The sequence below is a fragment of the Arabidopsis lyrata genome, assembly GCF_000004255.2.
Source record: "Arabidopsis lyrata subsp. lyrata unplaced genomic scaffold ARALYscaffold_1, whole genome shotgun sequence".
In the NCBI taxonomy this organism is placed as follows: domain Eukaryota; kingdom Viridiplantae; phylum Streptophyta; class Magnoliopsida; order Brassicales; family Brassicaceae; genus Arabidopsis; species Arabidopsis lyrata.
This window is the reverse complement of record NW_003302555.1, coordinates 26,083,316-26,206,961: the sequence shown is the minus strand read 5'-3', so window position 1 is coordinate 26,206,961 and position 123,646 is coordinate 26,083,316. Positions and strand designations below refer to the sequence as shown.

Below are 123,646 nucleotides of genomic sequence, written 5' to 3'. Positions count from 1 at the left end.
GTGGAGATAGACTTCTACGGAGGTTGGCAGCTCCCATGGTTGGCGGCTCTCCATTTGATGATGTACAGAACCACCCTGTATCGGAGAACTTATCACTTTCTTTCCATGACCCATCAACAAAACAACGGTATCCAAAATAATTCAAATCAAGTGAAGCATCCCCCACTCGAGATCGAGTTACCAAATCCACAGAACCATGTTTTCATTAAGAAGCTCGATTTGAGCTGTCCGCCACAATTGCGCCTCTTTTTCAGCTAACCGTAATACCTCTAATGGGTCTTTATCTATATTTCAAATATTTTTTCATTCCTTGCTTTCCAAATATACCAAATAATCCATGGAAAAGCTGATGAATCGAATTCTGAAGGTATTCTCCAAAACAAATAATCCAAATTCGCAAAAATAGTAAAGATTTTCTGTAAGTTTTTAATTTTTGAATATGCATCATTTTCATTACGATAGTCTTATAGCTGTTAAAATACGATAATTGAGATCATTAATCATAAATTTGAATTTACGTATATCGTTTGTATAAATAAATTCATCTATAGTCTTTGTAATTTTATTGTCTAATATATTTTCGAATTTGTAAATTTATTAAAATTTCAAGTCAAAAACTACAAAATTAATAAATTCATTTCTTTCTAAAATTTTGAGAAATAAGACATATCTCTTTATAAATTAATAAATATTAATTTATACTATAAATTATTAAAATATTAATTTATAGAGGTTTTACTCTATATACCAAGAAAGTCTCTATTTTATATTGATGCATCTATTTATCCATCAAATGTAACCGATAAACTCCATCGATTAGTTTTTGAGAATTATATATAACAAACCGTTCAATTATTTTCATTTCACATCTACACTAGTATTTTTGAAGTACATTTTTAGCGGGTGGGGCAAAATACATTTGGATATAATGGATATCCAACCCGTTTACGAATTTTGGTCATAAAATGTTTGGTGGATCGGATTATATTTAATCCAACTCATACACCGGATATTCTATATTTAATAATTTAAATAATTAGAAGATTTAAAATTATGATTCTCCTATCATCTTTATTTGATTTGTTTTTAATTGTTTTGAATAATCATATAATACATAAAGTAAAAAAAAATCATTTTTTTCTACATATACTATGATTCGAAATTTTTAAAACGGACATATATTATCCTATTAACGAAAAATGTGTGTTCAACATTCCACATCGACTAAAATATTTAGACAATGATTTATAATCATATCATAAATAAGATCAATATTAATAAAATAAATGGGTTTTTTGGCGGGACGGGTTTGGCGGGACATGTTTTTAAATCAACAATAAAAAAATATATATATCATTAATCCGCCGCTTCAATACGGATTAATCCTTAATTTTTTCTTTTCTTTTCGTATTTGTGTTTACCTCATGAAAAAAAGAAATCAGATAATAAAAGTTCACATATCCCTTATATATTAATTGAGAAGCATTGTTAAAAAATAACCTTACTTTCATGTGTGATTAACGAAAATGCCATGCTAATGTGTCGTTCTCACAAAGCTTCTCAATCTATTTAATTAAAGGCCCAACATTTATTAGGATATTTACAGATTTTGCCATTAGTTTTACTTATGTGTATTTTTTCCAATTAATTTATGCTTTTTTATTTTTCTTAATTAATTAAAACGAAAATATAATTAAAATATATAATTAAGAAATACAAAATGGAGTACCAAATATTTTGTATATCTATTAATATAACAAGATATATATCATAAATCATGATAAACATAAAATATTAATACATAAAAATTTTTTTCACTAATCTTGATAATTAATAATACACTATCGTTTGTCTAATAATATAGAACTTGAACGCCTTCCATATCATCAATACATTAAAATATATTTAATAATCGTTTTGTCCCGCACATAGTGCGGGTTGTTATCTAGTTTGGAGTATAAGGCATTTCAAATACTCATAAAATATTTTTATAATTAGACACAATAATACAAATGCAAACGGCGGTTTACACTTACCGTTTGCGTTTATAAACAAAATGTTGCATATATAAAAGCATGCACAGTCACGTAAACAGTGGTTTGTGTATGCTTCATGTGACAAAACATGCACAGTAGTGTTGACTAAATAAATAAAACGTACATTGACATTCTGGATAGCTACAAAACGTATAAACCCAACGGTAGGAACGTGCCAAAGCGATGTGGTTACTATTCAGAATCATGTAAACGTAACCGAAGCCCAAGCCCTCGATTGATTATGTACGTATTATTATCTCTGGTTTCTCTTCTTTCTATGCCTAACATCACCCAAACTAATCAAGAAACTTAAATCCCTAACAGGTTCATGCAATTAGGTTTGCTATTGATAGCCTCCATTCGGAACCCACGTCTTCGTAGATTATCACGTGGTTTGTCCAGGTTATCATGTTAACACTTAACATGCAGCTAGATAGTTAATTTTATGATGATTCACATTGTATCCCTCGTCATCTCCATGAATTCCATTATTCCCTTATTATATACTTTCTTTTGTTATGGTTATCATGTTATTATACGTAGATAAATATTGAGATTCGACATATTTATTTGATAATCGGTGCAACCATCATTTAGACATTTATTCAGCATGAAAAAATTAGATATGTAATTAATTAACTATACATATCGAATTAATAAAGGTTAATTTTCAGACTGGTCGTAGATAACGATTTCGCTAATGCCCGTGAAAATAAATTTAAGGCTCAAGTCTGTTGTCGTGGGTCATCAAATCAAAAGTCGGTATACAATTGGTTTGACATTTCTCTCTATAAAATGGCCCTAAGTCTAACTGTTGAAACCATCCTTTTCTTCCCAAATCTACATTTGTTATCTACTTAATTCTTGAATTTCCAAACAACAAAAGCAATGACAAACCAACTTCAAGAGCCGTTAACCAATTACCCCAAACCGGTTCTATCCAAAGAAGAAGAACAAGTGGACGAAGAAATGATGAGCTTGCAAGCTTTGAGGATCACGAACATATCACTGGCTTTCCCGATGGTTTTCAAAGCTGCCTTGGAGCTTGGCGTCCTCGACACGATGGCAGCGGCGGGTAACAACACGTGGCAGCGGCGGGTAACAACACGTGGCTCTCGTCTTCATCCGAGATAGCTTTTGCTCTCCCTATCAAATCCACCAACCCAGAGGGGCCAGTGTTGCTAGACCGGATGTTACGGTTTCTCGTCAGCCAGCCACTCCATCTTGAAGTATCGTATGGTTAAAACGGGAGAAAACGGTCAAACAAGAAAGACCCATGGGGTATATGCAGCTGAACCGGCCGGTTTGCACGTTTTTCTTAAAGCGTGGTAACGAGTCGGGTTCTCTCATGTTCTTGTTCAAGTTGCACCAAAGCCAAGTCTTTTTAAAAACTTGGTATGTACTTCTTTATTGGCAAATTAAATAAGCCAAATCAGTAGTTGGATCAGAATGATATTAAACCGGTTACTAACCTTCTAATTAGGTACTTTCAATTGACAGTACTTGAAGATTTTGTTTTTACCTGATACATCTGAAGGATGCGATACAAGAAGAAAAAGATGCATTCAGTTGTGCCCATGGCATGAGAGTCTTCGAATACATCGGTTTGGATGAACAATTCGCTGGTATGTTTAACCATGCAATGTCAGAATCTTCTATCATGATCATGAAGAAGATTTTAGAAGTTTACAAAGGGGATTCAAAGATGTAAATACTTTGGTGGATATTGGAGGAGGCCTTGGCCCCATACTTAGGGTAGATCTGAGGGACTGAGCAATGTAGTTTGGATGCGGTATGATTAATCAAATTTATGAATAGTAATGTGATTCGGCTACAATCCGTTATCCTATTTTTCTCGAATGACAAAACCATTAGAGTGCGATTAGATGGCAAAATTACTTAAAAAGGATATTAGTTTTATTATTATTGTTATCAATGCTTTACTTATTTATTTGATGTATTTTTCCGTAAAAACGAGTTTTTCATTTATTTATTTTTACTAAAAACACGATTCTATGTCTTTCCACCAAAAATATGATTTCCGGTTTTTCTGCCAAAAACGTAATTTCATGTTTTTCCGCCAAAGCGTGATATCCGCTTTTCCTGCCAAAAAATATGATTTCCGGTTTTACCGCCAGCACGTAATTTCTGGTTTTCTCGCCAAAAACGTGATTTCGGGTTTTCCCGCCAAAAACATGTTTTTCATGATTCCACGTTTTTCCGCCAAAAACTTGGTTCCACGTTTTCCCACCAACAACGTGATTTCCGTTTTTCTACTAAAAATATGATCCCACGTTTTTCCGCCAAAATTCCATATTTTTCCGCCAAAAATGTAAATTTCTTTTTTTTCCCTAAAAAATGTGAATTTCATGTTTTACCGCCAAAAACGGAAATTTTGTTGTAATCATATTTTTAATTATTAACTATTAAAATTTGTTAATAGATATAGTAATAAAAATTAAGAATATATTGGTAAATATACATATAATGCTGCACCCTAATTGTAGGTTGAAATTCCGTTTGTGCAACGATTAGAGTAAGAGTAATAGCGATCCAAATCACTAATGGTAAATTTATATTTCCTGAGTGTTGTGACATGAAATATTTGTGGTTTGTGTAAAAGCGCGATCCAAATCACCAATTTGCATACAATCACTTGGGGTGAAAAAAGATATTGAACCTGTTTTAAGATATGCAAGCAGAAAATAATATTATTTTTGAAAAATTAATATCGTTTGAACAATAAAACAATGAGTTAATTAATATATGCGTTGTCTTTTCCTATTTCTTTAATTCAGGATTTTTTTTTTTGGGCATAAATCTAAGAGTATAGTAAACAAAAACACATATATATTAACGACTGAGTAACAAAAAGATGCGGCATGTAGGTGCCATATTAATAAATGTAACATACGTTAGAGAATATAAAGATACGTTAGAGAATATATAGATACCAATAGTTGGGTTCGATTTCCAGGTTTATATTATGGAGGACAAAATAAATAATATTGTATTATGTAAGGTATAATTGTCCCATATCTTGCAAACACATGGTCCATCTTTCTAATTTCCAACTGATTAAATGACCTACGAATCTGTCTATATTGTCCACGTCGATAACTCCCGTGTATGAATATACTGCCTAAAAGGATAAGTCGATTAATAATCTTCACACCGACATACAAAGAAAGTTCACGACACAAACCATTAAATCATCGGACATTAAAAACCACTAAATTCGAACAATTTGTTGATTTTTTTTGTTGCTCAATTTTCTTGGTTTTTGAATTCGCTGAACAGTACAAAAATCATGGAAGCTGGGATAACAAGTGATACAAGAAAGAAAGAGAAAAGAGATTTGGCTGTGAAAGGTGGCAGCTTCGTGAATCATGCATGTGTCACAATCCACGATGGTTTTTCTTTTCTTTTTCTTTTAATAATTATTAGTCTACGATGGTTTAATTGATTGAATTGTTTTCTTCGTCATAATGACTGATTTAAACCAGTGGACCGTTGATGAAAAAAAAAAAAAAGAACCAGTGGACCGTTTTGGTAACGTATTATAATAAAAGCGGACCTAGTAGATTTTGTTCATGAATAGAGTCTATTCTAAACGATTTTTAGTTTACGTCGATGGTGGCGAACTTTCTTCGTGCAATTACCGGATGACAGACGCATTGAATGATTCCCACTTTCCCAGTTTAGTTTATTTCGGTGTAAAAATAAATTAATATCGAGAATCTTTAGAAAGCAGAAGTTGGCAACTTTTTTCCAACGTGCAATTAGCATTACCACGCTGTGACTGGTAAGAGACTAACTAAGACGTAAGATTTTTAAAAGTTGTACTTTTAGAAGTTAAAACCCATGTGGTATGGACATGTTGATTGTTACACAATGTTAGGGTGGTAAAGAGATCGAGAGGTCATTCTCTCAGTTTGAAGCTTTAGTCTCTGCTTCGGGTTTGCTTAGTCTGAGAAGGTACGTAGTCTGATATACTATAACGGAAGATTTTTTGTTTATTATTACTTTTTTTTCTTCTGGTGAAGTTTTTGAAGGCGTAAGTTGTACTTTTTAAAAGTTAAAACCCATTTAAGTAGATTTCGATCTAAAAGACAAAAGTTAATAACCTTTTCACTACGTGTTTTTTGGACCAGGGTACAACGGATACTCGTTCCTATGGGATTTGGAGTGGGTTCCACTAAATGCGCTTTTTTTTTTTTTTTTTTTTTTTGTAAACCCCACTAAATGCTCTTCTAGTTGCATCTTTTTTAACAACATTCAAAATTATTTTATATTCCGAGTAAAAACAGAGGCAATTTTGGTCGAAATACACATTAAAATTTTATATGTATTGTCTAGTTTTCGTGTAAAAGTTTTACATCCTTCTGAATATTCCTCTAAATTACCATTTACCATAAAGAAGAAAAAAAAAAAAAACTCTTAACTTCATAATTTTTCAGTACAACAAACTATTTATTTGATTCCTTTCATCATGATCCTTCATATAACCGATGGATTCCATCAGTGGTCAATAATATGGGGCCATTACTATCATTGCTTATGTGTTATATATATACGTACGAATGTGATGAAGGTAATCAAATAAATAGTTTATTAAACGACATAAACATGAAGAACAAGCTTGGAGTGCAGATGTCATGCATGAAAAAAACACTGCCAATGGTTTGAATGATTTTGAAAAAGAGAGAAGAAATTAAATCACATTTGATGGTTTGGACTTTGGTGGCGATTCTCACAAAATTCTCTAGGCTAATGATAACTAGTCCCAATTCCTTTACATTAATATGTTGGTGGAGATAATCAATCATCCCACTTGTCGTGCCATTTCATTCTAAACAGACCCAAAAAAAAGGTTAATGAAATCTTTCTGAACAAAGATTCTTATTGAACTACATCGTAACTATTAATTAGCACACTCTGACCAAAAAATATATCATCAACATTATAGAGAAAAAAAATCAGCACCATTGAATTTTTCTTTGTTACGAATGTTATTATTTGCTTACCACTATTTTCGCAGTCACTTCTTCTTGTTAGCATTTCTTTTTAGAAAACAATACTATTCTTATCCACAATAACCAAAATTATAAGTTTAAAAAATTTGGATACTGATAACAAAAATATCACATATTTATCCGGAAATAAAGACATCTATAGATTAAATGTTTTTAATTAAAATCAAATTTAACAAAATAAATTAGATTACAGATTTGGTTGTAAGTAGAAATTATCTTTAAAATATATAGAATTTTTTAGTTAGAGAAAAAAGTTATTTTATATATTCGGTTTTTTGTCTTAATAAACCATTTGCATTTGTATATTTTTAATTTATTACAATGTTTATTACAATAATCCAGTAAAAATTAAATTATCAACCACCAAAACTTTTTCCAAAATTTTATCATTATTATTATTGCCAAATTGCAAAAACTGTAGTTTTATGATCTCGCCTAAAATAATTTAATAACGCTTTTAGTAAATATTTTAGATGTAAACCACTGGTTAAGACATCATCTTATTTACATCTACTACCAAATTTACTATTTATTTTACAACTATAAAAGTTTTTTTTACATCCATGTATTTTTTAAATGTTAAAGTATGCTCTTATGACTACTTACAAAATGTCTCTATGAACACATTAAACCAAAGTATATGTCACTTTATTTTCACTTTTGCATACAATAAAACTTCTATAAATTAATACTTGAGTTCTCCTACCATACTCATTCTGAAGTCAGTTGTCATGATCTTCACAAACGCCTTGACTAGTTTGTCAAAGGTTCCTCCAAAGACAATATCATCGACATATATCTGAATGATGATCATACTATGGATGTCTTCTTTGACAAACAAGTTTTTGTCTACACTTCCTTTTATATATCCTTGAACAATCAGGAAGGTAGTGAGTCTCTCATATCAGGCACGTGGTGCCTGTTTTAGACCATACAAAGCCATTTCCAATTTATACAAATGGTCTGAAAATTCAAGGTCCTCAAAACCTTTAGGCTGCTCCACATATACTTCCTCTTGTATGACACCATTCAGGAAGACACTCTTGACATCCATCTGATGTAGAATCTGGCTGAATCTGGCTGAATTGCTGAATCTGGCTGAATTGCTGAATCTGGATGAATATATTTGTGTTTTTCTACGGAATCTGGCTGAATAATTGAAAGTTCAAATGGTAACAGCTGAATCTAGCTGAATTTTTTTAAAATAATTAATCAAATAAACTTATAAATTAGAGAATTGTTATGCCGAAATCGAACCAAAAAAGAAGAACTAAACCAAAACCTACGAAATAACCAAAATAGATCTTAAACTTCATAACCGAAAGAACCGAAACCAAAATATTTCGGACACCTGAATGAAACCGAAATTCAATTATATATCCAAAATATTAGTTTGTTTTATAACGAGTAACTAAAAAATCCAAATAATCAAAAATATCCGAATAACCGAACCGGAAACAAATGGACCTAAACCGTAGTAACCGAAAAATACTCAAAATTTCCAGAATATACGAATTTTTTTCCGAAAATGTCTAAAATACCCAAAAATATTCTATTTTTTTGGTTATTCAGATAAGAACCGGAACCGAAAAATATCCAAAAATTTTTTGGTTCCTAATCGTTTCTTGATTCAAAAAACCGAAATACCCAAAACCAAACCGAACATGACCCAATTCTAAAATAACCGAATATATGCTAAACTCAAAAACCAAAATACCCGAAACCCAAAAATACCGAATTGAAACCGAACGAAATACTTGAAAGTTGGAACTATCCGCTATTATCCCAAATAAAACCATAATATCATAAAAATATTTAAAACTATTAATTCTTTACCTTTAACAAAAAAAAAAAACTATTAATTCTTTAAAAATCCACAAATATACAACTTTTTCCATTCCTCAACTTTTCCTCTAACTTATCAAATGATGTAACATTTTTTTTTCCTCAAGAATTCCTCAAGAATTCCTCAAAACCATGTTACCATTTAGACTCGTAGCTTAAATCCCATTCCACATGCTGTTCCGAGCAAAAACTTGATGCACTCCAGCCTTGCAACAAAAGCAAAAGTTTCCTCAAAGTCGAGTCTTTCAACTTGTGTGTATCCTTGAGCAACAAGTCTGGCTTTATTTTTAGTGATATTTCCTACTTCATCACTTTTTTTCTTAAAACTCCACTTAGTACCAATGACATTCTCTTTTGGTGGTCGTGGTACCAGATTTCTTGAAAAATCTTCTAGTTCTTCCTCCATTGCGAGTGTCCAAAAGTGATCATCCAAGGTTTCTTTAACGTTTTTAGGTTCCACCATCTACATAAAACAGGAGAACATGATCTTTTCAAAACAAGCAAACGAAGCCCTTTGTTTTAAGTCTAGCTTAACTCCTCTTGTTACTCTGTCTCCATTCAAGTCTCCAATTACATCTCCAGCAGAATGATTTTTGTGTACCTGTATTGGTTCAGCTTCCTCATCAGATTCTTCCTCAGATATGTTTGTATCACTATCACTTTGATTCTCATCTGCCACATCTTCTTGATTTTTCGAAGTGTTGTTGTGACCTTCATCACTAGTACTTGCAATTATTTGCATGGTAGTTATGCTTCCATCATCAAAAACTATATTCATTGATTCTTAAATATTTTTCCTCTTCTTATTCCAGATACGGTATGCTAAGCTGTTAGTAGCATAACCAAGGAAGAATCCTTCTTCGCTGCGAGAGTCTAATTTTTCTAGCTGATCTTTGTCATTCAAGATGTAACAGACTCATCCAAATACTTTGAAGTAGCTCAGGTTAGGTTTCTTTCCCTTCCAAATCTCATATGGAGTCTTGTCAGCACCTATCCTAACATATACTTTGTTTATCGCATAACAAGCCGTACTGATAGCCTCAACCCAAAACTTCTCTGGAACTCCGTTTCCATGAATCATGGCCCTGGCCATCTCTTGAAGGGTTTTGTTTTTTCTCTCAACTACTACGTTGGATTGTGGAGTTCTCGGTGCTAAGTACTGATGAAAAATTCCATGAGATTCGCAGAAACTGATGAATGCCTCACTTAGAAACTCACCTTCACGGTTACTTCTGATTTGTTTTGTTCCCATCTTCTTTTTATTTTTTAGTTGAAGAGGTAGAATCTTGAAGCTGTTTGTTGTCTCTGATTTTTTTCCTGATAAATCTTACCCATGTGAACTGTGAGAAATCATCAACAAAAAAAAACATGTACCTCTTTCTTACAAAGCTTTCTATCTGCAGTGGTCCCATTAAATCCAAATGGATAAGATCCAAAACCTGAGTAGTCTGCACTCCTTCCACTTTCTTGTTCTGTACTCGAATCTGTTTTTTTTTTATCGCAGGCACTGCACACAATCTTGTCAACAAGTTTTAAATCAGGAATTCCTCTAACCATTTCTTTGCTGACCAAATTTGACATACTTCTAGCATTCATGTGTCCAAGTCGCTGGTGCCACAGTATTGGATCATCCTTTCCATCTCTAAGATAGATTTTAGGTTCTTCCCATATATAGCTATGGTTACCAGACCGAATACGTGAGAGAGCATTGCGGTTCTTTTTATCGGTGGCCCAGCATTTTACTTTGTTGAAGCTCACTCCTAAACCTTCATTATAGAGCTGACTTACGCTGATGAGATTGGTTGTAAGTCCTTCAACGAAATAGACATTTGTGAGTTGAGATTTTTTTAGTTTTGATTAGGTATTTTTTTTCCCTTGATTTTCTCTTTAGCTCCACCTCCAAACGTGACTTTACTCTCTTTCACGACTGTGTAATTATCCAGATTAGATTGATTCCCTGTCATATGACGAGAAGTCCCACAGTCAAAGTACCATGGCTTAGACCCACTTGCTTCAGCTGAAGTGTATGCAACATGACATTACAGATCGTCCCCTTTTACTTACATTTTTTACGGTCTTCTCTGATGTGGATAAAGCTTTCCCTGTCTCAGCATTTTATTCACTTTAGCTGCATACTTATAACAGTACTTCTGTATGTGACTATGTCGACCACAGTAATAGCACTCATACCCTGTCACAGATCTGTGATAGTAGTTGTGATTGTAGTTTTGATGCAGATGCCTTGCTGGAACAAGTCTTGAATTGTTCCTAACTGCAATGTGGTTGTGATGATTGACAATATTGTGGTTGCGATGATTGACAGCATTGTGGTTGTGATGATTAACAACATTGTGGGATGACTGACTCTTCACGAATTTGGTAGTTCCACTTTTACTACCTCCATGGTAACCCAAACAAAGTTTCATTTGCCAACTCTCCAAGAGGCAAGAATGCTATCCACATCCTTTGTTCTACTATTCAGCATGTATATCTTCTTCCGAGTATCATTTAACTCTAGTGTAAGGACTCTACTTTTTTCTTCCTCCGAACCACATCTCTGCACAATTTTTCTTAACTTCCAGAGCTAAGTCTTCTTTCAGCTTTTCATTCTCATCTTGTAGTGTTAACTTCTCTTCCATCCATGAGATCTTCTCTTTACTCAGTAACAGCCAGTTGTCATACAATTTTCTGAATTGCTCATCAACATCCACATCATTCTCTTCGTCTAATTCATCGTCAGCTGAGCTGAACCCATTTTCTTTTTCTGCTTCACTATTAGAGCTTTCATCTTCTTCCTCTATGATTCCCACAAAGGATGCAAAACCATTTACTTCATCTTCCGAGTCATCTTCTTCAGAGTCACTTTCACTTTCAACAATGTTTAACCTTTCCTTCTTAGATCTCGCATCCACACAATCAAATTTTGTGTGTCCAATGCCTTTGCACTCAGAGCACTAAAGATTTTTTCTCTTCAGGGAGGGGCATTCAGCTTTGACATGTCCATATCCTTGACACTCATGGCACTGAATGTCTGTCCTTTTTCTACTTCTATCTTTGTCTCTGTCTCTTTTTCGATCATTTCCCTGATCCTCTAAACCTTTCTTCTCTACTCTTCTCAAGGCTCGATTGAAGTTTTTGGCCATCATACTCATCTCATCCTTTAGCTCTTGAATCTCATTCTTCTCACTAGACACAGTGAGTGCCAATCCTTTGGAAGAACTATTACTACCTGTAGTAATCTCCAACTCATATGCCTGCATCATCCCGACAACCTCTTCAAAATCAATAATATCATTATCTAAAGAAGTTTCCATAGCTATTCTTTTACTTTCAAAACGTGGAGGAAGACATCTCAGCAGCTTCTTAACCAGTTTCTTATCTTTGTACTTCTTACCAAGATTGTGAGCTTCATTTGCTATTGCACTGATTTTACCACTGAACTCCTCAATAGTCTCTGATTCTTCCATAGTGAGAGTTTCAAACTGAGATGCTAACATATCAATCTGTGACCTTTTCACATTGCTTGTTCCTTCATATGTCTTTGCAAGTTTATCCCAAGCTTCTTTAGTCTATTCACAGTTTTGAATGCGCTTGAATTGATTCTGATTAACTGAGTTGAAGATTAGAGATAACGCTTTCGAGTTTGCTGTAGCTTTTGCCTCCTCTATGTCATCCCACCTTTCTTCTGATTTTAGGATATCTTTTTCATCTTCACCTTTCATGACTGGAGGTTTCCATCCCTAATTAGTTGCAATCCATGCTTCTTTTCCAAGTCCACGAATAAGTGCTCTCATCTTCACTTTCCAGTTACCATAATTCCCTTTCTCCAGCGTGACTGAACGACCTACAGCAACAAACTCTTTGGGGTAGTCCATCCTTTCTGCATGATCTGCACCTGTTGTTAAGTTACAACTTGGTTCAGATGCTTGCTCTGATACCAAATGAAAAAACCGGATGAACTCAAGGCCGTTTTTTCCAAAATCAGAAACACTGAGTATCCTTTATTAGAAATCTTATTAAGATGTTTACGACACTCTTAATTGGTTTTACACAAGATCTAAACTATCTTAGTTTGTCACCTGAGATTTCTAACCTAAACAAGAACATATCAGAAGAACACACTCTTCCTTATCCTTCTTGTATACCGATTCAGAGTAAACCTTACTCTCTAAAGAAAAAGCTTAGTACAACTTTTTTCTCTCTTCAAACGGCTAACCTTAGCAAGCTTCTCAACAACCCTTTTTATATTCATCGGGCTGAGAACCTTCTAGGTTAGTGGCTTGGATCTTGGATATCTCCAAATCGTCTTGTGAATATCTTCTTTCCTATCTGATCCTAATCTCGTGTTCTCCACGTCATGTCTTCAGTTAGTAATAGAATCCACGTCAGCTAATTTACTTGCTGATTACTCCTCAAATCTGAAACAGCTTCTTGCAAATTCCAACAGCAGGCTGTGTGCATCCGTTAAGCCAAAATTCTGTGCATCTTTCATCCTTCTGGCCAAACCTTTGTGCGTCCTTCAGACCCAAGTTTTGTACGTCTTTACGACAAAACTTTGTGCATCCTTCGGACCCAAGAACTATATGCACTTACACTCTGTCTATGCTCTTATGTGTTCCGCGCGGTTGTGTCTCCAAGGAGTCGGGTTCTTCGTCGGAACTTCAAAGTTTTGAACTTTCGGTTAGTTTCCTGCGGAGTTCGTGGGGATTCGAAAAACCCAAGTTTGACGGATTCTGGTAGAAAGGCTGCAAATAGGTTTTTTTTCTAGATTTTCGAATAAATTCAAAGTCGATGAAACTTCGCAAGAGTCTCTGATTCATGATGACCAAGACAGTTATAGTAATTATAGTGAAGATCCGATAGTGGATAGGCTTAGGACCCAATTGGGTGCAATCCATCCACTTCCGTCACCAACCATTAATCGTAGTGTGATTGGTCTATTCGTCTTCTTCTTTTTCGTTGGTGTTGCTTTTGATAAGCTATGGACTTGGAGACAAACGGGTGGAGATGGAGGGCAAAGAGGATTAGGGCCATGGCCACAGGTTCCCACCAGCTTCTCTTTGTTCCTAGAGAAGGACTTGCAAAGGAAAGAGTCTGTGGAGTGGGTCAACATGGTGTTGGGGAAGCTCTGGAAAGTGTATAGAGCTGGGATTGAGAATTGGCTCGTTGGTTTGTTGCAGCCAGTGATTGATGACTTGAAGAAGCCTGATTATGTGCAGAGAGTTGAAATTAAGCAGTTTTCTTTAGGGGATGAGCCTTTGTCTGTCAGGAATGTTGAGAGGAGGACATCTCGCCGTGCCAATGACTTGCAGTACGTGTATACTTGTTCGGTACTAATAAATTTTTCTGATTTGATCAATTGTTGGGATTGCTCTTACTTGGTTTCAGTTGGATATTTTTTCACAAACTTTGAAACTCTTGATGAGATTTATTTGGCTTCCTTTTCAGTAAGAGTTCACGAAATAAGCTTTCTTGAGCATGAATTATGTACATCTTTGGGGCATCGAGTACTTCAAACTGTTTACCAGCGGCTCAGTTCGAGGTTTCTTATCATGTTACTCTTTCCTGTTATAGGTACCAAATTGGCCTTAGGTATACTGGTGGTGTAGTGTAGAAGATCGGAGAAGTAGGATAAGGCAACGTGCACCCTTGAATCATTTAAATTTATTGAATTTTGAATGATTGACCTATTAGAAGCTGGAATGAGTTTTGGAGAGTGCTGTTTTTGCTGTATGATTTTATACCGTTAGTGCGGTTTCGTGATTTTCAGGTGGTAAGAGTGCGATTTTGACTGCTCTATGTGTTGCCTTTAGATGTCGAGCCAGGGGAACTCAGCGCGCCGCTACGCTAAAAGATTTCATTAAAACTGGATGCAGGTTTGTGCACATTTGCTTCTCCATGAGATAAATTGCAGAAATGACATAAATTTCTTCAATCTATTTGGCTTTTTTTTTTTTCCTGCAGTTATGCCCTTGTTCATGTCGAACTGAAAAACCAAGGAGAGGATGCTTTTAAGCCTGAAATATATGGTGATACTCTGATTATTGAACGCAGGATATCTGATTCTACTAGTTTAACGGTTCTCAAGGATCATCAAGGTGAACAAATGCTTTGATGCTATTTTCGTAGTAGTCTGTGCTTCTTCTTGATTTGAATGTGATCGCTGTCTCTACATCTGTTTGCGCTATGATTGTCATTGTATATCTTCTTACTTGTTAGCTCAAGTCTTACTGTGTATGTCATGTATAAATTCAAGTAATTGATTCAAGTGGGTTTCTTCTTAATTGTGTTGTGCATGAAGAAAAATATCAAGCCGAAGAGAGGAGCTACGGCAACTTGTTGAACATTATAATGTGAGCTTTTCTCTTTGCAAGATTAAAAGTATGATCATTTGTGTTATATCAGATTTACGTGTTATTTGTGGTATTCATTGCTTGGATCTGAATTATGCTTTCTTTGATTAGATTGATGTTGAGAATCCCTGTGTGATAATGAGTCAAGACAAGAGCAGGGAGTTCTTACATTCTGGAAACGACAAAGACAAATTCAAGGTATATCCTGCAAATCTGTATTTGCTGAAGTAAATTTTGTTGACAGTTCTACTGAAAGCTTTTGTTTTGTAGTTCTTTTATAAAGCAACCCTTCTTCAGCAAGTCGATGATCTTCTTCAAAGTATTGGCATTAAGTTGAAATCTGCAAATGCTCTTATGGATGAGATGGAGAAGACCATAAAACCAATAGAAAAGGAGATCAGTGAATTGCTTGAAAAGATAAAGAATATGGAACATGTTGAAGAAATAACTCAACAGGTTCTGCATCTGAAAAATAAGCTAGCTTGGTCATGGCTCATGGGTATATGATGTGGATAGGCAGCTCAAGGAGCAGAATGAGAAGATCGTGAAACACTCAGAGAACGAGTGCCTACTTGTCAAAATAAAATTGATCGGAAACTGGTAAGTAATATGTTTCTATTACCTCAAATTTAGACTGCTATGCACAGGGTGCATGACTTGTCTAGCTTTCTCTCGGATACTCTAACACTGAAGTTTGGTAGTTGTATCAAATAGAGAATGTTGAACTTTGGTAGAAGATCGGAGAAGTGAGGACTAAGCAATGGATCTGCTTGAGATGAAGAAACTGTAATGGAAGATCGAGCAACGTTTTGAGCTGATGAAACATGAGAATTGACAAAGTATAAGCAAAAGACAAGTTTGATTTTTTCCAGTTTTTCAAATTTCAAAGGAACCAAACCGAATTAAACCAAAATTCCCATTCAATTGAACCGAACTGACTCTGAATCAGTCGGTTTAGTTTCTATTTATTTATTTTTGATAGCCGTAGAGGGAGACGAAGGTTCGATACACGTGTCGAACAGTCTAAAGAAAGAAACACTAGGAAGAAGAAAAGAAAATGAACTTCTTCTTCTGCAATTTTCTAACTTTTGTTAGCTTCTACAAATTTTGCAACGAGCCATTGGAGAAGACGGTTCTTGCTCTACAGTTATGCGTTATTTTTATTCTTCTTTGTCGGATACGATTCATAGATGATTCCGCAATCTTCTTTTTCAAGTTTTGATTTCCGGTTACCTGTTGATGTGTCTCGTCCTCTGCTCTGTCCATGCTCTTATGAGCTCCGCGCGGTTGTGTCTCCAAGGAGTCGGGTTCTTCGTCGGAACTTCAAAGTTTTGAACTTTCGGTTAGTTTCCTGCGGAGTTCGTGGCGATTCGAAAAACCTAAGATTGACGGATTCTAGTAGAAAGGCTGCAAATAGGTTTCTTTTTTCTAGGTTTTCAAATGAATTCAAAGTCGAGGAAACTTCGCAAGAGTCTCTGATTCATGATGACCAAAACAATTATAGTAATTTTAGGGAAGATCCGATAGTGGATAAGCTTAGGACCCAATTGGGTGTAATCCATCCACTTCCGTCACCACCCCTAAATCGTACTGTGATTGGTCTATTCGTCTTCTTCTTTTTCGTTGGTGTTGCTTTTGATAAGCTATGGACGTGGAGACAAACGGGTGGAGATGGAGGGCAAAGAGGATTAGGGCCATGGCCACAGGTTCCCACCAGCTTCTCTTTGTTCCTAGAGAAGGACTTGCAAAGGAAAGAGTCTGTGGAGTGGGTCAACATGGTGTTGGGGAAGCTCTGGAAAGTGTATAGAGCTGGGATTGAGAATTGGCTCGTTGGTTTGTTGCAGCCAGTGATTGATGACTTGAAGAAGCCTGATTATGTGCAGAGAGTTGAAATTAAGCAGTTTTCTTTAGGGGATGAGCCTTTGTCTGTCAGAAATGTTGAGAGGAGGACATCTCGCCGTGCCAATGACTTGCAGTACGTGTATACTTGTTCAGTACTAATAAATTTTTCTGATTTGATCAATTGTTGGGATTGCTCTTACTTGGTTTCAGTTGGATATTTTTTCATAACCATTGAAACTCTTGATGAGATTAATTTGGCTTCCTTTTCAGTAAGAGTTCACGAAATAAGCTTTCTTGAGCATGAATTATGTACATCTTTGGGGCATCGGGTTCTTCAAACTGTTTATCAGCGGCTCAGTTCGAGGTTTCTTATCATGTTACTCTTTCCTGTTATAGGTACCAAATTGGCCTTAGGTATACTGGTGGTGCCCGCATGTTGTTAATGCTCTCTTTGAAATTCGGAATTATCCCAATCGTTGTTCCAGTTGGTGTCCGGGATTTTGACATTGATGGTGAGCTTTGGGTCAAACTAAGATTAATACCGACACAGCCTTGGGTGGGAGCTGTATCATGTTCGTTTGTATCACTTCCAAAGGTCACATTTCAACTCGCAGCATTCAGATTGTTTAATCTAATGGGTATGCATTAATCTTTGTCTTACTGTTGCATTTCGATGATATTGTTTGTGTTGCTTCTTTCCCATCTTTTTAAAAATAAACAGGCAACCTTTTCTAGTAAAAGTTTTAAACTGTTGGCTAAACTGGGAATTGGTTAAGTTATCGACGATTGCTGATTTAGTGAAGAGACTTTTAGCTTTCACTTTTGCCGCCACTCACACATTTTTTTTTCTTCTGTCATGAATGGTTCGAATGATGAATTCAGGAATTCCCGTTCTATCAATGTAAGTTCTGTTGTAGCTGGTTACTTCACAAATTTTCTTGTTGAAAAAATTTGTTCCTGTCAATGTTTAGTATTACATGGATTTAGTGCCTTGTAATAGAAAGGCCACTTTGCTTGGTTAGATGTGTAATTTGTCTAGCTGCAATTTATTTTAACAGAATTTAACGAGCATATAGTTTAAGATGCATTGGTGCATTGTCCTGATTAAATACCAGTATTTCATTTTGTTTACCGTTGAGTGTTTAAGCTCCTCAATGTCTTGAAATAGTGGTTTCCTTCTTCCCTCCTATTATTTTACGTAGCATCGTCTCTTACAGGTTCTTGACCAAACTGCTGACGGAGGATTTGCCTCGATTATTTGTCCGACCAAAGAAAATTGTCTTGGATTTTCAAAAAGGAAAAGCTGTTGGCCCTGTTTCAGAAGACCTGAAATCAGGGGAAATGCAGGAAGGCAATAAGGATTTTGTCGGGGAACTATCTGTCACTCTTGTAGACGCTCAGAATCTTCGTTACATGTTCTCTGGTAAGCTATATAGTTCCTTCACATGTCAGTGTTTCCTTCAGAGTTGGAAAAGTGAAATAGACTGACAGTCTATTGCTGAAGTATTAGCCTCTTTGTGCAAGTTCATTCGACTTTATTGGGAATAAAGTAGCTGTACTAAATGGGTCTACTGGTGAGATCTTTCTTTTTCCTCGGTAATTGGTAACAGGTAAAACGGATCCATATGCAATTCTCAGATTAGGTGATCAAGTTATCCGTAGTAAAAGGAACAGTCAAACTACTGTCATTGGGGCTCCTGGTCAGCCAATTTGGAATCAGGTGAACTGCTTTGGATGGTTCATTCATAATCTGGTGTGAATTATGACTAGTGAAGGTTTCGAAATGTAATTGGATAAGTGTGTATTCGTAATCTTTGCAGGACTTTCAATTCCTTGTTTCAAATCCTAGAGAGCAAATATTACAAATTGAGGTCAATGATCGTCTTGGGTTTGCTGATATGGCTATTGGTACTGGAGAGGTAAATCATATTTCCTTAGTACATTTTTTTTTTGTAATCTGTAGAATAATAGGCATTGGTCGGATTACAGAGGATTCTGTGGATCTCGGTAATGATTGCTTGAGGATTGTTGCTTAATATTTAATTTGCTGTCTGCATAGCCTTATTATTTAGTTATATGTCCAGGTTGATCTCAGATTTCTGCAAGATACGGTTCCTACAGACAGAATTGTGGTTTTGCATGGTGGTTGGAGTTTGTTTGGAAAGGGATCTGCAGGTGAGATACTGCTACGGCTTACATACAAAGCATATGTGGAGGAGGAAGAAGATGACAAGACCAATGTCAAAGCCATTGATGCAGATGCTTCTGATGATGAAATGTCTGATTCAGAAGAACTTGGCTCATTTGTGCGGAATGAAAAGGTTTCTTCAGATGATATTGGTCAAGAGTCATTTATGAACGTGTTGTCTGCATTGATTGTGAGTGAGGAGTTTCAAGGCATAGTTTCATCTGAAGCCGGAGACAGTATAATTTCTGGTGGTGACTCGCTTGGGGCTCCAGTACCTTCTAAGGCAGATAGTAGTAATGGGTCTGAAAGCAACGCAGATGTATCAGATTCGGATTTGTTAGTTGACAATTCTGGTAGAGGGACTGGCGGTGATGGAGGTATACGGAGGCTCAATCTCTTACGATGATTTCTTTTATATGCTTTCCTGACCTGAAACTGTAAAACCTCCTACTTTCAGGATTAGCATTACTGTGGTTCGGTATAATCACGGGTATATTGGTTCTTGTTGCTATCAACATGGAAGGCACACGTTTCTTCAACCCGTAATATAGTGCTATACAGCTCGCTGGAGATTTCTGTTGCAAGTAAGTCTCTTGATCTATACCAAGAGAACTTGAAATTTCTTCCCCTAGTTTGACAGACAGATTCTCTGTTTTTCAGTTGTTTTCCTCATATTAGAACATGGAAACAACACTGGTTTGTTCATATAGTCAAGAACCAACCATGCACTTCATCTTTTCTAGAATAGTTATGCTACTTGAAACATCATAGTTGTAGGACGTGTTTTTACTTCATTTATATTAGGAGTAGATTCTGTTTCTCTTTCGACTGCTTGTAGTGTACCGAAACTGAACACCAAGTTTTGCATTTGATAAAATTATGTGTTAGTGGAAAATGATTCAGTGGATTCTTCTACCTTATGTGACATAGTTCAGTCCAGATATTGTCATGTCTACCTTTTGCTGTTGGTAGTATTTAGTCTGTGGGCGATTAGCTTACCCAGGGCTCTTTATTCTATGGCAGGTTTGGTTGTCATCTCTTCCCAACCTTAGATATGGCTTACAACGAGATCTCAGTTTTGCAATTTAATTATTATTTGTTGTATGTAAATAGCCATTAGAAGAGGGATACTTACTAGAGGCAGGAAGGGTTATTCACTTATTCTGTCCAAGCTCTTACTGTGTACACTTGTAGTTGGTATACATGAAAAATAAAGAGAGAGAAATCTGTATATTTTGACCAAAAAAAAAGAAGAGGAAATTCTGCAACTAATGTTCTGTATATCTTGGCTACAAATAATGTTCTGGCAGGGAAAAAAGACTTGTTTCTGCAACTCATTTGGAAACACGTCTGTGCTAATATCAGTCACAAATTTTGTGCTTGAGAAAAGGCTTCCTCTGGTGTTTTCTTTGAGATTTATAGTTTATTTCACCTCATTAGATACTGCAACTGTGATCTTGTGTCGTCGATTCGCTTTTCAGAAGGAGCAACATAATTTATGGAGATACCACTACGGGGAGTCTAGACAAGGTACACATCTCAGTCTCTCACTATTGGGAAATATCAAATATAATCATCGATGGTTTCAATAGGATTGGGTGGTAGTATCTAGATTCTCAAATAAAGTTTTGACAAAGATAGACTGATCGCAAGGGTGGAGCCTCTTGTTAACATGAATGGCTAAGGTATTGAAGGAAGCTCTCACGTCCATGGTTTGTTTACAGCTACTGTTGAGGCTTACGAGATTGTTCTAGCGGGCGGGAGAAACTTATCCTAGCCACTAGGGACAATGAAAGTATTCTGACCTTTCCATGCCATCCATGGTCATAAGGGGACATTCAGGTTTCTTGTCGCTGAGATCAAGCTTGTAACATGAAACTTACTTTACATTTTGGTCAAGGGTGACAAACCATAGATCATGGTTATCTGAATTCTTTTGCACCCAAAGATGGGATCCAGCTATGGTGGTTGTAGCCATGGCACTAGGATATGCACAAACCGTGGGGGAATAGAAAATCAAACCGAACCGAATTAAATTTAAAGTAAACCGAACCGAATTAAATTTAAAGTAAACCGAACTGTCCGACCTATACACAAAAATTTCGAATTTGCACAATTAATTAATTAATTTTTGTGGCATTTTGCGATCAGCTCACGAGTGGCTATGAGATAGAAAACGTAGACGAACTCGACAAGTCATGGCTTCTGTTTATTCTCTTCTTCCTTAAAGCTCCTTTCTTCCACGTTTCCTCATTTGTAGCTTCTCTCTCAAAATTCCATTTTGATTTCATCGCAGAAGTCTCGACGAAGAAGAAGAAGAAACAGAGCTGCTTCAATGGCGGCCACAGCTTCTAACTCATTACTTCGCTCTTCACATTTCTTAGGATCCCATATCATAATCTCATCTCCCACCCCTAAAACCACCAGAAAACCCTCGTTCCCTTTCTCCTTCGCCTCCCGTGCAAAATACCAAATCACTCGATCGTCTCTAGACAACAATTCTCCAAATGGCAAACCCAATTCGCCATTCTCGTCGCAAGTTGCTTTAGCAGCTATTCTGTTCTCTTCAATTTCATCATCTCCGCCGCGAGCTTTAGCCGTAGTGGACGAACCAGCTTCTCCGTCTGTCGTTGTGGAAGCTCAAGCTCAAGCAGTGAAGCCATCGACGTCATCGCCGTTGTTCATTCAGAACGAGATACTTAAAGCACCTAGTCCTAAATCATCGGATCTTCCTGAAGGATCACAGTGGCGATACAGCGAGTTTCTTAACGCTGTGAAGAAAGGTAAAGTGGAGAGAGTTAGATTCAGCAAAGATGGTTCTGTTCTTCAGCTTACTGCTGTCGACAATCGCCGTGCCTCCGTCATCGTCCCTAACGACCCTGACCTTATTGATATCTTGGCTATGAACGGAGTTGATATATCGGTTTCTGAAGGAGAATCCTCTGGCAATGACTTGTTCACTGTCATTGGAAACTTGATTTTCCCGCTTTTGGCCTTTGGTGGACTCTTCTTGCTTTTCAGGCGAGCTCAGGGTGGTCCTGGTGGTGGTCCTGGAGGCTTGGGTGGTCCTATGGATTTCGGACGTTCGAAATCCAAGTTCCAGGAAGTGCCTGAGACTGGTGTGTCATTCGCAGATGTTGCTGGTGCTGATCAAGCTAAGTTGGAGTTACAGGAAGTTGTGGATTTCTTGAAGAATCCTGATAAGTACACAGCCTTGGGTGCTAAGATTCCTAAAGGGTGTTTGCTTGTTGGACCGCCTGGTACGGGTAAGACACTCCTGGCTAGGGCGGTGGCTGGGGAGGCAGGAGTACCGTTCTTCTCTTGCGCGGCCTCGGAGTTTGTGGAGCTTTTTGTGGGTGTTGGTGCATCTAGAGTTAGGGATTTGTTCGAGAAGGCTAAGTCGAAAGCACCTTGTATTGTATTCATTGATGAGATTGACGCTGTGGGGAGGCAGAGAGGAGCTGGGATGGGAGGAGGAAATGATGAGAGAGAACAGACTATTAATCAGTTGTTGACGGAGATGGATGGATTTTCTGGCAACTCTGGTGTGATAGTTTTGGCAGCTACGAATAGGCCGGATGTTCTTGATTCGGCACTGTTGAGGCCTGGAAGGTTTGATCGACAGGTCACGGTGGATAGGCCTGATGTGGCTGGCAGAGTCAAGATTCTTCAGGTTTTTTCATAGCTGTTTTATAAAGTTTACTGGTTGTCTCTGGAGTTGTGTGAAAGATTCTTATTTCTCTGTGGGGTTTGGTTTTATTGTAGGTTCATTCTAGGGGGAAGGCACTTGGTAAAGATGTGGACTTTGACAAGGTTGCGAGGAGGACCCCCGGTTTCACAGGTGCTGACCTACAAAACCTGATGAATGAAGCGGCGATTCTTGCGGCCAGGCGTGAGCTTAAGGAGATAAGCAAGGATGAAATCTCTGATGCTCTTGAGAGGATCATTGCTGGACCTGAGAAGAAGAATGCAGTTGTCTCTGATGAGAAGAAGAGACTTGTTGCATACCATGGTTAGCATTTTTTTCTAACTATATATAATGGAGTAATCAGCTGGGATTCTTGTTTTCTGACCACCTCAAATGAATTTTAAATTTGCAGAGGCTGGTCATGCTCTAGTGGGTGCTCTTATGCCGGAATATGATCCGGTTGCCAAGATTTCCATCATTCCTCGTGGCCAAGCTGGTGGGCTCACTTTTTTTGCTCCAAGCGAAGAAAGACTTGAGTCTGGATTGTACAGCAGGAGCTACCTCGAGAATCAAATGGCTGTTGCACTTGGCGGAAGGTTAGTTAGTAATGGCCTCGTCACAAAAGCCAGGTTTTGAATTTACAGAGAAGGGTTTCATTGTGTTGGAACCATCTCTCTCTTGTGTTGGTTATGTCAGGGTTGCAGAGGAGGTGATCTTTGGGGATGAGAATGTGACGACCGGAGCATCAAATGATTTCATGCAGGTGTCTCGTGTGGCACGTCAAATGATTGAGAGATTTGGGTTCAGCAAAAAGATTGGACAAGTTGCTGTTGGTGGCCCTGGTGGAAATCCCTTTATGGGTCAACAAGTATATTGCTAAATGAACTTGGTTTCTCGGTTTGATCATTAGGATTGTTGGTTCGACAAGTTGGAGTGTTACTTATATCCATGAAATGTTTTTGCAGATGTCATCACAGAAAGATTACTCAATGGCAACTGCAGATATTGTAGATGCTGAGGTGCGAGAGTTAGTTGAGAAGGCATACAAGAGAGCAACGGAGATCATAACAACTCATATTGATATCCTACACAAGCTTGCACAGCTCCTCATCGAGAAAGAAACTGTTGACGGCGAAGAGTTCATGAGCCTCTTTATTGACGGCCAAGCTGAGTTGTATATATCTTGATTCCTCAAAGTTGTCATTGCTTAGTGCTTACAATATCATTAGCTTATAAGTATATTTGTGTTCATATGTGTCACCAATTCAGTATATTTGTGTATACTTTGTAATGTAATGCAATGTGTTTACTTTATGAGCATATTCAGCTTTGCAAAAACTGGCTTTTTCTTTACCTAGATAGTTTCTTTCTAAGTTCGATGTGAATCAGCATGACAAGCAAGTATTTCATGAATTGTATCAACCACCTGAATAGAGAGCAATAAAAGTAATTTGAACCGGTTTACTGCGGTTTAGATCGTTGGCCCATTTTCTTCTTAAACGATTCTCAACGTAATAACAAGTCTACAATGAAACGAACGATGTCTTAACACAATAAATTTACAGGGACGTAATTTTTCTTAGGAATCAGAATCACCACCGACTTTGGCGACAATAACTGAAGCATAGTGAGCAATGTTAGCCTCAGGGGATTGCTTAAGCCTTGCGATGACCGGGAACAACTCTGATGACTTCACGAACTGTCTGCAAATCTGGTGGTTCGAACACATTTTAGCCAATGAGAAGAGTGCGATCTTGAGCGGTGACTCACTCACTGTCTCTTTCTTGCTTGGGTTCAAGGCAAGAGTCGAGCAATCGGCAACTAGCCTCAGTAACGTCTGCACAGTGCACACAACGTACGCGAAATTAGACACAAGAAGTCGTATGTATATTGACCTACCAAATTAATCTGCAGTTGTTACTAACTTGTAAAGCTCCTTTGGAGACTATATCTTCACAGAGTTTGTTGGAGTTTCGGACAAGGTTGCTCAATGCACCAGCAGCGTTTGCTTTTGTCTTGTCTTCTTCAGCAGTGGTCAAGACGTTTGCTAGCTGCGTTATAGATCGTCGTAGCTCTTCATACAGCGTGTCGTTATGGTAAGCAGCATTTCCAATCTGCAAAAGAGAAAAAATGGAAAGGGCTCTTTTAACATTTGATCAGAAGTATTATGGAAGTAGAGAAAAAAAAAAAACTTGTTAGTTTTTGATGATTTTACAGCAAAGCAAGCGAATTTTTGTGTTCGTTTGTCCGGATCAGCGCATCGATCAATGAGGAGACCGATGATTTGATGTTCCGCCTGCACATAATAACCACCCAGACCATGTAAGAAAAAACACTCTGTTCTGAAAAGTTCGAGCTCTCAAAGTAAAAGAAGCTTAGTGCTGTAACTTACAAGAGAGCTGTAGAAATATCCATTGTGTCTGCACATATTGCCAAGAGCACTACAAGCTTTTGCACGTATATTTGGATCCACATGGGTAAGAAATTCCTTCAAAGGCTGCAAAACAGAAGCCTCCCCGATGTATTTATAGAAAGCCTGTACGGTTGCACAATAGTACCAAATTAGATACCATCGTTTACTTCACTATCCTGTGTCTAAGCGAAGGTAACAAATAGAATGCATCCTAAATATAAAACGCTTACCTTATCCATCCTAGATAGATCAGATATGATCATCAAAATATCAAGTATGACTTCTCTTGGACTTGATTGGTTGAGTAATTTTTTCATTCTGTTAGGATCTAACAGACCTTTGCTCACGAGTTCTACCGCAAGACGCGGACGACCCACCATTTTGGCAAGAAAAGCAACGGGCCTTACTAAATCTTTTATTTCCAAATGTTCCAAGCAACGTAGGATTAAACTCGGAACTCCCACCTGAAAAAATTGTCAAAAACTCAGCTTGTAACAATAACAAGATTTCAACTCATGAATCATTAAAAGGAAAACCATAGATTCCAATCAACATTTAAACAGAAGTATGTAAAAATCAAGGAAACAGAATCGACGAACTAACCTCCAGGAGGACTTTTATGTATTTGTCCATATCCTCTTCTATAGCTTTTAGCAAATCTCTATCTTCCATGCACACTCTCACCCCAGGAGAACCCATGTTGAGAATAAATCCACTATTTACAGAGGCTGTGGCAGATAACGAACCTGGTTGACTTTGTAGAGCAACAAAAGGAAATGCTAAGAGATCAATTATCACATTTATTGTCTCTCTGACTCCATCTTTTCCTCCCCCCGGACCTCCCCAGTTCTTTACTAGCTTGATATGAGCATCAGATAGTAAACAAGTAATCAGCTTCATGTTTTCAATCTTCACAAGAACCTGACGGAAAGTTAAAGTGCCGCCTGAAAGACAGTGGCAAATGGAAGAGACAGTCCATATAACGCCAACAGGGGACAAGCCAATCCGGTTGGGTGTTTTCTTGATGTCATCTGGGGAAGCATTTGAAAGTTTGCCAGCTAACAGATTTATAAGAAGCAATGGCGCACCACTAGCAATAAGCTGCTGCACAGTTAAAGGTCCTCCCCACTTCAATCTGGATTCTAATAAACCGATACATCCATCCAGAAGTCCGTGCCATTTGGTAAAATTGGCAGAATGAGAGATGACTTCACCTTCATGACTTGGCATAGGTCTAAGATGATAACAAAGCTTAGTAGCTCGAGGAATCAGAGGTACCGCAATCTCAGAGACAGAAGATTCAGCAGAAGATCCTTTTTCAAGAGAGAGAATAGATGCGAGAGCAAGCATAGCTGAAGCAGAGTGATTCTGAAGAGAAGCTTCAATTTTATCATCTGAGGCAATGTGATTGGCTATAGCAGTAAGACGATGTAGATGCTTCCTTGGAGAAGTTGTAAGCATTAACAGGGCAGAATTTCTCCCAGTCAACTTCAAACATTGAGCAACTGTTGCCAACAGAAGGCATGAATGGAATACCAGATTGTTTAGTCTGCCCTCGAAGTTATTTTTTTCTCTTGTTTGTTGGTCTTTGCTTGATAATGTTGCATAGGATAGTATAGAAAATAATTCTGAAATAACTGTACCATCCTCTCCACCACTGACTACGGTCGTAATAGGCAGTGAACTGGGAAGACCACAAAGCATGCTAGGCATAATTCCATTGTGAAGGCAGCATCTTGACAAGAGCTGAATCATTACATAAGGAGTTTCCAGTTAAGTTTAAAGAGCGGAAAGAAAAACAAATTCAATTATATCTGTGGACCAAAAATCAAGTTATCTTGTAACTTGGTGAATCCAAACAACCTACAACAATTTTGTTAAGATAGCCAAAAAAGAAGAGAAGCATCACGTAATCACCTGAATTGCAGAAACCAATGGAGCCTCCACTCGTTGGTGAAGGCAATGACCGATAGCAACTTGCACATGCTTTGATCGGAGATATGTTCTTGTCACTGTATCAACAAGTTTCTCAGATAACGGACCCCACTCACTGTTTCCTTTTTCATGCTGAGAGAGACGGTTCTGCAAAGCATCTAGAGGTAATATGTTCACATTATCATTCTTGAAGAATGTTTCGGAAGTATCTATGAGAATCCATATTGCTCTACAAGCTTCACAGGCAGCTGCTAACATTTGTGAAGTGCCGGAAGTTAAACTCGACCCAGAAGAAGCCAGACAAAGACACAAATGATCAACTAAGCGAGACATGTTAGCATGCTCCAAAATCTGTTTAGAAACAGAATCAGGAGTTGAAGATTTAAGATCTTCGGCAACTCGAGATAACATTGTTGTGATGCAAGAACAGGCCTCATATATAATTCTACCAGTTCCCTCTTCTTTCCATCCAACGACCTACATCCACATAAAGTAAAAAATAAGTACATGTGGTTTAATCTCACAGGAGACTTATGTGCCAAAAAAACTCACCTGTACGAAGATTTCCACTACTTTGGCCCAGTGCCTGATATAGGAACTATGTATGCTATTGCCTTCAATATGCCCTACCAAGTTTTTAGTGACTGAAAGACTCTGAAAAAATAAGTCTGTGTTAAAAATCATTGAACTTTTTTTACTTGCTGATTGTGGAAAGCAGGCTGACTGTCAAACAAAGTAGGTATCTAATCAAACACATGATAGACATTTTGGTCAAGAGAATTCACCTTTGGTATTATTTTGTTGAACTCGGATGATTTCATCCCAACAAGAGCGTCAGTAAAGTCTAGCAGTGCACACGTTATTTTCTCAATCAGTCCAACTGAAACTATGGCACGAACTGCAACCAAATTGGAAATGATCCTGAGGGACTGAACAGAGCAAGCAACATCTTTGTCCCTGCACACCCATGAACGAAAATGTGAATATGCATGTATAAGAAAAAATAACATAAATTACAACAATTTACTGGAAGAGAGTAATAGATCATAAAACCAGAAAGTTGCAACCCTGTTCAGAGTCTATCTTATGTAAGAAACCTATTTATGCTCCCGTTCTTATGATCAAGTAGGAGCACAACATTATATAATAAAAGAACAGCCTATACACCAAATTTTACCTTTTAGAATCTGGTGATTTTGAAAATCTTTCCAGTGACAGCAAGACAAGATCCAATGCTTTATCATCTTCACCTATAACTTGTGCACCTTTAACAGTGCGAGATGTATTTTCCAATTTGTCCAGTGTTGCGTTACCTGAAACGGGAAAACAACCCAAAGATGAATGAGGATGATATATAGGGCCATGATGAAAGAAAGCAAAAGAAACTTCGAAGGCAGCTAAGGTTCTTTCACAGATAGCAAAATGTATGTGAATTTTCTGACACTAATCTTTTAAGACATGCAGATTTACTAAAGGAGAGCTGGGTTTATATATGAAATATACAAAAGCTGAAGTAAAAAAAAAAGGAAAGAAAATCCTTATATCATGGGAGTTGTGTTAAATCTAAACAAATATCAAGCATAGCATGACACCATAGCAAAAATCCAGCTCTAAGAGTTGTAAACCTAGAACAATAGAGCATACTTACTACAACCTTTGATAAAGAAGAAAATGCATTTGGCCATAACCAACAATGAAAGGATGGTATCCAAATATATGTCTCTTAAATTGATATGGAAATGATCATCAGAATCTAAACATGGATTGTTTACATCACTGTATCTATCTGTTGGTAACTCTTTTGATTCTCAAAATTCAAAAAGAACAGATTTACAAAAAGCATATCCCATTACCTGAACTTTTTATCTCCTCTTGGGTTGGGAATCCAAGAAAATCCTCATGGGGTGGAGAATTTACATTGACAGCACTCTTCATATCTGACTGAACGTCAGCTAGAACTTTTGTAGCAGACATGTTCTCAACCAGGGTCACAGAGTCGCACTTTTCTGTGACATTTAACACTATAAATTTAATAAAGGAGAAAATTAATTAAGAATTAGATTTTAACCACAAACTGAAGAGAATCAAACCATTTCTCTGTTGCCCTCCATTTCCTTTGAGCATCCAAGCTGCCTTATGGTCAACTACTGAAGTTTGGATTTCCTGTACGGGTTCAAAATGTTCTTAGTGATCTATTATTCCAACAACATTTTCCAATTTCAAATCCTTTACATTTTATGAAAAAAGCCAGTTTTAACGAAATGCTCTGTACATTGGACTCAAGCTGCAAAGTATAAGTCATCAATATCAGATCATTACCCTGGCTTCAACTTCTTCTTGTGATTCTTTAACGAAGGGGTGCTCAAGAAGAGCAGGCCAGGTTAATCGATTTTGGGGCTCCTGTTCGCATTGTAATAGACAAACAGTTTAACCCAGTCCAAGAATAGTCTCAAACGTATCAATAAATGGACAACTTAAATAATAAAATTCACCTTGTTGAGCAATCCTTTCAAAAAGCTTTTGAAATAAGGACTCATTTCATCAGGATATTTGACAGGATCCTTGAAGATTCACTAAAATGTTAGCTCAAATTTTTAGCATAGACTATGGACAAATATGAAATTATTGATGTACCTTAACAATGTGCTGAATGAGAGCATACACAGAATTGGTGTAGAACGGAGGTTGACCTACATATAACTCATACCTGATGTATCACAAGAGATTAATTAGAACCATCTTAAGTGCAGTGAAATGTGAATAACACAAGAATAAAGCAAAAACGAAAAACTATGAAAGAAAAGCCATCACAATCATCACATTTATATATGTAATAGCTTTCATAAAAATAGGAATTGAAGTACGACAACTCAAATGAGTTTCTCCACTTACAATATAACACCAAGAGACCACAGGTCGACAGTGCGATTGTATGGTTTTTCTCTCACAAGCTCTGGCGCCATGTACAGCGGAGTGCCTGATGTAAGATTTTGGATTAGTAACAAGGACCGACTTACTGAGTTATTCATTCATTAATTCGTCTAAAGAAAATAAAGATGTTTAACCTTTAATGGATCGCAAAACCACAGTGTTGGTAGACATAGCTCGAGCAAAACCAAAATCACATAGCTGAAAAATCACGAGGGAAGACAAGTAAGTTGATGCCAAAGAGAAGTAAGAGAAAAAAAATATAATCAAGCTGCATTGAAGAGTACTTTTATTTCTACTGATATTTCGTTAAGTATATGAGATTTCTGGCTAGCCGTATCCTCTTCTAGTACTAACATGATAAACTTAGTTTTCTGAAACAATCATAGACTGTAACTATAAACCTATCATATTTCTTATCTTTAAGAAACAACAATATGAACAACTGATGTGTGTGGGAAGCATAGAAACAACAGCAGTTCAAACTTAATTCCTGGAAGCAGCAAAAAGAAGGTTATATTACCTTAACGACAGACCCAGCACCAATAAGTATGTTTTGTGGCTTCATGTCACGGTGAATTATACGGTTAGAATGCAAGTAATGCAATGCTTTTACCTGGATTTTATAGAAATTTCGGCAGTGTCTTATTAATCATAGAATGGGAAAATCAGATATAGAAATAAGAGGCATGTTGGCAAAACATGTTACCAACTGCTTTGCGATTGCTTGAACTTGTTCTTCCGGAAGGCACTTGTCATCTTCAAGAATCTCAAACAATTCACCCTGAAAAATTAGGTGTTCCATCGTGATTCTTTAGTTCGTATAGGTATAGCTATATGCTTCATAGATTCTACAATCAACAGTGAGAAAAGTACTTGGGCAAACTCAGTGACAACACAGAACTCTCGTGCGTTTTCAAAGGAGTCGAGCATTTCAATAATATTCTCATGCTTGAGCTTCCGCAATATCTGAGGCATACAAAAGAACGTTGGTCAAATCCAATGGTACTAAATAGATTGGGATTAAAATTGATGGCGTCAAATGATGTGAAGCATGTAAAGTCCAAGGACCGAAACTTCCTAACCTCGATTTCTTGCCTTAGACTATGTATATCCTTGTCACTCTTTCCTTGTTTCATGATGAACTTCATCGCCACCGTCTGAAAAAATTACCAAATTAAGATTTGGTTAGCTGATTTGAAGCAGCCGATGATAACGAAGAGAATAACTCAACAACAATTTTACCTGGCCTGTATACTTCCGTCTTCCTTTGTAAACCCTTCCAAAAGAGCCTTCACCGACGAGCTCTATCACATGATAATCCTCGACACCCATATCTGAACGCGATTGGCTTTTTATCTGACAAATAAAGCAACAATTTAGCTTCCAACTGAAAATCACGGTACCCAGACCCAAACACCAGCACAATTGACAGTCTCTATTCAATCCGATTCGATCAAAAGCGAAAAAGTTATTTCGAAATTAGGTTCCGGTTCCGATTTCTTGTTTAGCATAAGCAAAAAGTAGCGAATCGAGTGACAGGAAACATCAAATTAAGCAAGAAATGCAGATCCTAAACCTGATTGGCGAAATAAATCAGCCCAAGTTCGGAGTAAACGAGGAAATCGAAGATTAGGGAAAGTAAGACGAATATTGAACCGTGGCTCACGAAGATGCGTAGAATAGGCGAAGTGGTGGCCGACGGAGATGGTAGAACTGGGGACGCCGGCGACGAGAAACAGCGGAGGAGGTATTCGGCGGTGAAACGAAGAGAGATCCGTTGGATCGATGCTTGAAGAGAGATAAACTCTGAGTTTGGATATTCTCGGAAACTTTTGAAATTCAAAAAGAGGGAAAAATCTTTACTTCTCTCTAGAGTAGTGTACTCTCTCAAACCTTATAAAAACCACAAGTCCTAATTTCCGGTTTATTTAGGAAAAAAAAAACCAAAAATACCATATAAGAGAATATGCACAAAATAGCCAAATTTTCGAAGATAATTAAGAAAATAGCTATGAGTTACAGTAACTTATCTGTATGATGTCGGAAAGCACGTGTAATTACATACATGTCCTTTATAACATGTTTTTTCTCGAATTACATGTGATAGAATAATATATCTCCTTTTATCATATTATTTTCCGGTATTACACGTTATTTATAAAGAGCACATGTTATTTTTTGAAAAAACACTCTATTCAGTTTAATATCTTTCTCTATCATGTTATTTTGTAGTAATAAACGTTTTTATTATGATCACATGTGATTTCTTTAAAAAAAGATTCTTATTTTATAGTAATTCACGGTTTTTATTAAGATCACATGTTATTTCTTTGAAAAAACACTCTATTCAGTTTAATATCTTTCTCTATCATGTTATTTTGTAGTAATACACGTTTTTTTATTATGATCACATGTGATTTCTTTAAAAAAAGATTATTATTTTATAGTAATTCATGGTTTTTATTAAGATCACATGTTATTTCTTTATAAAAAGATTCTATTCAAGTTTAATTTTTCCGTAACAATGTTTTTAAAAAAAAAATACTACGTAACAATGTTTTTTCTTAAAAATTAATTACGTTTTTTTAAATAGCATGTCTTTTAGTTAAATATAACATGTGAAATTTAGATCTTACGTGCTATTTTGAAAAATATCACGAAACAATGTCGCCTACTGTAGATCTCAAAACAAACGGAGGATGGTTTTGTTATTTCACATCCTCAGACAAGGTGGGTCCATGCTGTTTTCCGACAGAAAATTTTCTCTCTGCTAGTTTCTTAATTTATGTGTCCAATTTGGCTATCTACTAATATTACCCAAAATATAATTACTTATCATCTTCCACAATTTGGTCATAAACGTCATTTCTACTAAGGAACCTATCGGTAACGACTACCGGCTGTTATTTTTAGCTGTAAAGACTTTAACTGTAAATTTTTTTGCTGTAGAAATTTTTTATGTAAGAATTTTAACTATATAATTTTATAACTGATTGGTAAAGACTGTGACTGTAGAAATTACAATTTTAAATAATAACCAAATATATGGGAAAATATGTAACTTAGAAGAACAAAAAAAAAATCAATTGTAAATCAACTGAAATTTTTGAAAAATTAATTTATGTGCTAAAGTTATGAGAGCTTACATACATATGGAAATAAGAAAAGAGAAAAACTATAAATTTTTATTTGATTTAGTTTTAAAGGCAGGTTTTCGTGACTTTTAAAAAATGTTGAAAACAAAGAGTAAAAAATCAAAAAAGGGCTGTGAAAGCTTTAAAAAAATTTTAAAGTCAAAAAAGCTTGATTGGAAAAAAAAAACTGTAGAAACTTTTAAAATCTTTTTAAGGCTTTAAAAGCTTGTACCAATCACAACCTACATCAACAGTCACTTTAATAGTAACTTATCTATCTATTTGATAAGTAAGCAATACCACAAACTTTTGCATGTCAAAATTTTATCAATTTATTTATCAATTTCTTCTAAATCATCAGTCACTTTAATAGTAATTGTCTATCTATTTATCTGACAAGTAAGCAATACCACAAATTTTTGCATATCAAAATTTGATCAATTTATTAATCTATACTAGTATAATCGCAGCACTTTTTGTGACGGATGGGTAAAAAAGCTTTCGGGTATATCGGATATCCGACCCATTTTAAAAATTCCTTCACAAAAAATTTGTTGGGTCGAGTTATATTTAACCCAACTCATACACCGGATATTCCATATTTAATAATTTAGATTTTTAGAAGATTTGATTAAGATTTATAATTATGATTCTCCTATCATCTTTGTTTGATTTGTTTTTAACTGTTTTGAATCATCATATAATACATAAAGTAAAAAAAAAATCAATTTTTTTTCTGCATATACTGTGATTTGAAATTTTAAAAACGGACATATATTATCCAATTGACGAAAATGTGTGTTCAACGTTCTACATCGATTAAAATATTTAGACAATGATTCAGAATCATATCATAAATAAGAACATTAATAAAATAAATGAGTCTTTTGGCGGGATGGGTTTGGCGGAACGGGTTTTTGAATCAACAATAATAAAAAGATTAAAATATCATTAATCCGCCGCTTCAATACGGATTTAATCCTTATTTTTTTAATACAAATCACAGGACGGGTTAAGAAATTACGGAACGGGTTATATTTCGGAAATGATTTATATGGCGGACGAATTTGAATCAATATTTATATACCGCTTTAATACGGGTTAAATCCTCAGTATATTAATAATTATCTCGTGGACTCGTGGTATACCGTTACTTAATAACAATTGTAAACTATAATATAAATAAATATGTTATAAGGAGATACAATTTACAAAATATTTTTATACTAACTTTAAAATTAAATCATCCCGCGGTGTACCGCGGGTTAAAATCTAGTTAAAAAGTATGTTTAGAAGGTTTATTTGTCCACCCACTATCCTCACGTTTTCTTTTTATTCAAAAACAAACTGCATATTATTCCAAGTCTCTTAATATAAGGATTCACTGAGAATAATTTTGTTTCCATCACGTAAACACATAAATGATTAATTAGTTTATTTTTCTTCTTCTTTCGAGATACTATTTGCTGGAATTTAGATCGAAATTAGACTCAAACAGGATTAGCAACTAAAGATAATTAACATACTAGCAAGCGCATACAAATGTAGATATATTCAACGACAAAGTATCTTCCGGATATTTCTTATCGATATTTTGGTCTATCTCCTTGATCGATTTTTACTTATAAGTGATTCAAAAATTATACTAGGTTTCACATGTATTTATTTTGGGGCAAATGGAAAAAATTGCTTCAAAGTTGTAAAGGTATGTGCATTTGATCGATTATGGCTGACAAGAGAAAGTGATAATCCAATACCAAAATCATGTTTCTTCTGTAAGTATACCAATTCAGTCATAGGGCTTGACACAAGGCAAATACTTGCTAAATTCAAGGTACTTGTGACCCGACTTGCCTTGTACAAGTAATTGGATTTTTAGCTTGTTACTTGGCTTGCCCAAAACAAGTACTTGCTAGACCAAATACATGTTCAAAATTTGATTACTTGCAAATTACTTAACCCGCCTTCTTACTTGCCAAAATTAAGTACTTGTTACATGAACCTAAAATACTTGGAATGAAAAAAACCTATTTTATACATAACATTTAAGGTTGATGAGTTTTGTTGCAAGAGGGAGTTTTGGATTCTTAGGAGGAGTTATTGGTTCATGGATTTATAAAGAATTAGAAATCCAAACAAAAATCATTTGTTATTCAATCATTGATTTTAAAATCTTAATTAAAATCATTTGTTATTGGTTCTATGAATTATAAATACTAGTTGAAATCCTTTGTTATTCGTTTAATCATTTGTTTTTGGATTTGAGAATCCAAATTATGTTTTAAATGGATTTGAATGGAATTGAAAGAGAAAAATAGAAGGATTCAAATCCATGGGTAAACACATGTTATTTCAAAATCCATATATCTTGATTTCATAATTAATAGAAATTTTCAAATTCTATATGGATTTACAAATTAATAAACCAATAACACCCCCTTAGCTTTTATGGCCAAATCAAAATTATAAATCTATTATAATAATTTAAGCATTAGCATTAGGAGGGCCGACCCAAAGTCATGAGATATCTAAAGCAAAAAAAAATATTTTGGCCATTAATAAAAAAAAAACGATGCTAGAAGACATTGAACTATTGAGCTCATACACAAGTTAGCTGACTTAAACCGCTGAACTAAATGAAACTTCAATAATTTTGATTCCCCCAAAACACTAATATAATTTTGATGCTTAAAGCCGAGGGCCGGCCCTGAGCCCAACAAAGTGAAACATAGGCTTAGGTCCCCCCAAAAATAGGCCCCCAAATTTTTATATTAGAAATAGGCCCCCAAATTTTTATGTTTTTGCAAAACAAAACAGGCTCCCAATTTTTGAACATTTTCAGAATTCGTTTACATATTTAGAAAATATTTAAAACTCTCCAAAATTTCCTTGGATCCCCAAAATTTCAGGACCGGCTCTGCTAAAGCACTTGCTTGTTGGGCTTTAGCTCAGGGTCGAGCCTGAGCATTAGTGTGTAAAACAAGTATCAAGTAACGGGTAATGTAAATTTTAGCGAATAATAAGTAACGAGACAAGTAATAGAAATTTTTCTTTTTTGATTTGTTACTTGACTTGAACTTGCAAGTAATTTAATTTTCCAACTTGCCTAAAGAAAATACTTGCATTTTGAAGTCGAATATAAGGCAAGTAGCGGATACAAGCCGGATAACAAGTAATTATGCCAAACTCTATTTAGTCATAATGTTTTGTTACTTAAGTTAATTCCTATATTATCAATGTTCGATCAAATATTTGAATATAGATAACTAAATTTTACAATTGTGATTTTTTTTTTATCAATACTAATTACAACATACTAAAAGTCCCTGCATAGCAGAGGCCGGCCCAAAGTCAGTTTTCACCTATCACACCGAACGAGAACCCAAACATCTTTTTTACTCTCCTTACAAAAAAAAAACATCTTTTTTACTCGTTTTCTTTTGGGTATCTACACGAAGTAACCATGAAAGACTTCATAATTAATTGACACATTCTATCACTATTTATACAGTATATTGGCTAGGAAAATTACATTACTGTCTTTGTTTTGATTATTCTCATCTCTCTTTTCTCTTCATTTCTCTCGTGACTCTTCTCAACAATATTGTTTTTTAGTGTTCGTCTTTTCTGGGTCTAATCCAAAGATTGTTTGGCTGGGTCGTCTAATCGCGGTTGGGTTTTTGGAATCCGGTGAAGTGGTGATTCAATTCCGACGAAGAAAATGATTGTAGTGATGGTGGTTCAATTCCGATGATGAAAATGGTATACGACACAATAACATGAAAATTGACTGTGGTAGTGGTGATATGATACGGTGGAAGTGGATTATATGGTGGCTGTGGAAATGGGGAAAGACAAGGAAACAATGGGAAGTGATACCGACATAGAAGAATATGGTGGTGGTGATGATTTTATTGGGGCAGTGATGATTTTATCGGCGGCGATGGTGATAATTATAGTAGGAGTTGTGGTGGAGAAAAAGATGGTTCTGAAGTGATGGGTTGAGAAGAATACGGGGGAGGTGTGGCGATTGAAGATTACGATAATGGTAGCTTTTGTTCAGATTCAAATTGGTTAACAATCATATTACCGAGTTAATTAAAACCGTACCTGAAACTAGATACTTTTTTTATAGGAGGCAATACTTATTTACTCAGTTAACAAGTTACAAAATAAAATAACACTTCATATTACTCGGTAATAATATAAATGATCGAATACTAATGTTAATTTTATATTTAATACGTTATATGTAACTCGTTATTTTTTATGTACGATATAATAAATGAGTTAACATGATAAATATGAATTTGTCACATAAGTATAAACTTATCGCGATACAGTGTGATTTAATACGATATAATTATAAACTTTTGATAGAAATATTTTGTTATCATGATAAGACAATAGATATTACCAAGGTATTTGATGACCAGTAAAAATATAAAAAAACGTTGATATCTAATTCATTATATCGCTAAATAATTTGTTACCTGCAGGAGGATATTTTCGTCTATCTTACACAAATTGATGAGAATCCTTATTTAATAAATCACAAGTCACTTCTCTAATAACTGCACTCTTATCCTTCAGGCATGTGTTTTAAGTCTTAAATTATGTAATTTTTTTCTTTCTACACTAATTGACTTTCACCCCCATCCCTTTTTTTTTTAATTCTGTTATCCTGCAACTTTTCTCCAGATAAAAAGAAATTGAAATTTCAAAAATTTTGTTTCTTTTTAATTTACACAATAACTAGGTTTCTCATCCCGACTATGAAATTAGTTCTCTTTTACTTTGTAATATAGCTTCAATAGAAAAACTAATGTTATTTTCGGCCATGCAGAGCACGGATCAAACACTAGTGAACTATTAATACAGAAAACATGTGTATATACTTCATTTTCCAGTCATCTTTGTATTTAGATTAATATAACTTTTTTTTTATTGTTATCCCTTAAAATAATATATCCTACGGAAAAGGAATCGGATTAAATAAATTAAACGGTAGAAAATAAAATAGGATAGGAGGGGAGAGAGAGAAAAGGTCTTTATTGGTTTGAATGAGATTAGTGAACGCAGCTTTTCTTCTGATTTCTTCAACCAAACCTCCGTCTAGGGTTTTTTACTCTTCTCGTCTCCGCCGCCCTTTTTTCTCTCAATTCCGTTTTAGTTCCTCTTCGTCGACGTCGTCCTCCGTCGCAGTCATGCCGGGTTCCGAACCATCGGAGACTCAGTGGCCAGCAAGGAGAGTCAGGGATACTTATGTCGATTTCTTCAAAGGCAAAGGCCACAAGTTCTGGCCATCAAGCCCCGTTGTTCCTCATAATGATCCCACTCTTCTCTTCGCTAACGCTGGTACGATAACTTCGATTGCCAAAATTTTATTTGTTTTTCCCTTCTATCTGTTTTTGCCCGACGAGATTGGGAATTTGTCTGAAGTTGATATGTGGAATTTAGATTCTATTGATTTGTGTTAATCTAGAATTGGATTCTTGTTGATGAGTTCAGTGGAATGCTTTATTCTGTATTCTTTGGTCTTTTGAAGCTTTGGGACTTGAATCATTCAGTTTTTGTCGCAGTTTAATTCATATACTGTCACAAATTTCCTGTTATTGATACTTAGCTATGTAAGTTAATTTCTCTTGATATGTCTGGCGTCAACTAGAGTAGTTAGTGACATTGAAACTTCTCTGTTTTTCAAGGAATGAACCAGTATAAGCCAATATTTTTGGGTACGGCCGATCCTAATACTGAGCTCAGCAAGCTAACTCGGGCATGTAACACCCAAAAGTGTATTCGTGCTGGTGGAAAACATAATGATTTGGACGATGTCGGCAAAGATACGTACCATCACACCTTCTTTGAAATGCTTGGTAACTGGTCTTTTGGAGATTATTTCAAGAAGGAAGCTATCGAATGGGCTTGGGAGCTCTTAACCAAGGTAATCAGAACCACTGCCATCTTGTTTTGCAATACCCTATGGTTCAAAGAATATTTTTCTTCCCACACATGCATAAAAGAGACATTTGTCTTTGTTTACTTTATTTAAGAAAAAAGCATCATATTCAGTAAACTATTGGCTCCCTCCCCTGCGACAGTATTTCATAATCTTGTAAAGTTATTTGTTCTCTTTTCGTTGGGTTGTATATTTCTTTGAGAGCTGATGAATAGAGCTCCCTGTTTTCATGCCTCAGGTCTATGGGCTACCGACTGATCGAATTTACGCTACCTATTTTGGCGGTGATGAGAAAGCTGGCCTTCAACCTGATAATGAGGCTAGAGATATATGGTTGCAGTTTCTCCCATCTGGACGTGTGCTGCCCTTTGGTTGCAAAGTATGTTTGCTTGATTACTCCCATGAAAAACGATTTTAACAGTAAAAATTAACAACATTTCATTTCATTTCTTAAAAATTATTTCCGGAGTTATGTGAAAAGCATTACTGCAAAGTTAAAGACTTTATCAAATTCAGGTGTTACTTAATTTTTAGATCTTTAAAAATTAAAATAAATTTCAGTGGATTTCATTTGTATCATTATTGAAGATAATACAATTTATTCTGTTTACCTAAACTTTTTGAATCCACTAATTGATTCTCTCTCCCCTAAGGTTTCTTCACAAGTAATTCAGTTAAGTTGCATTTGTTTTGGTAATTGGCCGGCTTTAAAAACCATTGTTTATGATTTCCAGTCAAAAACTTGTACCAAATGTAAAACGAATGAATTTTTTAATGCTGTTTTCTTTCATATAACTTTTGACGAAACTGCAGGACAACTTCTGGGAAATGGGTGACACAGGTCCGTGTGGACCTTGTACTGAAATACATTATGATCGTGTTGGTAATCGCGATGCTGCATACTTAGTTAACAATGACGATCCAACATGTTTAGAAATATGGAATCTTGTCTTTATTCAGGTACAAACCATCTCTATCCCAATTGTAATTTAGTTCCATTTACTACTCTTTATTTGAGTATCACAATTGTTTTAATGATTTTATAGATTGTGTTACTAAAACTCTATATTATGCGGTTAGCTAGATTGTTCTTGCTTTTTTAGCTTTGCTATCATATCCTCAATTGTTTTCTCTGACGGGGCTGTTACTTATATTTTCAAAATAGTTCAACAGAGAAAGTGATGGCTCACTAAAACCTCTGCCGGCTAAGCATGTTGATACCGGAATGGGATTCGAGAGGTTGACTTCTGTTCTTCAAAACAAAATGAGCAACTATGATACAGATGTGTTCATGCCTATCTTTGATGACATCCAAAAGGTAATTGGTTAAGACTTCTGTTGACGGTTTCATGACAGTCTGTTAATATATTGAGTTACTTTTGTGTGACTTCCTCTTAGGGATGCTTTTCTCACCTTATTTAATACTATCAATATTTTAGTTCATCTATTGTCAAGTGGATGATGGGTCTTGGTAATTCTGTGGGTTCTATGAAAAATCATTTCCTCTTTGATCTATGGGAGGTTACAGTTATTCTCCTTTCCTTGGGACATTCTGTCAATTGTTTTAAATTTTTGTGGTTTAGTGAATTTGGATTCCATGATCAAGACATTCTATAATGGGTATCCTGGAAATTATTTCGTTGTAAGCTGTGTCACTTTTCATGTATTTTTCTCAGTGAGAGAATTGAAAAAAACTTCAGATTGGTCCATTTCCCCTAGTTGTTGGGAATCTTAAGTGTAGGTGTTGATGCTTCACATTTTTAGGCAACGGGAGCTAGGGCATATTCTGGAAAAGTTGGTCCGGAAGATGATGACAGAGTTGACATGGCATATAGAGTGGTTGCTGATCATATTAGAACCCTGTCATTTGCTATCGCGGATGGCTCTCGTCCTGGTATGTTATTGGTTTCTTGTCTCATTTACATTTGTGATGGTTTACAAAAATACAAACGTCTTAGTATTCGATCATTTATTTGAGTTGGGCATGATTGGTTTGACAATTTTCTTCCTCAGCCAATATAAATAGGGTGTATATTTTCTTGTAGTTTAACAAGTTCCAATTGATATACACTCTCTTGCAGGTAATGAGGGCCGTGAGTATGTTCTGCGGCGTATTCTTCGTCGAGCAGTTCGCTATGGAAAGCAGATCCTAAAAGCTGAAGAAGGGTTTTTCAATGGGTAGGAAATTATGTTTGATTGTCGTTGCATGTTTTGTTTCAAAATTTTTCTTTGTAGCTCAAACATGTTTATTTCTATATTGTATCTTTGTAAATGCAGAATATTTTTGATACATTTTTATCTCGGGCTTTTTTTTTTCACCTGTAGGCTTGTAAGTTCTGTTATTCGGGTGATGGGAGATGTCTTTACAGAGTTGAAGGAACATGAGAAAAAGATCACAGAGATAATAAAAGAAGAAGAAGCAAGCTTTTGCAAGACCTTGGTGAAGGTGAGGGCTGGATTTAATTTCCGTCAAAGCTGTTAACCTTTTTCTTATTTTGTTCTTTGCACTGAAGTATAAGAAACAATTCACAGCTTCAATATCAATTCCACTTTTACCTTTGTAATCTTGTGTCCAATTTCACCATCGTTTAGTTTTAATGATGTTGGTTAGACATGATTCAGCTTACCATTGTCTATAGGGAACCTTTTTCTGAAAGATGAATTGGTCTGACCTGTTTGTCCTTATAATAGGTGAGTACAAGAACAGTTAGAATGATTATAAATTTTCTTGGCAGGGAATTGAGAAATTTCAGAAAGCTGAACAGGCGGTTCAGGGGAATACACTGAGTGGAGAGGTACGTATCTAATTATTTTTGTGATGTATGTTAGATGTTGCAGTATTTTCATCTGGGATGTTTGAATTCCATCTCAACATACTGTCTTCTCTTTGCAGGATGCTTTTGTCTTATGGGATACATATGGCTTCCCGTTAGATTTGACTCAGGTACTTAAGTCATTTCTTTCTGGATACGTATTTATTTCTGGGAATACGTATTTATTTCTGGGAATACGTATTTATTTCTGAGTTTGTGTTATTTTCTAACTTTCATTCTCGGGTTTCAGTTGATGGCTGAAGAAAGACGGTTACTGGTTGATGTTGAAGGTTTCAACAAAGCCATGGAAGAGGCGAGGGAAAGATCGAGAAGTGCCCAGAATAAGGTGTTTCAACTTTCTTTCTTCATTTACTTTCTTGAAGAGTGTTTAATGCCAAACTTACGTGGCTATGGAGGAAGTTTGCATTCACATTAGCTATTAACTAATCTTTTTAATGTCAATTTTTGGTAGCAAGCTGGTGGCGCCATTGTTATGGATGCTGATGCTACATCAACATTGCACAAGACTGGTGTGTCAGCAACAGATGATTCTTTCAAATATATTTGGTTCCAGGTTTGTCCTATTATTCCAGAAAACTTGTGTGTTGCACCTGAATTGTTTTTATGTTGGCACAGAAATGAAGAAGTTAGGGCATAGAGGAGTAAATGAAATTTACTTCAAATAAATCTTTATTGATACCCTGCCACATGTCGCTGCAGGATCACGAGAGTGAACTAAAGGCAATCTACACTGGCTCTACTTTCCTGGAAAGTTTAGCTGCTACTGATAACGTGGGACTAGTATTGGGGTCTACAAGTTTCTATGCTGAGCAGGGTGGTCAGGTAATCCATTTTATTTGATACGTAGCTTAGTTTGCTGATTGTTTTTCATTTTTGATCATATGACTGGTGGCATGATATCCAAGTTGAACACTATCATATCAGAACTGCATTGTTTGAATTTACGTATCGGCTGGCAAATACCATGATATAGTTATTGCCAGTTTTGCAGACTAATTTCTGAAGTCATTGTTGACAGTCGCATAAATTTTTTAGATTTCATATCCATGAACAATGGCTAGCTTTTCATTCACTTCTCACTATCTATATGTATACAAAATCTGTGCCTAACATTTTTGCTCTTGCAATAGATTTTTGATACAGGATTAATAGAAGGCTCGTTTGGTACATTCAATGTATGCAATGTCCAAATATTTGGGGGCTTTGTTGTTCATATTGGTTATCTCTCTAAAGATGCTGGAGAGGTATCTGTGGGGGATAAAGTGATTTGCAAGGTAACTCTCTGCATCAAACAGTGTTTGGCTCATTCAGCATATTTGGTACTATCTAAATTGTTTCCACCTTCATTTCCATTCGTGTAGGTTGACTATGAGAGACGTAAACTCATCGCTCCTAATCATACTTGTACACATATGTTGAATTTTGCCCTGAAGGTATCCCTTCTCTATAATTTAAGTTACTCTAAAACGATGATTTACTAATTTTTTTCTATTGGATCTCAAAACATTCATGTCCCATGAGTTCAGGAAGTGCTCGGGGATCATATTGATCAGAAGGGATCAATAGTTCTTCCTGAAAAATTGCGATTTGATTTTTCCCATGGTACATTATTTAACAAGTCATATTTATTTTGATGTGGATGGTCATTTTAATTATCTAATGGGTGCCATTATTTCGAGTAGGCAAGCCGGTTGATCCTGAAGATCTGAGAAGGATCGAATCCATAGTGAATAAACAGATCAAGGATGAATTAGATGTATTTTCCAAGGAAGCAGTGCTTTCTGAAGCCAAGCGCATTAAAGGTCTAAGAGCAGTGTTTGGAGAAGTAAGCTGTCCATCAGTTCTGTAGCTGCCTTTTTAGTTTGGTTTCTATGAATTGTTAAAGCAATCTCTCTTTACTCTTTTTAGGTCTACCCTGATCCTGTCAGAGTGGTGTCAATTGGGAGACAGGTTGAGGATCTCTTGGCTGATCCTGAAAATAATGAATGGTCATTGCTTTCTTCTGAGTTTTGTGGAGGTCGGTTTCCATAGGCATTAGCTATTGGGACCAAAATATTACTTTCTGAATTGAATATTGAGTATTGGGTTATTTTGACAATTCCAGGAACCCACATAACAAACACCCGTGAAGCCAAAGCGTTTGCTCTTCTATCGGAGGAGGGAATTGCAAAAGGTATTCGTAGGGTAACTGCTGTGACTACTGAATGTGCTTTTGATGCGTTGAATGCGGCATCCTTACTTGAAAGAGAAGTAGAGGATGCGTCCAGAGCGGAGGGAAGTGCATTGGAAAAGGTTTTCTCCCTTTCTTTGTCAACTATTGACAAACTAAGACGATGTCGTTACTTGGATTCACGTAAAACTTATTGTATTCGTATTTGCACATTCACAGAAAGTTTCTGCTTTGAAAAGCCGAGTAGATGCAGCAATTATCCCAGCAGCTAAAAAGGCAGATATCAGGGCAAAAATTGCTTCGCTTCAGGTTATAAGCTCTTTCAGCCTTACAGTCCGCAGCTTTGTCTAGATTTCCCTGTAATTTTGTAATCAAAGCAAGCAATACTGAAGTGACAATTATCATTTTCTTAACTTTGCAGAATGAAGTAAGAAAAGCTCAGAAGAAAATAGCGGAACAAAACCTGAAAAAATCTGTCAAAGTAGCAACAGAGGCAGCTGAGTCCGCAGCATCAGATGGGAAGACTTTCTGCATAATCCAGCTGGATGTTGGTCTTGATGCAGCAGCTGTGCGAGAGGCCGTTTCAAAAGTCATGGAAAAGAAGGTAATCCGTATTTTCTTACAGCATCACTTCTACCATCATCTGTTCATAGAAAGCAAGAAAGTGAAATAAACGTTTTGTTTGATGAACCTTGCAGGGAATGTCGATAATGGTGTTCAGCACAGATGAAAGCACAAACAAGGCAGTTGTGTGTGCAGGAGTTCCAGAAAAATCAGACCAGTTCAAGCCGTTAGACGTCACTGAATGGTTGACAACTGCATTGGGTCCTCTAAAAGGGAGGTGCGGGAAAGGAAAAGGTGGTCTTGCATCAGGACAGGTATAAATCCTTTTCTCTTTAGTCTACAATGGTAAATGGAGGAGTATCATCTACAAAGAGATTTAATCTTCAACATGTTGTTTTGGTTTCAGGGAACGGATGCTTCTCAAGTGCAGGCGGCTTTGGATATGGCTGCATCATTTGCATCAATGAAGCTCAACTGATTTGGTCGGGAGATTACATAATCTGTGAGGTCAGAATAACCTCTACTTATTTGATTTCATTGTACACCGTTTTTCACATGTTTTAAGAATCTGTTAAATTTCTCTGTTTTTGTGATGGAATTTGTTGTATCACTCTTCAGTCAAAGTTTACTTATTGTTGTTATATTCCCGTTGTGAGACCATCCGTTTCGGTTTTGGTTGAAAAGTTTGTTTTTTCTTCACTAAACTTCATTTATCGGTTGAAATGATTTTGTTTTAAAAATTTATTAGTGTATACGTCATATTTCTTGGGTTTCGTATGGTTGCGCGGTTCAGAGTTTGGTTTAACAGATTATGGTCCGGTTGGTTTTAGTTACCATCAGTATAAAAAGCATAAAACTGAATTGATTTACTTATTTTTCCTTCAAATTTGTTTTGGATTGTTGAAACTGAATCGCACATTACTAAAAAACAGTGATATATACTCGTAGGTGAAAAACTAGCTCCTAGAATGTTTAGAATACTAAATCCTAGACTAACGTCATTTGTTGTTTTATAGCTTAAGATCATACGGTAACTGTAACGCTAATTGCGATCAGTTTTTAAAGAATATTAGTAATTCAACTTTCTTTTTTTTGTTGTGCAAAAGTAATTCAACTTTCTTAAAACAAAAATCTATGGATAGATTCAAAAGATAAAACTTTACAATTCAATAATTCATAAGAGAATAACGAAAGTGAGTTATGACAGCAATAGTAACTCAAGTTGGCACATAGTAGCTCCTGGCTTGAAAAATAAATGACCATTCACTACAAAGGGGGTGAAGAAGTCCATCTCTAAAGCAAGAGAATTCATAGTTGAGATTCTACAACCATGAAAGGAAAAAAAAGTCTGCCCTTGTGTCGTCTGTCTGATCCAAAAGAGCCTCACAAACTTTGCCAACGAACGAAACCACGACTCACCCTCTGCATCACCTGCAAAGGCCAACAACACCTTCGGGATAAAGGTCGGTACTATGACTATTGTGCTACTTGTGACTTGGAATTTCACAGATGTTGTCACTTGTTTCCTCCAGAAATTAAACACCCTTTCCACCTCATCCACCCTCTCACCCTCACCTTCTTAGATTCTCGTCTTAATAGCTCTAAGTTTCCTGAAATTTGATGCTCCGAATCATACATTGATATTTCTGGAGATGCCTCAGATGGGAATCATAAAAGATGCAAATCCTGTCGGAAAAATATTACATATATCAGCGACACAGACTATGTTTCGCTTTTTGATATGACATACTATCATTGTGCTATCTGCAATTTCAGTCTACACTCTTCTTGCGTAAAGGATTCACCACCTCTCACTATTGAAAACCTTAAAAACCATGACCACACCCTTACCCTCTTTCCTAGACAACTCCCTCTTCTATGTGATGCTTGTGGCTTTTCACTTAACACTTTCGATGATTCAGTTTACTCTTGCCTGCTTTGTAACTACATGGTCCATAGAAGATGTATCTACTTACCTCGTGTCATTAAGATCACCCGTCACCATCATCGCCTTTCTATCACTTCCTCCCTTGTTCCTTCTGGTGATGAGCTGTCTTCAGAGCCGTAGCAACGATTATGAGGGCCGCCCGCGAGAAAAAAAAAAAGGGCCGCTCTAGAAAAGTGTATACTTATAAAAAAATTTAACCATAAAAAAAAACAAAAAAAAATCTTCTCTCACGCTTCAGGTGATTCGAACTCATGACCTAAGATATGTGGTGTATGACATAATACCACTAGGCTACCAAAACACATAGGTATTTGAGGGCCGAAAATATAAATAACTTCTCGGAGGGCCGCAGCTCCCGCTTCTCTTGCTTCTATCCAGCTACGGCTCTGGCTGTCTTGTGGCGTTTGTCGCAAAACTGTTGACATCAATTACGGCCAATACTCTTGCATCAAGGGATGTCATTATGCTGTTTATTCAAAATGTGCAACAAAGAAAGAAGTGTGGGATGGGAAAGATCTTGAGGGAGTGCCTGAAGAAGAAGAAGTTATTGAGCCATTCGTGAGGATTGATGAAGAGACTATACAACATTTCAGTCATGACCATCACTATCTAAAGATTCATCATGCGAATGGAGACCATGAAAACAAGTTTTGCCAAGCCTGCATCCTCCGGATAACAGTTTCAGATAGGTTCTATAGCTGTGTCCAATGCGATTTTGTTCTCCACGAAACATGTGCATGCCTTCCTCGCAAAATACACCATCCGCTCACCCTCTTTCATTTACTCTCTTCTCATCTCAACAAGCTCCAGTCTCATTATTATGACCTAAGTTTCTTCGTGTGCAAGGGTTGTAGCCGAGAATGTTGTGGTTACATGTACAAGTGCTGCGAAAAGGGTTGTGAATTTCAAATAGATGCAAGATGCGCTTCACTTACTGATCCTATAATCCATGACTGCGATCCACATGATCACCCGTTATTCATCAATTTGACCAAAGGTGAATGCATGGCTTGTAAGTCTTCCACCTGCTCATCTATGTACCTAGAATGTATCGAATGCCAGCTCTTTTTGGGTCTTAAATGTGCTACTCTGCCTACTGTGGCTCACTACAAGCACGATAAACATCCACTCACTTTTTGCTGCGGAGAAGAGAAGACAACAGATCCCCAGTATTGGTGCGAGATCTGTGAAACAAAACTAGATGCTACAAAGTGGTTCTATACATGCAACTCTTGTTCAGTCACTCTTCATGTTACATGCTTACTGGGTGATAGGGTCTACATGAAGCCAAACCATATGATCAGGATGCATAAAGGTGCTGAAAGTATTCTTATTGTATCCAACAGTGGCAACTCTAGACCAGTGTGTAATGGATGTAAACGCTGTTGCGTAGACACTATGGTAGTCAAGAGGGTTTAGGAAAACTATTGTACTATCATGTGTTACTTCGATACTTATTATTGACATTTGTTTCTGCGATCCATTGTGGTAGGACTTCTCCAATGGAAAGATGGACTGAAGCAGCGACAACTAAGGATGCTACATGAAGAAATTTAGTGTGTATTTCGTTTTTCTTTTTAACTTTGAGCTTTTAATGTATCTAAAAATTGTCCCTATCGTTGTCAATACACGTGATGGGAAGGAGTCTTGAATTTGAATTTTGGTAGTTTTTAGATAAAGGAAAAACTTATGGTGGTTTCTAAGGATGATCCTTAGTCCATATCACATACAATTCTAGAGTAAATATAGATAAAATCTGCGAGATGTATCAATGTTCTTTTTCGAAGTTAAGAAAGTCTCATCAGCTTCATTTTGATTTCTTGAATCAATTTCTTTCTTCCCAAGTTACAATGCCTCTTCCCATTTTCCACTTCGGGAGTATTAAGGAAATACAATTAGACAATTTCCATTTTGTTAACGGAGATTGAGAAAATTTCCATTTTGTTTTCTTACTTTGATAAGAACAATTTCTAATAGAAATCCGAGTATTTTACCGCGGCGGGCCGGCCCGCTAAAATTTATTAACGGAAAATTTTCACTTCCTCCGAATTCCTTTTCTCTTGTATTTTCCATTCTTCTTAGGTTAAGCCTCCTATATATATATATATGTTTGCATCTAAGAAGACAGAAAAATATACAAGTATTCTTCTACTTTCAAAAGATCTAGTGTTAAATTTTTTAGCAAGATGAATTATGGTAGAGATGAACTAGACGGGGCTATGATCATATCAAAGACTCTATCAAAGAGTGACATTGTTGGTAATGTGGTATTACCAAAAACACAAGTGATGTCTGTCCTCACGAGGATGAATGGTGTTACAGATGAGGGTTTGGACAACGGTTTTGAAGTGCAAGTCCACGACATAATAGAAGACGATTTATGCACAGTTACCCTGAAAAGAATTGACGACACTAAGTATTATTTCGGGACTGGTTGGAGTATTATGAAGCATTCGTTAGATCTCGTAGAAGGCGATGTTCTGAAGCTTTACTGGGATCAGTTTGAAAACAAATTCATTGTTCTTAATTTTCAGTATAAGACTATGGGAATAATGATTAATGTGTAGCTCGCTCGCTTACATCTACCTTCCTTTCCGCTTTCCTATATTTATTAGTTGCTTTATGTTTTGGATTTCATATTCTAAGTGTTGGTTATTTTTTTTTCTAATTTGATTGGAAATTTGGAATATCTTGAATTTCAAGAAAGCATGCATACATCTTCTATTCCAAATAACTAAAAGTACCATCGAACCGAGCAAAATATATCTCAACAGTCAAGAGCCTTGTATCATCCTCTTCTTCATTGGAGCTGTTCTTCTCCTTTAAAAGCAAACGAGTGTCATCTTCTTCATTATGCTAAATCTGAGTTTGTAATCTTCTTCTTTATTTCGTTCTCTGCTTGTTCTCAAGCTTTTTCTCATCGTTTTGCTGGATCTCTCTTTGAGACTCTTGCAGATGAGAAGTGGTGCCGCGTTTGCCATGAACGTTGTAATCCATTTATCGTAATAATACTCAGAAGTTCTTTCAAATTCATTTACTCTGTTTTACGTTATCATGGAACCACCAATATTGATGTGAGAAGGAAACTAAATGCGCCTGATCGAGTGGTTCTACACATGTGACTCTTGTGTAGGAGAATTACAATTACCAAAAATATTCATTCGTAGAAAGCTATTGATGCGCGTTGGATATGACTTGTTTACATGAAACAATATCCTCTGTCTATTCTTTTAATAAGTTTCTCGATTTATCATCTGATTATCTTACTTGGAATGTTGAAATCAAAGTTTTGAGGTCTTCAGATGAAAAAGAAACTTGTGGTAGTTTTAAAGGATGATCCTTATTGATTCGGATAGGACAGAGGAAAGTTTTGCTTATACCTTAATTGTTTTCATTTTATTGAAGAGAATCCAAAATGAAACAAAGAACTCGGGACTAAAACGAAATCAATGAAAAATCAAACTTATGTTTTCAGGGGGAATCTTTAACAAGAACATAAAACCATGTACCACCCAAATCCTTAAAGGTCACAGTTCTCGAAAACAACACAAGGCACATGTTGAACCTTGTAGAAATCTTCACCACCAGAGATCAGCTTGTCCTTAAATGCCTTTTTCATGTTCCCAATCTCCACTTCTTGTAGATTCTTCAGGAATCTCGTTCCTTCAGGAACTGACTTCAGTTGCTTACAGCACTTCAACTCCATGGAGACAAGACGCATCATGGCACCGTCTTCTACAGTCCACTCCTCTAGATTCTCAAGCTCTGACAATGTCAAAGAATGCAGTTGAGGAAAACCATTTTTGGAACAACAAAGCTTACTACCTACAAATGATCCTTCAAACAGTTGGAGAATCTTCAAGTTTGGAAGCTTCTCGAGAACCAGAAACGGGTCATCCACTAATCCGCATTGCCACAAACGTAGAGCACCAAGATCAGAGGAGAACTCTGTTCTCCTGGAAGCTTCTCTAGTTTAAGAAACAGTTCCAGTTCAGAGAGATCAGTAAATGCAGAAACCAACTGTGTTACATCAACTGGTGGAAGCATAGGTTCGCATGGAACGTTTATCGTCAAGCCACGGAGACGTTTCAAGACTTTACTTAGAGAAGATACCACCTCGAAGTCTGTGTTCTGCGAAGAAAGATTGATAGACAATCTTCTAAGACTTGTCACTGCTAAAAGATCCCTTGGATTGCATTTTCCAACAGGAAAATCCCAGAGTTGCTGCAAGTTTCTTAGAGTACTCAAGTCCAGCTTTGTTATGGGATCAAGATCTGAAGGCATACACAAATGTCTCAGCCGGCACAGCTTCCATAACACGTTTGGAATATACAGTTGCCCCTTCACGAACAAGTCTAGAGTAATCATCAACTTTAAGTTTCCAATAGATGATGTAAGTTCCTTCACGTTTGTCAATCTCACGCTCAGGTATCTCAAATGGATGAGATCTCCTACATCGTCTGGCAACTTCCCTCCCTTTATTTGAGCTCCCTCGAGATCTAGAACTCGAAGAAGTTTCATCTTTCTGAAGGAAACCTTACCCAAAAGTTCCCATGAACTTCCTTGATTCTTTATAATATACACAAGAGATCTAGACCGAGGATTTATGTAGTTCACCTGAGAAAGTCTCTTGATCTGGTGCTCCTCTGCTCCACCATGTAATTGAACAGAAATTCTACGAGATGTATTGGTCGAAAGAGATAAAAAAGCCTCAGCTTCATCTTGATCCCTTGAATCAATAACTTGGACAAAGCTTTCTTGCTCTGCCTTCTGTAAACACACCTCCCTCATGAGGTCATGCATACGGCATGTCATGACTTCCGAAGTTACAATGTCCCTCCTCCCAACCATAACCATGCTTCTCTTTACTAATTCTTCGAGATAATCTTGCCCAATATCTTCTACTGTCGTGCCAGCCTCTGTGTGTTTTATAGGCATAACCATTCCCTCTGCGATCCAGTAACTAACTAATGTTCCCACATGAACCTCATAGTCTTCAGGATAATGAGCAAAGTAGAGGAAACATTGCTTTAGATGGGGAGGCAAGTACTCGTAACTCAAGCATAAAACATCTGCAACTAGCATGTTCTTACTTCCATTGCTACTACCTCCGTTTGAAACATATGATTTGATGTTCTCGTATACTCTTTGCCACTCGTTCCATGTACTTTTCATTGCCAGAAGTCCTCCAAGAACTGTTATAGCTAGAGGTAAACCTCCACACCTTACGACTATCTGCTTCCCAATCTCCTCCAGTTTCTTGACCAACATTGGCTCTGCATATCAGGTGAATGTGTGAAGTATGATAGTATATATGCTGCAGAAAGATTAGAGAAAAATGATTACCTATATCTTCTCTTCCAGATAATGAAATTTTCTCCAACAGCTCCCAACTCTCTTCACATGTTAGCAATTGTGGCTCATGAAGCACACCCCTGGGATCAGCATATAAAGCGACTTCCTTGTTCCGAGTGGTGAGAATTATTTCGCTTCCTACAGTAAATACTACTAGCCTATAAAAATGATAAGGATTATAGAACATGAATTGTATTTGAACATGAATACTACTAGTTTACCTGTTTCATGTGGAAAAACGTGTTTCAGACAATCCCAAGCATCTTTGCCCCAGATATCATCAAGCACAATGAGGCATTTATTCCTTTTCAAGAACTTATGCAACTCCTCTCCAAGCTGTTCATCCCTCAAGCTGAGTATTCTCTGATTCTCATCCTTGTAGCTGAGATTTAGAAAAATCTCTTGCCAAATATGTGTCCGTCTACAATCTTGAGAAACATATACCCAAGCAAACCTATCGAAATGACGCCTCACTTTTCCGTGATGGAAAATCTGTTTGGCTAAAGTTGTTTTCCCCAAACCACCCATCACACAGATGGCTGTGACCCTTAGTTTCTCACCTCCAGAAACTAAATCATTCACCAACTTCTCAAGACTCTGCTCCAACCCGACAAGATTATGCTCAACAACGAATGGAAACGACTGCCTCTGTTCTCTTTGACTATCAGATAAACTCAAGCCTTCTCTGCCCATAGCTTCTATTATACCGTAATCTAGCATGCTTGCTGCTATCTTAGAAAGCTTGGAGGTGATCTCTCTAATCTCTGAGCCAACACTATGAAGTGAAACCGCCTCGTTCAAGATGCAAGCAAGCCTCCTAAGCACCCTTTTCATCCCTTTTTGTTTCCTTGATTCTGCTTTGAGGAAACATGCCTCGATGATATCCTCTGCATCATAAGAAGCTTCTCTAATGCCTGCAACCCAGTTACGCACTCTCTCGCTTTTATACTGCTTCTCATCTGCATCTTTCAAAAAGCACTTCAAACGCTTCAATTCGTCTTGCAGCTGCTTCACTTGGTCACCTATACCAAATAAGAACAACGGTTCTTCCAAGAGCAACTCTCCCAGCTTCTGCACTGTAACAGAAACAATAGCCTCTGCCATTTCGTGTTCTAGTGACTCTCCCAAATCTCTATCTCATACACTAGAAAAGAGTCAACTACGCACTACCTTCATGACACAAGAGTCCAAGTCAACTCAATCATAACACTCTTTGTCCCTTTCTGAATTATTCAACTCTCAGCATCATGTGAACATAATTATATGGTACAGCTACCAAACGACTTCTTGAAATGTTATTTTGTGCTGGTCCATGAACCACCACATCCACATATTCATCCATCAGAATTTAGTGGAAGACTTTCAAAAGTCTTTGCTATCTCCTACAACCATACATTTTCCTTCTAACCTTTAACTGCAGAAGTTACAATAAGGAAAAATGGTCTCTGCCTTGTGGTTAAAAGAGCTTACTCATAATTCAACAAATGCAATGCACGAAACCCAATAAGAAAAAAAAAAGAAGACCAGAAAAAGCATCGAGAGAATCTTATATTTTTATAACCATGAAACATTGCTCATATACGATACATCAAATTTCAGTTTCTTAAGTTGTTGATAAGAGGGAGAGACAAGACATTTAACAGGCAGCTCTTATTATATTATTGTGGTCCTTTCAAATTGGTCTGCAATAAGAAGAACATGACATATAGCTCAAAACTCCCTTGTTGAAACATAGGACGTACTAATTGATGACTATGAACAATATAATATGCCTTATTTTTTTCCCGCATCCGAAAGGTTAGAGAAGAGGAGGAGATATACAAAAACGTTCTTACATGTACACCTAAGAACTATTGTAGAGCTTGCACTTGTTTGTTCCAGCACAAACAAGACACTCGTCAGCATCACCTTCAACATGGCTCAAGCAATGTTGGATTCTGTCGTTCACAACGTCCTGCAGGAAGAAATATTAGCAGATTACTGAAACGTCAAGAGTCAAAAGAAGTACAGATCTCTTGTGAAGATTAAAACATCAGAAGATTGACTATTGGAGGTTCAAAGGGAAACAAGTGGCATTCACTAATGCATGAGGGTGCTCGCATTCCTTAGGTTTAAAGTGCTAGCTCGTTTTGCTTTATTTCTTACCATGAGGAGATTATGAAGGCCGAGAGGTGCAGTTATGAGGTATGAGATGCCAGAGAACTCCTTTGCAGCATCAGCCGTCAACGAGGGGATGTCCTTAATCAAATAAGGGTCATGATCTCAGTAGGCCAATAATGTAAATCCTCCAACAATCCCAGAAATTAGAAAAGCTAAAAGCTTCAAGAAAACAAAACAAATTGAGATGAACAGAGCCATACCTTATGCCAATGTCTTCCAGGAAACAGAAAAAATGGGCTCACAACTACTCGTTTTGCCCCTTGTTGTACACACAAACTGAATGCATCTTTTATAGATGGCTCAGCCAATTCCTGATGTAAAGTGTGAACATCAGCAAACAGTAAGCAGAGCTTGAAAGTGAGAAGCAATGAAATGCTGATTTCATCTAAGTTGTCATTAAAACATATTAAGCTAAATCCAAAAGATGATCAAGAAACTGAAATCAGAATGTTTCAAACTCATGGGTATGGTTCTCACACAAGTGAATACAGTCAATTAAACTAATGGAACTAGCGGAACACTATGGCATAAGATGGGAGCAAAATGGTGACAATGACCAAAACTAATCCTCTTCAATTATTCACAATTTTGGCACAGCCAAACGTTAAAGTTTGTCGATAACTATGCAGAAAGGTTAGAGCATTAGGAAGAATTACCATATGAGCAGGCTCCACAATTGGGTATCCAGTTTTGTCTTTGAACATTTTCACAAACTCCTCTGAAACTCAGAAACTACCACACAATTACATAAACTCATACAAAGAAGATGAAGAAGGAGAAGGAACAGAAACAGAAGTATTACCAAGCATAAGATTGGATTCACGGCGGCGAGAACCGTGATCGACAATTATAATCCCATCAGCATCACCAATCCCATTTTTGACCAAACATGGTGATCCTCTTCTTCTCGTTCCTCGTTGGAGTTGAAATTTCTCAACTTTTAAGGAAACTGGAAATGCCCATGACCGATTCTTTCGTGTAATTTGACATGAAGAAGATGAAACACGATTATCCGCGCTGAGATTGCTACAAAAACAAAACAAAAAATCAGAAAAACCCAAAAACAAGAGAAAAAGAGGAAAGTGATAACAAACCGTTGGGAGGAGAGTCCATGAGAGAGGTTCATCAAGAACTGCGACTGAGTGGTCGCCATCTTCGCCGTCATTGATTGTGTTTCTGCTATTAAACTGATAATTTTGTCCATCTTTCACTGTACTGTTCGCATAATCCCGAAGAAAATTGAAAAATAAATAAATAAACCTCATTAATATCTCACCGAACCGGCCGGTCAGATCGGTAAACCGGAACTCGATTATTATTTCAGCCCGGGCTCATTGCTAAATCTTATATACACACCAGAAAATACCAAATCAACTACTAATACGAGCTTATGTACCACTACCTAGGTCGTACCTAGTCCTGGGCATAATAACCGGAACCGAATACCCGAACCGAACCGAACCGAAATTTTGCAATTCGGTTCGGGTATTTGGATTCAGTTATAACCGATCGGTTCTCCATATAGAAATAATTCGGGTCTGTCTTCGGTTCGGGTAAAAACCGAGAACCGAATGGTTACTTTCTTGACCCGAAATTAATACCCGATTATAACTAATCTACTCTAATTACACCCCAGATATTAACCTATACCATCGGTTCTTCCCCTTTTCCGACAAATACCTAAGTCCTCTTCTCTTAAAAAAACCTAAGTCGCTAATCGATATTCAATCTGGAATCTTCATCGAGAAATCGATCCGCCGTAAGTCTTCTCTCCTCCGATTCGTCTGTTCTTCTCTATTTGATTGTTGTTTGATTAGGGTTTTGTCGATTAGATAATCTCTAACTCTCTACTCTCTACTCTCTACTTCTCGATTGTGTTTTTTGATGATTTTAGTGTTTTAGGGTTTTGTTGATTCTGTATTTCGTTTTCAATTGTTGATTACTGTATTTCGTTTTCAATTTACTCTCTACTGCTCGATTTGATTTTTATTTTCGTTTTGACTCTTCTTATTAGATGGGTTCATCATCACTTCCAGAAGAAGATGTTGATTTGGATATGAATGCTGAAACTCAAGATACAGAAGATGATTCGAGGATTCCTGAGAATCGAAAGAAAAGAAAAGAATCAAAAGAAGCTTCATGAAAAAGTTCTAAGGGTAAGGGCAAAGCAAAGAGCAAAGAAGAAAGAGAAAGGTCGTATGTGTGGGAGCATTTTACCAGATTGAAGGATAATATTAACAAATGCTCATGTCACTATTGTGGGAAGACACTCGCCTGTCCTACAACATCAGGGACTTCAAATCTGCAGAAGCATCTGACTTTTGCGTGCAAGCAATTCAAAGTTTGGCAAGACAGTGAAATGCAGAAGATTCTGAATCCAGATGGTAGTCATCTAATGGCTGGTAAGGTTTCAATTGAAGTGGTTAGAGAAGCAACAAATGAAATGCTTGTATTAGGACAGATGCCACTTTCATTCATTGAAAGTATAGCTTGGAGACATTTCACTACCAAATGCAACTTGTACAAGCCAGTTTCTAGAAGAACTGCAACAAGAGACATCTATGAGATGTTTGTGAAGCGGAAAGAAGAAATGAGGAAATGGATGCGTGCAACTAAGCAGCGGGTCTCTCTCACTACTGATATATGGACAGCTCACGTAACTGGTGCAAGTTATATGGTAATAACTTGCCATTTTGTTGATGCAAATTGGCATTTAAGAAAGCTGATCATAGGGTTTAAGTATGTGGCAGATCATAAAGGGGCAACAATTGCAGCTGTTTTGAGTTCTTGCTTGGATGAATGGGGTATAGAGAAGATCTTCACTATCACTGTTGATAATGCAACAGCCAATACTTCTGCACTTCAGAAATTTGAAAGAGCCTTCAGGGCAAAGAATGGGAATAATGCATTCATATTAGATGCTGAGATGATGCATATGAGGTGTTCAGCTCACATCATCAATTTGATAGTCAAAGATGGATTGCATGAGATCAATTCCCATGTGGAAGCAGTTCGGAATGCAGTGACTTTTGTGAGATCTTCTACAAAGAGATTGATCTCATTTGATCAAAGGGTTGATGCATCTAATCTGAGTAGAGGAAGCTTGCCTCTAGATGTCGAAACCAGGTGGAATTCAACCTATTTGATGCTCATAAAAGCGCAAAGATTCAGAGAAGCTTTTTGATCGGATGGAAGCTGAAGATAAGATCTACAACAACTACTTCTTAGAGATGGAAAAAGGCAAGAAAAGGGTTGGTCCTCCTACTTATTTGGATTGGGTGGAGATAGAGAGAATGGTAAAGTTTCTGAACTTCTTTTATACTGCTACTTTAATTGTCTCTGCTTCTACATCGGTTAACTCATACAAGTGTTATGGAGAGATAGTTACAATAGAGAAGAATATGATACTATTGAGTCAGAGCAATGATCCGGAAATGAGGACTAGGGCTAAGGACATGAAAGAGAAGTTTGATAAGTATTGGGAGGGTTTTAAAAACATCAATAAGCTTTTGATTGTGGCTACTGTCTTTGATCCGACAAAGAAAATGCAATTTGCTCAGCTTTGCTTTGATAAGATCTATGGGAAAGATAGTGTAGATTCTAAAGAGATGTATGATTCTACATATTCTGTGTTGACTAGTCTTTTTAAGGAGTATAGTAGCATGTTTCCCAAAGTCTCTACTGATGCATCATCGTCTAATACTGTTGGGAGCAATTCTGCTAGTGCTAGCCATGAACAAGCTACTGGATATGCTGAAGAGGAGTTAGAAAATACAGATGCTTCTCTTGGAGGTGGATTTGAAAGAATGCAGTGTGTTTATGATGAGATGGTTGATGAGTTAGGAGTCATGATGCACAGAACGAATTAGACATGTATTTGAAAGAAAAGGCTGAGCATCCAAAGAGTAATATGTTTGGTGATGAGTATGATGTCATGGATTGGTGGAGGCGCAATTCTGGTAAGTTCCCTATATTATCAGAAATGGCAAGAGATGTTTTTGCTATGCAAGTGTCATCAGTCGCATCAGAATCTGCCTTTAGTACAAGTGGACGCATGCTGGAACCAAGTAGGAGTTGTCTTAGTCATTACACCATTGAGGTTTTGATGTGCACAGACCAATGGATGAAGTCAGAGATGAAGTTAAAGGAGCAAGCTGCTATGAGTCTGTCTTATATATATGCTGACTTTGTGACACAAGATGAGCTGGAGAAAGGTTGGTTTTACTTTATTTCTCAATTATACTTGTAGCATTGTATGCTTTTACCTACTGAAATTGTGTTCTCTAAATGATTTTTAGAGTTTGGAGCATTAGGAGTAAACGAGTAGCTCTATAAGACTCATACTCGGCTTTTGGGTAATAATCTAAACTGTTTTTTCTCTGTCTGAACTGTTTTTGGTATTGATGAATCTTCTTTTCAATGTAACAGGAACATGATGTCTTTCTGATGCTTGTAGACTGTAGTTGTATGTTTCTGGTAACTTTAACAACAATTGAAATGTTTGTGTTTTGTTCTCTTTTGAATTTAGACAATTAATCAGCTTATGTTTGCTTTTTGTTTGGTTTCAATTTAGACAATGCATCAGTTTATCTATATGTCTGTCTTTGGTTTCATAATTTAGACAAATTGAGTTATTTTTGCATAAGTATAATCAGGTTTTGTATGTTTGGTTATTTTTGGTTACTTTTGGTTATTTTTGGTTACTAATTACCCGAATTATACCCGAACCCGAAAATAATCGAAACTTTTCGGGTATTCAACGGTTCTTAAATTTAATAGAGGACCCGACCCGAACCCAATTAGAACCGAACCGAACCCGAACCGATAATTTATAATAACCGAATGGGTCTCGACCCCCTACCCGAATAGACCCGATACCCGAAAAAAAAGAACCGAACCCGAACGGGTACCCGAATGCCCAGGCCTAGTCGTACCAGTGGTGTCTTGTGAACAACAGGTGTTGTGTCTTGTGTAAAAAAAACATTTGGTTTACAGAGGCTGACCCAAAATAAGATTTAAAATGGGCCCATTTGAAAGTGAAAACAAGATGGGTTAAAAGAATACAACGCCACGTCACCGAAGCCAAAGCCCAGAGTTCGAAACCTACGATACGAAGCTCGGTCTCTCTCTCTCTCTCTCTCTCTCTCTCTCGCGCGAGTTTCTCTCATCTTCTTCCTCCAAGGATCTGATTGATTCTTAACATATTAAGATGGAATGAGCAAAACCATTTTTGTCCATAACTGTTAGCTCAAGTTAGGTAATGAAACATGCGGAGACCTACCTATTTTTTTCTTATTTTTCCTTGAATTAGGTTTTTTGTATTACATGGAATTTTTATTATGCATTTTGTCATTCTTAAACACCAACTTCCGAGGAAGTCAGTTCATTAATTTGAATCTAGATTGGTTTTGGTCTTTTTTGGTTTTGCAGTGACCTTAACAGAGGAAAGAAACTTGCAATGTATACAAGGACAATAAGAAGGAACCAGAGATGGGGTTTTGTATTGCAGCAAGACAAATACTTAGTGAGGAGGCCAGTGATTCGTGACCACACCGTTTCCCAATCTCCTAGATCCACCACATATATACTAACAAATCATTTGACAAGAAACCATCATTCTCCTGTTGCCTCTAGAGACTATTTAAGTTATTCTTGGAACAGCCAATTGCGTCGGTTTAGTTCTGAAGGTGATGGAAGCAATGCTAGTGAGGACAGCCGTTTCCCTCTGAATAAAGAAAAGACGGAAAAAGGGAAAAATGTGTCTGGTGTTGAGCATTTCGATTCTCATGCTCAACTTGGAGAGCAAGACCAAATAGAATGGCTCAACAATGAGAAGCTTGCAAGTGAAAGCAGAAAGGAGTCACCTTTCCTTAATAAACGAGAAAGATTGAAGAATGAGTTCTTGCGGAGAATTCAACCTTGGGAAACTATACAGCTCTCTTGGGAGTCTTTCCCTTACTACGTCCAGTAATTACCAAAGACTCTTTCCTTCTGTTATCGTGTTACTTTCTTCTAGTCATTTCCTTTTTTTGCTAATATGTTCTGTTTTGCTCATTTTTGCTCCAGCGAACACACAAAGGATACTCTGGTGGAATGTGTTAGCTCACATATTAAACAAAAAAGTATGATTTCCAAGTATGGTGCTCGTTTAGATTCTTCAAGTGGGAGAATACTGCTCCAGAGTGTTCCAGGTTTTTTGTTGACTAGAGAATGCATTGCATTGGATAATGTCGTTGTTCTTTAATATCAAACTATATAAGTCATGAGGAAATAATGATCTGATTATACAGGCACTGAGCTCTACCGAGAGAGGTTGGTACGAGCACTTGCTCGAGATACACAAGTTCCCCTGTTGGTTCTTGACAGCAGCGTTCTTGCACCTTACGTGAGATTCTGATGTTTATTTGCTATGGCATGCTACCATTTTGTTTCATGAATGTTTAAGTGATATTTGTCGATTTTTTATCAGGATTGTGCTGATGACTACAATGAAGAGTCTGAATCAGATGATGACATTGCAGAGTCAGATCAGTGCACGTCAGAGTCAGAAGGTGAGGAAGAAACCGATGCAAACAATGATGAGACGAGTAGCGGTGAAGCAAAGATAGAAGGAACTGACGATGAAGAAAGATATTTGGAGATTTCTAAGGAAGTCCTCAAGAAACTTGGGGCCGACATAGAGGATATTGAGAAGGTATGATCTTCTGTGAGGTTCATTAATCTACCATGATAGTTTTTTACCCTTTCCTATGGACAATGTGAATTTTTGTTACCTTGTCATATATATATTTTTTTTCCATTTCCTTATACTATTAATTTTGTATTAACTTTTTTAATCGGAGAAATTACACATGATTTAAAAAGGATTCACAATGCATGCCATCTGGTTGCTATTTCTCTTATTTACACGATAACTGCTGCATCACTCTTTTATTTATAATTGATAGAATATGGAAATGCTGTATATTTGCTTATCTGCTCTACATTGTGGCAGAGAATGTCGGAACAACTATATGGCTCTAGTGAGGTATCGGAAGCTGCACCTGTTGATCATTGTGATAAAGCCAAGCGGCCTCTTAAGAAAGGTAGCCAATTCTCAACGTGTTCACTTTGCTATTTGCATCAAAGATGTCTTTTTAGCTGGTTGGATAGTATTGTATCAGTGTCTAGGCTCGATGATGTATCTTCATCGTTGTAGAAGCTCTAGGGCCTAGCATGTTTTAATAACTTTTCTTTGCATCTATTATATTTTTCTTTCTGTTGTCTTTCTTTCATTAGCCTTTTAACTTTTTCCTTTTTCATTTCTCCAATTTTTAATCTGCCCACGTATTTGCAGGAGACCAAGTAAGGTATGTTGGGTCTCCTAAGAATGACGAAGCAAAGCATAGGTAATTTACTGATTCACTTATGTGCGAATCTGTTTTCCCTTTATTTGTGCTTAAAGATTTTAAATGTTTGCCTGGATATAGCTCTACTGTAATGGGGTTCATTAAACGATTTTATCTAACACATGTTGGGAAATTAGCGTAAATATGGCAGAAAAATAGATGTTTAGCTTTTGCATAATGCTGGAGAAACGATAACGATCATCTTCATTTTCATGTGATCCCTTTCATAGCATGGTTTGGTTTAGTGCTTACGCCCCTTTGTAGCTTGTTATGTCATGAAAAGTTGTTACTCTGGTGATCTAGGAATCTTTTGAGCTATAGGTTAGGCTTGTTGTTGTTCTTTCATGTGTTAACAATTGATTTTATTTGAATCTAAGGCGAGGCAAATTGGTAGTTAGCTTCATAAGTGCAGTATTTTGATGTTTTACTTGCTTCACAACTGTAATGTATTATACAACTTTATAATTCCTGACTCAACCACCCCTAGGGCTGAGCAATGATTGTGCTCTGTACTCCTTTTTCGTTTGTCAGTTAATTGTGGCATCCCTGTTTCCTGCATTGATATAATTTCTTCCATGTGCATGGTATTTAATTAATAAAAAGGATTTTCAGTTTAAATCTTCTGATCTATTTTAGCTGTCTAAAATACAGATTGAGAGTCTACACTTGTTTATGAACTTTTATTTATATGTGTATCGTAGTCTAGCAAAGTCCACAATGGACCTAAATATTTGGAATGAGGAATCAAAGGCTTCATATTGTAAACCTGGATATTATAACCAGTAGTTGGGAGTTGGTCATTGTCTCCATTTGTATCTATGCTAGAGAATTCTTCTAGCAATCAAACCTGGAGTTATGATTTCATCCTTATCCTGTATTGGCTTGTAAATGGATCACAGGGTCGTATTGGGGAAGATTTCTACATCTGATGGTCAAAAGAGTGCTTTTACCGTTATTCCTGGCAGGTGGGTTGGTAAGTCATCTAGTGTGAAAATCGATAAATGTCTTGTTGTTCTTAGGTTTTATCTTTCGTCCCCCAAAGGTGGTTCCTTTTTAATATTGCTTCAACTTCGAGGGGTTGGAAATACCATTGGCTGTCCATTGCGTGAGCTGGACGCAGGATTGGCCTTCTTTTTCCTTTTTGAGTTCAAGTCTCCAATGTCTTATATTTCTGACAGCTGATCAGAGATATAGTACACATCTAGTTGATAATATTACAGAAGTAGTCCGTCTTTTAAAGTTTATCCTCCTTATCTCATAGTCTGGCTTTCCTTAGAATTTTTATCTTTTCGTTTGTTGTTCTTGTCTGTTTCGATATGACTACGTGCTTTGTTATTTTAACCGTCTAGTGGTGTAAGCTTGTGAAGAAGTTGACACCTGGTACTAGAACTATGCACTGTGAAAAACGTTTGAGGACTATGAAATATCATCTTGTAAATTTCAGGCGCTTAAATATCTTCTATGATATGTTGGTCTAATATTATTTGAGTCGATGGCTGTTTGGTCTTCCTAGTGGTGTTGATTGTAATTTTCTCATAATTATGATTTTTCCGAGTGAGTTCGATCTGCCTTTCAAATCATTGGGGATTTGGGTTTGAATAGTTCAGGTGCAGCATTGGATGTGAGGCAAATTTTTGTTAAAATTATTGCTTTTGTTAAAATTATTGCTTTTGTTAAAATTATTGCCTTCCGATGTGTTTGTTGGTTCCTCTCTGCATCATGGTTTTTCTAGAAATGATTCTTCCCAGATGTACAATGCCATTCACAATTCTTCCAATCACCGTTATTGTTTTATTAATTGATGAATGGGATTTTGTTTGGCTGTGAATATCATCATCACATACTCTGTATTCATGATATTGGTATTTCTAATGACATTGTGCCATCTGTGGTTTTTGTAATTCGACTTGCCTGAAAATGGGGAATACCATTCTCTGTGCTCCTTTTGCAAAATATATTGAACTAGAAGAGTTCTTAGCTTTTAACCAGAGTGTATACATACTTTCAGGCCATTGTCTACTGGACAACGTGGAGAGGTATATGAGGTGAGTGGGAACCGTGTTGCTGTCATATTTGACTATGGTAATGATAAAACAACAGAGGGAAGTGAGAAAAAGCCAGCAGAGCAGCCCCAGATGTTACCTATCCACTGGGTAGATGGTATGATTGCTTCATAATATTCCGATCATTAATGTGTGATACTTATGAATCTAGAGAATTACTTGCTATGTATAAAGACACTTGACATCATATTTAAATGTAGCTAAGTAATATTTATTTTATCACGCAGTGAAAGACGTGAAGTACGATTTGGATATGCAGGCAGTTGATGGCTACATTGCTATGGAAGCTTTAAATGAGGTATGTTTGGAAGTTACACTGACTTTTCTTGTTGGCTTTACTCATTTGTTAGTTTCAGCTATAGATGTACATGTGTAAGTTTTAAATTTTCATGTTTGAGAAGATGATGCTCCAGCAATAGCAAGTGCTCATAACTTTTAATTTTAGTTTGACTTAATTTAAGTGTATATATTTCTATTTACAACATGAAGTTGTGCTCTGTTTATCCAGTAGCCTTATTTAACATGAAGTTGTCCTCTTCATTGGGTTTAATTGGTGTCTTGAAATGTGTGACCAAGTTCTAGCACCATAACATTGAAATTTTTACCAAAATTTTTTTAAAGATCTTGAATATTCTTTTATTCCTATACTGTGGATGCCTGCAATTCTTCCTCTATTTTTATTTCTGAAAAGTGTTTCTGGATTGTTATCTACACTTGTTCCTTTATTTTTCTGTCTTTGTAGGTTTTGCAATCCATTCAACCACTTATAGTCTATTTCCCAGACTCGTCACAGTGGTTGTCTAGAGCTGTGCCTAAGACGAGACGAAAGGAATTTGTAGACAAAGTTCAGGAAATGTTTAATAAACTATCAGGTCCGATTGTTATGATCTGTGGGCAGAACAAGATAGAAACAGGCTCAAAAGAAAGAGAGAAATTCGTAAGCCTGTCATTATGTCTCACTCACTTGTCATTGGTTATTGTTCCGCCTTTGTTCCTGATTACTGTATTAAAAAATTTATTTTTTCCTGAAAACAGACGATGGTACTCCCAAACTTTAGCCGACTTGTGAAGCTGGTAAGTTAAACATCAAAAAAGCATTTTACTGATATATGTGACTTTTTTATATAAAAAAATCTTAATGCACTTGTCTTTGCCTGAGTTGCGGACATTTTTCTTATCCCTTGGTTGTCCCTTGATGAAAACTGTCAAATGAGGACTTGCAAGTTATTCCACATCTTGAACACCCGTTTTTTGCAATAAGTGCAAGCTAATGGCGCTGTGAAATTAGTCACGTTTTTTACATATTTTTTGCAACATGTGCAGGACTGTAAATATGGATTTGAACTTTCCATTCTCCTTGATATGACTCTTGCTTGGTTTCTCGATCTGCGTTTTAAAATGGCATTCCTTGCGATGTCATGCTCTTCTTGATACTATAACTTAATCAAAAAGTTTCTTGTTGCCTTTGTATGTTTCAGCCTCTTCCCTTGAAGGGCCTAACTGAGGGATTCACGGGAGGGAAAAAATCAGAGGAGAATGAGATATACAAGCTTTTCACTAATGTTATGCGCCTACATCCTCCGAAGGTATGCCTGTCTTTGAAAAGTTTTTATCAAATTAACAATGAACTATTCATGCATGACTCTAAACAATGAATGAGGAGCAGTAGATGTATTGTTATACCTAAGTGAGATACATAAACGAGTCTGATTATGTCGCTTGGATAATATCTCTTCTCAAAGTCTATATAAGAGGTACATATCCATCTGTGATCCATGAATGCTTTTGCAAAGCTTATTTGTCACGTGCTATCCTACTTAGCAGGGGATAAGCTACTTCCATTAGTTGTTTCTTCATGTATAGATGTTAAAGGTAGGAGGCATATACCCACATTGCCAAAACAGTACTTGATTCCTTCCTGTAAAATATTGGTGTAGGAGGAAGATACCCTCAGACTATTCAAGAAACAACTAGGAGAAGATAGGAGAATTGTGATATCGCGGAGCAATATAAATGAGTTGCTAAAGGTTCGTAGATCTAAATTAAATGTCAATGAGAAAAATTTAGTTGAACGTGTAATGTTTTCACTAATTGTTGCATCCTTAATGTACTCTTTCCCAGGCACTTGAAGAACATGAGTTATTATGCACAGACTTGTATCAAGTGAACACCGATGGGGTGATATTGACAAAGCAAAGTGCGTAACTCAGGATGAAAATACTTGGTTTGTTTGTATTTATAGTTGCTGATTGAGAATGCAAACACTTCTTTTCTCTGTACTGGCAATTCCTCTCTGTCATGTATAATGGCAGTCGTTCCTATGCCTAGAAGGCTAGAATCGGGTTGTTAGGATACTAATGAGAAACATTTGAGAATAGGGGCTACCTATCACCTATGAGCACACTCTTAGATCTTAAATTCTCAAGCATTTGAGAACTACTTGTTCACTTTTTCTTAAAGAAGTTTAGTAAATCTTCTGATTAGATTTAGTTGAGAATGGATACAGTTCCTTGTGGTTGACGTTTGAAATCTGCTGCTTTTTTTCGCTGTTGCAAACATCTGACTTTTTCCCTTGTTTTTTGAGATGAAAATGTTTATGTGATGAAGAAGAGACCTCAGAAACTTGTGGCTTTTGTTTTTGCAGAAACAGAGAAAGCTATTGGCTGGGCCAAAAATCACTATTTAGCTTCTTGTCCAGACCCATTGGTTAAAGGAGGTCGCTTGTCTCTGCCTCGTGAAAGGTACATGTGATTGTGGCTTGTGGATCTGTAATTTTTTTTTTATTCTTTAATCTTACTGCGTTTTTTTTCCTTTTTTTCAAGCCTTGAGATATCAATTGCGAGGTTAAGAAAATTAGAAGATAATTCCCTAAAGCCCTCGCAAAACTTGAAGGTTAATTTCCTGCCCTTGGATTCTGGTAAATGGATCTTGGATACATTTGAGTAACCATGATGTTAACAGAAAATGTATTGCAGAATATTGCAAAGGATGAGTATGAAAGAAATTTTGTCTCGGCTGTGGTTGCTCCTGGTGAAATAGGCGTCAAATTTGAAGATATTGGGGCTCTTGAAGACGTTAAAAAGGCATTAAATGAGCTGGTTATTCTTCCCATGAGAAGGCCAGAGCTTTTCTCCCGTGGAAATCTCTTGCGGGTATTGCATTCTGTTTGGGACATATCGTTGTTTTCTTGGTCAGGTACTTCCGTTCAATTTGGCTGATATTCCTGATGACATGACCTTTTTCAGCCCTGTAAAGGAATATTGCTTTTTGGTCCTCCTGGAACGGGTAAGACGCTCCTCACTAAGGCGCTTGCAACTGAAGCTGGAGCAAACTTCATTAGCATAACTGGCTCAACACTTACATCAAAGGTAAATAGATTATTTTGACAATGTTTTGTGCCTCCTTGTTGTTTGTGTCCATTTGTATGCATGTTTATATTAATCATGAAGAATAGTTAACCTTAATGAATACGCTTGTCTTCACCCCTAGGGCCTGTATTGATACACTTGTCTTATGGAATATGTAGTTACTTAGGATACACTTCTATAAATGATTTATGATACTCCCTTTATTGTCTTCCAGAATATTTATTCTGATCCGACTCTGTCTTGTCTTTGTTCCTTGTTTGGCATAGTGGTTCGGAGATGCAGAGAAGCTCACTAAGGCTCTCTTTTCCTTTGCCACCAAGCTAGCACCTGTAATTATTTTTGTTGATGAGGTGAGAATTTTGTACCTAAAACTAAAATTCATTTCTTCATTATGTCGATAGTTCACTGGATTGAATATGGTTTTCACTTTCTATTTTGGTTATTTGATGCTCGTAGTAAATATTTGATGATGAGTAAATGTGACTGAAGGGGATTTTTGTTTGTTTGGTAGATTGACAGTCTGCTAGGTGCTCGTGGTGGCTCTTCCGAGCACGAAGCTACCAGAAGAATGAGAAATGAGTTCATGGCAGCTTGGGACGGGCTCAGGTCAAAAGACAGTCAAAGGATCCTCATTCTTGGTGCCACCAACCGTCCCTTTGATCTTGATGATGCGGTCATTCGTCGTCTACCAAGACGGTAACACCTGATTTGACTTTGATTTGCCTTTTTGAAAATTGATAGTTTGTATTTCTAGTATTGGTAAACTGTGAATCTGAATTGAAAGCTTGTTATTACCTTTGAATTCTAGGATATATGTCGAATTACCAGATGCCGAAAACCGGTTAAAGATACTGAAAATATTTCTAACTCCAGAAAATCTGGAATCCGGTTTCCAGTTTGACAAACTTGCAAAGGAAACTGAAGGCTATTCCGGTAGCGATCTGAAGGTTGGTATTTGTTTTCTAATCCCCAGCTCGTGACGGCACTTATAAGTTCTTTCTTTAATCTTATTTGTTTCTTTTGTGGGTTTATATTGCAGAATCTATGCATTGCTGCTGCGTACAGGCCTGTTCAAGAACTGTTACAAGAAGAACAAAAGGTACAGAATCCAGATTGCATTACAACATACACTGCTCATTTACATAGCTTGATAATTTGCTTTGTTTGAATCTTTAGGGTACAAGAGCGGAAGCGTCTCCTGGTCTACGGTCGCTGAGTTTGGATGACTTCATTCAGTCTAAAGCTAAGGTAATTTAGTTGCATCAATGCCAGGAAACAAGATGTATCTTGAGTTTTTGCGTTTTTTGCCTTTTGCATTATCGATGATTGATTTAAACCACAAAGATGTGATTATTGTTGTCATATGTATGGGTGATGTGATTTTGCAGGTGAGCCCATCTGTGGCGTATGATGCGACGACGATGAATGAGCTGAGAAAATGGAATGAGCAATACGGTGAAGGAGGGAGCAGGACAAAGTCTCCTTTTGGCTTCTGAAGAAAAATGTTAGTTTTTTGGTAGATCAAAGTGTTTTCATCTGTCTTTTACTTTGTGATCATATTGTAACCCTCAGTGCTATATCTTTTTGGTATCATAATGACTCATTTGTATTCATCTAATTGGTCGGAGTGATGAATTTGTCTCAATATGACAAAAAATTGCATCAGCAGTCACATGAAAACAAAACAAGCATCATACAATGTCAACACTCTTTAAAGCAAGTGTTTCCCCATTATCATGAATATGCAAAATGTAATCCGCATAAGTTAAAAAAATCATATGGCTGGTATTTTTAAATAAGCAGCCAAATTGCTAGAGCGAAGAAGTCACTAAGTAGTCAGCTATATCAGAAACCACCTTGGAGATTCCTTGCTAGAAATAAGATTATAAAATAAACATTATAAACTGCACTGGTCTCATCCTCAAAATCAGTTTAGAAAGCAAACACAGATACTAACAAACCATAAATTATGCACAGATCCTAATTATGAATCTTTCTTTTTTTTTACTTTTTAGAAACACAACAAACACCAATCACAAAACTCAATCGCATTACTTGCAACTCCTCCTATTAGTGTATATCCACAATAACTCAATAACATCCAAGTCACATTTTGTCCACCTCTTTCGCCAAAGTAAGATCTTTCTAGTAGTTCTTTGAATGATCAAGGAAGACTATATGCAAGGTAAGATTCAGATTTAGCTATAACATCCAACAAACAAAGACCCATAAACTATATAGAGAAAAGAATGGAGATGGATGTCAAAGAGAAAGAGATGTAACTTACATTAAGATATGCAGAGAGAGATGATTCCGTATGGGCACAGAAATTTTAGACCGGAGGGGAGACACTTGTGCTGGAGCAGTAAAGATTTCAGATTAGTTGACAAGAAACAAAAAGAGTATCCATGCTGCTGCATCTATTAGGAAGCAATTGTAATGAAATAACTAGCTTTTACCTGGCCACAAAGATGGCGGTTGGATTGCCCGGAGAAGGAGGATTCTTCTTCAGCAGTGAAGCATGTGGACCAGCTTTTGAAACATCATCAGGCTTACTTGCAGAATATACTTCAACCTCTTCAAGACCAACTTGCCGCTTGATCAAGTCCTTATTACTCTCAAGGACTTCAATCTCTCCAAAAGGCAGCCTCAAATTTAGAGCCTGAGTGCCAATAGATATTGCCTCGTTCTTCTTGAATTTAACGAAAGGCATGTAAACGTTTTCTGCTAGTCCCTCCTTCTGTAATATCTCACTTAGTTCTGCCCGTATCTCTGCATCAGGGGCAAAACGACAGGTTTGTTGGTTAAATTTGCTTTGCAGAATCTCGAGGCAGTGAGCTCTCCATCCATCAAATTGCTCATTCACATATACTAGGCCTTTTAATTTTCCCGCTGGCACTGCTGCTACTTGAGCACCTTTCTTAGCAGCCTTCTTGGAACCTAAGAGCTGTTTTGGTAGAAGCTTTCTCATTAGGACAATAGAATCTTGCAAATATTTGTTAGCACTCTTGAGAACCAAATCTGGCTCATTTGATGTAGGCCAGCCTGCTGTTACCACAGAACCTTCCTTCTTCAAAAGTTTCCTCCATATATATTCTGCAAACTGAGGACATATTGGTTCAATGAGGCGTGTTTGCACATCCATGAAGTTCAGTATCAAGTCATGGTTCATATTTCCGTCACTGCCACAGGAGAGTGTATACTCATCTCGAGCAGCTTGTAAGTCGTAAAACCCATTCTTAAGTGCCTCCCTAAACAAACAATCTTTGTAAGCTTTTTCAGTCAATCTGATAGCAATTTTCATGTCATTCTCAAACACTTTATCAGCATACGTAGATGGAGGTCCGGTTCTCAAAGAGGATTCAGCAGCCAGAACATCTTCCATCCATTTGAACTGAGTCATCAGCCGCAAAATTGCAGCATTTGCAGTTTCAAATACAAAATTTGCATCGTCAACACCATCACCAGCATCAGCCAAAGAAAACCTTGTAGCAGTGGCAGAGAACTCTTCGATAGCCTGGCGCTGGGTTCTGAAATTTCCAGTGGACTTTGACATTTTCTCAGAATTGAGCATAATGTGACCATTACATCTGATACCACGTGGCCAGTTACGACTCTCCATTAGTGCAGTGTGGTTGTAGATGAAAAATGTCAAATGATTCTGAATAAGATCCTTCCCTGAAACTCGAAGATCTAGCGGGTACCAGTAGTCAAATTCCTGCTTCATCTTACTTAAAACAGCTGATGGAATATCGGTTGATTTTGGATACGGACCATCACAGAAGAGATACTCCCAAACTTCATCATTCATCTGCTCAGGACGGATCAACGACTTGCTGCCTTTATACATGTCACCGTCGTGAAAGATATGGGCAACCGTATAGTAGGCCATATAAAGTGATGAATCAGATAAGGATTCCACAAGGAACTGTTCATCCCAAGGAATACGAGTTCCTAGACCAAAAGACCGTGAGCAAGCCCACTGATTGAGCCAGCTTAAAGTGTGCTCAAATCCATGCCTTGTTTCTTCAGAGTAGAGGTTCATTTTTGATAAGCATTCCTCAGCCATTTTCCGCCATTCTGCTTCGCCGTACGTTATGTACCACTGATCTGTAAGAGCCACAACACATTCATCACCGGATCTTGACATCACTGACTTCTCAGGTTCTCTGTATATGATAGCCTCGTTAGACTCTATGAGCTTTTTCTTGATAATGGGCTTGATTTCTTGAACTTTCCTACCAACAAACTCTCCAACAAGCATTGTTCCTTCAGTGAATCCTTTCAGGTAAATCAACCTCTTCGCTTCTACAAGCTTGTCCTTATCATTTGGACTTTGAATTTTCAGATCTAAGCAGACCTTTTCTGCAGCCTTATCCCCAAATTCTGGAATGTTGATAATCGGTACGATATCAGAGGGTACCCACTCATCTTTCACACCATACTTTGCTCGACTATCAGGCTTTGTTTTTAACTCATGTAAAGCCATGTAATCATCAGGGGCATCACTAGGCACGCTGGTGACAATACCAGTACCTTTGTTGGTCAGAATCGTTGACATGGGCAGAGCATAGATGATCTCATTCACTGACAGAGGAGACCTCAGAGGGAGTCCAATCAGATCATACCCGGTCAACTCGACCAAGCAGGATGGCTTCTGAGGGATCTTTGAGAAGTTCTGGTAGGCAAGGTTGAGTGCAGATCTCTTGGTTCCGTAGGAGCACGTCCGAAAGATTGAGAAACCCTTTTGCAACCAAGCGTGCTTTGGCAGATATTGGTGCACAGACTCCCTTTTTCTATATTTTCAGAGAACGAGAATTTGTATATGATAGGTAAGCTTCTTTGAAGGGGGGGGGGGGGGGGGGGAAATGTGCTGACTCTACTTTAAAGTACCTTTGAGTCAGCGCCAAATCCTGTCAACCTAACCATTGCTACTGTCTTTCTGGTCAGTAATGGAAGCAATCGTCTCTACCGTCGTAAAATAAGATTGCGGATTGCAGTTTCAGGTTTCTAGGAAGGAGAAACCGGGTCTCGACCAAATCAATCCAATAGAGTAAAGGGCTAGTAGCGGTCTTCCCGGATGAAGATTCCACTGAAGATAAGATTAAATAATTTGATTCCGTCTGACTCCTCCTTTCCGAAAAGATCTAGGGCTAGGGGAACTAGGGACAGATCTAACCTCTGGCATCTAAACTGATAAAGACATCAGTTTCACTGATTTCATAAGCTCCATATTTCCCATCAGGCAGTACCCAAGCGTTTGTTTGTCCATACATGGTCTCAGGCCTCAGCGTAGCTGCAGCCAAAAACACTCTCTTTCCTTCCAAAGAACCCAGTTTCAGAGGAAATGGCTTCACTACTTCCATCTTTATGAGAGTATACTCTTGAGGCTGAACACCTTCACCAGTAGCACGGTCGTGATCAGCACAAGGCTGACCATCTAAAGGTGAGAATACTGTATACCTACAGTCTTTGACAATTTTTCCCATAGATTTCAACTTCCTCATCTGCCACCTTACAAAGGCATCGAAAAAGGGATTAACATCAGTAGTCACGAATGACCGTCTCCAATCACAGCCCAATCCATAAGCCTTGAGATCTTCAACAGCTAAAGGAGGAAAGTAATACAACCATTCATATGGATCTTGAAATCTTGCAATCTCACTGTCAGTAAGACCAACTGCGCATAATCTCCCACTGATAAATTTGTCCACCAGATTTTGCAGCCACCTTAGACTTCTTTCCCTTGAACTGACCCGGTAAAGCCACCGGTGTATCACTACTCTCCTCCTGAACTTGAGGAGCTTGGTTATCTTGAGCAGGGAAGACAGGAGGGTTTCCAAACTGTTGGATCTCACGAGAAAGCTTATCCGCGGAAGCCTTAATCGGCATACCAGTACAGTGGAAACCAAAAGGAAGAAGCACATTGGCACCTCTAAGTCTATGGTAAGCAGAAGCAAAATCAACCTTGGAGAGGGAGAAGGCATGCCCAATGTGAAGATAACCATTCATATAGGGAAAAGGGAAAGTGGAGAAGAACTTTTCTCCTGGCTTTGGAATATGATCACGAGATTCAGCCCTGAAAACATCCTCATCCTCCCACCACTTTCGAACCGCTACCTCAATTTCAAGTAGACGATCTCTTTTCTTGAAGCTATTGGATTCAGATGCCATTAAGTGACAGTGCCTGACCAAACCAAAACAAACCTCAGTTCTTGCGGAAAGATGAGTGATCGAAACAACAAGAGCAATTTCTTCTTATAGAAAAAACAAAAGAGAAGCGATTTGCATAATACCTTGGGGATGAACTTGCAGGAATCACGAAGCGCGAAAGCAATCGGAGATTTGACAGAGAATGAGCCAGTGGTTAATAATCACCGTCCGCGAGAGAGAGAAGCTTAGTGCAACGAGAGAAAGATGGAGCGCAGAGACGACTGAAAGATATAGGGTTTTTTTTTGTTTCCTCTCAAAGTTGTATTTAATTAAAGAACAAGTAAAGATTTAGGGTTTTTTTTTTCTTTCCAATTTTCTATTTTTTTTTAGAAGCAATATTAAAGATTGAGGAATTTTTTTTCCAATTTTGGAGATTTTCTATTATAATAAGAGGTTTTAGTTTTTACTTTTTACTAGAAAGATTTAGGTTTAACTAGTTTTATCACAGCATAAAGCTATCATCCAAGATATCCTTTAGACAAGCTTATCTTAAACTCAAATCCAGTCCCATTCTTAAATTTCAAGCTTTAGAGAACTCTATTAACCCACTCTTATAACTGAAACTTAAAGCAAAAGCCTTCACCTTAACATCCCTCAAAACTTGAACCGGAACACAAATTGCACCCTCATTCTATTCCCCAACATCACAATTCAAAACCAACTAACCAACCAAGCATTCTACTTCAGCAAGCAAGAAACAGAGGAAACTTACATGTCCAAATAGCTTCTCATGAACTATGAATACATGCAAAAAGACTGAACCTTTTGGAGTAAGAAGAAGAGAGAAGAGGGCATTGCAATTACCTCAACCATGAGAACTCCAGGCATTATAGGTCTCTCAGGAAAATGCCCAGGAAAGAAATTGTCAACCATGAGGGTATCGTTTTTAATAGCTACCGTACCGCAGATACACCAGCTGTGTACTTTATCACTCTATCCACTAACAGAAATGGGAATCTACACAACAAAATTGAGATTTGAAAAATTGGATCACAACAACGCAAACTTCAGCTATAAAAAGAACAATGCTTTTAGAAAAAAATTCACCTGTGAGGCAAAATCTCTTGTATCTTATTGATGTCCATCACTGTCGGAAACGCCTCGTACCCTGAAAATTTCGAGATTTGACAATTTATAAAAGTTGAAAAATTGATTTGTAAATCAGAGTGCGATGAGAGGGAAATTACTGAGTTCAATTGGGATCTCTTTCTCTGTGTTGCTCTTTGATTCATCAGTGGAGCACAAGACGAGCGAGCTGGATCGTCGTTTGGGACGAAACGCGACGGAGCTGGATCTGATCAACGGTGGAGATAGCGACTGATGAAGACGGATAAGAGAAAGATTTCGCGACGGAGAGGTTGTGAAAACGGAGCTGGAAGCAGCCATTGCCGATTCGATCGAGAGAGACGGAGAATTCGAAGAGAGTTTGTTTTTTCAAAGAGCTTCCAACGGAAACAATGGTGGGTGAAAATGGGATGATTATATGGGCCTTCTTTGTCGTTTAGGCCTTATTTGGGCTTTTTATATCGACTTTTAAGCCCATTGGTTTGTTTTTTCTTACCTACTATTTTTGTTTTGTATCAAGCTTGTATTTCTAATAATGGAAGGTTAAAAATTGCAGAAAACGTATTTGGTAACCGTTGGTATATATAGCTGCAAGTCTGCAACTACGAATACAAACGTATTAATTTACTATTCAACTAAAATACAAGGGAATTTTGTTGAATGTCCCATGTTTTGTAGAAATTTTTTGATCTATGCCACATTCGTTTATTCCTTTCAAAATGTGCTACATTTCATTTTTCTGGCATGGGTTGAAAGACAAAACTGTCTCTCATGATGTTTCAGCGGGAGTTTGAAATTGGCAGGTGGGGGATTTGACGTGTGAGAGTTTTTTTTTGTTTGGAGTGGCATTTAATGCTGCCATGTCACGCAGAGGACAAATGGTCTCTTAAAGGGGAAACGTAAATTTTAATTAGGTTGTAGGTAAAACAATTTTTTTAAAAAAAGTTTATCTTCAAAGATAATGATATGTTTTGAGCAAAGAACTGAAAATCATGTCATTATAATTGTTGTGTTCTTCACTAACCATCCTCTGTACTTGAGCATTTTACTATGTATTGGCTATTATGTTGTCCATTAAGCAATGTTAATGTATTGAGTAAGATCTTATGTCTAAATCTGAACCATTATACTAATGACAAATGAGTAGACAAGATATTTGGTATAATGCGTAGACAAGCTATTTGGTATCTCCCTGATATTGTCCATTATACAATAACGGGCAACAGCGAGTTGAATATAATAAGGGACAAGTTCTACGTAGATAAGTATACGTAGACAAGTTATTAGTAGACAAGTTATTATGAATCATCTTGTCCACTGTATGGTATAAGTTATTAGTAGATAATAAGTAGTAAACAAGTTTTTATGTATTATCTTGTCCATTTTAGCGAAGGACAACATTGACAACAATATGAATGTGGATCCGATGTCAACGGATCTGAGGGGAGACAGTGAAGAATGCCGGAACTTGGCTCGGTGTGTTTCTTCATGTGGACAAGAAATTGGAATCAGACAAATTGATAGACATTCGGAATTTCAATTTCATTTCTATTACACAGAAATTATTGAAAATATGTCTACAGAAGTTACAAGCTGGGGTGGCCACCGGCTTGCTTCCCTTCGTCTGTACCGGAATCAGATGGACATGCCATCAACCCAGATACCGTTGACGGATAATGAACAGTAACTGGATTCAGATCTGCAACTCCAAGTACGAGGGACGCTTCATTTGCTGAGGGAACCTTCGGGAAGTGGAATGAGTTAAAAACTATGAATGCTTGAAAGGATATATGATGGGTATTGCGAAAAATCTTTAACAATCGCCGGAAGAAACCCTAACAAGAAGAAAGAGAGGGTTTCGAAGCAAAAGGGAAGAAGATGAAGGTTTGTTTCGGTTTGTAAAAATGGAGGGCAAATCAGTCATTTTAAGTTGAAGTTATGGCACATCTTAAAAGGAATTACGCATTGTGGCATATTGCGTAAGTTTTTGAACACTGTAAGGCATGAGATCTAATTTTCTCAAAATAGGGAATACAAGGCACTTTATTATTATTCAACTCAAAATTTAAAATAGTAGTATAAGATAAATATTACAACAACAACTTCAATCTAGTAAAACTCTCATACATCTAAATCTTTGCGTTGGATAGACGGAGAAATTTGGGATATACTAACAGTATTTTATCATTGTGTAACCCAAATGCATACATGTATTTATGTAGATCGACGTCTTCGTAATTTTGTAGAGAACGATATTTATTCATAGTATTTATTATAGAAAAATTTACTGAGATGTTATAGAAAAGTATGTTTATAATTAGAATATCATATATCTTTTAAAAATTACTCATATGTTTTGAGCATTTGTGTAATTACAATTAACACCCTTCATTAGTTTTTTTTAATTAATAATTTTTAATTCATTTTTAATTAAAAATAATAAATAAAAATTTGATTATCCATGTCATTAATCCACATCACCAATCTCACACTCCTCAAACTAACGTTATTTCTCTTCTTCTCTTTTTTTGTCTCCAAATCCAATAAAAGCTTTTAGATCTAATAATCTGCAACTAACTTGGGTACAACATTGACAGAGATCTTCAAATTGCAGGATTGTGCTGGATCTTCTTAGACCTCACAGCCACAACGTTTGCCATAAGGTCCCAAATAAAAAGCTTCGTCAGATCTACTCGCAACCTCGCTTACGAAAAAAGTCATCAAAAATCAAAACCCAAGTCAAAGAGATCTATGGAATTCTACATGATTCGTTACAGGTTTGAGTTGAAATCAAGAATAGCTACTCTTTTACTTTGATTTTACATGTCTCTCGTTTAATCTTCCTCTCAATCGATCTATTTGGAGACATTTCTTCTTCTATCTATGTTTTGATTCATACGGTTTAGTCTTCCTCCTATGTATCCCTCAAACATATTTTTACGAATCTTAATTTGATTGTTGTTATTTGACCAATAAATTTCATATTGACTTCTCCAAAAAAATGTTATTTTCCGATCTGTATTATAAATCAGCCGTAAAGTGATGTAACTCAGCCGTAACGTGATTTAAATCAGCCGTAACATATAATTTACACAACCTTTCGTCTTTCCTGAATGATAACTCAGCCGTGACATGTAATTTACCGAACCTTTCGTCTTCCCTGGAACATATAACTCAGCCGTGAAATGTAAATTGACCAAACTTTTCGTCTTCCCTTAAGCATATAACTCAGCTGTGACATGTAAATTTGCCGCGAAACAATAAGAGACGCAACATTTTGTCTAACTTTATCATCGAGCACCAACTTCACAAGTTTTTCGTGCGTTGTTTCCGCATTTATCTGCACAACTCTACACCCTCTTTCATCGGTGTTAAATACGTATTTGTGTTTCTATACCCAATTACCGGAACCGGATCAACCATATCGAGAGAAGGATGAAAGAAATTGAAGAAGAATGAGGAAGACGATGAGGAATTGGAAGTTCCGGTGATGTGAAAAACTCAGGTGAAGAAGACGAATTAAAAAAATTTGGCCCTATTTTTTTATCCTTTAATGATGATGACATGGAATGTTGCATCCACGTCATTTTTTAATTGATGAAGTGGCAAGTAAGCCACCAAACGAAAATGTAAATCAGCTTAATTAAACCAGCCATCAAACAAAACTTTAACTCGGTCGCAACATGAATACTATTACAGTAATTAAAAAAAAGAAAAAAAGGCAGCCAAATTCAGCCGTTTACTGTCGTAACTCAACCAAAAATATTTAACTCAGCCGTGTCGTTTAATAAGTCGGCCGTCATTGCATGCTATTCTAGTAATTAATCTTTCGCTACTAAGTCAGACGTAATAAGGCCGAGTTTTCCGTTAATCCAGCTCATTACGACTGATTTATGACACTCGAACATAAATCAGCCGTAACGTCATCCCATAACTAAGCCGTCTTTGATAACTCAGCCAGCCGGAGAAAGTTAAGTCAGCCGTGTCGAAGCAATAACTCAGCCAAAAATTTGACAAATCAACCATCAGGTGAAATCTCAGCCGTAACTTAGGCTGGGTTATGCTCGAAAGTCAGCCATTTTATCATAACTCAGACAGATTTCAGTAAGTCAGCCGTAACTCCAGGCTCGGTTATACTCGTAAGTCAGCCGTTTGCTCATAACTCAGCCATTTTCCTTAAATCAGCCGCAACATACCGTAATCAGCCGTCACTGCCGCTATATCGCTTGACGGCTGAGTTCATTAATACACGTCAGCGATTTCTGACGTGGCGACGCGGCTTTGCTGATGTGGCAGTGGCATTCTTTGTAATAACGTTTTTTCCTATAACGTTTAACCGGGACACGCTGGGTATAAAAAATATACCCGAAATATGATAGTAATAAAAAAAGATCTGTATGTTTCTGGTAATTTCATATAAAATGTTATACATCTGAGTAAAGTTCCCTTTATTATAGTGTTTCTATAGATCAATGTTGATCAAACGAATATTTTCTAAATTAATTTAAAATTATTCAATCATTTTCAAAAATTTAATGTTCATTTGTACGCGTCCTTCTTTTATTGTTTACTAGGTCGAAACCCGCGCTAAGCTGCAGATATTTTTTTGAAATTTGTTTTACTTAAACAGTCAAAACCAAAGTAATATTATTATATCAAAAATAAAAAGAAAGAAAATTTAAGAAAAAAAAAACAGGATCTGTTATCAACAAACTTTAAAAAAAAAGGGATATGTTTACAATAAACAGTATAATTATAATTCTGTTTACTTGTCTAAGAGCTTGACGACAAACTCACGAGAAATACAAATAAGATTATCCACATAAATCCAAGATATAAGATAACATAAAGAACATGCAAACATAATAACGTTTTTTACATTGACTTTACTATTGGAATCAATTAGTCTGTCGACCACAAGAGACATCAATCTCTCTTGAGAAAATTATTAGACAAAGTTAATTAAACACAAATCACGAAAATTCCATGAAAATATAGAAATCGAAAAAGATGGGCCAGAGTTTGTTATGGGTTCTTAAAATGAATTGGCTAAAGAATTCATAAACATTGGTTAATATAATTTGGTTCGTGACTTAAAATTAGAATGTTGAAAGATAAATAGTTACAGAATGACGATTCAATGGTTCTTAGCATTTTAAGGTAATTCCATCTTTCTCTTAGTCTTTCTCTTAACATGTATTTACCATTAAATGTTCTTGGAATAGAGGTCACCTTCATTCAAAACATAAACCACAAATACAGAATTAAATCTCAACGTTTTGCTATGCTGAATTATATATTCTTCTAAAATAGATCACTAATAATAACCAAATTAATCAATAACATTTGTGACATTTCAGCCAAAATTTACAAACAACAAAAAGAGCATAAATCCAAAATAAGTCAAATTGCAAATGGAAACTTCACTTGGCTACACATCTCTATGGTTAGGTCATAGAATAATTTGACCATTTTTCCCTTAAGGGATTTCATTTTTGAACAGAAACAATAAACAAAACTTTGCGCTTTATATGCAGATGATTAAGTGAAGCAAGATACATGTGTAAGAGGAACATAGAGATTCAAATATGGCTATACATCTTGAAGTAATAAGACGGGGTAATAGAACAAGTGTGAGATTACAATCCTAAGAGTGTAATGTTCTTTACTGCTGTGAATTTTTTGAATTGAAAAAAATAAAACGTAAACCAATATAGCAATCGTAAACTCTTATGAATAAACTATGATTCTTATTTGTGTTTATGTACCACAAATAATTTTAACAAAAATAATCTAAGGTTTTTGGAGTATTATATTTACTGAAACATATATACATATATCACAATATAAAAACAAATCTAACATTTCTAAAAAGTTAAACATATACAAAAACATTATATAACTACAAATATTAACTAAACGGTACATTTTTGTAAAAGTAAGATATAAAAATTGTTTATTAGCGTATGCATATATAAACTAATAAAATAAAAACTATTAAAATACGAGCAAAAGTAAAATAATATCTGAAGAACCTATAACATTTTTACCTTAAAAAATTATATTAAAACAAAATTAATTTATAAAAGCAACACGCTGCGTAAACTACTTGTTAAATTCACTTCATGCATGTTGTTCTCCAAAAATCATTTGATGTCAAACAACTTTTTAAAAAAGAAAAGGATAGTTTTTTTTTTTGTAGATATTGAATTATTAAACAAATTAGAATTTTTTTTAGCATTATCAATGAATTATAAAATCATTTTGTGTATGATTGTATTAATTTGTTTTTTTTTTTTAAATAATGTGTTTTAATCGAAATGTTAATCGATGTGATGTGTATTAATCGAAATGTTTTTATTGGATGATGATTTTAATGAGGTGTCAGCCTGAGAAGAGTCCAAAATGCTGATGTGTCAGGCTTGTAGAGATTCTAGTGTTATTATTGTATTGATTGATACTGATTGGCATAAAACAGTTTTCGTATACAGACTAGCTTGAACACTAATAATTGTTAATCATCCTGTTAAAATAGAGATTGTATACAGAGATTCGAGATTTTGATAATAAGAAAACTTTCTACTATAGGTAAAAGAAAAGAGAGTCGGATTCACAAACTACCAAGAATTGTGTTAATCGTCGTTTTAAGATTGTTAGATTTGCGGTATTAATTCATTCATCAGGCCTAATTTTCTCTCCCTTTTCTACAATTTTGTTTTTCATAATTTCTGAGTACAACCATTATGTTCCCAAAACTGATGAAATTCACTGAAAGTAACGCGTAAATAAGATTTGTGATTAAAGATTTAAGATGTTTATCATAACACAGCTAAAATAAAAATATATTATTTTTTAGTGAACTAGTAATTAAAAATTAAACAAAATAGGTTGGTGGTATATATATTTCCCCTTGAAAAGTTATTTTAAAATGAGCAAAAAATAAAAACAAATTATTGCATGAGGTGAGCTAGACAGAGACCAGAAACTCTTCTAAAAATGATTTACCAAAATGAATCTTTCACCAAAAGCGTGGTTTAGCTACGAATCCAAGACGGCTCCAAACCAAAAAACTTATCTCCACGGGTTTGAGCACCTGATGTTCGAGGCGGCGGTGCATGTACAGTAATCGGAAGAACCCATTCGCTTTTTTCCCGTTCCGGTACTAACAATGGATGTTCGTACCTGTAATTACCACAAAACAGAACCAGAAACTGACTTCAACAACTTGAGCACTTCAAAAGACTGAACCAGAGAATGAATCTTTGCAGTAGAAATCCGTTTTGAGTATTGGGAGTAATACCTGCTTAAGTCCACACTCTTTGGAGTAGTTAGGAACTCAAACCGAAGAATCCATTGCACAGAAACACGGGGCGTAGAAAACGACATTGGACCATCCGTGGGAATTGAAAATAGAAAGCTGGTTTGAATAAGGTCTGCCACCACCTCATGGTGATCGCTTTGGACCTTTTGAGGAAAAACAAATGGGGTAGTAAGATTGCAATTGTAGGGACATAGCATCCAGCGGACAAAGTAAAGAAACAATATTCATCTTCAAATTAAACTCCGCTGCATTTGTACCTTAGTAAGCGTTGGAGAATTTCTCCTTGATGGATGAACAAATCTCCTGTTTATTGTCTCTAAAGTTTCTAGAGTAACCGAGACCTGGAAATAGATATGGATCATCAGAACCAATAGACCTCGATATAGCAGAATGTACACCAGAAGTTTTGTCTTGTATGGGTATACCTCGAGGCATCTTCTGGTTCCTTCTTCATGGAAGAACGTAAGAGTTCCACCTATCTGCAAAAAAAAATTTACCATTCATGGAAACAGTTGTAAGATGCAGGCAATATTTTAGAAGAATGTGAGAAGAGATGAAACAGCCAATTACAGTATCGCTGAAGTAATAAGTAGAGTCGGCATTCTTGGGGGAAAACCTAAGAAGGACTTGGTCATCCATTCTAATGTTGTAAGATCTTCCTCTTGTAAATCCTTCTGCTGCAAGAAATGATTGCATCTGGATAAGTAGCTACTTGCAGAATCTACATACAAGCGAAGACTACAAATGAAGAGTAGTTTACATGGAACTGGTTCTTTTGCTCCTGCTTCAGGCGACATAGATGCTCCTGCACCATTTGTTTGCTTAGGCTGTTGGCTCGGGACCACAGAATTTGATGATTTATGAGGCGAAGAGACATCTAAAAAGAAAACATGAAGTATTCTTCAGTAATCTCTTCCTCACGAATATTATAGAGCTGATAAACAAAATAGATGATGGGGTATTTTTCGAAATAGCATCTTTCCACCCATTGTTTATTGGTATTTGAGAACAGTACTGTGTTCAGCATTAGTTGAAACCAGTCTTCTTCTAAAGACACAAACACTTATCATAACGAAATAAGCTTTTCTAATCTCTTCACCAAACAACAGAGAGGCTACATGAACTGGTCCTATTCTCAGTGACCCCACTAAAATACCGTTTTAGGCATGTACTCGCACATAAATCACTAACCGGTTCCAGAATCATAAGACACCACGGCAGCTGATAACTGAGAAAGCATCATCTTTGGAGACGATCCAACACGTTCTTCAACATATGATGTGTCTTTCATTGATAATCGCGGTCCAGAATTCAAGGACAATGAACTGCCAAACGTTCTGTTTAAATTGCTTTTGTTGGGATAGGAAGAAACAGACGAGATCTCGTCACGTGAACTGTCATATCCATCCTCACCACTATCATATGCGTCATTTGCTCTAGTCTGCATTAAGGGCATTTTTGTTCATTGTTCTCATGTTGACCAGTATGCAAATGAAACCAATACGTATAAAACAACTGCAAATCAAAAGTAAAAATGATAAACAGTAGAATTCCACAGTTGTGAGCATGCCATACCCATTCTGAGTCTCCATCCATCTCTTTCCAATATATGTCTGTCTGAATGGTACTGGTTGGAACAATCCCTGAAAGAAAATTTCAAGAGCCCATCAGGTTGCACCACTAATGTCATTAAAAAATAAGGGGGGGGGGGGGGGAAACAACTTTCCGACGTCCTATAACTTGTTGTCTTCTAAATAAACAGAGTTTGACTTCTAATTTTAAAGTTCCCAATCAAAATTTTAGTAAAAAGCTTACCATCGGTTTGATCTTCCTCTAATAGCAGCCCATTGTTCTTCTGAATTACCCATACTTGTAATGGTATTCGAGTCTCCTATTGGTAAATAACAAGATTACAGGAGTCAAATTTATGCCAACAGCACGTAAATTACAAAACACAAGTGGAAAAGGGGAAATATATTATATTTCAGAAAGATAAGAGGCCTATCACAAAATGCATTTACTTAGTATTTTCTATCAAGCATCAGGCCGTAGGAGGCATGTAATTTGACTTTCAGTTATAAAATATAACCATGATTATATCGTAGCCCACTCCAGAATCAAGGCATCCAATTTCTGGGGAACAAGATTATTTTGATGCCAGAAAGCATCAATTATACTTGATTAGAAAGATGTTATAATCAACTACTGAACCACTAAACTCACAGCAGTGAAAAATTGGCCAAAGAAAACTAACTACATGTAACACTGAAAAAGTGAAAAGTTTTCCAAGAACATCTAGACTAAGCTACGCTTTAAACCTCATGCTTCAACTTCATATATTGCATAGAAACCCTGATGCATCTCTAAGAATGTTGCATGACTCATATAAAGTTGTGTGATTTTATCATCAATTAGGCATCAAGAAGACTAAAAACCAAGGATGCCGCCTGACTTACCACTATAGTAAGAACCATAAGACGTGTTGCAACACAAGAGAGCTACAATGTTTGTGTTTATCCCACTTTATATGTTTTCCACACAGGAGAATAGAGAAAAAATTGCGTTCAAGCAACCAGAGTAACCGAAACACAATGTCTTGCACATATAGCACCTATAGAGAACACGAAAAGTCAAGTAAACTAACCACTTCAATGAAATCTTTTGTTGAGTCTTTGTAAAACTGACTGTTTTCTAGCGCCATCCATCTTCCGCATAATGTGCTCTTAATGTAGTAAAGGTAACGTAAAGTAGCACCTTTATAAGAAGGTGGTATAATCTGTGGGAGTATAGCTCGAACCATTACTGTAGATGAAAATTACAAACAAAGAAGCCTGTCAGCTTAAAGGTTGACATTGTAAGCCCTAGCCGTTAGTATATGTGCTGTCAGCATCAAGCATAGTGTACGTTATTGTTCATACAGTATTAGAGAAGGAATTAGGCAAGATTACATGTCATCTTAGCACCAGGGGATAGGATTTGATTTGAAATCAAAGATGGTGTTGAACTGTCTAGGAAGATATGTTCACCTGAAAATCTCCAAGAAATATATATGATTAACGCACACATCAATACAAAATTACAAGTAGATGGTAAAGTGAGCATGACGTGTTGAATACAATTTACATAATAATGTCTGTAATGAAAGAAACATGAAAGGCTGAAATTCTTTTAGGTAAACGAGACATAAAAAGAAAAATTGCATAACTTCAATTCTAATTTCTACTGCTATGTCCCCTTGATTTTCTTCTTCTATCCTTTTTGCCATTTTCTCAGCCATATCTCTTTGATTCCCAGATCACCCACACAAGTTGGCATACAGAAGTTAACTAGATACAAGCCTACTTCTAATAGTGTGTATGCATGTCGTCAGCGAGTCTATTTACCAAACGCATCAACTCCTATAAAATATCCATGAACTGACAGAAGATACAGTGGAAAGCTTGTTAAGTACCTCTTCTTCCTTTGCTTCCTGGTGATGGCTTTTGAGTAGAAAACCACTGAATGTCCAATTTCTCTAGTCCTTTAACCTCAAAACTAAGCTTTTCAACCAAAATCGAGGGATTAGACTCGTTCTCATGAGAATTACCAACCTCAATAGTTACAAAAATGGAATCCCCAGGCCTGTAGACATCTTTATCCGTTTGCACAGTTAGAGATGGTTTGATCTTGCTTCCAGAAACACCCACAGAGTCACTGCCGATCCCCAAAAAAGAAAACCTTGATGATAGCATCGCTTCAATGGCTGTGTTTCTTAACCAATACAACTATGCCTTCCATTAATGGTGATAATTAGACTTGGATGGAGTTGAAGCATTCAAGGTTCCAATTTCATTTCCCAGAGAGAAGACAAACATAAAATTGGTAGAAAGTAGTAGCTAACGAATGGCAATCAATTTACTTCAACAAAAACTCAGATCCAGAGAGAAGACGACGCGAATCGCGCAGATCATAGAACCAATTTGTGAGATTTCGTTCCGAACAAAGGCAACAGAGAGTGAGCTTCTTCTACCTTCGGGAGAAGTCTTCGAGATAAGACCCGAGATCGGGTTTATCCCACAAATGAACAGAGAAATTGAGGAAAGGATTCAGGAGGAAGAGGAAGAAATTAGAGAGAAAAGCAATTTTCTGTTTTCATTGAGATCCTTCTTTGATGACTGATGACTTCTCTTGAGGAGAAGCTTATTACGATTAAAATGCATGGTTTACTTTAATCTCCACATCTTTTTGAGCCCAACATGAGCCCAACAACTAAATATTGTGCAGTCTTAAGAAATTTTAGGGGGCCAGGGTTTTCTATATTCATTTTTCTAAATATTATGTTTGATACTCACTTATTTCATTTTAAATAATGTTTAGAGTTTTTTACACAAATTAGAAATCATAAAATCTCATTTACTTTACATAAAAATATAATTAATTACAACTAATTCAACCAATACACAAAAACCGTAAAAATATTAATTGGTCAAAAAATATTAATATATTAATTTTTACATATAATTTTGAAAACATCACTTAAAATATATAGAACAAATAAAAAAAACTCTAAACATCACTTTAAGTGATACGGAGAGAATATATATATATATATATATATATATATATATATATATATATGTGTGTGTCTTGTTTATAGTAGTTCTTCAAAGTACTAAAGACTTATGTTGAAAAAGCTAACTGGTAACTACAATACTTTCATATGAAATGAATATTTTGAAAATAGCTGAAAGAAAGTAGTTTAAAACGGTTTTCATGAATTTTTACATGCTTTTACATTTAGTATAATTTCTAGTTGCTTATTATTATTGTTAAGATAGATCTACGTATTCTATGTGTTTTGGATAGAGCACATGTATTAGCATAGTTCGATTATGCAATTTCTTTTTGGTATTTAATAAAAATACATCACAAAAGCTAATATGAATATATGATATAAAAAAAAAACTCCTAAATTTATTTTTTTGTTGATTTTAACCGTTTTATAATATCCAAAAATTAAGAAGAGCATTCAAAATATAAAATATATATATATCAAATTGTTTTTATAATAAACAATGGAGAACTGCAAAAAAGTTTTGCTATGGTCTCAGTATTAAAGACCTAGCAAAACCAAATATTACAAACTCAAAAAAAAAAAAAAAAAAAATTTGCAAACTCCATGGTGGACATGAAAGAAGAAAAGACAATTTTGCTATAAAATTCAAAAATTGTGCTTAAAAAGTAGCAAGAGAAGTAGAAAAGGAATTATTTTTCTTAATAAACAAATAATTAGTCGGTCAATTGTGATTCGTACTAGGAGGGCTGGGCAAAATATTCGTTCGAACCGCTTCGATTCGGTATTCGATTTGATTCGATTCAAAAAATCCGAATATCCGTAAGATTGTGGACCAAAGCAAATCGGAAAATGTAGTATTCGTAAAAACCGAAGCAAATAACAAATATTGTTTTTTAAAAAATCGAATATCCGCTTCGATCCGTATCTTTTGATATATATAAAATAGAATATATAATTATGTCTATATATAGATATCATAAATAGTTTGTGTATTGTTGCTACCTTATATTTTTATGTTAAGATGTTTGTTTGATCATTTTTCTTTCATGTTATGTTTTGATCAATGACATCTTAATCTATCGGGTCTTGGTTTTTAGAATTAGTTTGATAACATTTTGTTGATCGGTGATAACAACAACGGTTTTGTTTGATATTTGGAACTTATTTTGAAAGTACATTAAATAAAAATTTTAAATATCTGATATGGTTATATAGTTTACAGATTTTTTTAAAATTTATATTTATCAAAGCGGATATCCGCAAATATCACAAAAAAATCTGGATATTCGAATTTCCGGATATCCGGAAATTTTCGAATCAAAGCAAATCACAAAATCAGGTATTCGGTTAAAACGAATCGAATAATAAATATCATAATTTTTCCGAATATCCGCTTCGTGTCCAGGCCTACTAGGAGTCATCAAATTCTCAGGGCCCGCTATGACATGTGGAATAGGTTCCATCATCATTAGCTTTCGTAAAACATGCATGCATGTTGGTTAGATCGACACAATGATTCATTTTTGTACCAATCTTTAGAAGAAAAAAACATGATGTGTACATGTTCCATCACATGCTGTCTTTCCAAAAAATAGTGAGATGTTCTTCTTCTTTTTTATGATCGACGCAATGTTGCAATTTTGTGTTTGGGATGATTGTGGGATAATATGATAAACCAATTTGCAAAAAATGTTTTTGTGTTTAAAGATCTCCATATATATCACACTATGTTTGTTTAAAGATCTCCATATATATCACACTATGTTTGAGAATACCTAACACTTAGGTTTATCAAAAAAAAATAAAAAATAAAAAATAAAAAATAAAAACAAGAAAATTATAGACGAGACGTAATGTTTTCTCAACATTTAACTTTGACATAAAAAGTTGAAAACATCACTTAAACTAGAACAAATAAAAACCTCTAAAACATTACTTAAAGTGATATATATATATATATATATATATATATATATATATATATATATATATATCTTGTTTATAATTCTTCAGATTATTAAAAACATATGTTGAAAAAGTTAACTACTATACTACTATATGAAATGAATAATTGTACAGCGATAAGGAAGAATTCTCAATCTTCTTTTTATCTTTAATTTTTCATAGTGCTAATGTAAAAGCGGACAATCTGCCACAAAAAATTCGTACATAACCGTTTCATATCACATATATAAACAACATTTCTCAAGAATGGCTTTTATGAGCTTTCATTAATTTTGGATGATAAAAAAAAATGAATATTTTAAAAACTGCTGAAAGAAAATATTGTAAGAGGGTCTTGAATTGTTATGTGCTTTTACACATCATTGTTTTGTCATGTATTTGATCCGTCTGAATAAATACTTTCGAAGTAGGACCATACAAATATTTTCTACATATATCAAATTCTATAGATCCTTTGTATATATAGGGTTGTTCATATTTTTCATCTGTTTGATTAGTCCATTTCGAAGTTCTTCAGGAGCATACAAATCTTCTGTACATGGATCTAATTCTATAAATTCTTGGCTCATCATATTTTTGTACATGAGTTTGATGATGATTCTTAAAAAACCTATTTTACAAAAAAGTATTCATATTTTTATATTCAATTTTAGCATCTTTTTGACATCTTAAAAATGTGTACTTGGCTAATTAGATATTTAGTTCCTTATAATCTCGGTTTATTTTTATTTTTAATCACTTTAGTGTGTTTTGGATTATGTATCATAGACTTTTAAGTGGACTAGACTTTCTGTCTTTCTATCTTAAGTATTTGCGTTCACTGATTGTCTTTTACATAAAAATAAAAATATCTAGATGTCTTGATTCTTAGCAAATTGTTGTTCCAGTTGTCTTTGAAAAACATTGAAACTGAAATTGAACCAATACAGTTTGAAGTTGTCTGATTTTGTAAATTATTTCATCTATAACCACATGCCACCAAAGCCTGAAATCTGTAGCAACTTGGTTATTTACGTCGCATCTTATGTGAAGCTTCTTAGCAACATGACATATTGCTAACAAATACAAAACTATTTGCAACAATACTCCATGGATTCTATCAAGATTACTCAAAATGATATATTTTTCTTCAGGAGTTATAAGTCTCTGCAAGACAAATCATACTAGTTATGGAGCTAGTTTAGAATCTAAAACAAACAAACAATGATAAAGAAAACGCAAAAATAATTTACTTTGACATCAAGAATGTTGGTATAAATGTGACTGTAGTAGATAAGCGAATCAACTAGAACTTTGTCGTCGGGTTAATTGGTGAACTGAATAAACCCTCGACTTAAGTAAGTGAGTGATTGTCTGATAGTGTATTGCAACTATGATGCAACTTTCTTTTTGTTCTTAGAAAATGATCTAAATTTATGATCTATCAACAATAATAATTCCGCATTTGTTCATAACAAATCTTATTTGTCTGCTTTTAATTTTAATAATAAAACATTTTGTCATCAAAGACTAAAACAAATTTTAGGAAAATAATCGGGATGGTGAAAGTTTGAATTATCCTGATTACAAAATTAAACAAAATTGGTACAATGTATCACCAAATTACATAAAATAAGGAAAAATGTATTGGGAGATATCGATAAAGTAAAAGACCGGTGACGTTTTTTTCAACAAAGAGCGGCCACTTTAGCTAAATAATAATAGTCTTTAGCCATCGGACTGGAGAAATAGTTGAAGATTCTTAGACCAAGCGTAGTGGCGCATGTAGGCGTCAGATGTATGTAATTTAATATAGAAAAATAATGCAAAAAGTGGCTTTTCAACAACACCCACATGTAGAGTTGCATTTGGGTGTGGGCATTATAAAAAGGGAAAAAAATTTCTTGTCTCTATCTCTCTATCTCTCTCTTTTCTCTCTCTCATTATAATACTAAAAAATTATTTACACCCATACTAACACATTCACCACTGTGGATGCTCTTATTCTACAATTTATTTGTTATATTCGCATCAACAAAAAATACTTAAAAAAAAAATAAGATGGAGAAGGAACCAAAACTCAAAAGGGTTTGTTTGTTGTCACACTATAAAACGACGCTCCTAAAACCACGTGACCACTTCACGCCTCTCCTCCTCTCTGCTTCTTCACTTCACTACTCTATTTCTCTCCGTCATCTATGGCTCCTTCTTCATCACCTCTTCGTACTACTACTAGGTAAACCAAAGGTCTCATCTTTCTTTTTATGACAAATGAGAAAGAAAAAATAAACAGATTTTAGTTATTAAAATCCCCTGATCTCTGGGGTATCTCGTGTTTGTTCATATTAATTCATTTTACTCTTTTTTTTTCTTTTGTTTTGGTGGCATGCATTGAAATCAAAACAGTGAAGCAGATGAAAAATATGCGAATGTGAAATGGGAAGAGCTTGGATTCGCTCTGACTCCAATAGATTATATGTATGTAGCCAAATGCAAACAAGGAGAGAGCTTTTCACAAGGAAAGATTGTTCCTTATGGCGATATTTCAATTAGCCCTTGTTCTCCGATTCTCAATTATGGTCAGGTATGTTTTGAGGACCATTGTGGCTCTAACTTCATCAAATTAATGTTAATTTGCTTTGTCTAGTTGTACAAGCTTTACCAAATCTCACTGATTGTAGGAACTTTGGGTTTATTAGAAACATGATTAAGAAATTAGAAGCCTTTAATCTGCAGATTCATAGAGTTGTTTGAATTGAGTGTAAAAGTCAGCAAAAGCTTATAACTTTAGCGTCTATACTATTTGATATTGATTTGGGCTTTGTAGGGACTATTTGAAGGTCTCAAAGCTTACAGGACAGAAGACGACCGGATTATTATTTTCCGGCCTGACCAAAACGCTCTTCGTATGCAAACTGGTGCGGAGAGGCTTTGTATGACACCTCCTTCTCTGGAGCATTTTGTCGAGGCAGTTAAGCAAACTGTGCTTGCCAACAAGAAATGGGTATGGACTGTTGGACCATTGTATCTCTAGTTCCATTTGATGTGGTTCTCCATCATAGTTTACTCTCATCTTTAGGAGTTGCTGCTAAAGAGTACTGTAATGGTTTTTGGGTTTTCATTAGGTTCCTCCTCCGGGTAAAGGAACTTTGTATATAAGGCCTCTGCTACTAGGGAGTGGTGTTACCCTTGGAGTAGCTCCAGCACCTGAATACACATTTCTCATATATGCATCTCCCGTAGGAGATTACCATAAGGTGATTTTGTTTGTTATGTTTTTGTTTCAAATACTGCCTTAAGACTCTTTAAAGTTGAGACAGTTAACTAGTTTGTCTGCCTTGTAGGTAAGCTCAGGCTTGAACCTCAAAGTTGATCATAAGTCCCACCGAGCCCATTCAGGTGGAACGGGTGGTGTCAAGAGCTGCACAAATTATTCTCCAGTAAGTAATATAAATATCATATATATGTCTTCCATGGAAACAGGTTAATTAAATATCTAGTTCTCTGATATCTTCTTGTATAAATTTTAAAAGGTTGTGAAATCGTTGCTTGAAGCAAAGTCAGCGGGTTTCTCTGATGTCTTGTTTCTGGACGCGGCAACTGGTAGAAACATCGAAGAGCTTACTGCTTGTAACATCTTCATTCTCAAAGTAAAGAGTTTCAACTTTTATTACACAGAATATAGAAAGTTTCAACGTTTTAGATTCCTGTGCGTAATCATTCATTTTTTAGGGAAACATTGTGTCCACTCCACCAACTTCAGGAACCATTTTACCTGGAGTCACGAGGAAAAGCATAAGCGAGCTAGCTCGTGATATTGGATACCAGGTTCCACCTCCTCTTTCATCTGTAGACATTCTCACGAAGTCAAGATTTGCAGAGTGTAATTCACAATGTATCACAGGTTGAAGAACGTGATGTTTCTGTGGATGAGCTACTAGAGGCAGAAGAAGTTTTCTGCACAGGGACTGCAGTGGTCGTTAAAGCTGTTGAAACTGTGACCTTCCATGACAACAAGTGATTAACTGTTTCTAAAAACATAATAATTAAATTAAAGAAAGACCTTTTCATCAAATCTTAAATCTTAAATGTTGATTCAGATCTATCTTTGACCACAGGGTAAAATACAGGACAGGAGAAGCGGCATTGTCTACAAAGCTTCACTCGATGTTAACCAATATTCAGATGGGGGTTGTTGAAGATAAGAAAGGTTGGATGGTGGAGATCGATCGCTGTCAAGGTTGAGAGAAGAAGTTTAGAAAGTTGATGATCCTATTTACTCAACGTGTTATGATCCTCTTCTCATGTGTTGGTTTTTCTTCATGTGACTTGTAATAATGAAGACTCTTCAGAATGATCACAGTTTGAACTTCCTAGACGACATCGTTCAATAAGAGAGACAAATCTATATTCTATATATAACAATATTTGAGAAGTGTTTTTGCTGACGTGTCGGACTCTCGGCTCTTGTTGAGTCCTTGATTTTACGTAATCTAATTATATTGAATGATTTTCGTTTAAATAAAAGGCCACATTGTGTAATCCGTTTAACCAATATGGGCCGAACAAAATATACAACTACACCGACTATATGTTAAATCGTAAACCCTAGAAACACATATTTAACCTCCTATAAATACATTAACTTCCTATCGTCATAGCCGGAGACACCGCCACCGCCGAGTCTCAACTCAAGCAAACCCTAAGCCATAAAGTTTCAAGAGAGAAACTGAATCTGATATCCATTGTGCATCCAAGCCGCCGTCGTTGAGATCATCACCACCACAGCCACGTTGGAGATCACTGAAATTTGTGAGCCTTCTTATGTTATCGCCAACGTGATCATGTTGGCACCGTAGCAAGTAAAGAAGAAAAGAAAGAGCATATTGGAGAAGACAAACAGAAAGAGGAAGAAGAAGAAGAAGAAGAAGACATTGAGACAAGGAGAAGAAGGAAGCGTGAAAAGAATCAAAAGAGAAAGAAAAGGATATATTGATCAGAGAAGGCTTATAGGAAAAGAAGAAGGAACCATGTAGGTAGAATCAAAACTGATATTATTTCGATTCATGTTTTCTATCTTTGTTGTTTGTTTTTTAACAAGTTGTTTCGTACTGTTGCGTTCCTAAACTGTATGAGTCTCTTATCTCTATATATCTCACACATATAACATGTGAGTCGAATTCTTTTTTTTTTTTTTTTTAACCTCAGGAGGAGTACCATCTAGCGATTATAACTACACCAATAGCTCTTATCAAGTCTCCCTTTTCTCTCTTCATCTTCAAATCACGGTTCCATTATCCATGTTCAAGTGAGTTAATTATATAATAAAGTGGGTTAATTTTTGTTTTTAAGTTGTAGAGGAAGGAAGCAACGGAAAAGGTATAAAATAAAATAAAAAGCTTCTTTGATTTTCTCTTATATATGTTAACTGCTTCTGTTTTCTAAGGTTTTTTGTCTCACCTATTCGGTTTTCAGAAAAACTGTCTCTTTTGTTTTGGTCAAGGATCTTTGGGATTTCTCAAAAAGGTATTGATAATTAAGAAGCAAAGGTACGTATATTAGGTAAGAAATTAGAAGATTTTATGATGTATAGGATAACCAATGGATTTTTATTTGAAGAATTAAAGTTTTGGAAATAATTTAGAGGATGTGAAATCCGGTGACCAGGTTATTTTGAAGCTGTTCACTTTGATGTCAAGTTCGTATGCTGGTGTTCCTCCGGTGCTGGAAGACACCATGGATCAGCCTGGATATGAATCTCCACGATCTTCTTTTGGTGGGATTTGTGTTGTCGTCTATTTGTTATATTTTAGATCTGGTATTATCTAATATTAAATTTTATTGTTTTGAAGGATATGTCCACTTCGTTGTTTCGTTGATCATCGCCATGTTCTAGCAAACATGTCATCGGGTGAATACGAAAGAGTAGGTTGGATGTGTGTAAACCCTAAGTTTTTATGAACCGGTTGGATAGGTAATTAATATTTTCATTATGGATTTAGATTAGGGTTCCAATGTTTCCCTCTTTAAAAGTTTGTAAACGTGGTATTTTTCTCCTTTTAGTCAAGCATACATCATTTCATGAATAAATTCTCCAAAAATATTAGGATTTGTTTCATTTGGGTATCTAAGGTTTCTTTTGTGATTCTTATTTGGAGGAAGCACTCGAATCCCAAAAATTCAGTAGATGTTAAAGGATTTCTTCGATGGCAAGGAACCCAACAAAGGAACTAACCCTGATGAGGTTTTGGCCTATACAACCGCCGTCCAAGGTGGAGTATTAAGTGGTGAAGGTGGAGAAGAAACGCAAAGTAAGTGACTCTTTTTAACTCTCTTTATGACAATAGTTTAGACCATCTATAGTGTTTTCATGTTAGTCATGTATTTGAGTTGCAGAAAACCTAAATTTATTGAAAACAAATATTTTGCTACTTGATGTTGCGCCTTTGCACCTCGGTATTGACACTGTCGGAGGCGTGATGACAAACATTATTCCTCGGATCCCAACGAAGAAGTCAGTGCCGGTTATTGGCATGTGCAAGTGGTGCATTTGCACCGGGTCCAACAAATTTAAGGTCCAAATTCATAGTTTTTCTATTATTTAACTATTTAATTATGCTGAAATTTTATAAAATATCTATATGTAAAGGTCCCAAAATTCTATTTTAAAAGGTAATATTGAGGCCCAAAATTAATAAACAAAAATAACAGGTCCAAATAGCTATAAAATACAAAATAATTTATGAAATATAACTTTTTGTAAATATATATATATATATAAATTTTTTATTAAAGATAGGATTTTTTTTGTATGGCACCGGGTCTTACCGATGAGTGAGCCGGGCCTGGAAGAAGTCTCAGGTGTTCACTACTTACCAAGATCAGCAAACTACTGTTACTATCAACGTCTATGAAGAGATAAGCATGACGAAAGATAACCCCGAGCTCAGAAATTTCCAGCTCACCGGCCTTCTTCCTGCACCTAGGTAAACTCTCTAATTCAATATTGGCTACTATTGGAGAGTCATGGAGAGTCCCATTGCTTTATTTTTTTCTGCCTTGGTTTTACTCTGAAATAAAATTACAAAGAAAATTGTCTTTATAATTGTCTTTTGTAGAGATAATAAGAAATCCATTGGCACATTATCTCTCGCATTATTGTACAGTATTTTAAATTTTAAAATTATTTAATTAACAAATGTATGTTTCTTTTGTTAACAAAAAATAGAAATTTAATTTGTGTGTAATAGAAATACAGATGGGTTGCCTACCAAAAAAAAAAAGAAATATAGATGGGTTAAAAACTATTTTGCTCATCGTAAAATTATTATTAAGTAGTAAAATAATTAAACCATTTTAAGTTCTATTAATTTTTATAAGGATTATGGTAGTGCCACATATAAATGTTAATCTTATTAAAAATTAGAATCATTTAATAAAAATGTCATTGATAATCATTATCTAAAGATTGACTCTTTTTATTTCCGTAGATTTGTGTTCACTGATATGAAAAAAAAAATAGATGAACAAAGGGGTTTAACATTCAATGTAAGTTACTTGAGAGGGTTAAAACTTGATGTTACGATGGTAAACATAGAGCATAATACTTTAGCTATAACTTTGATGGGTGTGAAAGTTGTATTAGTGCTTCTATCAAGCGTCGTTTTAATAACTTTCATGAGTGTTTTTTTGTGTTAAATGAAATACAAAAATTCTTAAATACTTCAAAGGAGGATCAAAGTCAAAGTTATCACGATATTTATGTGCATTGTTTCATTGAATGAGATGGTAGAATTAGTCTTAGATCTTAAAGATTTTGTCTTTAAGAATGCACATATATCATTTGTAGTTTTATATGGGATCGTTTCGTAGAATATATTTATCTAAATATTATAGAAGAATGTTGGAAACTTTTAATTTATCTCGATGATTCCATTCGGCCGCGCCTTGAGAAGAGTTGAGAAGAAAGATTTTGTAAAGAATCAGAGAGTTGAAAAAGAAAGAGACAGAGATATGGATAGAAATGGAAAGAGGAACGATATTCAATGTCATGAATGTCAAGGATATGTACATGTCAAAGCTTAGTGCCCCTCCCTGAAGAGAAAAGAATATATGCTCTGAGTGCAAAGGCATCATACACTCGAAATTTGACTGTGTGGGTTCTAGATCCAAGAAGGAAAGGTCCTACATTGTTGAAAGTGGAAGTAACTCTGAAGATGATGACTCGAAGATGAAGCGAAGGGTTTTGTATCTTTTGTGGAAATCATAGACGACGAAGATGAAAGCTCTAACAGTGAAGCAGAAAAATTAATTGAAATGGAGCCAGCTCAACTGATGATGAATCAGACACTGTGAAGGATGTGGACATCCATGGACAGTTTAGAATATTGTATGACAACTGGTTCTTAATGAGTAAGGAGAATGTCTCATGGATGGAAGAAAAGTTAACACTTCAAGGTTAGAAGGAGAAGCTCAAAGGAGGCCTAGCTCTGGAAATTAAGAAGAACAGTGAGCTGACTCAAAAGTGTGGTTTAGAGGGGAAAAACAAACAGAGCTCTCACACAAGACTTGAGTGATACTCGGAAGAAGATACACATACTGAATAGTGTGACAAAGGATCTGGATAACATCTTAGTGTAACACCCCGATTTCATGAATATGGTAGTGCATGCAGAAAGGCTTAAAAGAATTGATTTGGCCACCTATGTCACAAAAGTGCACTTATCTTTTCGGTTAACTATCCTGAGAGAACTCCACAGTTAAGCATGCTTGAGCTTGAGCAATTTTAGGATGGGTGACCTTCCGGGAAGTGATTGTCGGAACTATGTGAGTGAAGATAAAACACAGGGAAAGATCATGTGGTGATTTGTAGGGTTGGTAAACAAGTCTTTAAAGCCTCCCGAACGTAGCAAACGGGCCGTCGGAAGATAGTGGGCCCACATGCTGAGAGAAGACGTGGGTCCCATTAAGAGAGGTGGCGGTCGGGGCGTTACAAATGGTATCAGAGCTGAACCCAGTCGAGTGTGGAGTCAAGAGAGCTCACACCGTCGGGGGTGACGGTCTTGGTGCGCAACGAGGACGTTGCGATCTGTTAGTAAGGGTGAATTGTAACACCCCGATTTCAGGAATATGGTAGTGCATGCGGAGAGGTTTAAAAGAATTGATTTGGCCTCCTATGTCACAAAAGTGCACTTATTTTTTCGGTCAACTGTCCTGAGAGAACTCCACAGTTAAGCGTGCTTGAGCTGGAACAATTTTAGGATGGGTGACCTTCTGAGAAGTTATTATCGGAACTGTGTGAGTGAGGACAAAACACAGGGAAAGATCATGTGGTGATTTGTAGGGTCGGTAAACAAGTCTTTAAAGCCTCTCGGACATAGCGAACCGGCCGTCAGAAGATAGTGGGCCCACGGGCCGAGAGAGGACGTGGGGCCCATTAAGTGAGGTGGCGGTGAGGGCATTACACTTAGGGTCTGGGAGAGTTGGAAAATCTAATTTTAGATTAGGCTATCATGGAGGTGAGACAAGTGGGAAGACAAATTTCGTTCCAAGAAAGGGTGTACATGCACGTCGTTATCAGTTTTTATTTCAAAACTACATTGGAGCTGTTCGAGCAAGACGTTTGCATCAGAATCATAACCATTATCACAGAGCAGTGACTGGGTATGAATGTTATTGATGTGGTCGTCATGGTCACATATAGATGTACTGCTACACATATGCAGCTAAATTGAAGAAGCTAATGAGACATGGAAGGTTCTATCCACATTAGAGAAGAGAGTATAAAGTAAATGTTTGCAAAATCTGATATGTACTGCCATGTTGCATATACCTTAATTGAAAAAAGTATGACTAAGCTTTGGTACTTCGATAATGGAGCTTCTAGACATATCACATGGAATCAAGCCAATCTCAACAATTACACTGAAGTAAAAGAGAGCAAAGTCACGTTTGGTGGTGGAGAAAAGGGAAAGATTAAGGGCAAAAGAGACTTAACTGAAGCTAAAGAACCTCAACTCACCAATGTGTATATTGTTCAAGGATTAACAGTGAGCTTCAATAAAGTGAAATGTTGGACTACAGATGAGAAGAACCGCAATGCTCTCTCCGAAATCCGTACTGAGAACAATTGTTACATGTGGGAAAACCTAACTAAAACATGTTTTAGAGCTAAGAAGGATGATCTGGTGCTCTGCAATCAGCGACTTGGACACATGAATGCTAGAAGTCTCTCAAAGCTAGAGATGAAGATATCAACGACTTGGACACCTTAAATAGAAGCGATGCAAAGTGTTTTTGTTGGTAGAGATGATGATATTTAGTTCTTGACAATCAAAGACGAGATAAAAAAAATTGTGTCTCTCACCACTACGTATTAGTTGTTGCATTATGGTTTTTAAGATTACTATACCTTTGCTTATGTTAGGGTTTTTAATATTTCATTGGTTTTTAATAATTTTTTTATTTTTATATTATGTTTTCATATCAATGAAGAACATTTTTGATTTAATCAATAGGTCTTTATTTTATATAAATAATAATTTTTGATAATTTAAAAATAGCATTTGAGAAGACAATTTTTGAGTTTTTTGTGTATAAAAACAATTAATATAATTTAAAATAACTGTTATTATTAATTATAACTTATTAATGGCGATCACATTACAAATTTTGAATATGTAAATATGGTAAAAGATAGACTATTAACATTTTTTGTAAGCCATAGTTGATAAAAGTAATGGTTGATTTTATGTTTTTTTGTAAGTAATAGGATGAATCCAAAAATCATAGTTTTATAATTTGGTATGGCATTACACAAAATTTTGTAAAAACTATATGCCAAATTTATACTTGGTATAATATAATCATTAACAAAGTCTATAAACTTCCTTAATGTTTAGGCCTATAAAACACAATTGCATAAAGAATTATAAAAGAAGAAGAAAAAAAATTGTTGAATGGTTATTCTCCAAGCATAATCTTTCTCCGTTGTCAAATCTTTATTGATCTTGAAGATTTGGTCTTGAAGAATACACGTTTATCATTTTCAGTTTTATGTGATCATTTCGTAAAATATATTTATCTATATGTTAAAACATAATTTTGTAAACTAAAAATTGTTTGAATTTTTAATTCTTTTGATTATTCCACTCGGCCGATTAGTATATAGGTATTGATTGATATTTCTTTATCATATTAAAAATAAAAAAAACTTAAGACAGTTAATATGTTGTATGATCTTATCGAATTGAATATTTTTCAGGGAAACCATGTCTCATGAATGGAGGTGGATGTTCTAGATTTTACCTTGACCTGGAGTTTTATGATCTTGAATATATCAAGGAACGCTAAAATTCAGAGTTTATACTGATATATTAATTGGATATTCGCATTTGTTTCGGTTACTAACCTAGAAAGTTTTCCATATATAGTACACTTGCAACAGCTTTAGCATGGACTGCGAGGAATGCAAGATATTAAGATTCGGATGATTGAGTGTTCATGGAGAACTCTACAGAAATGTTTGATTAGTTTGGTGTTATTATGAGTTATAAGCGATGGATAAATCATTTTTACTAGAGACGTTATGTTTGATCATTTTTAATAATTCGATCCTATTTTAAAATCACTAAACTAAAATAAATGATAATTTTACTAATATGATAATGATTCGGTTTTAATCTTACCAAAAAACAAATAATGATTCTGTTTTAAAAATATATAAATTTTCTTTGTTTAGTTGTAGATATTGTCATATAAAAAATTCTTAGATCCTCCACTGCCTTAATTTTATGTAAATACCTTGCTTGATATTTAATTTTGATTTGATATCATAACTAATCCTTGCTTTTTTTTTCGGCACTAACCATTGAATTTTTTATACTGCCATTTAATTCTTGCATAAAAAATATTAATTAATAGTAGTGTTTATTATGAATGCATGTTTGTTTTCCATAAAAACTAGATTGGATTTATGGAAGCACGTCATTGTTTCCAGTGCGAGGAAACAAATGTCGTATCACTGTTGTTGTGGCTCTTTAGTACTTTCGTTTCTGTTTATGGCTTTGCTTCGGTTGTATGGTTAGTCATCAATCATTGATCTTCTCATTGTTTGAATATTGTTGCATAGGAAAAATCTTCCTTTTTTATGAATCTTTCAAAAGTTGGGTCCATGCTATTCTCAGTGATTGATTACGTTTATTGAATATTTGTGTGCTTCCTCTGCTGATATTCTAATTCATGCTTTATTCGTCGTCTTTGATACACTCTGATTAACCATTGTGGACCTCTAGAGTCTAATTTGCAATATTAATGCAAGTCTCTTTAACTTACGGATTATGAAGAGCATCCTAAGATCGTTTAATTTGATTCAGGCTTTATGTGGCTAATGTTTGGTCTTGGATGTGAATTAGTCTATCATGTTTCTTGGAAGGTAGGAAGCAATCTTGATGTTTACCAAAATCCAATGTGCTCTTTTGTAGCTCAGTTTTGAAATATGTACTAATTATTGTAGAGGGAACCCGAAACAAAGAGACCATATGTATGATTTTATATGCGAAGAGAAGCTCCGAATTTGAAATCGTCTCCACTCCGGTGATATGTGGCCATGGTGTGAAGGAGTCTGGAGCCATGGTTATTTCAGATTCGGACATAACCGTAATTGTTAAACTAATAAAAATAAGATCAAACGTACCGGATTGATGAGAATTTTTGGTGTTCTTCGTCATGTTCTTCGTCGTATGGATCTAACAAAACAAAAAAAAAATATATACCCCAGAATTTTTTTTTGTTTGTTAATAGAGAGAACCCACCAATTTTGTAGCGTTGATTGTGACATCGAATTGTTTGTCGGATGAATATAAGTCTCTAATCCGGAGACTGAAGTTGAACCCTAACAAAAACATATATTCATAGCATAAAATTCATAAATAAAAGGTAGAGCATCACATAGCTTTTTCTTCAAAGCCAACACATCTCTCTTTGTAGCCGAATTACTCTCCAGTTTGGTATATACTCAAATTTTCCAATGACTTCCTTCTCGAACCTGGAGCGTTTTTGCTTTGCCGGATATTTTTAGGATATGGCTCTTATGTATCTCTTGTGAGTCACTTGATATGTTGTTTAGGTAAAACTTTTGGTTTGAAAGAGAATGATCTACGACAAGCATAATCGGTTATTTGTTATATATGTGGCCATGTTCATATTGCTTTCTCCACAAGCAATTTTCCAGTTTTGTAGCATTCGATATTTAAATTTAAAAGCTTCAATACGTTGTATACATGTGTATGTATGTACATATATGAATTATTCTCAGTTGCACATAGTGGTTTCTAAGGGATAGATACTTGCTCTCTGTAACCCTCTCATTTTTAGTACCTATCTTCAGTGTTTACTTTGCTAAGAGCTTCTTGATAGGCATACATCTTTACAATCTCAGATCAATATACTACAAATACATATATGATACAGTTAAGAAAATGATATTTCTCTTACAACTTTTTATATGGGTTTTATAAACAAGAGATCAACTGAAGGGTTACGCAGCGACCAATGGCGAAGGTAGAGACAAAGATACTAGAATAGGGACGATAAATATGACACGATATATACAAAGGAGATGCCTGTTTCTATACCATTGAAATTTTACGTACATAACTACTTCAAAGAGCAAGATGACTTACTTGATAGGTAAGAGATATGGTAAGAGATTATATTTTTCAATTATATGTTTCCAACTACGAAAAACTCCAGTGACATACAATCTAAAAGCATGAATATGTCATAAAATCAAGAATACAACAAAAACCAGGAAGATGGGCCCAAATTAAAGTCCGAAACTGGACGTGGGGAACCCACGGACAGTGGCGGTCGGAGCGTTACAAATATGAAAGAAACGAGGAAGCGTGAATATGTCATAAAACCAAGAGTACTACAAAACCAAGAAGATGTGCTCAAAGAACGAAACTGGACGTGGGAACCCACAGACAGTGGCGGTCGTGGCATTACAAATATGAAAGAAACGAGTAAGCATGAATATGTCATAAAATCAAGAGTACGACAAAACAAAGAAGATGGGCCTAAAGACCGAAACTGGACGTGGGGAGCCCACGGACAGTGGCGGTCGGGGCGTTGCTAATATGAAAGAAACGAGTAAGCATGAATATGTCATAAAATCAAGAGTACGACAAAACAAAGAAGATGGGCCTAAAGACCGAGACTGGACGTGGGAACCCATGGACAGTGGCGGTCGGGGCGTTGCTAATATATTGTTGGTTTAAATATATAGATTTTTTATATTTAATTCTATTATATATATCAAGATATAAACACTAATAATTGTTTGTGATTCAAAAACACTATTAATTGTTGATTACTAATAATATATATCAAAAGTTATAGCGTTTTACCATAATTCTATATTAATGTCGTTATAAAAATTAGACTCCTGACAAAATTAATTCAATAAATATCCCTAACTTGATAACCCTAAATATTAATTATTAATTCTGGTCTTAATCAACATACAACCCCGCGCTGGGCGCGGGGACCTCCCCTAGTTAAAAATAAAAAAAGATGTGCTGAACAAACAAAGAAGTAAAAAATGAAATTGACAGCTGTGGGATTTGAACCCACGCCCTTTCGGACCAGAGCCTAAATCTGGCGCCTTAGACCACTCGACCAAACTATCATTTGTTCTACATGTCATAAATTATCATTAAAAATCGTTACGGTTATCTTTCTCCACATCGCTTTGCGTGTACGTTTTTTTTTCAAATTCAACAATCCAAAATTCAAATACTAACAAAGTTTTTTGATAAAAGACACGAATTTCTACGTTGCTTTTAAAATAGTGGGTTTACTTTCAGATGGAACGATGATACTATTTTTAATATTCCTTTCGGTAAATTGCATATGGAGAATAATTCATATCTTTCTAGTTAAAGCAAAATTTTGTAGTTCTTTAGCATCCTAATCTTGATTTAGATTCGGTATAATATTTCTAATCTCCATATGAATCAATAATACAATTTCCTTAACTCTTTAACGTGTACATAGACACCTAACACCTTGTATTTGAAGCTTGTAGACTTGTAGTACATATAAATTAAGACTTGGCTTGGCTGGAACTTTAATATATCATTTGGTCTTAAAATAATAAAATTTGGGTAATATCCCATTTGCATTAATAAATTTTGTTTTTATCCCATTTGCATATCGTATATTTATTTTTTAGAATAGCTGACTTTGGTATATAAAATTAAAAGTATAAAAGCTGCATGTGATGGACAGATACTATATTACTAACTATGCATGTATACATAAATAATTAAAGACCGGCTTTTGGTTAAAAATAAATATAAAATAACAAACTTACCTTATAGCAAAATCACAAACGTGTGTTTTTGCAAATTCCACATAACGCACCCGCTTCTATTTCTAAACTAGTCGCGCCCTTAATGGTAAGCCTTTTAATTTGGCTCTTTAATTTGTTTGTCAACTATGGCTTTTAGTCTTTGAATACTCCCTCCGTTTCAATTTAGTTGTGGTTTTAGGATTTAAATTTTGTTTCATAATAGTTGTCGTTTTAGGTTTTCAATGCAAATGTTTGGTGAAAATTCCAGTTTTATCCCTACTGTTTTAATGTTTTGGCCAATGAAATTTTTTATAAAATATATTAATAAAGGGTAAAACAGAAAATTTAATGCTTTTCTTAATTTGTGTGCAAAAACCTTAAACGACAACTAAAACGAAACGGAGGGAGTACTAGTTTAAAGATTCTAAATTAATTAAAAAAAGACCAATGGATTGTGACGAAACAAAAGGAAATGACCAGTGGAATTCGAAGGGTTTGTTTGTTGTCTCTATAAAAGCCAAGTGTTTAGTCGTTCTTAAACCTCGAATTAACAACTTTCTTGCTCTCTATCCAATGGCTCCTTCTGTGCACCCTTCTTCATCACCTCTTCTTACAAGGTGAAAATATATCATCTTTTCATAAACATGATTTTTTTTAACATTCCTTTCTCTGTTTATTCAAACGGTCAAACCCTTTTTTACTAACTAATTATGTGTGTGTGTGGTTTTTTCTTTTTTTCTTTTTGTGGCATGCAATAAAACAGTAAAGCCGATGAAAAGTATGCGAATGTAAAATGGGACGAGCTGGGATTCGCACTGGTTCCAACAGATTATATGTATGTGGCGAAATGCAAACAAGGAGAGAGCTTTTCAAAAGGAGAGATTGTTCCTTATGGGGATATTTCAATAAGCCCTTGTGCTGGGATTCTCAATTATGGCCAGGTTTTGTTCTCTCTTCATTTTTGCCCCACTCACTTATAAGTTTTTGTTCAATCTTGGCGTTAGGGTTTTTTTTTGGTTTTTGAACGTTTTTTCATATTGGATTTGGATCGGTTTATCTAGATCGAATACTCTTTAAGCAAAATCTTGTAATGCTACTGTTCATATAAGAGAGTTTGAGAGAAAATCATTTGATATTGGCTTGGGGGTTTGTAGGGACTATTTGAAGGTCTCAAGGCTTATAGGACAGAAGACAGACGGATCACACTCTTCCGGCCTGACCAAAACACTCTTCGTATGCAAACAGGTGCAGATAGGCTTTGTATGATACCTCCTTCCCCGGAACAATTCGTTGAAGCAGTTAAGCAAACTGTGCTTGCCAACAACACATGGGTACTATATATATATATATGGTCTCTCTAATTCCATGTGATCAGTACTTGTTAATCTTTTTTTTTTGAATTGAATGTAAAATTATATTCAACCAAAAACCTTTTTACAAAAAATGCATCTTGTTTTTGAAGTTTTTAGAAAATACACCATAAAGAACAGAGAGTGTAAAAAACAGATAATTCTGAAAGCAAAATGTAGGTAGGCTTGTTTAATGTGGAGGTCGCGTTGAGAACCATAGCATTAGGCATTCGTCATAGCTATGGTCCCCAACGTCCTTGATTGAGCTGATCCTGTTGCGCACATTTTTGTCGATGAGCTTGATGAGGCGGGTTGATGGTGAGTGGGTTTCTCCATGCCGTCTTGCATTTCTCTCTCGCCAAATGTGGTAAAGAGAAGCTTGAAAGACGTAACGGAACAGGAAGAGGAGATCCTTGGACAGAGTTGAGTTGCAGAGTAGTGCTAATAGTTTGTCCCATTCTGTTGAGTAGTCACCGGAGAGAAGCCTCATGGTAAGATTTTCCCAGATTTCAGATGTGTATTGGCAAGAGAAGAATAAGTGATTTCTTGATTCTTCAACGTTACCGCAGAGAATGCAAGTGACTTGATGCCCGGAGTTCCATTTTTTAATGCGATCACCAGTGGATAATCTGTTATGAATTGCTAGCCACGATAGAAAAGAGTATTTGGGTGTAGAGTAGGAGAACCAAACACCCTTATACCAGTTCATCCGTGAGTGATGAGTTCGGACATTGTTCCATGTTACTTTTGTTATGAATCGTTGCCTGAATTTATCACCTGAAGCTCGCCAAAGTGAGACATCATGACCATCCCCTCTCTCTCTTTGACGTGAGTGCTGAATCTCTTCTTCAATTTTGTTGTAAATTTCTGCTCGATGCCTGCGACTCATGTGTGTTTTGAAGACAGTTTCCACGGTTGCTTCTAGCGGAATCCCCATGTCAATGGCTCTACGAGTACTCGTAGTATCAATAAGCCTGCCAAGTTGTGACCAATGATCATACCAAAACGATATTGAGCTTCCGTTCTTAACTTCTACCTTATGCATAGTTTTAGCCACTTCTCTATACTTGAGCAACTTCTTCCACATCCAAGATCCCAAGCTAGAGTGTTCATTGACAGACCAAAATGACCCTTTCCGTATTAGGTATGTCCAAATCCAAGCAACCCACAATGAAGACTGCCGAGAGACAATTCTCCATATCAATTTTAAACAACTAACCTTATTTGCTTCGATAAGAGATTTAATACCCAAACCTCCCTCTTGTTTCGGTTTGCAGATCGATGTCCATGCTAACTTTTCCTTTTTGGAGTTAAGATCAGGTCCAGACCACAAGAAAGCAGAGCAAAGTTTCTCAATCTCTTTTAGGCAACCTGCTGGTAGGCGGTAAGCAGACATCCAGAAATTCAACAAGCTTACTATCACTGAATTGATAAGTGCAAGACGTCCCGCATAAGAGAGAGAGCGAGCTGTCCATGAGCTTATCTTTGATCTCACTGTTTCTAAGAGAGGTGTATAATCTGCAGTGTTCATCCGTTTCGTTAGTAGTGGAAGTCCCAAGTAACGAACAGGTAGTTGACCGCTTGCAAAGGGAAAACTAGCTAGAATTTGGTCTTTATCAAGATCAGGAACTCCAGCAAGATAAAGAGTTGATTTCTCCAAGCTTATTTGCAGCCCCGACTTACCTGCAAACTCATGAAAGATATTAATTATCCCTTCAATCGATCGTTTCTGACCATCTACAAACACCATCAAATCATCAGCAAAGCACAAGTGAGTTAAGCTGATGTTTTTGCATTTCGGGTGATAGCCAATGTTTCTTCTAACTGCAGCTTCATCAATCATGTGAGACAATACGTTCATGCAAATAACAAATAGATACGGTGAGAGAGCGCAACCTTGTCTCAATCCTCTCGAACTACCAAAGAAACCTGCCAATTCTCCATTGACTTGTACTGAAAAAGTGGCTGTCGTGATACAAAGCTTTATCCAATGTCGGAATTTGTCCGGAAAATTCAGAGCTTCAAGCGTGTTTAGTAGGAATTGCCATTGCACCGAGTCAAAAGCTTTTGATATGTCAATTTTCATAGCACACCGAGGAGATACTGATTCTTTGTGATAGTCTTTTACTATTTCTGTGGCCAACAGTACATTTTCCATCAAGAGCCGTTCTCTAACAAACGCAGACTGATTTTGTAGAATGAATCTTGGCAGCATAACTTTAAGTCGATTGGCAATAATCTTAGAGATTACCTTATATAACACGTTACAGCATGAAATAGGCCGGTAGTCTTTCATCTCAATAGCTTCTTCTTTTTTCGGTATGAGTGCCAGAATTGTTGCATTTAACCCTTTAGGAAGAAAACCTTTGATGAAGAATGACTGGATTGCAGCTACAAAATCTTTACCAGTTATTGACCAGGTTGCTTTGAAGAATTCACTTGTATATCCGTCAGGACCCGGAGATTTATTATTTGGCATCGCAAACAAGACCTTTTTTATTTCTTCTTCGGTTACCTCTTTTGTGAGCATATCCTGATCAGCTTCAGAGCATCTAAAAGACATCAGCTTTCTCAATTCTTCAACCGCTATCCCCTGAAAATCAACCGGCTTGTGGTTGAGAAATTCACTGAAGAATCGCTCTGCCTCACCTTTGATCTCCTCACTTGTCTGTAGTGTTTCATCATTTGGCCCCTTTATCTCCCTTATCAAGTTCTGCATTTTACGCACTTGCGCAGCCTTGTGGAAGTATGAGTTATTTCTGTCTCCAACGTTCAGCCAGTGGAGTTTAGATTTTTGCTTCATATATCCTTCTTCCAATCCTGCAAGATATTGCCAATCTGTATATGCCCGCAGCTCCTCTACAATCGCTTGTTGTGACGGGTTCACTAGTGTGTTAGTTTGTTTTTCACAAAGTAACTCATGAGCCTCTAGTGTTCGCTTTGGAAGATCTCCTAGTTTTTCTTTTCCCAGAGCTCTCAAAGGCGATTTTAATGTCTTTAGCTTTTTGGAGAATCGATACAGAGCTGAAGTGGAGACGAATAAGGGAGCTGTATCATTCCAATGGTTCTCGACAGTAGGCAAGAACTGAGGTAGCTTCGTCAACACATTAACAAATTTAAATGGCTTACGGCCTCCCACTGCTGCAGCCTCTAACATTATCCTTCCCCTAGCGTGATCAGAGCAACCGCCGGACTCAAAGACGCTATAGGAATGGGGATAAATGGTACACCAAGAATCATTAACCAGGAACCTATCCAATTTTTTGCAAACCAGACCTTCCTCTCGTTTGTTACACCATGTGAAACATGGGCCATGATATCCAAGATCAGTGAAAGAGCAATATCTTACAACCTCCTGGAAATCTCTCATTCTGAGAGGAATGACTGGTGAGTTATCATAATTTGAATGTTCTCCGCCTTCAAGAATTTCATTGAAATCACCACAAATCATCCATGGTTTGTTGCGGAACAATGGTGAATCATGATGGTATCGGATGTCTTCCCACAGAAGTCTCCTCTCCTCCACAAAATTTGAGGCATAGATAAAGGAGCAAAAGAATTCTTCCTCTTTACCCTCTAGCAAAATTGAACAGGTTATCATTTGACTACTCTTGAATACAGGGGTAAGCCTAACATTTGCACTCCACACTACCCAAATGCGACCTAACCGATGCGATTCATAATTAGTTAATGACGACCAACCGTTAAAAATAGATGAGATTATATCAGGTGATCTTCTCTCTTTGACTCTTGTCTCCAAAAGACAACCAAACTGCATAGAACTGTGATTTACCCAATTGCGAATAATGGAATGTTTTGAAAATTTGTTTAGACCGCGGACATTCCAGAAGAAACCCGACATAGAATTACTTCTTTTTGGGGACCCTGTGACCTGAAACACTAGGATTTCCCTTTGTGTTCTGTTTACCAGAGCCGTTAATCACCTTATGCTTAGACTTGGAAGTTCTCGGGATAGATGGACGAGTCCCCTGAGTCCCAACCAACTCCAATGTGTCAGAAATCTCATGTGATTGCGTTGTAGTAACAATCTCCCCTTCTTCCCTACTCGCTGTTTCAACCTTGTCATCTTCAACGGCTAGAACTGTGAATCGAGATGGAGAGACATGATCATGTATATCCTGTACTTCATGATTCTTAGGACCTCTCTGTCTTCCAACCTTTGCAGGTGAGACCGAGTGCCATGTGTCTTCGTCATTCTTTTTTTCCACTGTACCATCGATAATATCTTTCCCTTTAGTCTGTAAATCTGAGACATTCTGGTTTTGAATACCATCTTTTTTTCCTTCCATCTGATTGCTTGTCGAAGAAGACTCTAAAAGAGTTGTTTGCTGTGATTCTTTCTGCGGAATAACAATAGGCTCTGGTTCTTCCCCTGTTTCCTTCTCTACTACTGTTGAATGTTGGCTGGGTGGGTTTCTTGTTAAACAAACATCTTGCAGATGTCCCCATTTAGAACATGAGGAACACCTTGGTGGAAGCCAAGGATACTTATATTCCACCATTGCATCGACTCCGGTTTCAGACTTGAAACGAAATTGTTTTGGCAAGTTCTTTAACAAATCTGCCTCCACAAAGATTTTTGCCTCTTCAAAACTGTTACAGAGCACCGTATCCGGGTGAAGCTTCTTTGGTTCCCCCACTGGACTTGCAAGAAAACTTAAACCCTTCCAGGTGAACATTGAGCGTGGAACATTTTTGATAGTTATCCACATGGGCATTGATTTGATCTCTGGCTGAGCGTCTTCGATCACCGGAGACCATTTAGATACGATCATTGGCATATCAGCTATGTTCCACATTCCACGACGAAGAACCCTAGCTCTGACTGAACTGTCTCTGATTCGAAATTTGATTGTTTTTGCATCAGCCGCAAAAGCATCGATCTTCACTGTTTTATCACCGAGTGGCCTAATTTTGTTCACAATAACATGAACTTTTGCGACGTGCGGAGCAGTTTGTGGGAATCTACCTATGAGCAGATCTTCCCAGAGCGGAATTGAATCTTCGAAGATTTCATTTGGAACCTGAACAATCGGATCTCCATTAACCATAGTTACACTGAAATCATGTTTTGAAAGAGTTGGTCTGTTCTGAACGATTGATGAATAGGATGGCTTTTGAAGCACCCCTGGTGAGGCTTCTGAACTTGTCTGTGTGTTTTCCACCACCGTCGCCGGCGACATGATGGGGGAAATCGGCGGCTGATCCGCCAGATCTTCCATTTTGAGTCACACTGTAGTAAAACCCTAAATCGCCTTCTGAGTCGCCCCTGCCACGTCAGCCTCGATATTATTTCAAAAAACTCTACTTGTTAATCTTTATTATAATATACAAAGCTCCTTTACCCGGAGGAGGTACCTAAAACCGAAAAAGGTAAAAATCTTTAGCTACTTATAATAAACTTGTTAATCTTTATTATAAGTAGCTAAAGATTTTTACCTTTTTCGGTTTTAGGTACCTCCTCCAGGTAAAGGAGCTTTGTATATTAGGCCTCTACTCATAGGTACTGGTGCTGTCCTTGGAATAGCTTCAGCTCCTGAATATACGTTCCTCATTTACACATCTCCCGTAGGAAATTATCACAAGGTGAGTTTGTTTGTTATTCAAATACTTGGTCAAGTAAACTCGGTCTAATATTTCAAATAGTGATCAAATCTGTATGTGAAAGGAAAAAAATGTGGGCTCTAAAATATTTTAAATAAATGTTACCTTTTTGTGGACCATGTCCTCTAGCACTTCTGACACAGGCTCAAATATGGCCATATGCTGCCTAAAGATTCCTTAATTTGAGACTCTTAACTGGTTTGTCTGTCTTGTAGGCAAGCTCAGGCTTGAACCTCAAAGTTGATCATAACCATCGCCGAGCCCACTTTGGTGGAACAGGTGGTGTGAAGAGCTGCACAAATTATTCTCCAGTAAGTAATAAAGAGACACCATAGATATATAGATGGCCAGGTTAATGAATATCTAAATCATGGTTTCTTCTTGTATGAAATTTGGAAGGTTGTGAAATCGTTGATCGAAGCAAAGTCATCGGGTTTCTCTGATGTCTTGTTCCTGGATGCGGCAACTGGTAAAAACATCGAAGAGGTTTCTACTTGTAACATCTTCATTCTAAAGGTAAAGATCATTGAAAAATTTATAACATATAATATAAAGTTTCAACCTTAAGTTTGCATTTGCAAGAACTCTTATTGTATATCCTTCATTTTATAGGGAAACATTGTATCCACTCCACCAACTTCAGGAACCATTTTACCAGGAATCACAAGGAAAAGCATAAGTGAGCTAGCTCGTGATATTGGCTACCAGGTTCCAGCTCTATCTAATAATACTCTTTCTTGTATAGACATTTCATGAATCTTGGCAAGATTTGAAGATTGTGATTCACAATGTTTCACAGGTTCAAGAACGCGATGTTTCTGTGGATGAGCTATTAGAGGCAGAAGAAGTTTTCTGCACTGGGACAGCAATGGTCGTTAAAGCTGTTGAAACCGTGACTTACCATGACAAAAGGTGATGAATTTAACAAAAATACAAACTTGAAAGACCATTTCTTCAAACCTTTAGTCTTTCTGCGGGTTACTTAACATTGATTTTGGGTCATATCTATCTTTTGACCACAGGGTAAAATATAGAACAGGAGAAGAAGCATTGTCTACGAAGCTTCACTTGATATTAACCAATATTCAAATGGGAGTTGTCGAAGATAAGAAGGGTTGGATTGTGGAAATCGATCATTTTACTGTAACAGATTCGTTTCCTGATGAAATAGAAGGAAAATAAAGAAAACGGAATTCAAAGAAGAAAGAAGCACGAAGAAGAAAGAAATCAATCAAGAAAAGATATTAACTAAGCAAAAAAAAAAAAAAAACACACACACACACACACAAAGAACAATGAAAAGCGAGAAAAAAATTAAAGGGAATAAAATTTGTTATCTTTTGTGTAAAGAACTATTACTATATACTAGATTTTTTTTTCCAAAAATACCAATAAAATATATTAGTGTTTTGGAAAAAAAAAACTCATTTATTAGTGTTTTGGAAGAAAAAAAACTAGTGATAGTGTTTCTGGGACAAAAACTTAGTTTAATGATCTTTAATTTAGGGTATTTCTCTAAAATCTATCAGCTTTTTTCTTACAAACCTCAAAATCATATTGATTGCTTCTATAAAATTTAGATGATTTTTTTCTGTTCCATTCCTTCAAGGAAAAATATATTAAACTAAAATGATTTATAAGTAGATTCTGGCCTTTATTATTTGTATTGAGTTGGTTTAGATGTATTAAATGTCGCCTTGTGTGTTAATTCCATGAAAAAAAAAACACTCGCCCTAGGAGTTTTCCAAGGAAAGATTAGTTTTTATACATAGACATCAAATGAACTCATATTTTATTTCTTTTCTTTTTGTATAAATGTAAAGTTATATTCACCAAAAACTGTTTTACAAATAATGCATCACAAAATCCAAAGAATTTGAATATTTCGGATAAAGATTAAAATTGAGAAGGAGAAAAGCGGATGTGTGTATCGAACCACATATTTTATTTCAACATTTGCAAATCAGATCGATGACTTAATTCACTTTGACAGCATAATACATATGACACAAAACAAAAAACAAAAACCACATACATAATTGTTACTTGATTTTCCAATTGAGAACATGTCCTGGCGGGCTATGATATCTTCTTGTAAACCAAATTCCATCCTCTTTAGCAATCCATGAGCGTAGTTGACCGCATCTAGGGTAAGAGCCTTGATGATATACTTCAATATCATACCAATACGTTGGTTTAGTCCCGTAACTAAGCATACAATACAATTTTGTACGATGAGGTACCTTATCCACGAACTTAATGATAAGAAAAGGATCCTTAAAATTTAGCTTATGAAACCATATAGGTGGGCGCTCTATGCTATCTTTTCGACAGGCAATGTTGAGAACAATACCAAGACCTAGTTCGTTATGAATTACTACATGATTTGTTTTGCAAGCTTCATATAGCCCAAAATACATAGTAGTAACTAACAAAACAATTATGAAATGATTCATTTTTAGGGATTAAAACAATTCAACATATAGTATTTATAATCTATTTTTTGCAGTAACTTTATTGTATGAAACATATTTTATTTTATATTCAACCAAAAAAAAAACTGAACAGATTTGGAAGTATATCTTAGACATATCTATGAAAATAATAGACAGATTAGTTAGTCTATCATCTGAGATTTCATTCTTCATTTTTGTACACACATAATTTGAATTAATTCATGTATCCATAAAATTCTAGTGCTATCAAAATTATGTAATTTATAGATTTTAAGGAAGATATTTAATTTTTCAGCCAAACAAAAAAGGAAATAGCAAATATTTGGAAATATATCTTCAATATATATTAAAATTAAATAGCATAAGATTAAATTGTTATAAAAATAAAATTAAATTAAATAGCATAAGATTTATAAACTATTTACAAAATTAAATAGCATAAATTTTATGCACGGTCTCTTACCTAGTTATTATTAAAATGTAGATTTCTTTTAATTAGTTGAAATGTTGAATGAAGGAATCTGGGATGGTTTAATTTGTATAAATTTCTTATTTCGATATGCCCAGTGAAAATAGAGTTAAATATTCTTCTTCAATTTTTCAAATGGAAAGATAAAACTAAAATCGTAATGAGAGTAAATTTAAAATTGAAACAAATTTGATTACTTTTACTTATTAAGATAAAAATAAAAAAATAATTAATATTCTTTTAAAAATAGAAAATGAAAATTTACATAAAGAACCAAATCTTAAAATCCCAACTCTGATCCGGTTAAGGCCCTCCTAAGTAGAAGAAGATACCGAAGGATCGAAGATTTGCACAACGAAAAAAACCAATTCCAGTTTTGTTTTCTCTAAACAAAATATATGGGAGGAGGCGGCATAGTAGCGCTACATCCACAAGTGTAAGCTAGACATCCACAAGCCCAAAACTTCTTCTTCATCGATCTCAATCAAAGCTGAAACAGTTTTTGTAGAAAACCTTAATTAGCACACAAAACAAAAAACGAAGAAAATTGTTAATTTAGCACAAAAACATTGAAAGTAGACAAAACTCACCCTTTTTTATGAGTATTGGCTACTCAAAGCTTTAAAATTGTTTCAAAATACATGAAAAAAATACTGATAAAACGAAAGAAAGTGAACAATGGTTTTTTTTTGTTTTGTTAATCAGAGGAATCCCATACCAAAACATAGGCTAAAATCCAACGTCCATAAAATCTTAAAAGACAATTTCAACAAATCTTTAGTCTTTCCGCGGTTTACCTAACGTCGATTTTGGGTCATATCTATCTTTGAACACAAGGTAAAATATAGAACATGAGAAGAAGCATTGTCTAGGAAGCTTTACTTGATATTAACCAATATTCAAATGGGAGTTGTCAAAGATAATAAGGGTTGGATTGTGGAGATCGATCATTTTGTTGGAACATATTCGTTTTTTGATGAAACAGAAGGACAATCAAGAAAACAGAATTCACAAAAGAAAACAGCACAAAGAAGAAAGAAATCAAGATATTAAGTTATTAACTAAGCAAAAAAAACACAAAAACATGAAAAGCGAGAAAAGAAAATAAAAGGAACATAATTTGTTATCTTTTGTTTGAAGAATTACAAGGTAAGAACCCGTGTCATGCACATGTAAATCTAATGTTATTTAGTTTTACGAGAGTATTATTTATTAAAAAAACTTAAGCTTATACACACAAAAACACGAGTAAATAAGTGGTTTGAGCCTTGAGGCATGGTATTATGTTTATATTTAAATCTTATGTTTAAGATAATGGGTCGTGACAGATAACTAAGTTTGAGGCAGTTATAGACCGTAGCGATATTAGTGATTATTTCTTAAGTGGTTTCTGCCCCGGACAAAGCCCAATGAAACAATTGTTTTCGCCCCAAAATTTTTTTGTGAAATCCACTAGCTAAAACTATTTACAAATTGACCCGAAATTAATTTACTTTTATAATAACTGGCCCAAATTTTCTAAACCTTCTAAAATAACCTGTTTTTTTCTTTTAAGCTTTGGTCCAACATTCTTCAGGGCGGCCCTGTTTCTAAGCTGCGCCTAAACTCTAGGATATTTGAATTCTATGATGTAAAATATGTTGTATTGTGTATCTGTCATACATAACTTAAAAAAAAAAATCTTATATTGCCTAAAACCGTCAAAGCACCGATTATGTATTTTAGGTGTTAGGCGCTTGATCGCTTAACTCTTTATTGAACGTTGGCCCGAAATAAATTTGCCTAACTTGTGTTTCCCAAAAGATTTTGAAATTGATTAGCTTCTCTCTCTATCTCATTCAAGTTCCTCTTATATTTTAAATTTAATATTGAAAAAGCTTTTTGAGTTTTGGTGTATTTAAAAGTAGGGTAGATAAACATAAACGTCGAATAAAAGCTAGCTATTGCCCACTTTTTAAAATTAGTTGGTTCATGTTTGTTTTTTTTTTGCTAAAAATGGGTTTGCTAATGATTCATATTACACGTAGGATCGGTGACTCTAATCTCACGTATAGCCTAAAACGCATGCATTGATCATTGAATGAAGAACTTTATTAGAATAATATACAGAAAATAGGAGTATAAATGTATGTATAAGAACTTTATTAGAATAAGCAGAAATGATCAATCCGGAAAATGTGATCTTTAAATATTAGGTCGGTTGCAAGAATGGATTTTATGTAATTCTTATTTCATGTATACTTTAGCATAGATTTGTATTTTGCTACATTAATTCATGTGGTTAATATAAATTTAAATAAAGGCTACAAACACGAACCCTTCAACCACTGACTGTATGACCACATGGTTATATTTGTTGTTGTCCCTATAAAAGCCAAGCGTGGTTAGTTGTTCTCAAAGCTCGAACCACTTTCTTGCTCTTTTTGTCTTCCTCTATCCAATGGCTCTTTCTGTGCTCCTTTCTTCATCACCTCTTCTTACAAGGTAAAAGTTTATCATCTTTTTAGGTTTGTTTTCTTAAACGAATCATTAATTAGTTCTAAGAGTCCCGATTTAAGTTTCTCGTGTTCTTTTGCCATATTAGTCCCTTCTCTGTTTTATTTCAAAACTCTTTTACACATTAATTTGAGTGTTTTTATTATGTGGCATACATTAAAACAGTAAAGCCGATGAAAAGTATGCGAATGTAAAATGGGACGAGCTGGGATTCGCACTGGTTCCAACAGATTATATGTATGTGGCGAAATGCAAACAAGGAGAGAGCTTTTCAAAAGGAGAGATTGTTCCTTATGGAGATTTTTTAATAAGCCCTTGTGCTGGGATTCTCAATTATGGCCAGGTTTTGTTCTCTCTTCATTTTTGCCACACTCACTTATAAGTTTTTGTTCAATCTTGGCGTTAGGGTTTTTTTTTGGTTTTTGAACGTTTTTTCATATTGGATTTGGATCGGTTTATCTAGATCGAATACTCTTTAAGCAAAATCTTGTAATGCTACTGTTCATATAAGAGAGTTTGAGAGAAAATCATTTGATATTGGCTTGGGGGTTTGTAGGGACTATTTGAAGGTCTCAAGGCTTATAGGACAGAAGACGGACGGATCACACTCTTCCGGCCTGACCAAAACGCTCTTCGTATGCAAACAGGTGCGGATAGGACTTGTATGACACCTCCTTCTCTGGACCAATTCGTCGAAGCAGTTAAGCAAACTGTGCTTGCCAACAACAAATGGGTATGGACTCTATATTTTTTTTTTTTTTTTTGGTTTTAATGTGAAAAAGGACTCTATATTTCCATGTGAATACTTATAAGTAGCTAGAGAATTTTACGGTTTTGATTTGTTTTTTTTTTTGTTTTAGGTTCCTCCTCCGGGTAAAGGAGCTTTGTATATTAGGCCTCTACTCATAGGTACTGGTGCTGTCCTTGGAGTCGCTTCAGCACCTGAATATACGTTCCTCATTTACACATCTCCCGTAGGAAATTACCACAAGGTGAGTTTATTTGTTGTTCAAATACTTGGTCAAGTAAACTGGTCTAATATTTTAAATATTGATCTCAACTGTAAGTAAAAGGAAGCCAGTGTGGCTCTAAATTTTAAATATCAATAATGTTATCCTTTTAGTACACCATGAGCACTAGCACTTGACACTTGCTCAAATATGGCCATGCTGCCTAAAAGACTCCTAAATTTAAGACTATTTACTGGTTTGTCTGTCTTCCAGGCAAGTTCAGGCTTGAACCTCATAGTTGATCATAAGCATCGCCGAGCCCACTCTGGTGGAACAGGGGGTGTGAAAAGCTGCACAAACTATTCTCCAGTAATAAAGAGACACCAGAGATAAATAGATGTCCATGCAACAAGTTAATGAAATATCTAATACATGGCTTCTTCTTGTATAAAATTTGGAAGGTTTTGAAATCGTTGATCGAAGCAAAGTCATCTGGTTTCTCTGATGTCTTGTTCCTGGATGCGGCAACTGGCAAAAACATTGAAGAGGTTTCTACTTGTAACATCTTCATTCTAAAGGTAAAGATAGATCATCGAAAAATTTATAACAATAATATAAAGTTTCAACCTTAAGTTTGCATTTGCAAGAGCTCTTATTTTCATATCCTTCATTTTATAGGGAAACATTGTATCCACTCCACCAACTTCAGGAACCATTTTACCAGGAATCACAAGGAAAAGCATAAGTGAGCTAGCTCGTGATATTGGCTACCAGGTTCCAGCTCTATCTAATAATACTCTTTCTTGTATAGACATTTCATGAATCTTAGCAAGATTGTGATTCACAATGTTTCACAGGTTCAAGAACGCGATGTTTCTGTCGATGAGCTATTAGAGGCAGAAGAAGTTTTCTGCACTGGGACCGCAATGGTCGTCAAAGCTGTTGAAACCGTGACCCTCCATGACAAAAAGTGATTAATTAGTTGTTACAAAAATACACCATTTAATCAAATCTTTCCGATTTTGGGGTTACGTAAAGTTGATTTTGGGTCATATCTATCTTTGTCCGCAGGATAAAATACAAGACAGGGGAAAAGGCATTGTCTACGAAGCTTCACTTGATATTAACTAATATTCAAATGGGAGTTGTCGAAGATAAGAAGGGTTGGATGGTGGTTGTTGAATAATTCGTTTCCTGATGAAATATAAGAACAATCAAGAAAAAGTAATTCAAAAAAGAAATAAGCACAAATAAGAAAGAAATCAATCAAGAAAAGAAATTAGGCAAAAAAAAAAAACAAAAAACAAAAATCGAGAAAAAAATAAAACGAACAAAATTGTCATCTATATATATAGTTCTACCAACAAATAAAAGAGTGGTTTAAGAGCTACTACTGTAATTAAAAGCTAACATGTTGTCATGGTTTTTATCTTTCATGGTTGAAACTTGATTATATGAATTTTTTTTATCGGAAAGGTGATGCAAATTTTATTAATTGCTCAATGAGATATGTAGTGGAGAACTCTGAAGATCCAAGAGACAGAGAGAGTGATTGCCATTTAACAGACAAAGAGAGTGATTTTAATATATAGTGTTTTAATTTGCCTTTGTGTATGGTTGAAAAAAAAAAAAAGTGAACAAAGAAAAATAAAGTTATCTTATGATATTCTATAGTTATATGTTTTGCTTCTGGGTTTCTCTTATTATTCTTTGTTCTATACTACTAGTTTAATCAATCAACAATTTAGATGAAAATTTTGTGAATATATATGAAGTGGGTCGATTTAAACTTGTACATGTAATGGAAACTCTTTAGATACAATATGATTAAGAGATAATTAGCTCAGAAGTATAGATCTAGGCTTAAATTAGTTTTTGATAAAATCTTGTCGGAGTTTAAAACAATAGCAACATTAGCCCATCATCTTTCCGTTTTTAGCCTCACGCGTTAAAGGAAACGCAACAATTTTTTTGTTTCTTCCGAGACAAATATGCGTGTATATGTATATTTGCCAAACATCTATTGTTCTATTGTAGATATCCACATGTCTACTTAGATCCATAGATCTACTTAGATTCACATCTCTAATTTATAAATCTGTATTTTGATGTGCATCTTTTTTTGTAGACATCTATTTATTCTCTTTATTTTCACTTAATGTTGATAAATAACTTACTGTTCAATTTTTTTTTCAAGTAAAGATTTGAGTTTAGATATTCAACTTCCCCTGTAGATCTATATTTATTCATGTATATTTTGTCAAATATCTATTATTTGTTTTAGATATCCACAGATCTACTTAGATCTACTTAGATCTGTATCTATTCATGTATATTTGTCAAGCATTTGTTATTCTAATTTAGATATCCACAGATCTATTTAGACAATCTGCAGGTTTATATTAAATAGAAGTCGCCTCCTTCATGTATATTTGCCAAGCATCTATTGTAGATATCCACAGATCTACTTAGACAATCTGCATGTTTGTATTAAATAGAAGTCGCCTCCTTCATGTATATTTGTCAAACATCTATTGTTCTATTGTAGATATCCACATATCTACTTAGATAGTCTGCAGGTTTGCATTAAATAGACGTCGCCTCTTTTCTTCTGTTGCCGCATAACTGTCACGTCCCGCTCAGAGATGTCGCTTCGTCCTTTTTTGCCAAAAAAGTCAACAATGTTATCCCACTCGCATGGATATCTAAGCCACTGGTTTTTTCGTTATTATTGCAAATGAAAAAGCGAGAAGTGAAGCTGATATTTCGTTACTTGGAGACAAGACAGCCATTTACCTCTGCGCTAATTTGCCTCTCTGTTTTTACCTCTAAGCTAACTCACCCTATGACTAATTACAGTTTCAAAAACATCGTCCTATAAGGGAGACAAGGATCGTCCTATAGTAATGTTGATGGTTCTATCTTGCTTCTTTGTTTACTTTTTATTTATATAAGAAAACCTTTAACAAAAAAAACCATGAAAATAAATTTAAAAGATAATAGTGACAGCTGTGGGATTTGAACCCACGCCCTTTCGGACCAGAGCCTAAATCTGGCGCCTTAGACCACTCGGCCAAACTATCATTTGTGGATAATTGAGTATAAATTATTTAAATAACAACTATCAAACCATTGCATTATATGTACATCTCTTCTTTCTCATCCCAACTAAATGTTATGGAAATTCACGAAATAATTTATATTTCACCAAACATTATTTTTGTGAATAGATAATTTAATACTGAAGCTGAATTAAATTCAGTTTCAGATTCAATCACAACTGAAATCATGTATAAATGTGAAATTAATACAGTAGCATTTTAAGAGTAGAACGGACTTTCTCACTATATCAACAAGAAATTAAAAATACAACATTTGATTAATTATTACAACCTCTTGAGTCTTGATGAACATCATAAACTATTACATCTTGAGATTAAGAAAGTTTAATTATATTATAATTTGCAGTAATTTAAATTAGATATATTCATAACTATAATATTAGTGATCAGTAAGGGTACTCTCCGACCCAATTACCGGGTGAGTCATAGTTACAACTCACGAACCACCAAGTATTGGTGCATTGAACCCTAGCACACCCTATCTTCACTGAGTCTCTCCACACCACTTGCGTGTAATGCAAGCATTGTTTTCCACCTGTTGTTTTCAAATTCAACAAGCTTTATCAAATCTCTATCAATTACTTAAACTCGATTAAGTTTTGCGTTTTGTGTTTATGTTACATTTGAAATCGTTGTGTTCACTTTCAGATGAAACCATAGTTATATATATACGTTAATACGTCGTACTTTAACAAACAAAAATTTCAAGTATAAGGCGAATGATATGGATTGATTGTGTAAGAGATTAGATACCTGTGCAATTGTTATATGCGTAGCTGTAGTAAGGTTTCTCGTCGACCCAAAGTTTGACGGCCGAGATGCCCGAGAACGTGGAACTACTCCCCTTGGCTAGGTTTTCTCCATATGGTCCGTTGGAGTGAACAAGGCTGCAGTTGGCCTTTCTAGAATTCGCATAGTTCAATGCGTAGGTCGCGAGCGTTGTGTCCCACACGACGTTCGGTACTCCAACCTGCGCACGAGCGGTGTTGTGAGAGTTAAGGTAGTCTTGTGGAGTGTTTTGAGCATTGGTTGCAATTACCAGGAAGCTAATCGCAACGATTAGGACTGATGGGGTTTTGAAAGTATTCATGTTGTCGTGTTTTTTTCTTTACTGATGATTTCAAGTAGAGGGAGATATGTAGTTTATGTTGTGAGTCTGAGGAATGCTTTGCCTTCTTTATATATGCAATGTATGATATTTAGGTTCAGTGGTTTTGGGAAACTTTAACATTGGGGAGTTGACTTCTCTTTTTATAAAGATTAAATGTATTTTTAAAGTGAAGTAAAATGATCAAAAAGTGTTAACATGCCTTTAATTATCACTATTACGTAATCTTTAAGCTAGATCTAATGGTCTCACAAGAGATAAGCAAAAGTATATATATAACAAATATCGTACTGCTAGAGCAAAGCTTAGTGGCCGCAACTGAATAAGAATGACAAATTAATCTAAAATATTTTCTTTTGTATCTTGCGAAAAACATTATTTTGTTACAAATTTATTCTAATAAAAACTGGCGAGGTTAATATAATATGCTAAAAATGACAGTCAAAATAATATTCATGAAACTATATCATTTTAGAATATTAACAAAACAGATAGAGATTGCTAATTAATTGTTATAGAATGAAGCATTTATTATTTTCCAGTGAAATAGAAATTTTGAATAGAGATTTGGTTATGTATATTTGTATTTGATTTGAAGATGTATATATATTTGGGTAACATGAAAGTTTATTGAACAAGTGGATTGCATGTACATGGCCGATCCTCCGCCGGTTAGAAGCATTCGTAATATTGTATAATTATAACATGTAAGTGCAAGAGCTATTAAGTACTTGAGAACTAGTTCACGATATAAGACAGAAACTTAGTCAGAAACTGAGTCACAAACTAAGACACAGGTTTCTTCAAAAACTCTTTTGATTAATAGAAAATATGTTTACAAGGTCCTCCTTAAACTATTTTATATTCTCTCAATCTCTCGTTTTTAGATCACAACCCGATCAAGAACTCTCTCAAGACAAACCCCTTAGCCCCCTTAAGCATTATGCTTTCTTACAAGAAACCCCATAACCTTAATGTCTAAGAATTCTCTTGCTCTTTTGTGCTAAGCTTTTCTAAAGCCTAAACACCCTATTTATACTAAATAGGTCGTGGCTATACAACAAGCCGATTTCCTATTCTAACAATAGGAATAGACAATTTCCTTTTTCTTTAAAGATTAGGAAATTGTCCTTTCCCTTCATGTTTCATTTTCTTCCCATGAAAAGGAAACTCTTCAGTCTTCTAAAATCTTCTCCAAGCTTCTAGTATCCACAGCCAACCGCCATAGACCGACTTACCAATTTCCAAATACTTGCTTCACATAATTCTGTTTTGTTGAACTACTTCTTGTACTACTCTGAACTAGTTCAACGACTACTTCAGCAGCTTCATCTTCACTCTTCGCCTTCTATAAATGTCGCTTTCTGTTTCTCTTCATCTTGACATAAAACTCATTAAGAATACATCAACATAACATACTCTTTCCACTTGTACCAATGTACGTCCACTATATATATATATTTCGTTAATAGAAATAGATCGAGTGTAAAGAAGAAGACGTACATAGATCAAATATCTTCTACAATTGCAGACACGATATAGAGGCCAATTGAGTTACGATGCAACTTTAGCCTTTCACTTCCTCGTCATCTCCATCCTCATACGTTGGGCTACGAGTCCAAGTCTCTGCCTAAAAATTGGATTTTGTATCTTGGTTTTAAACTGGTTCTTCATTTTGATGTCATTAGGCTAAGTAACTTGGCCATGATGCTAGATAGTAGTCTAAAACAATTTTATTCTCATGTTTTAAATGGAAAATCCATTATCGGGAAAAAAAAAACAAAAAAAAAAAAACAACAGTAGAGTATGGGCGGAGGCCAATAGTGCATGAAGATAATCGATAGCGCACTATGATTCACCATGCGCGGGTTTGAATCCTAAGGATTCATCATATGCGAGCTAGCAAGATACATTTGCATTCGTAATAAGTTTAACAAAAAATATACAATGGTGGTCTCTATTAATAACTTCTGAAATTTGCTCTCTTTTAATATATATATATAGAAAATATTTTAAGGCATTTACAAAATTTAGTTTTGACATCTCAAGATTCAATGTAAAAATTTTGAGTTTTTTATAAATCGTTCTCTCATAAAATTAAATAATATAAAATTTATATATGCATGACACGAGTTCTTACCTAGGATATATATAATAGGAAACTCATTTCTCATTGTAGGCGGTCCAAATCACCATCTAATTTACCTTACACCTAAGCGTATATCTAACCAAACTTTAAGTATTAAAATATATTTAAAATATTTATTTATATTTATCACTCTCTCTGTTTCAAAATATAAGATGTATAAAAGCACGCAGATTAAAAAATATTTAGTTTAAAAAAGTTTAACCAATTATGAAAAAGACTGCATAATATAATTAATTATAGAATATCTAATTAATCTATT

The 123,646-nt window shown here is 35.9% G+C and overlaps 15 protein-coding genes, 1 long non-coding RNA gene, 2 other non-coding genes and 1 pseudogene across 23 annotated transcripts; 9 read left to right on the top strand and 10 right to left on the bottom strand.

The window, feature by feature from the left end:
• The first annotated feature begins 2,924 nt into the window (after positions 1-2,924).
• Positions 2,925-3,809, top strand: LOC9330302 (annotated as a pseudogene).
• A 10,878-nt stretch (positions 3,810-14,687) lies between these two features.
• On the top strand, positions 14,688-20,633 carry LOC9330300 (synaptotagmin-3). 4 transcript variants are annotated; one of them, XM_021013667.1, is made up of 14 exons: positions 14,688-14,793; positions 14,882-15,015; positions 15,219-15,270; positions 15,382-15,468; positions 15,541-15,870; positions 15,985-17,245; positions 17,509-17,750; positions 17,995-18,013; positions 18,330-18,535; positions 18,723-18,832; positions 18,933-19,031; positions 19,197-19,677; positions 19,758-19,884; positions 20,324-20,633. In XM_021013667.1, exons 6-13 carry the CDS (start codon positions 16,461-16,463, stop codon positions 19,844-19,846), a joined length of 2,031 nt encoding a protein of 676 aa, XP_020869326.1. In that variant the 5' UTR covers positions 14,688-14,793; positions 14,882-15,015; positions 15,219-15,270; positions 15,382-15,468; positions 15,541-15,870; positions 15,985-16,460; the 3' UTR covers positions 19,847-19,884; positions 20,324-20,633. The 4 variants fall into 4 exon arrangements, with proteins under 4 accessions (XP_020869326.1, XP_020869325.1, XP_002894239.1 ...); XM_021013666.1 differs by having other exon boundaries at positions 15,972-17,245; XM_002894193.2 differs by having other exon boundaries at positions 15,541-17,245.
• An 821-nt stretch (positions 20,634-21,454) lies between these two features.
• LOC9327624 (ATP-dependent zinc metalloprotease FTSH 1, chloroplastic) lies at positions 21,455-24,326 on the top strand. Its single transcript, XM_002894192.2, has 5 exons — positions 21,455-22,973; positions 23,066-23,312; positions 23,401-23,584; positions 23,685-23,856; positions 23,954-24,326. Exons 1-5 carry the CDS (start codon positions 21,636-21,638, stop codon positions 24,173-24,175), a joined length of 2,163 nt encoding a protein of 720 aa, XP_002894238.1. The 5' UTR covers positions 21,455-21,635; the 3' UTR covers positions 24,176-24,326.
• A 109-nt stretch (positions 24,327-24,435) lies between these two features.
• Positions 24,436-32,177, bottom strand: LOC9330299 (serine/threonine-protein kinase TIO). Of its 2 annotated transcripts, XM_021013665.1 has the most exons (24): positions 32,029-32,122; positions 31,844-31,994; positions 31,510-31,623; positions 31,350-31,424; positions 31,141-31,233; positions 30,974-31,048; positions 30,788-30,880; positions 30,402-30,465; positions 30,229-30,313; positions 29,971-30,043; positions 29,829-29,897; positions 29,656-29,736; positions 29,427-29,499; positions 29,190-29,342; positions 28,514-28,649; positions 28,122-28,293; positions 27,889-27,990; positions 27,319-27,813; positions 26,005-27,147; positions 25,632-25,865; positions 25,381-25,524; positions 25,204-25,284; positions 24,914-25,102; positions 24,436-24,825 (listed from the first exon to the last, which is right to left on the bottom strand). In XM_021013665.1, exons 3-24 carry the CDS (start codon positions 31,597-31,599, stop codon positions 24,568-24,570), a joined length of 3,978 nt encoding a protein of 1,325 aa, XP_020869324.1. In that variant the 5' UTR covers positions 31,600-31,623; positions 31,844-31,994; positions 32,029-32,122; the 3' UTR covers positions 24,436-24,567. The 2 variants fall into 2 exon arrangements, with proteins under 2 accessions (XP_020869324.1, XP_002891561.1); XM_002891515.2 differs by having other exon boundaries at positions 31,924-32,177.
• A 6,168-nt stretch (positions 32,178-38,345) lies between these two features.
• LOC9330298 (alanine--tRNA ligase) lies at positions 38,346-45,632 on the top strand. The gene is made up of 23 exons (XM_002894191.2): positions 38,346-38,759; positions 39,107-39,345; positions 39,599-39,739; positions 40,174-40,320; positions 40,526-40,678; positions 41,125-41,254; positions 41,442-41,538; positions 41,686-41,806; positions 42,096-42,155; positions 42,254-42,304; positions 42,424-42,519; positions 42,646-42,747; positions 42,894-43,016; positions 43,325-43,468; positions 43,556-43,627; positions 43,721-43,796; positions 43,877-44,019; positions 44,103-44,211; positions 44,299-44,486; positions 44,584-44,673; positions 44,786-44,968; positions 45,063-45,242; positions 45,335-45,632. Exons 1-23 carry the CDS (start codon positions 38,465-38,467, stop codon positions 45,404-45,406), a joined length of 3,012 nt encoding a protein of 1,003 aa, XP_002894237.2. The 5' UTR covers positions 38,346-38,464; the 3' UTR covers positions 45,407-45,632.
• Positions 45,633-46,070: 438 nt separating this feature from the next.
• Positions 46,071-49,495, top strand: LOC9327623. The gene is given in 4 exon segments (XM_002894189.2): positions 46,071-46,854; positions 46,951-46,977; positions 47,266-48,289; positions 49,063-49,495. Coding segments are annotated over 4 exon segments (2,028 nt in total). The 5' UTR covers positions 46,071-46,258; the 3' UTR covers positions 49,444-49,495.
• Positions 49,496-50,253: 758 nt separating this feature from the next.
• Positions 50,254-53,689, bottom strand: LOC9327622 (putative disease resistance protein At1g50180). The gene is given in 4 exon segments (XM_021011036.1): positions 50,254-50,824; positions 50,827-52,152; positions 52,223-52,369; positions 52,453-53,689. Coding segments are annotated over 4 exon segments (2,784 nt in total). The 5' UTR covers positions 53,336-53,689; the 3' UTR covers positions 50,254-50,396.
• Positions 53,690-53,768: 79 nt separating this feature from the next.
• LOC9330296 (sirohydrochlorin ferrochelatase, chloroplastic) lies at positions 53,769-55,662 on the bottom strand. Its single transcript, XM_021011084.1, has 6 exons — positions 55,486-55,662; positions 55,194-55,417; positions 55,048-55,109; positions 54,592-54,702; positions 54,377-54,469; positions 53,769-54,185 (listed from the first exon to the last, which is right to left on the bottom strand). Exons 1-6 carry the CDS (start codon positions 55,593-55,595, stop codon positions 54,075-54,077), a joined length of 711 nt encoding a protein of 236 aa, XP_020866743.1. The 5' UTR covers positions 55,596-55,662; the 3' UTR covers positions 53,769-54,074.
• Positions 55,663-59,495: 3,833 nt separating this feature from the next.
• On the top strand, positions 59,496-68,878 carry LOC9327621. 2 transcript variants are annotated; one of them, XM_002894188.2, is made up of 25 exons: positions 59,496-59,648; positions 59,822-60,358; positions 60,458-60,582; positions 60,682-60,776; positions 60,861-61,085; positions 61,386-61,476; positions 61,728-61,779; positions 62,679-62,744; positions 63,788-63,939; positions 64,070-64,140; positions 64,585-64,779; positions 64,878-64,916; positions 65,321-65,428; positions 65,780-65,869; positions 65,964-66,039; positions 66,487-66,583; positions 66,665-66,734; positions 66,818-66,994; positions 67,088-67,210; positions 67,477-67,560; positions 67,722-67,906; positions 68,019-68,157; positions 68,250-68,309; positions 68,387-68,458; positions 68,599-68,878. In XM_002894188.2, exons 2-25 carry the CDS (start codon positions 59,850-59,852, stop codon positions 68,704-68,706), a joined length of 3,009 nt encoding a protein of 1,002 aa, XP_002894234.1. In that variant the 5' UTR covers positions 59,496-59,648; positions 59,822-59,849; the 3' UTR covers positions 68,707-68,878. The 2 variants fall into 2 exon arrangements, with proteins under 2 accessions (XP_002894234.1, XP_020866694.1); XM_021011035.1 differs by lacking the exon at positions 62,679-62,744.
• Positions 68,879-69,665: 787 nt separating this feature from the next.
• On the bottom strand, positions 69,666-73,601 carry LOC9327620 (leucine--tRNA ligase, cytoplasmic). Its single transcript, XM_021011100.1, is given in 4 exon segments — positions 69,666-71,915; positions 72,397-72,889; positions 72,891-73,397; positions 73,507-73,601. Coding segments are annotated over 3 exon segments (3,237 nt in total). The 5' UTR covers positions 73,385-73,397; positions 73,507-73,601.
• LOC9327619 (3-hydroxyacyl-[acyl-carrier-protein] dehydratase FabZ) lies at positions 73,560-75,010 on the bottom strand. Its single transcript, XM_021011098.1, is given in 5 exon segments — positions 73,560-73,644; positions 74,228-74,323; positions 74,326-74,380; positions 74,471-74,531; positions 74,611-75,010. Coding segments are annotated over 5 exon segments (447 nt in total). The 5' UTR covers positions 74,810-75,010; the 3' UTR covers positions 73,560-73,608.
• Positions 75,011-81,286: 6,276 nt separating this feature from the next.
• On the bottom strand, positions 81,287-85,977 carry LOC9330295. The gene is made up of 12 exons (XM_002891510.2): positions 85,261-85,977; positions 84,758-84,835; positions 84,454-84,611; positions 83,625-83,700; positions 83,385-83,452; positions 83,001-83,250; positions 82,570-82,686; positions 82,380-82,486; positions 82,235-82,288; positions 82,067-82,150; positions 81,789-81,952; positions 81,287-81,670 (listed from the first exon to the last, which is right to left on the bottom strand). Exons 1-12 carry the CDS (start codon positions 85,538-85,540, stop codon positions 81,523-81,525), a joined length of 1,584 nt encoding a protein of 527 aa, XP_002891556.1. The 5' UTR covers positions 85,541-85,977; the 3' UTR covers positions 81,287-81,522.
• A 4,450-nt stretch (positions 85,978-90,427) lies between these two features.
• Positions 90,428-92,713, top strand: LOC9330294 (branched-chain-amino-acid aminotransferase 6). Its single transcript, XM_021011068.1, has 9 exons — positions 90,428-90,544; positions 90,715-90,892; positions 91,136-91,312; positions 91,434-91,565; positions 91,653-91,748; positions 91,842-91,958; positions 92,041-92,136; positions 92,213-92,325; positions 92,427-92,713. The coding sequence occupies exons 1-9, from the start codon at positions 90,507-90,509 to the stop codon at positions 92,551-92,553; spliced, it is 1,074 nt and encodes a 357-aa protein (XP_020866727.1). The 5' UTR covers positions 90,428-90,506; the 3' UTR covers positions 92,554-92,713.
• Positions 92,714-102,917: 10,204 nt separating this feature from the next.
• TRNAL-UAG lies at positions 102,918-102,997 on the bottom strand. Its single transcript has one exon. It is a non-coding gene; the product is annotated as a tRNA-Leu (tRNA).
• Positions 102,998-110,467: 7,470 nt separating this feature from the next.
• Positions 110,468-111,855, top strand: LOC9327618. Its single transcript, XR_002329149.1, has 3 exons — positions 110,468-111,153; positions 111,250-111,345; positions 111,437-111,855. It is a non-coding gene; the product is annotated as an uncharacterized LOC9327618 (long non-coding RNA).
• A 539-nt stretch (positions 111,856-112,394) lies between these two features.
• Positions 112,395-113,386, bottom strand: LOC9330292 (S-protein homolog 25). Its single transcript, XM_002891509.2, has one exon. It carries the CDS (start codon positions 113,091-113,093, stop codon positions 112,680-112,682), a length of 414 nt encoding a protein of 137 aa, XP_002891555.1. The 5' UTR covers positions 113,094-113,386; the 3' UTR covers positions 112,395-112,679.
• Positions 113,387-115,760: 2,374 nt separating this feature from the next.
• Positions 115,761-118,287, top strand: LOC9327617 (putative branched-chain-amino-acid aminotransferase 7). The gene is made up of 9 exons (XM_002894184.2): positions 115,761-116,046; positions 116,224-116,401; positions 116,615-116,791; positions 116,919-117,050; positions 117,282-117,377; positions 117,470-117,586; positions 117,687-117,782; positions 117,866-117,978; positions 118,080-118,287. Exons 1-9 carry the CDS (start codon positions 116,003-116,005, stop codon positions 118,192-118,194), a joined length of 1,068 nt encoding a protein of 355 aa, XP_002894230.1. The 5' UTR covers positions 115,761-116,002; the 3' UTR covers positions 118,195-118,287.
• A 1,724-nt stretch (positions 118,288-120,011) lies between these two features.
• Positions 120,012-120,091, bottom strand: TRNAL-UAG. The gene has a single exon. It is a non-coding gene; the product is annotated as a tRNA-Leu (tRNA).
• A 266-nt stretch (positions 120,092-120,357) lies between these two features.
• Positions 120,358-121,276, bottom strand: LOC9330291 (pathogenesis-related leaf protein 6). The gene is made up of 2 exons (XM_002891508.2): positions 120,884-121,276; positions 120,358-120,665 (listed from the first exon to the last, which is right to left on the bottom strand). The coding sequence occupies exons 1-2, from the start codon at positions 121,218-121,220 to the stop codon at positions 120,517-120,519; spliced, it is 486 nt and encodes a 161-aa protein (XP_002891554.1). The 5' UTR covers positions 121,221-121,276; the 3' UTR covers positions 120,358-120,516.
• Between the last annotated feature and the right edge of the window lie 2,370 nt (positions 121,277-123,646).

Coding starts and splice junctions, on each gene's coding strand:
- LOC9330300 (XM_021013667.1), top strand. CDS start 16,461: ATGATTCCGCAATCTTCTTTTTCAAGTTTTGATTTCCGGTTACCTGTT. Junction 18,536..18,722: donor TCTTCGTTACATGTTCTCTG/GTAAGCTATATA, acceptor AATTGGTAACAG/GTAAAACGGATCCATATGCA. Junction 18,833..18,932: donor GTCAGCCAATTTGGAATCAG/GTGAACTGCTTT, acceptor TAATCTTTGCAG/GACTTTCAATTCCTTGTTTC.
- LOC9330299 (XM_002891515.2), bottom strand. CDS start 31,599: ATGGGTGTCGAGGATTATCATGTGATAGAGCTCGTCGGTGAAGGCTCT. Junction 29,500..29,655: donor AAGAAGAAGTTGAAGCCAGG/GTAATGATCTGA, acceptor GAACCCGTACAG/GAAATCCAAACTTCAGTAGT. Junction 28,650..29,189: donor AGAGGAGATAAAAAGTTCAG/GTAATGGGATAT, acceptor TTCCCGTTTCAG/GTAACGCAACACTGGACAAA.
- LOC9330298 (XM_002894191.2), top strand. CDS start 38,465: ATGAGATTAGTGAACGCAGCTTTTCTTCTGATTTCTTCAACCAAACCT. Junction 40,679..41,124: donor TCTTTGATGACATCCAAAAG/GTAATTGGTTAA, acceptor TCACATTTTTAG/GCAACGGGAGCTAGGGCATA. Junction 42,520..42,645: donor CGAGAAGTGCCCAGAATAAG/GTGTTTCAACTT, acceptor AATTTTTGGTAG/CAAGCTGGTGGCGCCATTGT.
- LOC9330292 (XM_002891509.2), bottom strand. CDS start 113,093: ATGAATCATTTCATAATTGTTTTGTTAGTTACTACTATGTATTTTGGG.
- LOC9327621 (XM_002894188.2), top strand. CDS start 59,850: ATGTATACAAGGACAATAAGAAGGAACCAGAGATGGGGTTTTGTATTG. Junction 60,359..60,457: donor TCTTTCCCTTACTACGTCCA/GTAATTACCAAA, acceptor TTTTTGCTCCAG/CGAACACACAAAGGATACTC. Junction 68,459..68,598: donor TCATTCAGTCTAAAGCTAAG/GTAATTTAGTTG, acceptor GTGATTTTGCAG/GTGAGCCCATCTGTGGCGTA.
- LOC9330294 (XM_021011068.1), top strand. CDS start 90,507: ATGGCTCCTTCTTCATCACCTCTTCGTACTACTACTAG. Junction 92,137..92,212: donor CTCGTGATATTGGATACCAG/GTTCCACCTCCT, acceptor AATGTATCACAG/GTTGAAGAACGTGATGTTTC. Junction 92,326..92,426: donor GTGACCTTCCATGACAACAA/GTGATTAACTGT, acceptor CTTTGACCACAG/GGTAAAATACAGGACAGGAG.
- LOC9327617 (XM_002894184.2), top strand. CDS start 116,003: ATGGCTCTTTCTGTGCTCCTTTCTTCATCACCTCTTCTTACAAG. Junction 116,047..116,223: donor TCATCACCTCTTCTTACAAG/GTAAAAGTTTAT, acceptor ACATTAAAACAG/TAAAGCCGATGAAAAGTATG. Junction 117,378..117,469: donor GCTGCACAAACTATTCTCCA/GTAATAAAGAGA, acceptor AAAATTTGGAAG/GTTTTGAAATCGTTGATCGA.
- LOC9330296 (XM_021011084.1), bottom strand. CDS start 55,595: ATGGACAAAATTATCAGTTTAATAGCAGAAACACAATCAATGACGGCG. Junction 55,418..55,485: donor CATGGACTCTCCTCCCAACG/GTTTGTTATCAC, acceptor TTGTTTTTGTAG/CAATCTCAGCGCGGATAATC. Junction 54,703..55,047: donor TTGTGGAGCCTGCTCATATG/GTAATTCTTCCT, acceptor ACTTTACATCAG/GAATTGGCTGAGCCATCTAT.
- LOC9330295 (XM_002891510.2), bottom strand. CDS start 85,540: ATGCTATCATCAAGGTTTTCTTTTTTGGGGATCGGCAGTGACTCTGTG. Junction 83,701..84,453: donor CAAAAGATTTCATTGAAGTG/GTTAGTTTACTT, acceptor ATTTACCAATAG/GAGACTCGAATACCATTACA. Junction 81,671..81,788: donor AAGAGTGTGGACTTAAGCAG/GTATTACTCCCA, acceptor TGGTAATTACAG/GTACGAACATCCATTGTTAG.
- LOC9327624 (XM_002894192.2), top strand. CDS start 21,636: ATGGCGGCCACAGCTTCTAACTCATTACTTCGCTCTTCACATTTCTTA. Junction 23,313..23,400: donor GAGACTTGTTGCATACCATG/GTTAGCATTTTT, acceptor TTAAATTTGCAG/AGGCTGGTCATGCTCTAGTG. Junction 23,585..23,684: donor GCTGTTGCACTTGGCGGAAG/GTTAGTTAGTAA, acceptor TGGTTATGTCAG/GGTTGCAGAGGAGGTGATCT.
- LOC9330291 (XM_002891508.2), bottom strand. CDS start 121,220: ATGAATACTTTCAAAACCCCATCAGTCCTAATCGTTGCGATTAGCTTC. Junction 120,666..120,883: donor CGCATATAACAATTGCACAG/GTATCTAATCTC, acceptor TGAAAACAACAG/GTGGAAAACAATGCTTGCAT.